Source organism: Bos mutus, chromosome 13, assembly GCF_027580195.1.
Source record: "Bos mutus isolate GX-2022 chromosome 13, NWIPB_WYAK_1.1, whole genome shotgun sequence".
NCBI classification, from domain to species: domain Eukaryota; kingdom Metazoa; phylum Chordata; class Mammalia; order Artiodactyla; family Bovidae; genus Bos; species Bos mutus.
Genome location: NC_091629.1, coordinates 47,684,185 through 47,828,363, shown reverse-complemented (window position 1 = coordinate 47,828,363; position 144,179 = coordinate 47,684,185). Strand labels below are relative to the sequence as shown.

The window sequence follows — 144,179 nt, the reverse complement described above, 5'->3', positions numbered from 1 at the left end:
GGTCGAGAAGATCCCTGGAGAAGGGAATGGCAACCCACTCCAGTGTCCTTGTTTGGAGAATCCCATGGACAGAGGAGCCTGTCAGACTACAATCCTTGGGTTCCCAAAGAGTTGGACACAACTGAGCAACTAACATTTTCACTTTCTGCAGGTTATTAGGTTGGTACAAAAGTAATTGCGGTATTTGCATTGTTGAACTGTGCTGTTTGATACTGGAATACATTCTTAAATAAATGTGGATATGTTATATATCATTTTAATGCACATATCTTGCTTTATGTTTTTTTGCTAATAAATTATTTGCTGTTTGTTTTATATTTATTTTAGACTAAGGAAATGATGTTAGACAAAAAGCTAATTCAACTGATTTTCTTATTTCAGTTCAAAATGGGTCATAAAGCAGCAGAGACAACTTGCAACATCAACAACACATTTGGCCAGGGAAGTGCTAATGAATGTACAGTGCAACAGTGGTTCAAGAAGTTTTGCAAAGGAGATGAGAGCCTTGAAGATGAGGAGTGTAGTGGCCAGCCATCAGAAGTTGACAATGACAACTGAGAGCCATCATTGAAGCTAATCCTGACAACTACATGAGAAGTTGACGAAGAACTCAACATCAACCATTTTAATGTCATGCAGCTTTTGAAGCAAATTGGAAAGGTGAAAAAGCTCCCTAAATGTGAGCCTCAGTGAGCTGACCAAAAATCAAAAAAATCATCATTTTGAAGTGTCATTTCCCCTTATTTTATGCAACAACAAATCATTTCTTGATTGGATTGTAACAGATGATGAGAAGTGGATTTTATACAACTGGCAATGACCAGCTCAGTGCCTGGGCAGAGAAGCAGCTCCAAAGCACTTCCCAAAGCCAAACTAATACCAAAAAAAGGTAATGGTCACTGTTTGGTGGTCTGCTGCCCGTCTGATCCACTACAGCTTTCTGAATCCTGGCAAAACCATTACATCAGAAGTATGCTTAACAAATCGAAGAGATGCACCAAAAACTGCAAGGCCTGCAGGTGGCCTTGATCAACAGAATGGGCCCAATTCTTCTCCATGACAACACCCAACCGCACATTGCACAACCAATGCTTCAAAAGTTGAACAAATTGCGCTACAAAGTTTTGCCTCATCCACCATATTCACCTGACCTCTAGCCAACCAACTACTACCTCTTCAAGCATCTCAACAACTTTTTGCAGGGAAAATGCTTTCCAAGAGTTTGTCAAATCCCAAAGCATGGATTTTTATGCTACAGGAGTAGACAAACTTATTTCTCATTGGCAAAAATGTGTTTCAGACCATGAATTTTAAATCATTATAACTAGGCTCAAACACATCTTTATTAAACAAAATAGGAACCATTATAATCAACACATTTTATCCAACGAGAAATAAGTTTGTTTACTCCTGTAGCATAAAAAATCCATGCTTCGGGATTCAACAAACACTTGGAAAGCATCTTACCTGCAAAAAGTTGTCGAGATGCTTGAAGTGATAGTCAGTAACTGGCTAGAGGTCAGATGAATATGGAGGGTGAGGAAAAACTTTGTTAAACACTATTGTAGGTTTTGAGGACACAGCTGTGATGAACAATTTCCTGCCTCCACAGAGTTACATTCTAGCATGGAATATATTTTTTCAGGGACTAAAATATTTGTGTTTGCTGCCCAGAGCATTCCCTTCCCCATATAAATGTTTTAGGGAATCTCTAAGTTGGTACTCAAAACATTGTGCATTCAATGATCAGAAAAAAAGAAGTGGATGGTTTTAAGGTACATTTCATTCAGGTGCCAGGTAAACCCTAAGAAGTTATCTATGCTCCAGAACAAGTGTACTTTAGAAAAGTACATTGACTAGCTTAACAATGTTCTTTGCACTTATAATTTCTCTATCCTGAACTTTGCTAGATGGAAAAACATGGCCAAATCCTGGCAGATTTCTTTTTCTGGATTCCAAGAGAACCATTTCAATTCTTATACATTCTTTCAGACATATTGTAATATTATTGATTTCAATTATATAAGGTTCAGTCATTTTTACCATATATGATTAAATAAAGGCTCTAATTTCAACTATCTCACTGTAAAAATTGTGTTAAAATTTTGGATACTATTGGATTTTCATCCATAAATACAATAAATATTCACCAAATATTTAAGTGCCCATAATGAACCTGGCACTCTGCTAAGTGCCGGGGATTTCAGAGTGAATTAGATTTTTTACCTACCTCAAGCACTATAATACATATCTTTCACTACATTCTGGTAGCAAAGTGAGATTATTAAATCACAAGTAAAAAACCAACCAATAAATCAAACAAATTGTGCTAAGTGTTATGAAGGAAAAACGCAAGCTGCAATATCCAAGAAGAGATGACAATCACCCGTACCAGGCTAGTGGCAGTGGAGACAGAACTGGTTGACTCAGATTTTGGACACTGACTCAATAAGACTTGATAACGAATTGGATGAAGTGATGAAAAGAAAGGAACTGAGTTAACTCCTGGGTTTCCAACTTAAGCAACAGGGTAGAGAGCAGTGCCTTGTTAATTGAGATGAGGAAGATTTGCAGTGGGAAATACTCAAGTTGTTATAAACGCAGTAACTCTGAGACCTCTGTGAGACAAGCAAATGTAAAGAAATATGCACTTGGACCATGAAGCTAGAATTGAGAGGTTTGGGTTGGAAATAATGGATTTGAGAATCACTGACATAATGATGATATTTGGAGCCAGTATTTTCATTAGACTAGATTTCTAAATCTGTGACACAATATCTCATAAGTCATTTCTATGTATGATTAAATAATCAAGAATTCATTTCTGTTAGTGTAGTTCCTGAAGAATAAACTATGTAAGATTTCTTTGGGTGAGGGCACGGTGCTCACAATATCTTCTAATACATCAACCCCAAAATAAATTTGAGTTACTAAATGCTTTTCATTACTATCTCAGTGACTTTCTCTTTACTCATCAAAGCTAACTTGTAAAAGTCCCATGTAATGAATGAAAAGAACTGAATAGGTCTAGATTTCTCTATGGATTAGACTTTCTATCTTAATTATGTTTCCGTAATTTAAACATCACCTACAAGGATATATGGGCTTACTTAAGAAGACAGAGTACTGAACTAAAGATCATGAGATCTGGGTTCTGTTCAAGTACTGTCATGATTTAATTTTAAGTCATAGCCTCTATAGGCCTGCTATTTTATGGGTCAAGAGAAGAGACTAAGGAATATTTTAAAGCCTATGAAAACATAAATTTAGTATACAATTGAAGCATTATCATCAATAGCTTACTACTGGGAAGTTGGAGATCTGGGGTGGTGCTGAGCATCAAGAATGGCTCAGAGTGAAGATTCCAGTAGGCTGTTCTGGATTTCTCACTACTTTTCTGTAGACTTTGTAATTTAGCTTCTGTATCTATAAAATGGAAGAATCATGATTTCCCTCACCATTATGATAGAAAAATTAATAAATGTCTATATTTCACAATAAACTGTGGAAAATTCTGAAAGAGATGGGAATACCAGACCACTTGACCTGCTTCTTGAGAAATCTGTACGCAGGTCAGGAAGCAACAGTTAGAACTGGCCATGGAACAACAGACTGGTTCCAAATAGGAAAAGGAGTACGTCAAGGCTGTATATTGTCACCCTGCTTATTTAACTTATATGCAGAGTACATCATGAGAAATGCTGGGCTGGAAGAAGCACAAGCTGGAATCAAGACTGCCAGTAGAAATATCAATAACCTCAGATAGGCAGATGACACCACCCTTATGGCAGAAAGTGAAGAAGAACTAAAGAGCCTCTTGATAAAAGTGAAAGAGGAGAGTGAAAAAGTTGGCTTAAAACTCAACATTCAGAAAACGAAGATCATGGCATCTGGTCCCATCACTTCATGGGAAATAGATGGGGAAACAGTGGAAACAGTAGCTGACTTTATTTTGGGGGGCTCCAAAATCACTGCAGATGGTGACTGCAGCCGTGAAATTAAAAGACGCTTACTCCTTGGAAGGAAAGTTATGACCAACCTAGATAGCATATTCAAAAGCAGAGACATTACTTTGCCAACAAAGGTCCATCTAGTCAAGGCTATGGTTTTTCCAGTGGTCATGTATGGATGTGAGTTGGACTATAAAGAAAGCTGAGCACCAAAGAATAGATGCTTTTGAACTGTGGTGTTGGAGAAGACTCTTGAGAGTCCCTTGGACTGCAAGGAGATCCAACCAGTCCATCCTAAAGGAGATCAGTCCTGAGTGTTCATTGGAAGGACTGATGTTGAAGCTGAAACCCCAATACTTTGGCCACCTCATGCAAAGAGCTGACTCCTTTGAAAAGACCCTGATGCTGGGAAAGGTTGAGGGCAGGAGGAGAAGGGGACAACAAGATGAGATGGTTGGATGGCATCACCGACTCAATGGACATGGGTTTGGGTGAACTCCAGGAGTTGGTGATGGACAGGGAGGCCTGGCGTGCTGCAGTTCATGGGGTTGCAAAGAGTCAGACACGACTGAGCGACTGAACTAAACTGAAGTTTTATAGATTCCTGGATGAGAGGTTAGGAAAATACAAATTACTGTTGTGTTGATGTACTTATTAGCTTAATCTAAGCAGGATCTATCTCTTGGAAAACGTGGAAACACTTAGCTATCACTGCTTTCTGACTTCTGCCCACTTCTCAGGGATTCTCGGCTTTCCCTAGAAAACAAACTATTACCTTGAGGGTAGCCTGAAATCTCTGAAGAAAGTAAGCAGCCAGTTCAGAGAGGTCATATCTGGTACCGGGCTGTAATGGTCAACACTATTTGCTAAGCAGACCAGCATTTTCCAAACAGGGAACGGCAGTACAGTAAGGCCTCATTAAAACTTTGTGTGCCTTTGTTAATGTGAACCAACTTCGTTGGCCAAACTAAGTAACTTAAGAGTGATTGCCTATGAGCTCCTCTCTACCTCTCCCTAATTTCTCTTGTTTTTTCCCACTTGTCTTTTCTTTGTCTCAGATCTTCATTCTCCTACTTGAATGGACTTTTCAGAAACTTTGGTCTTCTCTATTGTTTCCTTCTCTCCTCTTCAAGGTCTGCTCGCTCAAAATGATTTGGGGACTGTCATGTCCGAAATATCTTTTACCTCTCAGAGACCAAGAGAATATAAATGGTATTCAACAATGGCTTTCAACCAGAGGTGATTTGGTAATGTCTAGAGATATTGTTTGGAGAAGGCGATGGCACCCCACTCCAGTACTTTTGCCTGGAAAATCCCATGGACGGAGGAGCCTGGTAGGCTGCAGTCCATGGGGTCGCTAAGAGTCGGACACGACTGAGCGACTTCACTTTGACTTTTCACTTTCATGCATTGGAGAAGGAAATGGCAACCCACTCACTCCAGTGTTCTTGCCTGGAGAATCCCAGGGACGGGGAAGCCTGGTGGGCTGCTGTTTATGAGGTCGCACAGAGTCAGACATGACTGAAGTGACCTAGCAGAGACATTGTTGGTTTTTACAATCATGGGAACGGTGCCACTGGCATCTAGTAGACACAGGTCAGGGATACTGCTAAACATCCTACACTGCACAAAAAACAGCCCACAACAACAAAGAATGGCCTAACACACTGACGGTGTTGCTACTGAGAAATCCTGATATGCAGATTATCAGTAGCTGAAAAGGAGGAGGCAATGCAGCCTCCTTAGGATACAGATTCTCAAGGTGGTAAAGCAACAGCCACTGACATCAGATTGCCTAGACTTGGATCATTCTCACTGATCCTTGGCTCCTTGGAGGCAGGAGCCTTATTTTACCTACCATGCTTAAATTACGGACTAGTATGCAATGGAGAGTGCTAACCAATTGTGGATTGTCTCACGTAGTTGTTTTGAGGACTCAAGAAGGGAACATATACTAAGTGATATGAAGCACAGTGAGAGGGAGAAAAGCAGCTCCTGAATAGGGGGAGCTAGGCTAGTGTTATCAACTAGGATATGCTGCCCTATTGAATACAATTTCAGAAAACACCAACATCACACAAAGCCACTCTGTGACCATGATGGATCAAGACAAAAACAAAACCACCTCCATAAACTTACTAACAAACGAATAAGAACAGTGACCCAACCACACACACCCACACCCACACCTCACACACACACACACAAAGACGAAATATCCCCCTATCCTGGCTGAGGGACTGCAGCTTCTTAACCAATCACAGCTTTAGCCACTCTTGGTTCTTCTCCCTTTTTCAGGTAAGAATTACTAAAATACCCATTAGAATTACCTTCATCTCCTTCTTAACAGCATCCAATCCAAAGAGAAGGCCTGCTTCCTGGAACCCTCCCCCAGATTACCTAATATAAACTCCAACCCTGTAAATTCTTTCCAGCACCCTCTTCCTGACATGCCCCCTGCACCTCAGGCTGTGCCTCCACTCCTTACGAGGAGACAATAAGCCCAGCTTTGTTCAACACGACGAGTGTTCTAGGTGGTCTTCGGCTAGGGGGCACTGACAGCAGTGAGAGCCCCAAAGGCTAACTGCTTCTATTATGCCTCAAGGGGAATTGCACCCACGCATTCGATGTCTTACAAACAAGGATTTTGAGGTTTCCGGACAGAATGCCTCTTGCCAGGCCGTTTCTCCTCATGAGGTCTCCTTTCCCGTCTACAGGGAGGAGGCTTTTGGTTTCCGACCTCCCAAAGTGAAATCCAGCCTGTTGGGTTAGATTTCTGAAGTAAAACGCCTCAGTGATGTGAGCGCCTCCGCTTCCAACTTCGAGTTACTCAAACACTAGCATACCCCACGGGGACACGGTGGAAGTGGTAGCAGAGAAATTAAAGCCCCAAAGAGTTCATATTACTGAATGCCTCACCCACCTCCCTAACTCAGGAGAAACCGCCCCGAACTCAGCTTGGGTTCCCTGCTCCTCCAAAAGCGGAGGTAAGAACAGCCACCGGCAAAATCGAACCTTCCGGGCCGGCTTCCTTAGCGTCGCGCACGCGCAGGGGCCGCTGGACAGTCACCGCGCTAGCGCCTGCCTCTTCCGGGTGGACTACAAGTCCCAGCTTGCCGGCACACGGTGTCGCCTGGTAACTCGCGCCAGTCGGAGCGCGCTAGGTCGGCTTCTCCGCGCGCCTGCGCATTGGCGGTCTCTGCGCAGGCGCATTTATAACGTTTGGGAGGAGAGGGCGGGGTGTCGTTCCCTTTCGCTGATGCAAGAGCCTAGTGCGGTGGTGGGAGAAGTGTCGGCAGGAGCAGCGCTGAAGCCGGGGCCTGGGGCTGACCCGTCAGAGTTTCCGTCCGTGCCGAGCCCACTCGAGCCGCAGCCATGTCCGGGGACGAGGTGAGGGCCTGAGACTGGCACTATGTCTAGGGACCAAGGCAGTGAGCCAGACCCACCCCAGTATGGGAGACTGGGCCTGCGGCCTAGCGGCCGGCCGCCGCCATGTGGGGCAGCCGGGCCTAGGCGACCCGGAGCGGTAGAGCCGGCGAGGGCTCCGGAGCCCTGGCTTGGCGGTTCCCGGCTCTCCTCAGGGCGGCGGCGCTGATGCCGGCGTCCTCCCGTGGCCGGCGTTTCCGGAATGCAGAGCACGTAGAGTTGCCCTCTAGAAGAGGGCTTGAATCCCCGGTTCATGCCCCAACTGAACGAGACTGGGGCCGGCGACTCCTGCATTCCTTTCGATTTGACTGCAGCTCCAACTCTCCCTCGCTGGGCGCTGGTGGTACTGAGAGGAGCGTCTCTCGGCTCTAGTAGAGCGACCGCGTTTCAAACTTTGCAGGCTGGCTTGTCCTGCCCGGCATCCACTTTTGTTCTTATCTAGAGCTTTTTTTTTTTCTTTTTTTTTTTAAGACGGGAGAGAGGGGGAGAAGGCAAGAAGAAAACATCCTTCAGTCTGAAAAAGTGATTAACCTGGGAAAGTTTTAGGGCGGGAGTCCCTGAGTCTGCCTTAGCATAGCTCTCAGCGACGTCAGCGGGAAGTCCGGGCTGCAAAGCTCCCTCGGTCTTTTCCCACTGTCTTACTTGTACCTCAGCAAATTTCCTCAAGTCCCTTTTTGGTCAGGTTTATCGCAGTTTATTTAAATCCAAACGGCCTAAAATGACATTTGACTTTTAAGTACGAGCCATAGGTATTGAACTACCGCTGGAAAACTCCCTTAAGTTTTTAATTTCTGTAAACATTGGAGTGATTGGCCAGCAGGGCCTTGGAGAGCAGAGAAAAATTCGAAGCTTTTTTGAGCTTTGTCATTTGAGGTGGGTCCTGAAAATGCTTTGAATTTCTTCAAGTAGTGGAAAGGATTCAGGGCAAGGACGAAGAATATTATCCAACTTGATTAGAGTTAATTCCTTAAAATATAGGTAGTGGCTAGTTCATGGAGGAGTTTGAAGACAAATTAAGGGATTTGGGATTTTATTCTGGAGGCGATTCCAAGCTCTTAATTCTCAGAAATGAGAATACTGAGGCTTCTAGAGAGTTGTGTGATGCTCGTGATCAAATAGTAAGTGACTGAGCCAGTAGTATTTAGAATTCCAGATCTCCGTTTGGTGCCTAGGAGACTCTGAGGAAGGAAACTGAGTCTGAGGGAAGTATGCGATTCCTGCTTTGGAGGTCATGGTTAGCCGTTGCTGTCCACCATTGTCTTTCAAAAGTTCTGAGAGGCGTTGTGTCAGGTTAGTTTTGTTTCTACTCATTTTCTAAGCTTTCCATTACCTTTAACAAGTAAGCATCTGTATAGCACAGAGTTCTCTGGGGTGCTATTCTGTGTTTTATATGGTAAAGTGCTCACAAGTGTTGTAAGAGTTCTACTACTAGTTGGTACAGGAGGTAGAAATAGAGCATTAACAGCAGTTTGGAGGGCTGGAGGGTTCAGTTTTAGTGGTGGGATTAGATGTTGAAAGAAGTGGAATATTACTGAAGGGTGAAAAGGATTTTGACAAGCAGAGATGGCAAAACCAGCATTCCAGCAGAGGACTTTGAAAGCCAATGAAGTATTAAAAAGCTTTGCATTTCTCAGATCTACCAGTCCATTTTGTAAACTGGAAATAACTGCCCAGGGAAGTTAAGTCATCCAACATCACAGAGCAAGTTAGTGGAACTAGAATCCCACCTTTGCCTTCCACTCTGAAGGTATGTGCAGGTTCTGGTTCCTTTAATCCTGTTGGATAGAGAAGTTTTCTTAGGCCAGTCCTTAACTTCTGGCTACTTTACAGGCTTGTAAGGATCAAGTGAAAAATCGGTAGGTGGAAATGATAAACTGTTAGGGACGTCCTACAGCAGAAGTAGTCCTGCATGGTAGCCAGGATAGAGGATTGAAGAATCTAATAAAAAGTAATTTATTTGTTTTTTCACATTTCCTGTTTTTCTTTTTTTTAACGTATAGTTGCCATAAACTGCACACTTCCTTTCAAACCTGGCAAGTAAGCCCAAAACTCAAATAGCATAATCTCTTTTAAGATTAATACTCTGAAAAGCAGTATTCTAGAAATAGGAGGGCTGCCATGTGAGGAAAAGTTCCCTGATCTGCAGGCATCAAAATGCTGTCAGTAGCTAAGATTATTGCTTATTACTGGGCCCCATTCACAAAGTATCTGAATACTGGGTTTTCACACAACATGGTAAGGTGTTTTACAAAAGAAACTGAATGAAAAATGGAATGTGTATTGTATGAAGTATACAAAACACAGAAGAACAAAATACAAATAAAAATCTCCCAGAATCCTATCACCCAGAGATGACCACACAGCATTTGTTCTGCTCACCTTGCCTCTCTGGGTTCTTTTGCAGCTCACTCCTACCTTCTTGGGGTGGTGCCTTCTAGGCCTTAAAGTTATCTTGAGTAAGGTATGATAGATGTGAGTAGGCTTCCAATTTGCTGAAGCACTTTAGTCTGTTGGTAATTTTTGCTGGTATCCCTTTTCCTCACCTTCTTCAACCCAACCCAGTGTGGGAAGTTAAAAAGAGAAAACGTTTGAAGACTTTATTGTAGACTTAAAAAGATAGCTCAAAAGAGTCTGATTTTCCTTAAGCACACTGTGAGCAACTATTTGCTTCTCAGATCCCAACTAGTCTCATAAAACATCTGGACTGTGATACTTCAGATATAAAAGTCTTAAAAAAAAAAAAAACCACATGTAAGTCAAGACTGACCTTGTGGTTTGAGGGAGGTCTACTTTGGGTACTGTTTAGGAATCCCTGGTTTCCATATTTTTAAACTCTAGTTTTGCTGAGTGGTGTGAATAAAATGAAGGGATGAGTATATGTCTTCAGCATCCAGAGACAGTAATTGGGAGAGATGTTAATTACATCAGTGTATAATTCTTACATATTTATAACCCTTTTCAAGGCTACAACCATAATGTTTCCCTGTGAACCTATATGAATGTTTTTCAAAGGATAATAGCAGTGGATGTCCCTCTCATCTTTGGTCTGTTTTACTGAATAATAGTTAAAAGATAATTAATATTCTAGGCAAACTTGATACTGAAAAAAAAATGCAGTAAATGGCCTGCCAGACAACCAGATTTATAGTGCTTGGAGTGTTATCTGTCATTTTGCCAAATCTCCATATTTCAGGAATGAGGATGAACTATAGCTTCTTCCTTGGAATGATTACAACACAGTATTTAGGGTGACCCAAGACCCAGTAGGTCAGCAGTGGGGAACTCCTTCCTCCTAACTCTTCTGTTTACTACTCTTAAGTTTGCCAAACTATGCTCCTCAGACTGACTGCTTTCTAGAATTAATCATTTATACAGTTAGAGCATTCTTAAGGTAGGAGGGGATAACTTTGAAATGAGGCTGTATCAATTTCCAAAACATCTTGCAGATCCTTCTTTATTGGGTGAGGATGATACTATACCACTCTCCCTTATTACAGACCATAGTTTGGTTTCAGTGTAGCTCAGTTTCCTTAATGTACTTGGGACATAAAGGATTTTAAGTTAATTACAATCAATTTGGGAATTTTTTTTGAGTTTCATATGTCTTAAAGATTAGATCACCCTGAGTTGATGGATTTTGGTGATAGGAAGCAAGACATACCATGCTTTGTCAACTCTAAAGCATTATATATAAATTGTATAACAATTGCTAACATTTATTGAGTACTTTTGTACCAGGTACGTGCCAAGTGTTTTATGTATATTTACCTTTTTGTGCTGTGCTTAGTCGCTCAGTCATGTCTGACTCTTTGCCACCCCATGAACTGCTGCCTAAAGTGGCCTCTGTCCAAGGGATTCTCCAGGGAAAAATACCGGAGGGTGTTGCCATGCCCTCCTCCAGGGGATCTTCCCAACCCAGGTGGATTCTTTACCATCTGAGCCCCCAGGGAAGCCTATTTACGTTTTTAGGTTTGGTTTTGGTTCTGCTACTGATCTCCACTTTACAGTTGAGGTGTGGAGAGGGCAAGAACTTATCTGGGGTAACAAAAGTAAAAACCAGAATTAGGATTTGAATTCAGTCAGTTAGGTTCTGGACTTATGCTTTTAAACATTTTCTTTTAATGTTCTAGAAGAACAAAGCAGAGTAAAAGGTTGTATAGAAGTTTCTTTCACTCAGATAGGGATTTGTTATACGAAGGATTGATGATGGATTTCTTTAAAAGTTTGTCTGAATTTCAGGATAAAAAAAACATTTTTAAGTTTTTTTTAAAATCAGGTCAAGTCTCCTGGTGTAGCAACCCAGGTTATCAAACTTAAAACATGTATGACTTGTCTGGGCTTTGGTTTTCTCATTCATAAAGCAAGGGACGAAGCTTAGGTTGTTATAACGCTAAGCTCCCTTTCCTAAATTCTAATATCTTGTGATAATTTATAAATTAAAAAACAGTACATGTGTTTTTTAAGAGCATGCCTTTTGAGACTGCAACACGCTTGTTACGTGAGCATCATTAAAAATAATCACATGGTCCCGGTTTCTTTTCTTCTTATCTTTTAAACAGATGATTTTTGATCCTACTATGAGCAAGAAGAAAAAGAAGAAGAAGAAGCCTTTTATGTTAGATGAGGAAGGGGATGCCCAAACAGAAGAAACCCAGCCCTCAGAAACAAAAGAAGTGGAGCCAGAGCCAACTGAGGACAAAGATGTAGAAGCTGATGAAGAAGACAGTAGGAAAAAAGGTAAGTGGTAAACATGAGAGAGTCAATATTGTTCTGAAAGACCTCGTTCTCTTCCGTTGGTGTTTTGAATTTTGTGCACACAATGACCCTCGCAGCCTGAGAGGCTGTTACAGTGAGGCTGAGGCCGTGAATAGTCTGGGCACATGGGACCTTGCCAGATTTCTTTTGGACTTGTTTCAGGGAAGATTCCACCAAATCCACAGGACAAAGATGGTAAAACTTTGTCACTCCACAGCTGGTTTTCTAATCTAGCCTGTCCAGAAGTCTCTTCCAGTTTTTTTTTTTCCTGTCTCTTTTCCAATTTTAACGGTGGTTGTATTTGAGTGTAGGCAGAAAGAAATAGGACCAAGATAGATAGTTTTACGTCTTAACAAGTTTGAAAATATATAGAAGACATTAAAATTACAGCTAGCATTAGTTACTCACTCTTGTGCTCTAACATAAACACCATTTAAATGATTTAGTAAACATGTTTATATTTGTTGAATAGAAGACACTGTACTAGGGGTAGAGAAAACTGACATTTATTGAGCATCTGCCATGTGCTAAGCATCTTGTAAACGTTTAAAACAAAGTTGGAAAATAAATCATTCTTTTAATAAGAATTAATTATGAATTCATAAATAGCTCCTTGAAAACCTTTGTAATAGAGGCATTTAAAAATATTCCTAGTGTACAGTAGGGCAGAACAAATGGAAAACTTATTAAACCAAACCTAGTTTTACTCATTAATGGTAGATAAAATTTCATTTTGTTCATATTGTAGTCTCATTTTAATGAACGTGAAATACTTTATAAGGCCTTTTGTTGGTTGATTGAATAACTTGTTGGACTAGGCACAATAGGTGAGAAAGGCATAATCCCTCGGTATCTCATTGGGAGATAGACAAGCAGCAAGTAAACACCTCTATTGGAATGACAGAAGGTACTATTATCAAGCACCTACAGGATACCTAACCCAGTTAGGGGATAGGAAAGATAGGCTTAGAGAAGACTTCTTGGTGGAAGTAACTTCTAACAAAGATCCTGTGAGATGAAGGTAAGAGCTATGGGAGAGGGCCCATAGGAAGGCTTGAAGGTGAGAGACCACACACATTGCACTAAGAAGTGGAGGTAGTTCAGTTGAGCTGGAACTAGGGATTAAGGTGGAATATGAGAGACTAGGCAGAAGTTGATAAAGCTGGAGAGCCTTGGAAAATTATGTTAGAACCCTGACTTTGTTTTGGGAACAATGAGGCATCATATGGTCAGCTACTATATAAATAGTCCCTACATGGTCCCCGATTTGATCCCTGGATCTGGAAGATCCCCTGGAGTAGGAAATGACACCCTGCTGTAGTATTCTTGCCTGGAAAATTCCATGGGCAGAGGAGCCTGGCAGGCTGCAGTCCATGGCGTCACAAAGAGTTGGACAAGACTAAGTGACTGAGCACAGTATATGGTCCCCTAGCTAGGTAATTTCCTACAAAGCTTTGAGTTAACCTGCCATTGCATTTTTAGAACCATTTAGAACCATAACTACAAGGTTAACCTTTGTAGTTGTAGAGGAATTACTGTGCTAATTAATACCAGTCTCTCTCATTCTGGTGACTTGATTAATAGATAAAACATTGGTTTAACTCAATGCTCTGCCTTTGCTATTTGCTAATAATTGATAATCTCAATTATCTTTTAGATGCTTCTGATGATCTAGATGATTTGAATTTCTTTAATCAGAAGAAAAAGAAGAAAAAATCAAAAAAGATATTTGATATTGATGAAGCTGAAGAAGGTATAAAGGTAGTATTGCTTTCTTATTGAAGGTAAAATTTGACCTCTTGAAAGGTTGCTAATGGCTGATGTTTCTCCCTCTTTGTCTCATCTCTTACTAGTTTTGCTTTTTTAATTAAGGATTTAGTCACTACTGTTAAGGTCGTTTTCTTGGCATTGTGTCTGACTAGATGTTTTAAAGGAACTATGGTTCAAAGGAATGTAAATTTAGCTTTTACACATTGTATTGTGTGCCATTAAGATGATTACAAAATGCCATTTATCATTAATCATACTGAGATTGGCTGAGGAGAGAGATTTCTGTGAGAAATCCTGTAGAACAAATATCCCTATGATTTCTTCTGTTAAACTTTCGGTAGCATGTTGAGGATACACAGATTTATGTGTATACCTCTGAGCAGCAAAGAATGAGCCCTGGCCTGTGGTGGTTGGTGGCTGATTTTATGGCCTGTTCTCCTACAGGAGATCCAGAGCAGTCAGGCTGGTTTTATGGAATTCTCTGATCTTGTGGGGACTTGAGGCCCTGTAGTTGTCTTATTACTGGATTGATTTCTAAAATAATTATCTCAGAGTTACTTTGAATAAGGAGTAGAAAGATGGGTGGTTAAGTAGGTGAATAGGAGGATGGGTGGAGAAAGGAGCTGAAAGTCTGTTCTTTAATGATAATTTAGCAGATATGTATTAGTGAAGACAGTGAGTCAGGCATTGTGTGCTAATTGTTAGGATACTAAAACAAGTAAGATACTTTCCGTTTTCAGAGGTTCGGGGATAATTTGGAGTTCTTTAGAACAAGATGATTTTACCTGGATTTATCCTATTCTCTCCTTGTTTGGAGATTCTCTTCTTTTCCTACTACTGTAGGGAAATTGATAAAGAGAAATGTTCAGATTATACTGAATAAATGAAGTATAAATATCCCGGGTAACCAGGTGACACGTTAGAGATATGCCACAGAAAGTCTTGGTTAACAAATTTCTCTAGTAACTTTTGTCCTGAAGAGTCACTTATAAGCTCTAATTTTAGTGCTTGGATACTTTTTACTCTGCTCTTAAGTCATAACAAGAAGTTTCAAGTATCCTTATCAGGCAAGACATGGACATTAACTTGAGGCTGAAGTGTTTTTAAGATTTGAATTTTCAGACCACCACAGAGCTTTTGAAAAATCTTGAAAAATACTTTGTGCTATTCTCTACCTTTCACTGGGTCTTAGCCTCCAGGTTAGAAATAGAGCTTACTGGGATAAAATTATTAATATAGGACTAGAAGCTGACTGGTGTGTGCTAACTTAGATTTAGCCTGTCTGAGTTTCTCATTTACTGATTGTCGTCTTACAGGCTAGGTTAATATCTGGTTTCTTGTCTGGTGTATCCAGCTGATAAACATGGGCTGATTGGTCTTTGATGGTCAGATGTGGCACTGAGACAACACAGCTGGATTTGGCATTTTAAGGCTGCACTTTATTTATTCCTGGCTATTTGAGCTTTTTTGCTCATTAGATTTCTAAAATTGCTATAGCAAGGTTTACAGAGTAGCACAAAAGTAGATATTGATAAGTAATGTTGACAGCACACTTCAGGTTGGATACACTGATGAAATTAGGTGAGATTAGAAGGCGGGAACTAAACTAGCCCTTTCTGCTCTTCTAGGGTTTTTGTGTCTCATTTCAAGGTTGTGCCTGGTTTACATCCATGACTATAGCAGCTAATCTTGGGATCAAGCTTTACCTTCTCTCTGTCCATTCATCATGTGACCCTAATTCTCCATGGGTTCTGCCTTTCCCTCTTTTATGATTTCATCTGTTGAAGTGTTGCCCAAAGACCTCCTTATACAGCCTAGTGCCAGGCTGGCAATGGTATAAGAAAAAAAATATTTGGTCTTTTCCACTGGTCCTGGCATATAGTTCCTAAGACTCTTGGAATCTCTGAATCTGAGTTTGATCACCAAGAGCCAATGATTTCATCAATGATGCCTACAGAATGAAGCCTCCATAAAAATCTCATGGGTGGGCTCAGTAGAAAAAACCCTTGGGGGACAGTTTTGGAGAGCTTCAGTGCTGGTGACCACATTGGGATGTTGAGAGTGGTATACCTGGAGAGAGCATGGAAGCATTACACTTCTGCCTCCCTGTTCTTGATCTATGCATATTCTCCATTTGGCTGTTTCCAGGTATATCCTTTATATATTGTGTATATATGTGTCAAGTATAATAAGGTAAGTGTTTTCCTGAGTTGTTTGAGCCCTTCTAGCAAGTGATTGAATTAGGGGTGTCTGGGAACCCCTGAACTTTAAGTAGGACATATGTGTGGGAAACCTGGGGACTCTGTACTTGAAATTGGCCTCCAAAATGAAAACAGTCTTATGGGACTGAGCCCTTAAATCCATGGAGTTTGTCACTAACTGGATAGTGTCAGAACTACATTGATTTGTATGTTATGTAGTTAGTGTCAGAGTTGGAAAATTCGTGTGGAAAAACATCACATATTTGGTGTCAGGAGGAAAAAGCGCTCCTACTAACTGCATCAGAATACTTAGAAACTTATTTAAAATATTCCTGAACCCCATGCCTGCTGAAGATTGTCAGTGAGATATAAGATTCCTTGTTAAGTGTCTTAAAATTTTTCGAGTTTAAATGATACTCTGAACAAATTTGGTTCACCTGTGAGAGAGATTTCTGATCTATAACTTCAGTTTTGAATATGTAATACTTTTTTCCCCCAAAGCCATGTCAGCCTGTATCATTTAAAAATAAAAATAATTCTAGTAGCAAAATGTTGACTCTTATCTCACTTTCTTAGGACCTTAAGATTGAAAGTGATGTTCAGGAACCAGCTGAACCAGAGGAAGATCTTGACATTATGCTTGGCAATAAAAAGAAGAAAAAGAAGGTTGTCAAGTTCCCTGATGAGGATGAAGTACTAGAGAAAGATGAAGGTAATATTGGTGAGCTTAATAGCTCATTTCTAGGTTCACACAAACCTTTGGCCTAGTCTCTTTCATGAATGGGTTCCTTATTTATTTTTTCTTGGCCCCTTATTTCCACTACCAAGTAATGGAAGCTAAAAGGAAACAGAATCTAACTTGATAATGAAAGTTTAAAAGATGTCATGGGGAAGAACTTGACAGTTGTGATTACATTATAACATACTGATTTAGACTATTGGGACAATTACTATAACTGGATTTAATTTTTTTTTTTTTACTATTTTGTTAAAAGTGCTGTTTATTAGCTTCGAAGTGCTATAACTACTTCAGAGAATTTAGAACAGTCAGCAGATGGGTTTTTATGGATGTGTTTGTTTCTTAAGTGCTTCAAAACAGACATTTTTTCCTCTGATTATCCTAGTGCATTATTTGGTTTGTTAAATTAAGAAACAGTTCAGTGTGTCTGTATTGCCACAAATTCCTAATTAGAGAGGTCTTTATTAAGGGTGATTTATGAAAATTGTAACATCTCTCTAAGGAATACGGGGTTATTTGAGAGCCTTGATGCCTTTATGATTGAGACTGTTATGAATGCAGTTGTGGGAGGGAAGACAAATGTCCTAAAGCTTTCAGTTCTCTAGATCTGCTTCTCCCTTCCCCTTTTTGTTCGTGTATCAGGCCCTACCCCTCATTCTTACAGTCTTTGTTGTCTGTAGCTTTAGAAGATGAAGACAGCAAAAAAGATGATGGTATCTCATTCAGTAACCAGACAGGCCCTGCTTGGGCAGGCTCAGAAAGAGACTACACATATGAAGAGGTAAGACAAATTCTGTTGTGAAAGGGGGCTGAACTATTCACTAGAACTCAAAAGCAGGATAAATGTCCCCTGAATTGAAAGGGCCATTGAAGTACAGGTTGATAATGAAACAGACCCAGAGAGGTCACACAGCCAGTGCACAGCACTGCCTGATGCCCACGTATGGGGCAGGCAGTCATTATAGTATCATCAGAATCCATGAACTTCTAAGATCATCGGAGCCCCCCTGGAGGGGGACAATAGAGAAAGGAAGTGTTAAAAGGGGCCAAGCTAGTCTGGAGTTTGTTTGTTCTGGGTAGTCTGAATTTTACTTTTCCAGGTACCACATATTTTCTCACAGTAACAGTAGAATTAATAGGAGCTTGTTCATTCCTTTAACTTTGACTATGGAACTGTTCCGCTTTCATAATGGACCAATTGCTGTTCAGGGTTGAGAATTATTTTCAGGGAGCTCCCAGAACATGTGATGAATGTGTACATTTGATAAGAAGTTTGTTCTTAAAGGAAATGCACAAGTTACGCAAGTGGGAACTGTATATTCCTGCTATTAATAAGACTGTACATGAATACCACTTTATAGCTACTGAATCGAGTGTTCAACATCATGAGGGAAAAGAATCCAGATATGGTAGCTGGAGAGAAGAGGAAATTTGTCATGAAACCACCACAGGTTGTTCGAGTAGGAACCAAGAAAACTTCTTTTGTCAACTTTACAGACATCTGTAAACTGTAAGTTGGTTAATGTGGAGTCTCCATCCCAAATGCCAGGTTCTCAGTGGAGTGGATGTTAAATATCCTTAATGTGGACGTTATTGCCGGTAGGAGACAGTGCACAGGTCAGGGCTGGGTTGAGTGAGGTCACAGTTCAAGTCCGTCAGTTCTTTGGATTCATAGGTCTTAGGGCTTGATTTATTAGGCATCTAAAAGTAAGGGAAGGCAACTCATGCTGACTTATGAGAGGATTCTAACCAGATGGAGTGAAGAGTCAGGAGACTGAGTGTAGTCCTTAGAAAGAAGCCTGGAAAGCCCAGGGAGATGGAAAAGCTCATCAGGCTGGAGTGGGCCTGCCAAGCAAGTACAAGCAGTAAGCTTTGGGAAGGCAGCTACATTTAATGTTCTGCTTCCTTGGGTATTGCCAAGACACAGGTGATGAGATTTCCACTTCATTAATTACCATCACATTCCATGCCTGTCTTACCCCCATGTCACTATCTGGGCCTGGCTCTTCTCAGACTTCCTCAGCTACACCTTTATGGGCAGGTTCCTTAGGGCAACTGACCTTATCTCCTGTTTGTTCTTTAATTTCATAAGTAATATAGGCTTGTTGTCAGTAAAAGGGAAAGAAAGTGAAGTTGCTCAGTCATGCCTGACTCTTTGCAACCCCATGGACTGTAGCCCACCAGGTTCCTCCGTCCTTGGGATTTTCCAGGCAAGAGTACTGGAGTGGGGTGCCATTTCCTTCTCCAGGGAATCTTCTTGACCCAGGGATTGAACCTAGGTCTCCCACATTGTAGGCAGACGCTTTACCATCTGAGCCACCAGGGAAGTCAAAATAAAGAAAATGTAATCACTAAAAATTCCCTGACCAGAGTAACCACTTGTTTTCATTGCTTATAGGCATAACTTAAAAAGTTTTAGACTTTTTTTTTTGCTGGTGGTAATAGTATTTCTATCTATAGAAATTAGATAGAAAATGAGAAAATACAGACCTGCTAAAGAAAATGAGAACTCATCTGTTTTAAGTCCATCATTAAGAGATAGGTAATCATACTTTAGTATTTTTATGTTTAGCTACTTTTTTTTCTTAATATTTATTTGGCTACACCGGCTCTTAGTTGCAGCACTTGGGATCTTTAGTTGCAGTGTGTGAACTCTTAGGTGTGGCATGTGGAATCTGCTTCTCTGACTAGGGATTGGATGTGGGCCCCCTGCGTTGTGAGTGCAGAGTCTTAGCCACTGGATCACCAGGGAAGCCCCCTCTTTAACTACTTTTAAGCATCTAAATATTTTTTAATAAATTGGTATTATACTGGTTTTTAACATTTTTCTCAATATATAGTGAACTTTTTACCCATATCATTAAATAATCTTTACAAATGTTTTTAAGAGTTATACAACATATTCTGACAGTTCCTTGGTTGAACGTGGTTGCTCCCAATTTTTCAATATCAGGCAGAGCTTCACGGAACAATCGTGATATGAACAATCCTGATACGTGTATCTTGGCAGAACTCAGAATAGAGCCTTAGGGCAAAAATTCCCAAAGGGGAATTGCCTAGTCAAAAGGAATGGACATTGTTTATAGCAAACATTGGCAAGTTGCTTTCCAGCAAGTTTATACCAGTTTATACTCCCACTAGCAATATAAGTACCTGCCAGTTTTATTATATTTCACTGACCCTTACTCATTACATTTGGAGGAAAAAGCTTTTTAAAATTATAATAGCAGTACCTAGTTATTGGAACAAACTCAAACAGTGCCAAGTGAATAGAATTAAAAAGTGTACTGAGTGGCATTACTCTGTATTTGCTTTTTTTTGTTTTATGTGCTTTTTCATTTTATGCTTTTTTTATTATTTAGAGACCTGTATTTTAAAAGCAGGATAAAATGGATGTACCATAATTTAACCACTTTCCAGTTGGTGAATATTTTAGCTGTTTTAAATTTCTGTTGTTGGGCTGCCATGAAATACTTCCCTTTTTAAAAATAAATTCCAAACAGGAAATATATAGGAATTTGCATAACAGACACCCAAGTATTCATTACCTTGATTTGGTGTGTTTTGACCTCTTGATACTTTAACTTCAGATCCTTTTACTCCTTTAAAAAGAGGGCTTTACAATTACAATTTAAGGCCATCTTTATATATCTTTCTGATCTCTTTTACTTTCCTTCCTAGAAAAAGATCTTATCCTTTAAAGTTGGTATTTACCTTTCCTGTCCATGTCTATAGACATTTACCAGTGTGTATATACTTGTAAATAAAATGTAATATTGTTTTATGGGCTTTAAAATGTAAACAAATGGTATCATATATATCTTCATTTCAGAGTTTGACGAACTGTGCTAAAATTCACCTAACAGCTGAGTAATTACAAAACAGTGAAGAGAGTGAGGTTTTTAGAAGTTTTGTTAGATTTCCATGAACGATATGGTTTATATTATTCCACTTTCTTTTTAGATTACATCGTCAGCCTAAACATCTCCTTGCATTTTTATTGGCTGAATTGGGTACAAGGTAAGAAACTATTCACGTTTGTATACAGTTACTTACAGTGTTAATGGACATTTTATAAGAACTTCTTTTAACTTGAAAAGATGTAATACACTTAGGAAAAAAAACATCCACCTGATTGTCAGAAGAACTTTTAGGGCAATGAAGGAGGGAAACTTGTTCATTTCTATGGGAGAGGTTGGCTACTTGGGAATAGGAAAACGGTCCACAGTGGCTCATATGTGAACAGGCCTGTTAGGTATACCAAAGTGAGCCGAATGTCCCTTTAAAAATAACTAATGTAATAATGAATATGACTAACATGTTGAGCCTCCATTGTGTGCCAGACTATTTTGGATACCATCTCAATCTTTACAACAGTTCTGTGGACTGTTAGAAAGTAGTGTTACTCCATCTTAACACATTTGGAAACAGGTTTGGTGAAGTGAGGTTGTACATAGGTGGTCACATAAAGAAAAAAGAAAAAGTGTTAGTCATTCAGTTATGTCCGACTCTTTGCAACCCACGAAGCCTGCCAGGCTCCTCTGTCCATGGGATTCTCCAGGCAAGAATACTGGAGTAGATTGCCATTTCCTTCTCCAGGGGATCTCCCTGATCCAGGGATCGAACCTGGGTCTCCTGCATTGCAGGCAGATTCTTTACCTTCTGAGCCACTAGGTCACATAGCTAGTTAATTGCAGTCAAGATGTAAACTCAGGTCTGTGTTTCTTGGGAGCTTTTAACTCTTAAAAGCCTTAATCTTGTGCCTTGTTGGTAGTACAGAGGTAATTAAGGTGTTCTCGTCTCTTCCTAGCTAGAAACTCATTTTGTTGGAACTGGCTGTATTTGCTGTGGGGTTAAGGGGTAATTTGCTTGACCAGTGGTAGATATGTGGGCTGTGTTGTGGGAGAATTGTATTTTAAATGTAAATTTGTTACAAACTTAAATTACATAAACTGATGGAGCAAAAGGTAGCAGTGTTTTTCCTACTTCTCAGAATAATTACAGTTTTTGTGGAGGTGAGGTAAACTATAACAAGTGGTAACCACTGAATTTATAGTCAGTGAGCTAAATATTATAGGGCTATCAAGAAAACTGAATATCTTTTGACAGTGAATGAAAAAGATTTTCTGTGTCAATTTTCTGTGTCAATCACCGTTGCCTGGAAATTAAGGGTTGCTGTTCATGGAGGATGATAATAAACTCTTACCGTTAGAGGAGAATCATAGGAGAGGTTCTTGGAAAAGTCAATTTAATAGTAAGATAAGGAATAGATTTAATGCCGCTTGGCTGAATTTTTGTTTACTTTCTGATTTGTAATTTCTTTTCACATTTTTGTATGGCTGAAATTCCAAAGCTTCTTAATTTTGATGAAACCCAATTATCAGTGTGTTTATTTGGTCACTTGTGCTTTTCAGTGTCATATTTAAGAAAATATTGACTAACAGATGGTCATGAAGATTTACGTCTGTGTTTTCTTCTAAGATGACTACAATTTTAGCTCTTATGTTTAGGTCAACAGTTTATTTTGCAGCTATTTTCCGGTATGTTAAAAGTTAAAAGTGTCAAAGTTGTTTCTTGGGCGTATAAATAGACAACCTAGTTGATCTTGCACCATTTGTTGAGAAAACTATTCTCTGTTCCAATGAATTACCTTGACACTACTTCAAAAATCAATTGACAATAAAATAAGGGTTTATTTTTGGACTCTTAATTTTTTTCATTGATGTACATGAACACTGTGGCTTTGCAATATATTTCAATCTCAGAAAACATGAGTCCTCCAACTTTCTCCTTCTTTTTCATCATTATTTTGGCTAGTCTCAGTCCTGTGCATTTCCATATAAATTTAATTTTTTTATTTTTACATCAACTTTTTTTTTTAAATGATGTCTAGCCCAGAGCCTTGCTTTCTCAAAAGTATTACTTGTCAACAGCTACTTTAAAAAAATTTTCTCTTTAAGCATCATTGACAATATGAGGCCTGCGATTTCAACTGTACTTTTGAGGGAGGGGTTGAAATTGCTTTATAGATACAACTCACACATTTTAAAATGTATAATCCAGTAGTTTCTAATTTGTTCACATAGTTAACCATCACCACAATTTTAGAACATCTTCATTAACTATATGCAACTGATCAAAAGATTTGGTCTTAGAATTTTTAAGGATATCTATAGCTTTTTCATAGTTTTTATATTTATAGTGCACCTCACTGCTTTGCATATGGTATGCTGTCAACAAAAGTGTGATTGTCCTTTGTTGCGTGAATGGGTCATCACACAGTTAAGTTTGTTTTTTTTTTTTCCTCCAATGGCTGGGTCCAGCTCTCTGTGACCCCATATACTGCAGCATGCCAGGCTTCCCTGTCCATCACTATCTCCCAGAACTCAGTGTCCATTGAGTCAGTGATATTATCCAACCAGTCTTATCCTCTGTCACTCCCTTCTCCTCCCCTCACTCTTTCCCAGCATCAGGGTCTTTTCCATTGCGTCAGCTTTGCACATCAGGTAGCCAAAGGATTGGAGCTTGAGCATTAGTCCTTCCAATGAATATTTGGGGTTGATTTCCTTTACGATTGACTGGTGTGATCTCCTTGCAGTCCAAGGGACTCTCAAGAGTCTTCTCCAGCACTACAATTTGAGAGCATCAATTCTTCAGCACTCAGCCTTCTTTATGGTAAAACTGTCACATCCGTAACAAGACTACTGGAAAAACCATGGCTTTTAACTAGACAGACCTTTGTCGGCAAAGTGATGTCTTTGCTTTTTAACATACTATCTAGGGTTGGTCATAGCTTTCCTTCCAACGAGCAAGCATCTTTTAATTTCATGGCTGCGGTTACTCTGCAGTAATTTTGGAGCCCAAAAAGATAAAATCTGTCACTGTTTCCACTTTTCCCCCATCTGTTTGCATGAAGTGATGGGGCCAGAGGCCGTATCATCTTAGTTTTTTTCATGTTGAGTTCCACGCCAGCTTTTTCACTCTGCTTTTTGACCCTCATCAAGAGGCTCTTTAGTTCCTCTTCACTTTCTGCCATAAGGGTGGTGTCATGTGCATATCGGGAGAAGGCAATGGCACCCCACTCCAGTACTTTTGCCTGGAAAATCCCATGGACGGAGGAGCCTGGTAGGCTCCAGTCCATGTGGTCGCTAAGAGTCAGACAGGACTGAGCGACTTCACTTTCACTTTTCACTTTCATGCATTGGAAGAGGAAATGCCAACCCACTCCAGTGTTCTTGCCTGGAGAATCCCAGGGATGGCGGGGCCTGGTGGGCTGCCGTCTATGGGGTCACACAGAGTCAGACACGACTGAAGCAACTTAGTAGCAGCAGCATGTGCGTATCAGGCTATTGATATTTCTCCTGGCACTTGTGATTCATCCAGCCCAGCATTTCATATGATGTACTCTGCATGTAAGTTAAATAAGCAGAGTGACAATATATAGCCTTGACAATAGTCCTTTCCCAATTTTCAACCAGTCTGGTTTTTGACTTAATTACAAATCATTTGTTGTGGAAGATGTAATTAAAAATTGAATTTAATGTTAGGAAATAAGGGTAAGTCATTAGGCACCAACTACTTAAGTTTTGAGAAACCAGGTAGTATTGCCCCTATAAATTACCTGTGTCATTGAATATATTTTAGTATTTAAAATATTTGAATATTTACTATTATAAAAATAAATATTAATATTTAAAATGTTTGGTATTTGATTCCTTATAGGAAAAAACAATAATATTTTTGTTTTCTTTCATAGTGGTTCTATAGATGGTAATAATCAACTTGTAATTAAAGGAAGATTCCAACAGAAACAGATAGAAAATGTTTTGAGAAGATATATCAGTAAGTGTGTAATTTTTAACACATCACTCTGAAATGTTCCCATTGGGCTGAAATATTCTGGGTGACAGCCATTGGTTTTTAATGAAGCTAGACAGGCTGGCCTTAGAAGATGAGGGAAAATGATAGTGGTGGGGAACTGGGGTGGGAAGTGGTTCTTGGTAGCCAGCTGGGGGTCAGGGAGTGGGATTTGGATTTCCTTGATCAGACCCAGCTGATCAAGGCTGCTGGTTGGTTCTAGGCTGAAGGCCAAGTCAAAGAAACCTATCTGCATTCAGACCTGATCTGACCTAGTTCTCTTACCTTCCTAATCACTTAAAATTGGCAGATCTGTTCCCACCTAAGAAAGCTATTAAGTTCTCTCTTGAGTGGGTTTCCTATAGACAAAGCCAGGAGTAGGCATCTGGCACGTGTCACTGCTTCTTTGTGCATTTGGAGCCTTTTTTCAACCCATGGTTAAGTTTGTGAACTATTACATCAGATAGCTTGTGTTTTCTTACCTCTAGAATAGCTGGGTGTAGCTAAGATAAGCTTTCAGCTTGGGTTCCAGTGTGGGATTGCAAAGTTCAGTAGAAGCATTTTAGAGGAAAGAAAACCTCAGGTAAAAAAAACCTGTGGCTACCAGGTAATTCTGTGTGTTTTCTCCTCAGAGGAATACGTCACCTGTCACACGTGCCGATCACCAGACACAATCCTGCAAAAGGACACCCGACTCTATTTCTTACAGTGCGAAACTTGTCATTCTCGATGCTCTGTTGCCAGCATCAAAACTGGCTTCCAGGCTGTCACAGGCAAGCGAGCACAGCTCCGTGCCAAAGCTAACTAATTTGCTAATCACCACTGATTTTGCAAAGTGTGTTGTGGAGATTTGGCTGGACAGGTTTACCATCAGAGTGGATATACCACTGTATTAAAAACAAGATAGAAAAGCTGCCAAGTTCTTTGGCGTGTGGCTGGTTGGTCTGAAATTCTTGCAAGATGCCGTTGCTGAAGCTGTTGACATACTCATTGCCTACTTTAACAACTGTCAGAGAAACATGATGGGGTAAGGTGGTGCTTTTTTAAAATCGTTCATAGACTTCTGTAAAATGCAAGATAAATTAAAGTTATTATAACAGTGATTCTTTCAATTTGGTTTGTCCTTCAGTTTTCTTTTCTATTAAAAAATTATGCTTAATGAATTCAGCACAACAGTTTGTGCCTGGGCAGCTCTGGTGAGGTCTCTCTATGCTTGTCCTGAGAATCTTAAGCTGGGTAGTCATTTTCCTTCTCAGTTTCTTGGGATGCCTGAAGTAGACATAGCTTCACATGATGGTTGGAACATGAAATCTGGGAGGACAGCCTGTTTTTGGTGTCCAGAAAACAATTATATAGACTTGAATTCTTTTTCATTATGTGGGGATTGTTGCCACTACCTCACAGCTGAGTCCTCCATCTGTTACCATATGAGGAAATACAGGGTGCTAAGTACCTTCCTTAGAATTTTCCTCCTTATTGGCCACTAAGAGAATCTTAGAGATACAGCCTTTGAGTATGTCTTAGAACTTGCTGGCACACCAAGAATAACCCTAGTCGGGCATCTGTTGGTGAGAAAGTGGTGTGGCTTATGCAGTAGAGAGAACTCTTGACAGTCCAAACCATGATGCTAGAGGACACTTTTCTTTTTCCTCAACTTGAGTTCTGGATTTGAAAAATGGCCCACCACAAATGTTTTTTTTCTATTTTCTGTATTAAAGTCGATTTTGAATGTGATCATGAGAAACCAAGAGGTGATTCTGATTGTGTTCCACTTCTGGGGCCTCCTTCTGGTTCTGCCTTCTGTGGTTTTAGCCAAAAAGGTATTTCCCCCCTGAGCACAAGAGAAAAGATCCTCTTAAATACCTGCTGTGATCTGCCTTGCACTTGCTGAGGGTAAGGGCATAATGCTGCCCTTTCCTCTTTCTTGTTGCCAGACTATTCCAGGAGCAGTCACTCAGCCTTGAGTGTCTTGACCATGTTGTGTTTAATCACTGTGACCCAAAGTATAGGCGAAGTGTTGTAAGGTGCCTTGGTCAAGAAGTGATAGAGGGGACAGAGCACTCCCTCAACCCAGTAGGTCTTGAGGGGACTACACACTGGCTGAGCTGCCACCACTGCCCTGATGAACTCAACTGCTGTTTATTTCCTCTTCCTTCTTTTGTATCTATATCCACACAATTCCCAATGTCAGCTGTTATTGCGTGAATAAACCAAGGATCAGTGCCTCTCGTGTAATTAGCGCTTTTGTGCCTATGTATGTGTGTTTTGTTCTTTAGTTGGGAGACATGGGATTTTACAGTTTGGTGACAGATTGGCAGTTTTAACCCCAGTTCTTAAGTCCATTCTCCAAAACAGATTCTCCAGACGGATCGAGACTTCAAGATAGTCCTGTTGTACTATTTGGTCAAAATTGGACTGACTGTAGTAGACCCATTCAAAATGACGAGTCACCCTAGGTTAGCATTCCCAGTAGCATCAGCCTCTCTTCTGTCTACTGTACTATCTCAGACCAGCCATAGCTCAGCTGGAAGGAATCTTCTATGGAGGGACAAAGCAAAGGCCATTGAGGGTTTCCGATCAAGAGCAATGTTCTAGTTTTAAGGGAATCAGACCACCATTTCCAAAGTGTCTTCAGAAACTGTTACAGTGTGTTCCTTAATTATGCTGGGGGTTGTGGGGGGTGTTTTTTGAGACCAGATAAACATGTTCCATGACAAAAGTGAAAGTCTTTTGTATGTGGATGTGCATTTTCACAAGCATATAAATATGCAGTTATATCTCTTGAATTCATACCTGCCCACAGCCCCATCTACAGAAAAGTTTAAACTTTCCCTAAGATCTCCTGGCTCTTCACAGGTCCCTGCCCACTTCATGTAAACAACTGTTTTACCCTCAGGTCACCATAAGTGCTGAGAGCAGAGTTTACATGTTCCTTGATATATTCCCATACCTAGAAGAAGCAGGACTTAGCTTGTGGGTAGTAAGTCAGGTTTCTTTAGCTCCCTTCCCCCCAAACATATTGTAGACTAAGTGTTTAGAAAAAAATGCTGGGCTGGGCAGCCTGGAATTATGAGGCCCCAGTTCTGACCTGGTCTCCGAAGTGCATATTTGAACAGAACATCAGACTTCACAGTGTGTTTTTAGATGTCAGTCTTTATAGCATGTGGTAGTGTTTATCTAAGATGAATTTATAATTTCAGAGTTTTAATTCCCATAATCCTATCACCATAGAATCTTTTCATATCAAGAACATTTTCCAAGTTAGTACAGTATTTTTAAAAACTGCATTAAGAATCTATTCATGGTATGCCATAGTTTATTTTCAATACCCTAAATGGTAGGTTTTTATAATGCTGAGTACAGGCCTTGAACAGTCTGGACTGGCAGCCTTCTATCATTCATTATATCCTGTATTATCATCTAGAAAATGAGAAAATGCCTACCTCAGAGATGATGAAATATTATATTTAAAGTGCTTAACCCAGGCCTGCCTGCCTTGCACTGTGCACGATCTTCCTTCTATACTCCCCTCAGGCTGAATTACCCTGGTCGGAGGGGAGGAGGCACAATGGCTGATAGTACTTGTGAGCGTATCCCCTTTCCTGAAGAGAGATGCTCTGCCTTTGCCCTGCCAAGTGTGCAAATCCTGAGGACTATAGGTATTACTTACCTATTTTTATGGTGACAGTTGCCTTTGACCTTGTGAAAAACTGCTCTGCTTTGAGACAGGGTAGCTACCTGTCTCCAGGAGCATCACACTCCCCCAAAGGTTTGCAACAACAGAGGCATAGTCCTTCAAGCTTTGTCCCATTAATGGTGGTGCTCTCCAGAGAAGAAAGGACCAAACACTTGCTGGGTCTCCTGTGATTGCTGTGGGTCCTATCCCTGCAAACCTTCCCTGGTAACAGATACTTAAGAACCTTCTAATTACTGCCCCTTGCTTTAAGTGTGGCTTCTGTTTTAAACAGTATTTGAAACCACTGGAGAACCAGCTGTTATAAAGGATAAGTATTAACGGATATTCTTATTGAATGTCACCATTTTAATGGGCACTTTTAAAAATTATATTCATTGTACAGATTTTCATGAACTTTAAAGTGAGCCAGGAACCAAATTAAAGCCAAAATATTACATGAGATATTAGCCGAACCTAATATGCTGGGAAACAACTTCACTATCATTAACTGTTTTGGCCTCAAGAGTTACGACTGCTTCACTTTTCAGTCCCAGCTCATTATGACAGATGTCTCAGATCTGGGCTTTTTTTTTTTTCTTCCTCTTCTGCACTATACAGCTTGTGGAATTAGTTTCCCGACCAGAGACTAAACCTAGGTTTTAGCAGTGAAAGTGCCAAGTCCTAACCACTGGATTGCCAGGGAATTCCCTTTGTGTTCTTCCTAAATAATCATTTATGTAATACATAGATAGTACTGCCTAAGTACTATCCCTAATTTGTGTGAGGTCCTGTTCTAGGAACTTCTGAACTGTAGTGTTGAAGACTCGAGAGTCCCTTGGACTGCAAGGAGATCCAATCAGTCCATCCTAAAGGAGATCAGTCCTGGGTGTTTATTGGAAGGATTGATGTTGATGCTGAAGCTCTAATACTTTAGCCACCTTATGTGAAGAACTGACTTACTGGAAAAGACCCTGATGCTGGGAAAGATTGAAGGCAGGAGGAGAAGGGGGCGACAGGATGAGATGGTTGGATGGCATCACTGAAACAACGGACATGAATTTAAGCAAATTCAGGAGATAGTGAAGGGTAGGGAAGCCTGGCATGCTGCAGTCCATGGGGTCATAAAAAGTCAGACATGACTGAGTGACTGGACTGAACTGAAAGAGCAGACTGATGGAAAGTGAAAGACTAGTTAGGTTATTGTAAAAGTCTTTAAGAGATAAAAGGGGCTTTAACCTACTAAGGGAGTGGGACAAAAAACAAGTTAGAGCTAAGGCATACCTTGGAAAAAAATAACATGATGCTGACATGAGCAACAGGGTAAACACATACACCATTCTCCAAGATGCAGGATTCATGAAAATAAAAGACGCCGTGTGTGTGTCTCAGTCATGTTCAAGTTTGCAACCCCATGGACTATAATAGCCCGCCAGGCTCCTCTGTCCATCGAATTTTCCAAGCAACGATACTGGAGTGGGTTGGTTGCCATTCTCCTACTCCAGGGATCTTCCCAACCCAAGAATGGAAACCTGAGTCTCTTGTGTCTCCTGCATTGGCAGGTGGGTTCTTTACCACTGCACCACCTGGGAAGCCCAAGATGGGGAGGGCAGGGCTCAGCTGAGGTCCTCGTGGACATCCAAGTGCAGCCATCAGCTGGGTCTCTGTATGTCCCCTGGCACTCCTGGGGAAGACAGAGTTAAGAGGTAGAGATGGTGGAGGCATGAATGTAAAGTCTGAAGCCATGGGTTTGGTGAGCCAGGAACTCATACAGAAAAATGATGAACATGCCAACATAAGAGGAAGAGTCAATAAAGGAAATTTGAGTATGTAGAGGAGGAGAGCTGGAAGAGGCTTGTCACATGAATGGAGAGAGGAATTTCAAAGTTCACACTACATCCACCTAAAAAGTGGCTGTGGAGGTTAAGGGTAAAATGTGCCTTTTAGATTAATAACAGACCCTCAGAGTGGTTTACTGTTATATAATAATTATTTATGAAGACTATGGCTACAGGTAGAGGGATTTTGATTTACCCAAAGCCAATCAATGGTCCAAATGGGATTCAAACTCAGAACAGCTGGCTCAGAATCTTTTGCTGTTCTATTTGTATTTTTGTGGTTTCATCAGATGGCCCACTGCATATACAGTGTCCTTATGGGGCTTCCCTGGTAGCTCAGACAGTAAAGAATCTGCCTGCAATGTGGGAGACCTGGGTTGGGAGGATCCCCTGGAAGAGGGCATGGCAACCCACTCTTCTTGCCCGGAGATCCCCACGGACAGAGGAGCCTGGGGGGCTACAGCCTGTGGGGTCGCAAAGAGTCGGACACGACTGAGCGACCAGGCACAGCACATGGGACAAGATATGACCTGGCCCGGGTGAGCTAACACCTGACACTCACAGACCCATGTTTCAATTCCTTGCCCATAAAAAACATGACCAAATTATCATATTACTACTTCCTAATAGTCTTTAAAAACTGCTCCAAATCCTCATAAAGCACTCTAGCAGCTGCTACTGAATGTTTTGAATTGACAAGTGAAATGAAGCCTGAGGTAGGTTAAAAACAAATTATGGTCATATAGAGGAATTTGGGTTTAGCCATACAATCTGTGTTAGCCAATGGAATGTTACAAGCATAACACAAGCAAAGAGCTTGATGAGCACCTACATATCAGTGCTTACCCGTCTTGCTGGCTAGATACTAGGAGTATGTGGCCCCCACTGTGCAACCACTTGACAAGTGTGTGGTTATCTGGGACCAATCAGTTTCCAGTAATCTGCCAGCTCACTTCAGCTACATGAGAGCCCAGATGAGATAGGCAGAACAATCACCCAGCTGGTTCAGAGCCTAAATTGCCAAGCTACAGAATCAAACACAAATTAATGTTCACTAATCACCAACTCGATGGACATGAGTTTGAGTAAACTTCTGGAGTTGGTGATGGACAGGGAGGCCTGGCCTTCTGTGATTCATGGGGTCACAGAGAGTCAGACACAACTGAGTAACTTGAACTGAACTGAACTGAAAGGTGCTAAATTTCAGAGTGGTTTGTTACACAAATGAAATAAGGCCCACTTACTGTCTAGGCTAACCCCTCACACAGATGAACAAACGGAGACCCGGCAAAGAAAAAGAAATGCTAGGGTCACAAATCTTACTGGCAGCAGTACAGTGGGTAGAGTCTTAGTTCCCAATCCAGGAAACCCACTAGCAGTAGGAATCTACTAGGATCACAACTGATACTTTAAGATCTTGAAAATATCTAGAGAATGTCAGTCCTTTGGGCAGAATCAGGTATCACGTTTCTTCATGATCTTTTGTTTTTCAAAGGTTGGAAAGAAAAATGAAACCTACGGAGCTCTCCTGGTCCCAGACAGGGAAGGACAGGCCTGTGTGCACAGGGTTTTGTGGATGAGAACCTCCAGACTCCAGGGCCCAAGTCTGGGCGTTCTTAGTGGCTGAAGTAGTTCTGGGGCTTTTCTGGGCTGCCAGGGAAATTAGGGAATCCCATTCCTACTCATGTCCAGGGTATTTCCTGGTCCCAGGGTGATTAAACAGGGCCTCTGTGTAGGGCAGATGCTTCCAACCCTGGCAAGGGTTTTCTCTGCTTTTCTGGTGGCCTCTACACCTGGCATATTAAGCAAGCACGTGGCCCCTGCTGTTCTACCTGTCCCCCCAGCTCTGAAAAGTGAGTGCCTCAGTCTAGCATACTGAGTAGGCCCTGTGCAATCTAGAAGTGTTATATACAGTACAATGGACACACGGCACTAAGCTTTGGGGACACAGGAACATGGAGTCAGTCTTCGTGTCATGTTCACCAGGCACCAAAACCCCTTTAGACTCTGCCCAAGTCCCAGTCCAGGGCAGCACTTCCCTGCCTTGAACAGAGGGAGATGTGCAGCGGGCTCAGCAAGAGCTGGGCTTGACCTTCTGGGTGCAAGGACACACTGCAGGCTCAGGGACCGGAGTACTCTGCTACACCAAGGGCCCTTCAAGGGCAGAGGCGCTCCCTGCGACCCTTTCCTCTGGACACCCTCTTCATCTCTCCAGACTGATCAGTTCCTCAGGGTTACTTCTCAGCCCAGGTCTGGATCTCTGACTCACAGCCTCAGCTACTAGCCTCTCTCCTCTTGCTGCCCAAGATCCCTGTGAAAAAACAAGTGTCCTAAACCAGGACACAGAAGAGGAGAAAGTGGTGAACTGTAGAACCATTTTAGAGCTGGGAAAGACCAGACTTACTGAGACTGAGGCCTGAACCTACCACTGCCTGACCAAGAGGATCAAAAATCATTTGGTACTTCAACCATGAAGGTGCTCTTGTGGGCACTGACACATTTGACCCTCCCCAACAACACTACTGGTCATTTTAATCCCTATTTTAGCCAGGGACACTACCACCCAGGAAGATCAGTATTTGGCACCCTGGACAACGCTCTCTGGCAGGGAGGAGTGAAGGGGAGAACAGAAGGGCACGCAGCAGACCTGATTTCTGGTTGGACAGGAGGCCCAGGGTTCCTTCACAAAAAAACACAACCATCCCATCTCAGAGCAAGTTGGGATCCAATCTCTTTATTGTCAAGGTCCCCTCCCTGTGGGCCCCACCCCCCTCCAAACCTATAGAAAAACCCCAAGCCTGGGAATGTCCTGGGGAGGGGAGGCAGACTGTAGGGAGACTGTGCTCTGCCCTCTGGCCTGGGCAGTACCAACAGGGAGGGTACGTGAGGAAGGGATGCTGATAACTCCACCTGCAGAGAATGCGCCACTGGCTGATACACGTGAGGGAGATGGTGCCTGCTGCCAGCTCTCCTCTGGGACCCGCTGGGGGTGCTATCCAGGGGTGGGTGCCCAGCTTGAGGCCTGGTACAGTGTACGCCTTTCTCCTGCTGGTGGCCATCGCTCCTGTCAGACTGAGAGAGACAAGAGAGAACGAAGGCTGAGAGGAAGAGCCCCTTTGTGCTTTAGGTAACAAGGTCTGGGAAGACGAGAGTGCAATGGCACTTGCTGTTTGCAGACACAGGTATGCCTGTGCCCTCGCTCTGGCTTCCTAACCTTCTGGCCATGAAACCTTGGATGACTCTCCTCCTTCTCTAGGCCTCCATGTCCTCACATGAGTCCCCAGCACCTCTCCTTCAAACTGGTTGAACAAGGTACAACTTAGCCTCCCAGGTAAAACAAACCACAAAGACTGCCTAAACTTCAAGGTGTGGTGGAGCACATACGGACTCACAGCGTGAGTGTGTCCTGCATAAGGATACCTCTGTTTTTTGAGACCTTCCTCCACCCAAGTCTGTCATACCCTGGAAAAGGTCCCCAAAGGAATGGGGCAGAGCTGGTGTGGCCTGGCTTCCCTCTAGCGTGGAGCAAAGCAGGGTGGTAAATACCAACCAGAGAGTGGGCTCTGAGGCCACACAGCAATAGGTTAGAATCTAGGCTCCACCAGTGATCACCTTGGGATCTTGTGGGCTATGTGCTTTATCTCCCTGCCCTCTTCAGTGTGTCAGCTTCTACCTCTATTACACTGGCACAGTCACAACCCTGTGGGGCTGGGACACACAGGACATTTCCTCCCGACAGGATCCAACCCCAGCCTCTAAGTCCGGCATAATCATCACCCTCTGAGGACGAGCAGCTCCCTGTCCCTAATGGGCGGAGCTGGGACTGCAGCTGCAGGAGACTGGCCCATTTCCCACACACCAAGCATGGCAGGCTTTCTGCCTCTGCTGAAGGTGCTCCCTTAGATGCTTTGCCCTCAGTCCTCAACAGGCTCGGCTACACATCACCTCTTCTACCGCACCCCTCTTTCACCCCCTGCCTCTCTAGTCCCTGTCATTCTGCTCACACTGGGTGGTAACGGTCTGTTTACCTCCACTAGACTCAGAGCTCCTTACAAGTGGGGACAGGCAATGCGGCTGGGCATGTGCTGAGGGAACTCCTGTTGGGCAGACCTGGCTAGCCCAACCACGATTCCTGCTCCACAACCCACCAAGCCCCACCACAAATGGGCATGGCGGTATGGCGGGAGACCAGAGAGCCTTCATTGATAGACACAGTACTACCCTGCCAGGTCTACTTCATGGTAGGCCCTCTACTTCACCCTTCCCCACCAGGACCCCCATACCTGCTTACTGCAAGGCCCCATCCTCCACGTCTGTGTCCTGGCTGTGCTCCTGAAAGGAGGAGACAACAAGGACCACACATCACTCACGGCAAGTCTGTCCTGCCCTGGGGCCCAGAGCATATGTGGAGGCCACATTCGGAAAGGGGGAGGGGCAGTCAAAGGGAATAATTAGGGGACCAGTTTGAATAAATAAGGCTGCCTTGGGATTCCAACAGGACAGTCTGAAGGCCCCTTAGGAGAGAAAGGACCAGTCAAGGAAGTTCTAGGTGTGGCAGGGGACACATTCTCCATAGAAAGATCTTCTCAGACTGGAGCAGACTGAAAGCCTAGTAGACTGCTGAGCTCCCCATCTTAGGAACATCTAAGCCTTCATTAGGACCTTTATGGAGACTATGCTTCAAAAGAGTAAAATGGGATCTCTGGCTAGGTTCAAATAAGAAGAGACAGGCTGGGCACGAAGACCTTTCTCTCCACTGTTATGGCCACAAACCCATCTATCCTCATACCAGGACCCAGCCACATGAAGACCCACTGATGTCCAGGCTCCAATCTTGGCTCCACCCTCATTATCCACAAAGCCCTGGGACAAGCTACTTGTCAGCTTCTTCATGGGGTAAATGTAACAAGAGTAATACTTTGAACAGTTCAGGGCTACTGTTAAGGTCAAATGGAGTTAAAAACTGTGAGCTACAGGGCCTGGTGCTCACTGAGTATGAGGTAGATGAGTAGCAGGCACACCTTGCCTTCAGAATCTGGTCGACCTTTCCACTTAAGATGAGCTCCTTGCCTCAATCTGAAGAATTCCAATACCAAACAGGAAGCTTGCTCGCCCCGTCTTGAGACAGCCTGTGTCAAGCTCAGGCAACAATGGCTTTTAGAAAATCCTCAGGTGGAGCAGACCCCTGCACTGCTTGTGGCTTCCCCAGGCAATCCCCCTTCTCCTGTTCCCTGGAATTCTCCAGACCATGAGCCCTTGACTCTTCCCTTCTCCAACTCACGTGGAAGATGGAGTCTAGAATGGGCCTCGGGATAGAGAGAGGTCCGCCACAGTCCTCTGTGGGGTTTCTCACTGACAGCTGAAAGAGCTAAGTACTCTCTGTTCATTTCCCCCTCTTTCTCACAGGATTAGAACCCCTGGCAAGGAAGGAGGGAGCTCACAGGGCAGCCAAGCAGTCAAGAGGTGCCCCCCCACTCCCTGCAGCCCTCCTGCAACCAGAGGTACACAAACCAGCCCCAGCCGCCCCCCGAGGCAGGCCCTCACCAGCTCTTCCTCGCTGTGCGTTAGCAGCCCCTCCTCATCGCCATCGTCTCGAGCCTGTGCTTCTCCCTGGGGCGTGCCTGCCTCAGAAGCTGTGTCTTCCGGGGGGGCCGGCGGCCGGCTGCTGCCACCAGTACCACTGCTGCCACTGCCACCACCGCTGCCGCTGCCACTGCTACTCTCGCCCTTTTTTTTGCCATCTTCAGGGGAAGGGATGAGGAAGGGAGAATAAAACTCAACCGGGGGCACCTGCCCAGGGTAGCACCTTGGTAGAACCAAGGCCTCAGCAAGGTGGGTCCAGGTGGGATCAGAGGCCACAGCCCCTTCTCTGCCCCGTGCACCATCCTCCCCATCCTGCCCTGTGCCCCTGCTCACTGATCTGGGCAAGGACCCTTGGAAGCTGACCTGGATTGGCCTTTTGCTCCTCGGCAATCTGCTCCAAGCGCCCCAGCAGGGCATCAATGTTGGACTTGATCTGGGTCAGCTCTGTCTTGATGGTCTGCAGCTCACTGCTCTTTACTGAGAGTGGAGGAAGTACAGGGATGTCAACTGAGGGCAGGGAGCTTGACGCTAACACTAGACCTTAGCCCCATTCTGTCAAGCAGGAAGATAGGCCAATGGCAGAAATGGTCCTAATCCATGGTCTTTTTCTGGCCAGGGAGAGGCCAGAGCTGCCTGTGGCACCCCCTGAGACTTTCTGAAGGCCATTCCTACAGTGACCGGCCTGGATTTCCTCCCCACCCCCATGAAAGGGACAGGGATGGATAAAATGGAGGTGTGTGGTGTGTACCTCTGTGTGCACCTGAGCAAGAGTGTTTCTCTGCTTATATTATAGGATGGTATCTGTCTTTCAAGGTGTATAAATGTGAGTGCTTTACAATCAGATTTCCTGAGTGCCTGACCACATGTGCACATGTCCTGACTAAAAGATGACACCATTTCCTCACTGAACTCCAAGTTACAGCACTGGACACAGCCCCACCTCCACAAATGTCAGTCTTTTCCTCTTAGAAATGCATGAAAATACTCACTTGGTTGTATTAGAGCAGCAGAACTGTGCGAGATTTGTTCCTTTATCTATTTTCCAATGTAAAAAAATGCGATTCTATTATTTTTCTAATGACAAAATGAAAATTATCTAGGAAGAAGATAGAGTCACTCACACTTGATCTTGGCCGTGCCGGTGGTGATGGCTGTGGAGCGGGCAAAGAGCTTGACAGGTATGGTGGTTTTGACACGTCGGACCAAGGGGACGGTGACCCGGGGTCGCTTCACAGGGACTGCTCTGGGCACCGGCACTGGTGACAGGCGGCCCCGATAGTCGAAGAGCCTGTGAGAGCAAATGGGCCAGAGGCTGCAGCATGGCCTGTGGCCAGCAGGGGGCACTGTGGCCTTAGACCAACACATGTAGGGCTGGCGAAGGGCTGGGCAGCCTGCACTGCATACCTTTGCCTGCTCCCAGTTAAGTCCTGAGGGTGAAGAGAAAGGCCTTTCTGGACCTCAACAGCTACTGGAATCCTTACGACATCCACCTTTCCTACCATCCAGGCTGAGTAAGGATAGGGGAGGTGACAGGGGTTTACAGCCCCATTCAACAGAGGAACGAACTGAGAACTGCCCCCAGACAGACTTCCTAGATCACCCTAAGGCCTGCTCTACTACTTGACTTGCCTTCTGCCCAGTCAACTGCACCCTAAGCTCTGGTCACAGTTTGCAAATCTCCTAAAGCAGTACAAATGCCCAGCTGGACAGAGGTGTAGGAGTGGGAGTCAATTCCTCAGCCTGCCTGAGCCTCAGTTCTCCCACATGCCTAGTGAGGATGACCACCCCAAATTCTGTCCTCCCACATCCCCACAAGACTGCCGTGAGGACAGAACATGAGAGAACTTAGTTTAAAACACACATGTTAGAAAGTGTGATACGTGAAAGGCTATCGAGTTGACCCTCAACTTGATGGGTCTATGACCTCAGAGGCATGAGGCTGGACTCCAAGCCCCTTTCCTCATTCTGGGCTTCAAATCACCATATCCTTCTCACTCCACTTAGGAGATGGAGGGGCTGGAGGCCCAAGGGAGTATCAAGGTTGAGCAGCTCAGTCAGACCCTCTGTCCCAGACAGTATGCCGCCCCCCGACGCCATCACCCAGCCCTTTCCAGGAGGAGCCCTTTCCAGCCTCAGAAGCTCCGTAGGCTGAGTAGGGGTTTGTCCCACCACTGCTGCTCCTACCACCTCCCTGCAGGATCACTGTCCTGATGACAGCCAGGAAACCTGCCGACAGGACGCAATGCAATGACCCATGCCTGGGTAACTCCTTTGTTTAGGGAGCTCCTGCCCTGGGGTGATGATGGCTGGAGATGGAGAGTCTCTGGGAATGGATCCAGTCCCGGACCCTGCATTTCTGCCCCTAAGGGGAGGGGGCGGCTCTGGCCTTGGTCAGAATCTCTGAACCACAGAATCCCAGAGCTGGAAGAGCCCTGAGGGATCACTTGATGCAAGCCCATTTCAGACTGGGAGGGGATGTGCCCAAAGTCATGTAATTCATTCAGTGGCAGAGCTGAGATTAGCACCCAGGTCTTCTGACTCCCAGGCAAGAGCACTTTCTACCACACTGCACTGTCTCCTGAATCCTCTCACAGGTGAGAAAACTGAGGATCAGAGAGGTTCTGTTCTTCCTGGACAGCCTGAGGAAGGCTGAGAGGGTGGGAGGGAGACAGAGAAGTGGAAGGAGAAGTTTGGGCCAGCCCCCACCATGATTTCCACAAGAATGTCGCTGGTGCCATGGAGGTTGGGGTCTGGGTGGGTTTGGGGGTAGGTCTAGCCTACCAGGCACTAATTCAGAATTCCCAAGGAGGGCTGGCCTCCTGGGTATAAATACAAGGCTAAGTGGCTCAGGCTGAGTTCTGAGGTACCTTCAGCTGGCTGGGCACTCAGGGAGTTAATAAGGAAACTGCACAGCAGTGTGAGGGCTCAAATTCCCTGCACCTGGTTCTGTACTCCCACTTGCTACATTTATATGTCCCTTGGCTGTCCAGTCCCATCAAGTCTCACCCCAGGATCAGGAGGAGGAGGGGCAGTCAGAGGGCTAGGAGACAGCATGGGCCGGGGAGAGCTCTGGCCTGGGCACCTACACAACTGGACCCTAGTCCCAGCTCTGCCACCAATTTGTGGAGCAGCCCTGCGAAGATGACTATCCACAACTCTGGGCCTCAGTTCCCACTTGGAGGACTGAGTGGGCTGCACCAGCAATCTCTCAGAACCCTTCCAGCTTGGCTGCTTCATGCCTGGGCACGCCCCTCCCCCGCTCACCTGTCGTAGAAGTCGTCCCGGTAGTAATCATAGTCAAAGCTGTAGCCACTGGGGAGACAAAGGGGAGAGGGCCGGGGCTTAGAGATGGCCACTCAGCCCACTCTCCACAGGCCCTCATCTCCAAACACCTCCCCAAATTCTAGGCTTGGCATCCCATTACCACCAAATCTCCCTCTGTGGAAAGAGGGACCATCCCACCTAGACAGAGACAGACAAACAAGACAGAGCGCCCCACCTGTATATGGCAGATGCTGCTCTCTTTAGCCCCTTGGGTCTGTTGGGCTTCGGTTCTCCAGCCATGTTGATGTCTGTATGGAGGGAAGAGGCAGAGTCAGATGCTGATATATTGTCAGTGCCCATACACCGATCACCCCCATGGACATGTACAGCAATGTAAGTGGTTAACACAAGATGCACATGGACTGTACTCCCTAACATGGACAACAGAGGTCTTCACAAATAGACTCATACATATGTTCATATGTATGAACTCATAACATGTTCATATACATTCAGACACATGCAGGCTTACAATCATACATGTACACACACAATGTACATCAATTTATATGCATTCCCAAGCTCTCTCACATAAGCACAGACATCAAACACACACCCTCACACATATGTTCACGTATCCAGGAAATAAGATCACACACTCAACTTCACTCACACTTGGCTCCAGCATCCCATATGTAACTGCCCATATGCAAATAAGCCGGTGCACATTCATACCAACCTTTCACTGAACATCTTTATGCCTAGAGTTCAACAAATCTCAGGAACTCAATAAACACTTGGTAAATGAATATATGTACATCTGAACCACACCAAAGAAGAACCACACCAAAGAGGTCACAGGGTAACTGCAAGTAATGTTTGCTCTAAAACAGTATCATATTACGTGCAGTCTGATCCAGACATGGACCATGGCTGTCTTTATTGGAATCAGCCATTTTTAAAAATGAGTTAAACCTCACTGAGCACTAAGGGTGGCATGCAATATTGAATAATTACAAGACTCCACACTGAAGTACATTCTGATACTTGAAAAAAGCTGGCTGGGCTCTACATATATACCCAGAAAGTAAGGAGTGTGTCCACATATGTTCTCCACGTGACTAGTTGCATCCACATACCACATATTCAGCAATACACATATACATATCCCTTCTCAAACATACACAAATACACAGAAGTAAGTGAACATATACAAATGCTATACATGCTTCCAATGTGGCCACATCACACGCTTGTAACACCAAGACCAAGCTTCACCTTATGCTGCCCTCCTCCTGGCTCTCAGAACAGGTTCTAACCCGAGCCAAAAGCAGCCCAGTGTAAGAAGCTGTGCTAGTCCACTCTCCCCTTTCTCTGGGGAATCTGCATTTTTTAAGTGGAACCCTTTCACTGTGAAAACAGGGACAGAAGTGTTCGCCTGAAACTTCTCAAATTCTCCATACAGGCACTGCCATAACTTAAATATAATTAATTTATTAACTATTTAAGTTAAAACATCTCAGACAGGGGTAGTGGGTTATGGGGGACAAGACAAAAAACGGGATAAGAGGGGAGCTAAAGAACGCGGGTCAGCACCTGCCCAGGAGAAATCCCGGGGCAGGGCCATGAAGAGATGCTTACCCAGGGTCTGGCCGGCCAGCACTCGCCCATTCTCTCCCACTACAGCTGCCCGGGCATGGCGCTCGTTGGCATATTGGACAAAGGCATAGCCCTTGTGCACAGAACAGCCGGCCACACGGCCATACTTGGAGAAGATGGTCTCCACGTCTGACTTCTTCACCACAGCTGTGTTGAGGTTTCCAATGAAAACCCGAGAGTTGATGGATTTGGGGTCATTCTTATTGGTTACGTTGCTCGTCTGGATCTTCAAGGACATGTTGGCCACCTGAAGAAAGAAAGCCACTGTGAGTCTAGGATCTGAATTGGGTTCATGGGCTGCTCATGACCCACAACCTGGCTACACTGGATGACTTTGTTCCTTCCTACGCACATGCCCCATCACATCCAACCTCCCCATCTGTGCTTGTTTCACTGGCTGGTGACCTCATTCAGGTGCTTTACCTATGTTCTATTATATGGTGCTGATGTGATGAGCAGAACCAGGACATTTTACATGGGAGGAAATGCAGTCAGAGGTCACAATGCCAGTGAATAACAGGACAGGAGTTTGAACCCTGACTGCTTGACTCAATTCTTCTTTTGAAATTAAGGTTACACACTGGTTTATAACATTACAAAAATGTCATATTGACTTCAATTCTTTCAAACCCACTCCTTCTTTAAGGCTAATTTTGAATGTTGCCCCTTGCAGGATCTAAATTTGAAGATCTCCCACAGTTTTTCTTCTGTTCCTTCAATGTAGAACCACACCAAAGAGGTCACAGGGTAATTGCAAGTAATGTTTGCTCTAAACAGTATCATATTATGTGCAGTCTGATCCAGACATGGACCATGGCTGTCTTTATTGGAAACAGCCATTTTTAAAAAGTGAGTTAAACCTTACTGAGCACTAAGGGTGGCATGCAATATTGAATAATTACAAGACTCCGTATGTGATATCATTATCATTCATATTTTACAAAAACAGACTCCAGCAAGTTCATTAACCTGCCAGGAATAGGCATTCAAACCTAGGTCACTGGTCCATAAAGCCCATCTGTATCAAATTTATCACTCTCCTTCCCAGTGTTAAATCCAAGTTAAATACAGTTGAACCAATTATGGGTTTCAACTGAATGGGTCCATTTTTATGTAAATGTTTTTTAATAGTAAATATTACAGTACTGCCTATGGCCCATGGTTCCCGTGGTTGGTTGAATCCACAGGTGTGGAAGAACTGGATATGGAGGAGGCAGACTGTAAATTATACACAAATTAAACCCTGTACTGTTTAAGGGTTGACTGTACTACAGTAAGTCAGCACATTTATCTGAGAATTGTTTTTAACAAATTAATTTTTAGAGTTATCCATTTTACACTTACTATTCAGATTCTGTTCTCTTTGCTTACAGATGATACTTTCTCTGCCCTTTGCTCTCTACACTCAGGCAATGTTTTTTATCCCAAAGGGTTGTACAAATCTCTCCTACTCCCCTTTCTGGACAGGTTAGAATCTAGGCACAGGCTCCAAAGGGAAAAGGAGGTTCAGTTCCAGTAGGAAAGGCCTTGGCATTTATATTCCTGGCCCAGTGTTCTGCTCACTGGCATGGGTTGGTGCAACTCCCTTTTGGAACACTCCTATCTTGAATTTGACCCTAAAACTATTGGATAAAGTGCTTAGCCCCAGTAGCTGTTACCCAAGCTGGTGGGGGTTCTTCTGTCCTTTCTCTTCTCTGTGCCAAGGATCAGACCAATGAAACTGTGAGCACTGGTCAGCTATTCAGCAAATTTTCCGGCGGGCTATGAAGGGGATTCCTTGGCACATTTTTCCCACTACTTTTTCCTCCTGCCCTTCAGCTCTCTCCCGGGACTCAAGCCCAGCCAAAGCTAATGAAACTCAGGCTCTGGTGTCTCATTGCAAAAATTCATTGAGAGACAAAGCGGTAAGAGGTGGATTTGTTAGGATTCAGAGAAAAGCCACTCTTCAGGGTGTGAACCATTGCCGAGGGCAAGGGCTGGGGCCATGGTATTAGGCCTGGCTAGCAATGGCAACCCACTTCAGTACTCTTGCCTGGAAAATCCCATGGACGGAGGAGCCTGGTAGGCTGCAGTCCATGGGGTCGCTAAGAGTCAGACACAACTGAGCGACTTCACTTTCACTTTTCACTTTCATGCATTGGAGAAGGAAATGGCAACCCACTCCAGTGTTCTTCCCTGGAGAATCCCAGGGACAGGCGAGCCTGGTGGGCTGCCGTCTCTGGGGTCGCACAGAGTCGGACACAACTGAAGTGACTTAGCAGTAGCAGTAGCTAAAGAACCACCAACCAGTACGCATAAATCAGCTTAAACTAACCATAAACACCTGCCTATTTACTTAATATTTGGGGGGAAGAGGGAACTTCTTTTTAGTGAATTAGAGAGGAGCTGAGTATAAGCTGGGAGATCTGTATCTTTTGTCCCACTAGGGTAAAAAGGCCCTTTCTCCTCAATCCTCCCAGCTTAAAAGTTGGCACTTTCTGACCAGCAGATGGCACTGTTTGCAAGGAAACTGCAAGCTGGGCTTCAGAGATTCTGGAGAAGAACCTGCTCCTACAGTAGTTCTTAACAGTAGCAAGGATATGCTGGGATCAAGTGCGCATCATCACAGGGAAAGATGAGGGGCTGAGAGGGCACTGCTACTGATGAAGAGCCTGGTGCCAGCTTTGGAACTAGCCTGGAAGGACAGACTCTTTTGTTACTCAGTTTGCCTTTGCATCCAGTCATCAATATTTATCAACCTAACCAGTGAGGGACACATAAAGAGATTACCCACGAAAACACTTAACATACTGTTTGTATGAAGAAGGAAATGCTCAATGTATGTGGGTTCCACCTCACAGTTCTCTGACAATCCCTCTCCTACCTGGATGACAAGCCAGGTTCAAGGTTCAAAGGTTAACTCCTTGCGCATCCATGAGAATATAAGAAATTTGTGGGGCTTCTCCACGAGCATCAGATAACTCTCCCCGTTGGTTCAGCTCAAAGTCATGAAGTTTTGGTCCAGGGAGATGCCACCTGCTTTTGGCTGGAGGGAGCCAACCAGGTCAGGTGTGTGAACCAAGATAGAAAGAAGAGAAGCGGGGATGACAGTTCAGAGGTTTACTGGTGACTGCTGCTGCTGCCAGTTACCTGGCAGTGACATGACCATCACTGGGTCCCCTCGGACTTCTCCCTGTTCAGCAGTGTTAATGACCTCTACCGCTACTGAACAGCAAACACTGTTGTGCACCTGTGCTTGGTGCTATAGCAGGATCAGCATTCATCCCTTGGCTGGTGAGCCAAGACCTCTGGGTTTGGCTCTACCAGGTCTTTGCTCTCATCACCTAGGGTTTGGGACAATGTATACAGAAGGACTTTACAAACTCTGAAGCTCTTTATATGAAAAATTTACTCTGACTAGTTGGAACATCTCTGTTCTACTAACACAGCCATTTGGGGGCCCATCCTAGATGAGAGTCAAGGTCCGACTGGAACACATTCTGTACAATGCCAAGGAGAAGAGGTCAGAAGCAGTATCAAATGGGGGTCAGTTTTCTGATCCACACAGAAGAGACTTAGGAAATGTACATATGTGGCTGCTCTGCAAAGTCAAGGAGAAATGTCTGCCTGAAGCACGTTCCAGGCTGTATTCCCAATCTGCTTTCAAGGTCTGCACACTCTTCAGAGGGCAGGCTGTGCTGCTGTTGTGCATAATCTCAAGGGGCAGGTACCTTTGGGGGTTCAGAGGAATGGAGCTGGGGATGCAAAATGAAAAGGAAGTGTGCTGAGACTAGCTCTCCTGGAACTGCTAGGTTCAGGTACAAAATCCCAAATTCAGATATGGTCTTCCAGGGTGTTATGAACATAGCAATTTGTTAACCTCATTTATAAGTTATAACCTTTAAATGTTTAGACACATGGTAAGTATATCTCCATCTGTACTCCTGTTCTACCTTTCAAATGAGAGAGGCAAGCCTGACAAAGTTGCACAGTAAATGCTCAATGAATGTTAGGAGGAAGCAGTGAGGATGATATCCCAGAAGGTGGTGAGAAGGGCTCGCGGTGGCCCTTAAACAGGGGCAAAGACGAGGGGGAGACTACATGAGGCTGAGGTTCTCAGGCACCTTTTTCTAGCCTAGGACACAAACACCCTGGTCCACACACCAATATCCCCAACTCAATCCTCTCCACACAATTCTATCTTGGCTCTTCCAGGCTTCCCACTAGGTTAAGAGTGGGAGCCCTAGAAAATACCGACATCCTATTCAGCAGAAGCTGCTTGACTTGATAAGCTATTTCACCCCCTGGGTCAAGCTCTGCTTCACAGATTAGCTGTGTAATTGAAAGCAAGGTGTCTGCAGCCCCAGAGGCTCCATGCTTAGCGATGAGCTAAGGAGAGGTGGGGAGAGGGATTGTTCTTGGAGGTGGGAGGGGGTGGGGGTGTCAGGTTGGCGGGGGTGGGGATGGATTCAAGAACCCACCTTGTTCCCAGAGACTTCTGCAATGTCAGATTAGCAGGGACTTTAGTGAGCATGGAGCATATGCCCTTATTCTGAGGAACAGAGGGGAATGGACTTGACCAGGATGCCATAGCCAGTGAGCAGCAGGGCCAAGAACCCCATGGGTCCCTCTGACTCTAAGTCTTGGGTTCTCATATTTCATTGTTCCTTCTGGGCTGCTGAGAGACAAGCCCTCAGGATAGTGAGGAGCTTGGAAGAGACAATATAGAAATGCTATGTTTGAGAAAACTGCAGACTGGCTCCCAAATAAACACCTTCACCTTTACCTGCTGAAACAACTGCTGCATAAAAGCTGGGCCCTTAAGCTAATTAAAACCCACCAGGAACACAGGCTTTGAAATGCAATTTACAGCTCAAAGGGACGGGCTCACTCCTCTAGGCTAATAAGAACAGAGGAAATTTGGCAAAAAAATCGTTTTTCCCAGATGAAACATTTCAGATGGAAGCTGTATTGTGGAAGAGTCAAGCCTAAAGGTGGTAAAGTGCCAGAGCTTTCCAAAGGCAGAAAAACCCTAAAAAGTACCTGCACCCCTGAACTCTGGATAACTGAGCCACCCAGAGGGGCATCACATTAAGAATAGCCTCTAATTACTGACTGCAAGCTGTCAAGAGACTTTACATATCTCACCTTACTTAACTCTTACAACAGCCCTATGAGGAGGTCATTTAGATAAGGAAAGGAAGCTCAGAGAGACAAAGTAACTGGTTAACAGAACAAAACCAGACCAGCACCCAGATCTGACTTCAAAAAACCTGTGCACAGAGATGTCTTGGGTACTGATTCCCATGGTGAGAATGTCACCCTGAGCCAGTCACACTCTCTCCTTGGTCCTTACCCCTTTCCCTTTTCTACTACAATGCCTCCCATCTGCATAGGATTTTAGTGAAGAAAGCTAGTTTCTATTCTTGGTCCTGACACTGTTAGTCCTACTTTATAGATGGAAAAGCTGAGGATCACCAAAGACACATGACTTACTTAAGGTCCCCCTGTTGGTGAAGGGAGTAGCTCCAGACTTGAATCCAGGCTTCCTGTGACACTCTACCTGCCACTGTCTCTACTGGCCTAAGCACTCTCTGGCTCTGCCTTACTGGGCCTCTCAATGCTGCCTATCAGGCCCTAGCCTTCAGCCAGACCTCTAAGGCACACAACCATAGGAACAGTCCCTTCCCCAACTCTATAAATCCTCCTCAGCACTGGATCTCCGCTGCTCGTGGTCCTTACCTCCGCCACCGCTCACCCCCACCCACCCAGTGCTACTTATAGCCTCTGTCTGGACCAGTTCTGCTGGACAGCTCCAGCCTTATTCCCAAGCCTGGAGATGAGTGGTCACACCAGCCTGTGGCCAAACCTCTGCCCTTAGAGAAACCTGGAGACATCTGGGTGACTCTGAAGGAAAGCAGCTATCAGTGATGGGGAGACTATTTCTGGAGAAAGCCAAGCAATTGTACTGATCAGTACCCAGGACCTCCTTGGTCCAGTGCCTCCTTGGTTACCAGGCAGCTAGGGATGACAGAACATCTATTAATCTCATTAAACTCACCAGGCCTCAGCTCATTATCACTGCCCAAATGATCATTACTGGCCAGACAGGACTAATTTTCCAAGGAGTGCTCTTTAGTTCCTGACCATTCCCACTCCCACGAGAAACCCTAGCTCCCATCAAGCTGAACACTGAGGGCTCCTGGGATGGGAGGAGTGTAAGGGGTCTACAGGTTACATGTCCACGAGGCTTGGCTCTGCTGCTCAGTCATGTAACCTGCAACAAGTCATGAGATTTCTCGGAGCCTTGTCATCCTTATTCTAAAAACAGAAATAATCTTTTTCCTGATTACCTTTCAACTTCAATATGATGTGAAAGTTCTCTATTGCCTCTGTAACATACTGTAGACAAATAGAGGATTACACTTATTTCTATCATTACCAAACTCCTAACCCCTTCACTAGGTGCTGGGAAACAGTGCCCACGGGCCTTGTCCTCTACTTGCTTTTTAAGAAAACTTCTCTCTAGGTACCTGTTCCTTGACCATTTCCTAAAACAAAACACTGCACATGAAATAGTAGAAACAGCACAGGCTCTGCAATCAGAGAGGACTGAGTTCCAATTGTAGCCTTACCACTTACAAGATATAAACTTAGTGATGTCCTTTATCCTCCCTGGGCCTCAGATTCCTCAACTGCAAAATGGGAATTGTACCAATCTCCCAGGATTAGACCAATATGTGGCAAGTGCCCAGTATAACGGCTGTGACCAGGAGATATTTACATAAGAAATTCAAATGCCCAATGTCCTGTGCAGAGATGCATTAGCCTGGCAGTCTGGATCCTCCACATTCCAGCTCTAAAGCCTGATACCCACGTTGTCTCCCAATGCTCCAACTCTTAACATGCCCGAGAATAAGATAGTCAGAGGTAAAGGCCATGCTCGCTCCCCTGTCCTAGTATCTTGGACCAAATCTGAAACTTTGTAAGAGTGCCCCCTTCCCTATGACTGTATGGGCCTGGGAGAGGAAAGAACACTGGTGGAAGGAGTTCCAGGCCTTGCTGAACCACTGACTCACCTCTGAGTCCCACCATGAGGTCTCTAGTCTTACACTCTGTATGAGCATCTCTTAGGCAGTGAAGGGAGACCCCAAAGCAGAAACAGAAGGTAGAGCTGGGGCTTCAGCCATCTCTCCCCACAGTGTGGTCTGAGTATAAACACTCCCCCCATCTTGTACTCCCACCCCTGCCTATGGCCTTAGGATGAGGTTTGGCGTTTGTGACAAGCAGCTCTTACTTACAGCTATGGAGAGAAAGGCAACAAACAGTAGGGAGGCACAAACTTGGCCCCCCAATTCCGAGTTAAGAGTTGGGAAGCTACAAATGATTGTCAACTTCTTTATTTTTGCCAAAGAGGTCATTCTCTCTATCCCACAATAGGAAGACTGGCCCTGCCTTTGTGGCTGATGTGCCATATGACTGTGAGTATGGGAGCATGTGACCACAAAGGGCCCTTCCATGGTTTATCATTACCAATATTTGCTGAGCACCTACCACATGCCAGGTATTGTACTCCGTCTTCTGCTGAGGTAGGTGGTGGCTTATATTGTGTCCATTTCACAAATGAGTAAGGGCTGGAGCTTAGCCCTATACAAGCTAGGAAATGGCAGAGCTGAGACCGGTCTGTATGAGACGAGAGCTAATGCTCTCAACCTTGGCCCAGAATGGCTTTCTGTAAGCGTGTACTGTACCTGCCAAGACATCAGTTTCTAACACCTTCTGATCCTTTGGGGAGAAACTCATGAAGCCTTGTTGAGGGCATACTCTCAAGTCCAAGAGCCAATAAGCACTCACTGCGAGCCTGGGGGATGGATTCCTCTGCCTCCTCACACCTTAAGGGGCCGACTCCTCACAGTGATAATGTGGCAAGATTAGTCACTGCTTGCTGTTGGTTGATTATAGCTATTCTTTTCTGTAAATGAAGTTTAAAAGTCATCAAAGGGTTTGTCAGCTGTGACTTATGAGCCTCTTTCCTGCAGGGAAGTCAGGCAGTGACAAATGCCCCTCTCATTCTGCCATCCATTACAAGGCGGAAGGTGCCATGTTCCAATTACTGGAGACCCCGACGAAGTCCATGGAAAACCCTGCTCCAGGCTGCAGCCATTACTCAGACCTGGCAGGACTGCCAGCAGAGCTGCCCTAGGCCCAGACTTCACAGGCTAAGAATGGAGGAAGAGCAGGTTCCTGACTTTGTGAGTCAGCCCCTCTACTTCATACTTGTGTTATCCCTGGTGGGTTTATCCTAGACACATTTCAAAAAATCATGTGGGCTGTCTCAAAGTACCCAGAATCAAGACTGCCTGAGACAGACAGATATGAGGAAATAAGGTCATGCTGCTGGTGGAGTAGGTAGGAAATATGATGCTCAAGTGGAAGGGGATAAAACAGCTCTGATGTTCAGAGTAGAGACTAAAAAAACCTTAGAGATCATCTAATACAATCAATTGCCTCAGTACTCAATACCCATTCTATGCTAAGTTCTGTTCAGCTAAATGCTGGGGAGCCAAAAATGAATAAAACATAGTCCCTACCACTGAGGGCTCAGTTCAGTTCAGTTCAGTTGCTCAGTCATGTCCAAATCTTTGCAACCCCATGAATTGCAGCATGCCAGGCCTCCCTGTCCATCACCAACTCCCAGAGTCCACCCAAACCCATGTCCATCGAGTCGGTGATGCCATCCAACCATCTCATCCTCTGTTGTCCCCTTCTCTTCCTGCCCTAAATCTTTCCCAGCATCAGGGTCTTTTCAAATGATCTCCTTTAGGATGGACGTGTTGGATCTCCCTGCAGTCCAAGGGACTCTTGAGAGTCTTCTCCAACACCACAGTTCAAAAGCATCAATTCTTCGGCACTCAGCTTTCTTTATAGTCCAACTCTCACATCCATACATGACCACTGGAAAAACCATAGTCTTGACTAGATGGACCTTTGCTGGCTAAGTAATGTCTCTGCTTTTTAATATGCTGTCTAGGTTGGTCATAACTTTCCTTCCAAGGAGTAAGCGTCTTTTAGCTTCATGGCTGCAATCACCATCTGCAGTGGTTTTGGAGCCCAGAAAAATAAAGTCAGCCACTGTTTCCCTATCTATTTCCCGTGAAGTGATGGGACCAGATGCCATGATCTTCATTTTCTGAATGTTGAGCTTTAGACCAATTTGTTCACTCTCCTCTTTCACTTTCATCAAGAGGCTCTTTAGTTCTTCTTCACTTTCTGCCATAAGGGTGGTGTCATCTGCCTATCTGAGGTTATTGATATTTCTCTCGGCAATCTTGATTCCAGCTTATGCTTCCTCCAGCCCAGCATTTCTCATGATGTACTCTGCATGTAAGTTAAATAAGTAGGGTGACGATATACAGCCTTGACGTACTCCCTACCACTGAGGGTAGATGAGATAATTAAGGTTTAAAGAAGTGACTTGACCAAGGTCACAAAATAAGTTAGCGTCAGTGATGGAATGAGAAAGCAGGTCTCCAGGGAAGTTGAGAAAGTGGAATGACAGGGAGCCCTCCTGTGTGCCAGGCTCTTTGCATAGAACATGGCATAACAGTCAAGAGTGCTAGTTCCCATTCACATCCCAACTACACACTTATTACAGAGTTGGACTTCTGACAAGTCCTCAACCTATCCAAGTCCCAGAAAAATTAGGATGATAACAAAACTTAGCTGAGTGTTGTGGTGAGAATTAAGTAAGATAATCCATGTACTGTGCACAGTGGCAGGCACATAATAAGTATCCAAGATATTATTTAACGTCCAGTAGCTCAAAACAATTTGAGGTAGGCATTATTAATCTGATTTTACAGACAATTAGACTGAAGTTCTATTTCACTTTGACACACTAAGTTAGCCAGTACTTCTCAAAACTACTTGTGGTAAAGAACCAGTTTTTTGTTGTTTGGCTTTTTAAACTCCCAATCCATTACAGACCAATACATTTGTAAAATATGACAAAAATGTCAAATTACTGTAAAGTCTCTACGCACTTAGTCTCAATTTCTGTACTCATCACAAACAGGTAAGTTTGCGAACTAGCATTCATCTATTCACTGGGCTACAATCTGAACAGCACAGCTCTAAACCACGCTCTGCAGTCCATGGGGTCGCAGAGTCAGACACAACTGAGTGACTGAACTGAACTGAAGCTCACCCAGCTCTGTCAAACTCTATAAAAAGCAAACCAAAACAAAGTATAGTTTATTTCTTTTTTTTTTTGAGTCCTTTATGCTGATTTCTTACAAAGTTTGGTGTTACGCTAATTTACAAAAAACTCTTCTGATCTTTTTTTTCTTTTTTCTCAAGACAGAAGAGGGTAAGCAGACCAGGGACGAGTTCAAGGATTTGCCATCAAATATTTCAGGAGGTGATTTATCTTGGTCATCTGTTCCACGTCATACTATATCCTGCAAGTCAAGATGATCTAGGCTTACGGAGGACTAACACCCTTCCTGAAGCCTGGCGATCTGAAAGGCAGATCTATTCCTGAAGAGACTAGTACTCCGAGACCCTCTTGCCCCACACTAGAGGACATGAAGAAACCAGCCAGGAAGGGGAAGCATGTTGTAACTCTTCTTTTTGGTATTTCTAGTTTTCAGTCTTTTATCATGGCTTCTCTCTCCTTCTAGGGAGTTTCCTGACAGCAAGATAGATATCAGGTTCACAGTTCACTCCTGAGTGCCACTGTACACCCAAGAGTAAGACTGGCTGGGGCAGACGAGTAGCTTTTCACCAGTGCGCCAAGACATAACAATGTATTGGGAAGCTTCCAGGTGCCTGGCTAAATTCTCCTCAGTGTACAACACTTCATTTTGTTCTGAACTAATGTGGTAGTACTATTTTTCAGCACAACCCAGAGCTGAGTAGATCATATGATGCAGTGTATAGAGGCACGGCTGGCTCCTGTGAATAGGGGCCTGCCAACAAGCAAAAGCCAAAGCCTACATATTTAGTGCCATGTGAGAGGCCACGTAGTATGGTCAAGAGAGTAATCTCTGAAGCCAAAATGCCTACATTCTGCCACTGAACTAGCTGTGTGACATGACTTTCAGTAAGTATTTGAAGTTCTTTATGCTTCAGTTATCTCACCTATAAAATAGGGGTCATGACACGTATCTCATGGGTTGTTAGAGGATAAAACTACCTAATTCACATTTAGAACATCTGGCACATTACAAAGTATGCTGTTGTTATTAGTATTGTTATTGTTGGAACCCAGAATAACTTTTTCTCAAGAGTATGAAAGATGGTGAGTTCTACTGTAACATAATCTAGAAGTGAACTGTGATCAAGGAAAGAGTACTATCACTGTGATGCAATAAACTTTAGTATCTGGAAATGTGCCTTGAACATAAAAGGAATCACAGGAGTAGGCACTCATTAAGCGTTAAATGAATAAAGAAATAAGTATATAGAATAAAGCAGTCCCCAGAGAGTACAACTTGAGAAGGGGGTTGGGAAGAGGCCCCTAAGTGAAGGTTCTCAGAGAGGCCTCTTTGTACCTCAAGGATCCAGAAAGCAGGGTGGACTGCCCTTCTGAGCAGGGTTACCAGGACTGATATTGCAAGAAACCTCTGCTTGCTCAGTGTTCTGTGTCTCCGAAGGAACCCCCACATTCTGTGGCTACTCTATTCTGAATAAGGCTGCTGTAGGTTGTACCATGGTAGTGCGTACATCCCCACTTTCCAGACTATATCAGAGGAACACAGAAAGGGCAGCCTAACCCCTCCCAAGAAAGGTTTTGCCCTAAGTTAAAACAGTAACAGGGGATTCATAATTCAAAAAAGAAAAAAAAAAACAGTAATAGGGGAGGAACCTGCCTGGCAGTCCAGTGGTTAAGAATCTGCCTTGCAATGCAGGGGATGCAGATTCGATCCCCGGTTGCGAAACTAAGATCCGTGTGGGGTAACTACGCCTACACTCCACAACTACTGAGCCTTGCACTGCAACAAAAGATCCACATGATGTAATGAAGATCCTGAGTGCTGCAACTAAGATCCGATGCAGCCAGATAAATGTAACAAGACAGGACAGAAAACAGTGAAGTATACTTTTTAAAAAAGTCATAGGGTATTATCAGTTTTTAAATGCTGCTTGCCTGTGGAGTCCCAGGTCCCCAAACCCACTTCCAACAGCTGTGTGAACTTGGGAAGGCCCGTCAGTTCTCTGAGGTTTAAGACTAATCGTCTGTAAAATGGGAAAAAACTTCTTGCCTTGCCCACCTGCAATCCAGGCTGGTTAGCAGGTCAAAGGAGATAACATATGGGAGGACACTGTTACCTGAGATTGTTACAAAAATGTGGACAGGAATATTACCTGGGATGGACAGTTCCTGCACGTCTTCCTAGACAGAGGTATTCTGGCAGCAAGCCAGCTGGCTGGAAGCAGGCGGTGGATGGTGCACAATTTGGCACTGCAGCCAAGCACTGTGCCCCTCAGGTGTAAGGGCAGTTGATTAAAATCCTTTCATGTGGAATCAATATTTCCTCATTACCACAATCCTTCTCCTTGAGAACACCTAAAGCCATCCCTCACAGCCTCGCAAAGGCTTGATCCAGCCAAAAGCGTATGCATTTGACATAATAAATACGTTATTTATTTTCCCACATTCAGACAGGAAAAGAAAGCTGACCTCTCTCCAGGGTGCTGATCTAAACTTAACTCAGGGCGATAAGCACCATCCCACAGTGCTTTATGTTTGACCCTAAAAGGACCACTGAGAATGATGCCACTCTGTCCCTCTGGTAACATTAATTTTATAAATATTACTAGGCTCTGCCTCTTAACTGAACCACTGAGCAAGCCTGTCCCTGTCTCCTGTTTAAGACCCTTCAGCAGCTTCCCACCATAAGAATCAAGCCCAATTCCTTCAACGTGGTTTACAAGTCCCTTCACTAGTTAAAGGTTACGAAATCCATACACAACCATCCTCTAAGAGCTTATAAGTCACACCCACTTTACAGATGACTAAACCCTAGTGCACAAAGACAAAAGCAGTTGCCCAAGGAGACATACTGAGCAAGATGGTATGAACTGACTTCTTCCCTAAGGGCTAGGTACCAGTTCCAAAGTATAGACTCGAATTCACAATAATCTTTTCTTGGACTAGTCTATATGATGCAGTATGGGGATGGGACATTTACTGCCCAGGCAAACCCTTTCATTTCAGCTTCCTTTGTTGGAAAATGCCAATCTGAACTCTCACTCTCACAGCATGATTGATAAACTTGGCATAATGACCAAAATGTTCATTTTCTTGTAATATGGTACACATTTGCATAACTAAGTTCCGGAGGCCACGAGTATAAAAGTAAACCAATGGATCACAACATCTTGGGGGTGGGGGTGGGGGAGGCCAGCCCTGCAACCAAGAAGCATAACATGCCCAATACCTAATGACCTTCTAATTTATTCAACTGATGACAGAAGCAGCTGTGGGTCTATGGTTTTTTCCCCTCCATCACCCTCTTAGAATTCACTAACCCTTTCTGGCCCTCTTTCCCCTCACTAAACAAGTTTCTACACTGCAATAGCTAGTTTAAAAAAAAAACATTCCCCAAAACTTTTGCAGATGTCTCAGCTGCAGGATCAACAGCAGGGGCTCTAGACAGAGACAGACAAGGATCACTTATTTACTTACTATGTGACTTTGGACAAGTCATGAAACTCCTCGAGCAAATGTTCTTTATTTTTCACTAGGCATAAAATGGCATGTACTTCTTCCCTCCACATACTGAATCACTTCCTGATTCTCACACTAAAACCAAGCCCTGCTGATTTGGCCCCCTGAATATTTTAAAAACGCAGCCCTTCTCTGTCCATTCATATTAGTATTCAAATTCACCCTCCACACAGTCACAATATCACTACATGATTCCACTGCCTGAAATCAAAGTTTTGCTTTATTACTTCAAAATTTCTGGTCATTAATTTTGGTGTCTGTTCTTTATTTTTTGAATTATCATAAGTAAATCACCTAAACCCCAACTCCTCTATACAACATAACTATTGTTAGCATCCAGGTATATTTCCTTCCAGTGCTTTTTCTTGTGTATTATATTTGGATTACATAGTTAGGTCATTCATTCAGTTCTGTAACATAATTCTTTCAATTAGCATTATCACACATTATATATAACATATTTGCCTTGCTGCTGCAGTTTTCAGTAAGCACAATTTTTAAAATATTATCATTTTTAATAACCCACTATTTTCCCATAAGTGGATTTATCATAGTTTAGACTGGTCATAGTTCAGGTGGTCATTTAAGCTTCTTCCAATTTCTCACTATTATAAATAACAGCATCTGAGGGAAAGTTCATTCTGTATATTGGATTATTTCCTAAGGACAGAGTCTCAGAAATGGAATTACTAGGTCAAAATGTACAAACATTTTTATGGTCCAAAGTGCTGTACCAATTTACACTGCTATCACCAATGAATGCCACTTTCATGGCAACTTCACCAGAATCATGCACTGTATTAGTGTGGGGGGGGGAGGTGCAGGGAATTGGTGGTAGTTAACAGGGAAAACAAATCTTCACTGTTGTTTTCATGTATACATAAAAATAACAGTCTCCCACGATTATTACACCAAGTTTTGAATCTATAGAATTTTGATTGCCCCAAAGAAGTTATTGTAGGTTCTTAAGCAGAGCAATAATATGCTGAAAATTTATTTACTCATTTATCAAAAAATCATTTACTGAGCACCTGTTTCTGTCAGACACTGTACAAAGTATAGTAATGAACAAAGTATAATCCCTGCCTCCAAATGAATTCACAGTCCACACAGTCCAGTGGTAAGGATCTCAGGAAAACCAGAAACTATGTTTCATCTCTTTTATCTCCATAAGAGCTATGACAGGAATATGTGGGAACTCAGAGGCATGTAACTTACCAAAGGGACACGGTGGAAGGAAAAGAAAGAAGTCATCAAAAAGTTCTGATCTTGTCCACAGTCAAGTTGATGTTAGCCTGCAAGAGAAGACTCTACACACGGACACCACCAGATGGTCAACACCGAAATCAGACTGATTATATTCTTTGCAGCCAAAGATGGAGAAGCTCTATACAGTCAGCAAAAACAAGACCAGGAGCTGACTGTGGCTCAGATCATGAACTCCTTATTGCCAAATTCAGACTGAAATTGAAGAAAGTAGGGAAAACCACTAGACCATTCAGGTATGATCCAAATCAAATCCCTTATGATTATACAGTGGAAGTGAGAAATAGATTTAAGGGACTAGATCTGATAGAGTGCCTGATGAACTATGGACGGAGCTTCGTGACATTGTACAGGAGACAGGGATCAAGACCATCCCCAAGAAAAAGAAATGCAAAAAAGCAAAATGGCTGTCTGGGGAGGCCTTACAAATAGCTATGAAAAGCAGAGAAGCGAAAAGCAAAGGAGAAAAGGAAAGATACACCCATCTGAATGCAGAGTTCCAAAGAATAGCAAGAAGAGATAAGAAAGCCTTCCTGAGTGATCAATGCAAAGAAATAGAGGAAAACAACAGAAGGGGAAAGACTAGAGATCTCTTCAAGAAAATTAGAGATACCAAGGGAACATTTCATGCAAAGATGAGCTCAATAAAGGACAGAAATGGTATGGACCTAACAGAAGCAGAAGATATTAAGAAGAGATGACAAGACTACACAGAATAACTGTACAAAGAAGATCTTCATGACCAAGATAATCACTATGGTGTGATCACTCAGAGCCAGACACCCCGTAATGTGAAGTAAGTGGGCCTTAGAAAGCATCACTATGAACAAAGCTAGTGGAGGTGATGGAATTCCAGTTGAGCTCTTTCAAATCCTGAAAGATGATGCTGTGAAAGTGCTGCACTCAACATGCCAACAAATGTGGAAAACTCAGCAGTGGCCACAGGACTGGAAAAGGTCAGTTTTCATTCCAATCCCAAAGAAAAACAATGCCAAAGAATGCTCAAACTACTGCACAACTGCACTCATCTCACACGCTAGTAAAATAATGCTCGAAATTCTCCAAGCCAGGCTTCAGCAATACAGGAACCGTGAACTTCCAGATGTTCAAGCTGGTTTTAGAAAAGGCAGAGGAACCAGAGATCAAATTGCCAACATCCACCAGATCATGGAAAAAGCAAAAGAGTTCCAGAAAAACATCTATTTCTGCTTTATTGACTATGCCAAAGCCTTTGACTGTGTGAATCACAATAAACTATGGAAAATTCTTCAAGAGATGGGAATACCAGACCACCTGACCTGCGTCTTGAGAAACCTATATGCAGGTCAGGAAGCAACAGTTAGAACTGGACATAGACCAACAGACTGGTTCCAAATAGGAAAAGGAGTACGTCAAGGCTGTATATTGTCACCTTGTTTATTTAACTTCTATGCAGAGTACATCATGAGAAACGCTGGGCTGGAAGAAGCACAAGCTGGAATCAAGATTGCCGAGAGAAATATCAATAACCTCAGATATGCAGATGACACCACCCTTATGGCAGAAAGTGAAGAGGAACTAAAAAGCCTCTTGATGAAAGTGAAAGAGGAGAGTGAACAAGTTGACTTAAAGCTCAACATTCAGAAAATGAAGATCATGGCATCTGGTTCCATCACTTCATAGCAAATAGATGGGGAAACAGCGGAAACAGTGGCAGACTTTATTTTTGGGGGCTCCAAAATCACTGTAGATGGTGATTGCAGCCATGAAATTAAAAGACGCTTACTCCTTGGAAGAAAAGTTATGACCAACCTAGACAGCATATTCAAAAGCAGGGACATTACTTTGCCAACAAAGGTCCGTCTAGTCAAGGCTATGGTTTTTCCAGTGGTCATGTATGGATGTGAGAGTTGAACTGTGAAGAAAGCTGAGTGCCGAAGAATTGATGCTTTTGAGCTGTGGTGTTGGAGAAGACTCTTGAGAGTCCCTTGGACTACAAGAAGATCCAACCAGTCCATCCTAAAGGAGATCAGTCCTGGGTATTCATTGGAAGGACTGATGCTGAAGCTGAAACTCCAATACTTTGGCCACCTCATGCGAAGAGCTGACTCATTGGAAAAGACTCTGATGCTGGGAGGGATTGGGGGTAGGAGGAGAAGGGGATGACAGAGGATGAGATGGCTGGATGGCATCACCAACTCGATGGACATGAGTTTGAGTACACTCCGGGTGTTGGTGATGGACAGGGAAGCCTGGCGTGCTGCAATGCATGGGGTCGCAAAGAGTCGGACACGACTGAGCGACTGAACTGAACTGAAGATGAGAGAAAACAGAGAAGAGGAAATAGCATAAGCAAAGTTGTGGAAGCTGGACAGTGCTTCCATATGGAGTGAATAATAATATGCATCATGGTTTGGCTAGAGTGTAGAATCTAAGACTGGATGTTGCAAGAGGTGACAGCAGAGAACCTAGAAGAGGTCAGATCAGAAAACCGTTGTGGGCTATTGAGGAGCTTAGACATCATGGTAGTCATGACCCAGTCCTATGGCACGTGTAGGAGAGTGCTCAATAAGAAGGCACTCTAAGTCCCCACAGGTATTGAGAGTCTGAACAACACATGTCAACTCTTAATCAGAGCATCCCATCTGTGTTAACTTCTTTTGTCTCATATGTTTGTCTTCTCTTGCCAAGCAGTGCAGAACTTCTGGGGTATTTTTCACATCACCTGAGCACATTACATTGCTAGGCACATGGCAGGGCTCCAATAATGCTCACAGATCAACTCACTGGAGGCAGCTCGTGAAATAATATACATACTCATGAAACCCTTACTGCCCTGGCATAGCGCCTGCCAATCTCAGAAGCTCAGTCACTGCCTCTCCTGGCAGATGTACTGCCTCAGAAAGCTATCTACCCTCTTCTTGCTCATTCTGCTAAAAAAAAAAAAAAAATGTGCCTGGGTACAAGAAACTATGGGCTTCCCTGGTGTCTCAGATGGCAAAGAATCTGCCTACAATGCAGGAGACCTGGGTTCCATCCCTGGGTTGGGAAGATCCCCTGGAGGAGAGTATGGCCACCTGCTCCAGTATTCTTGCCTAGAGAATCCCACTGGACAGAGGAGCCTGGTGGGCTACTCAGTGGGGTTTCAAAGAGTCAGATACAACTGAGCGACTAAGCGCAGCATAAGAAACTACAGAGTATGTGATAACTAATGAGCATATTGGGTGGCCATCGGGGAGCTCTGAGGGACATAAATCCTTCCCCACAGTATATTCCTCAAGCCAAGGACTCCCTCAGCCCTACTGGCAGTCGAGGTGTGCTACCACAACCCCCCCACCACCATAAAAATAAAATAGGTTTTTCCAATTGAATGTGTTAGAAGTCTCCTTTGAATAGCTGCTGACTTTCTCTAAGGTGTTACTACTTTCTACATTAATAACATCTGCTTTAATGATGACAAGGATATTAACAGGATGATTAATTTCAACAATTAATAAAATAGCCATTCATTCATGCCCTGCTCATAGTGGCATGAGCCAGGGGCAAGAGGGTATGTGCTGCCTAAGCTCCACCTGAGGAGGCAGTGTTTAAATAATCTGTTTCTGTGTCATCTTCCCTCCCAGGCTATGAGTTCCTGGATGGCAGGAACCAAAATCTATTTAATATCAGCATAGACCCTGGCCCAGAGTGGTTGCTCAGGGAGTATCTGCTGATGGGAATTCCATGTACCACTGTAACCGTTCCCTTCCTCATTCATGCTTGTTAAGAAACAAAGAAACAGGCAGTACAGATAATGAAGCCAGAAGACTTGGGAGACAGAAAGGAGACATCTTTGCAAAAGCCCAATCCACTCCAGCCTTTAGGAAAGGCTGTTTTACAATATAATAAATGATCATTATGATCTATTAATCGTTTATTTTTGTGGTAGATGTATTATTAAGTATTATACTTCTCATTCTTACAACTCTTTGAGGTAAGTTTTTTTTTTTTTTTGAGGTAAGAATTTTATCAAGGTCCCAATGGCCCTTTCTGAACTTTTCTTTTAGAACTCCTGGGTTCAAACCCCAGCTCTGCCATGTATCAGCTGTATCATGCTGGGTAAATGTCTTAATTCCTCTGTGCCTTAGCTTTCTCATTTGTAAAATGGGAATAGTATTACAGTACCTTCCCCATAAGGTTGTGAGAATTTGGTCAGGTAATATACCTGCAAGTGAAGCATTCAGGAATTTTCTAAATGAAATTACTGTTACCACTGGTCCCATTTAATAGATGCCTTCAAATATCACACTCTTAACATTTAGTGAGATTAAGAGAGAGACTACTTCATCAATAAAGCAGGACCAGAACCAATTTCTGATTTGGTGATGGAATCTGGGGCCAGAAAGGTTTTCTGTACACAAAGTCACTGATGTCATGCCTTGATGAAAACTCTTCAGGATAGCCTTTGTTTTCCATCCCCCCTCCTCTGTATCCTGATATGGACATTCTACAGACCTCTGTTGCAGCAACATTTGCTGCACCTTTGTATTTACCTTCCTGTCTTTCTCCATTAGACTCTGAACTCCTAGAAGGCAGAGGCTCTGTTATTAATCTTTGCAATCCCAGCCTCCAGCACTACCTGGACAACCAGCAGATGCTCAGTGAATTTCTGCTAACAGGTGACAGAATCCTAGGTGGGCACTGCTTCAGTCAATGGTTTCCCAGTGTTCCTGACAAAGCAGCTCCTTAAGAGTGAACTGTGTATTTGATGTTCACAGGTCGAACCCAAGTCCCTCATCTGTCAGTAGGGCAGAAGGATAAGCAAAACAGTGATGAGAGAGAAAACAAAGGAGGGACAGAGTGAGAAGCTGGGGACCAGAGGTGTCTTTGTTCAGCAGACTCCAAGGAACAAGGGCTCAAAAGAGAGGCTGAATCTCCAGGCCAGAAACTGCTGAACTGAAGCTCTCTGGGGTGGGGAGGAGGCAGAGGGTCCTCAACAAGTAGAGAGCAACAACAGCTAGAAACTGCCATCCTTGTCAGAAATCAACACAGCAAGGGAGACCCAGTCCACACTCCAAATTATCTGCTGACCCTGAGATGAGCCCAACCACTGGGCCCCACTAGGCTGGCTTCATGGAAAGACTACTGGGCAAAGAGTCTACTAATGTTTAATCCTTGGGAAAGTACTAATTTTTCTATTAATAAATATTTGAGGATCTACTATATGTCACGATTGCACTAGGCACCTGTAATACAATAAAGGTTTGTCACTAATTTGCTGTCAGACCCTGGACAAGTCACTACCTCTTTCTCTGAGCCTCAGTGTCCTCATTAGACATGTGGAAGATAACTTCTATACCAGATTGTTCTGAGTATCAGACGTGTTTTTGAAAAGTTTACTGCACAACTTTGCAAAGGTAAAGGTGGTATTTTTTACTAGAAGGCTTAGTAAATGCAAGGATAGCCCTCACCAAATAAATGCCAGACAACTCTCTCTGCCAGGTTCTAGACAGAAACTAGCAGCACATTCCTAACCACTGAATTCCACGGAAGATGGTGATGAATGAACAGAAATTTGACACATTCTCTTCAAATTCCTCTCAGGATCCTTCCCATAATCACTGGTGTCAGTATTCATCACAGGGAACTACACTACGGGCCTCTTGGATAAGCCCCTTGGTTGCAACTGAAACTTAATAAAACAAGAACAGACTTAAAATTTTGTGGGTCAGAGGCACCTTTCCAGACCCTGAGCTAAAATTACCTGATCTCTGGTCTTTCAACTGTTTGGAAACATTTGGCAGCCATTAAGCCTGTTGTTTCCGCATTTTCCTGCTTACTGGCACAAACACATCAAAACAGAAAGCTTGATGCTCTAACAATGCTCTGTGATTAGTGGTTTGCAGAATCCTCTGTAATTTTATGATTTGCTGGCTAGAAGAGGAAGAGCAATGGAGTACAAACGGTGGTGTGGCCCAAGAGAGGGTCAGGCACCCTGAACTCTAGTTTTGGTTCTACTGTGGACTGGCTCTGTAAACCTGGCTGAGACCTTAAGTGCCTGATCCAAAAAATGGAGAACCGAACCAGAGTAGTGGTACACGAACTCTTTCATGAAAAACCAGTGCTCTTCAAGATGTTAAGGGCTCCCAGGTCAAATAAAAACAGGAAACTTAGCCTCCTCCATCCCTTCCTCCCCACCCACCCCAGTCACACGCACACTAAGGCTCTGAGAAGTCTAAAGTAAAGAAATGCACTTTGCATTATCCAGTCTGACTTTTCTGAGATTATTAACATCTCTTCTGAGGAAGACACACCGGAACAGATCTCTAGGGTCTCTGTCAGCTTTAACCCACTGTGATTTGTATTAGAAGTACTCAGCCAGTTCCTGGAGCACCCCTGCTTCCCACTAATTCAGTTCTCTTAACCCAGTGAGGCACTTAAATGATACTCTGGCTTACAAAAATGTATTATATGTAGCTCATTTTACTGTAGAGTACTAATTTTCAATGATTCAGAATACAAGACACTTAAAACACTAAGATGGGAAACCTGCAGTTACTAAAGTCCTAATACTTGTTCCACACTATGTTGGCATTTTTCTATACATTATATCTTTTAATTCTTAGACAGGAGATAAATACTGTAAACCTGATAATATCCTCTTATCACAGAGAAGAAAACTGAGGCTCAAGGAAATTAAGGAGCTTGTACAAGATCATTCAGTTAGAATGTGATGAACACCAGATTTCAAACCTAGGACTATGTGGCTCCGAAATCTTGGTTCTGTTTGGGGCTCTGCCACCATGAGCACCAGGCAATTGACCACTAATCTTCCCTAACCTTCCCTGGTCACAACTGTCAAGTGAGAAAAGGAATCCTTGCACTGCTGCCCTCAAAGAGTTGCTCTAACACTCAAAGGCAATAATAGATATGAAAGCACTCTGTAGTATATAAAGATATTAATATATAAGGGGCAGGTGAAATATTGTGTACAAATGTTGATATTTCCTTTCATGATTTTTTGAGGTAACTGAGGTTCTTGCAGGCTTTCCATCATGAAGTCAATCGTCCTTACTCCACTTTCTAGTCCTGCTCCCTCAAAATAGTGTTCCTTAGACTTTTCCAGTTAGGATTTCAGATAAACAGAAAACATGTCAATTTCTCAGTACTGATTACTCTTTAGGCTATTTGTCAGTCACACTAAGCAGCCAATCTGCTTAAGGAGCTGGAAGTAAAAGCAGAAGAGAGGGTGGGGAGTGTTGGGAGATCTATAGATAAAGGAGATGCCAGATTCCCCTTAAAACGTCAAACATGCCTGGGAAATAGGTCCAAAGAATCATTTGGGACAGATCATAGAATCCTTTGCATGAAATCTATCCAGAAGATCAGTAAGGATGTTGTGCACAGGGGGAGGAAGGGGCAGGATTAGCCAGCTTCACTTGTTCTGGGATGGAAAATACCTTGGCAGGGACCTGAGCATAGACAGCAGTAGACGGGTGCAGGGCTCTTCACTCATCCTCTAGCCCAGAATGCGATCACACCCTTATAATCCACAATTCTGTGGCCATCTGCTCCCTTCAGCTTCTGGTGGAGTAAGGCCAAAAACAACAGCAAAGCACTCTTGGAACCAGGCCTTGGCTGGGGACAGATAAATAAATAGCAAAAGTCCCTGCCCTTAGAGGAAGGCACTGCATCAAGATAGTTTGAGCCTAACCAGAGGTTCTCTCGTAAAATAAAATTTCTGGCTCATAGGGTATATTCAAGAATTGTGTGAAATGAATGAATCAGAGGAGCTTTCTTCTATGACTTAGGAGCACCTGTGGTGTCCATCCTCATTCTGGCATGAATAATTCAGTGACTCTGGGTAAAATATTTCATTTCTGTGGGCCTCAGTTTACACACCTGTAAAGCAGGCTCTGTCTACCCCACAAATTGCCTTTTGTAGCCAATGACATAGTAGCTAAGACAGCACTCTGTAAATGGCATGAGATGGAATAGTGGGAGCTGATAAGAACATTGGAACATGTCATTTTAAAAGTTCAGAGCCCAATCTGGGGAAGACTTGAAATAAGCCCTTTTTCTTTCTTCCCAGCCAATTTAAGTCGCTTTTTCTCATAGTGAAGTCATTCTTTGCATTTCAAGTGAAAGGAAAGGGAAACCAGGCTTACAAGTATGGAACAGAAAAGCTGCCAATTTTCTACTGTTCAATATCTGTTCAGAGCCACTGTACTGCAAAAGACAGCATAAGATCTGGGTTTCTAATCCCTACCTTTTCTTAATCAAAAGCTATAAAACCATAAACAAGCCTCAACCTCTTTCAGCCTTAGTTTCCTCATCTGTAAATTGCTGAGAAATTCCCCAAGTTATAAGGTTACGGTTAAGATAAAATTAATGATGAAAGAGTGTTTTGTAACTCACAAATACCACACAAACACCAGTCATTACAGAGCTGTCTTCCCATCAGCTCATTAGCGACACAGGACAGTGGTTATCACTAAATTGACAGGTGAGATCATCAAACTCAGAGAAAATCCTGATGGTAACACAGCTCAACTCTGACTTCCTCCAACAAAGGTAATTACTCCTTTCATTTATTATAGGAGTTATTTATTAGTTTGTTAGCCTCATTAAACTAACAGATCTCAGGGGAAAGAGCTACATATATTTTATGCATTTTTGTATCTCAGTGTCCAACACTGGCACACCAAAAAGACGCTAAATAAATACTGGCAGCAGAAACACATCTAGAACACCCAGGACTCCTAATTCCAGGTATAGAGTTCTAAGAGAAAGTGGCCCCAACCTCATAGGCTGACTCATCTTCTCATCCCTTCTTCAATTCCTCCACCCTAACAAGACTTTCCATTACTGAAGAGTCTCCCAGCCTCTGTAGGCAGTGATCCCTCAGGCTTGATTACTCTTCATATGCTTCTTTGCCAAGCTAATTCCTATTCACCCCTCAGATATGGAGGCCTTTCTAGTCACCCATAATACTGGTTCAGGTATTCCCTCTCCACCCCTCTTCCCACCCCCCATCTGTTTTATCATAGAATCCTGGCACATAACATGTATCAACAAAAGTATCTGTTGATGGCTGAATGAATGAAATACTGGATCTAGAAATCCAAAGGTGATGCAGGGGAAAGACTCCTGGCCTGGAAGTCAGGAGGATTGAGTGTTTCTAATTCTAGCTCCATCACTGCTGTGGTTCAGTGATTTCAGGCAAGCCCCTCTTCTTCTGTGGACCATCTATGAATGAGCTAACATCTATGAATGATCTCAAAAGGTCCTCTCAGCACTGACAATAGATGAGACTTAGACTCATGCTAGGTCCTAAGGGTGAGAAACCTCTGAAGCCAGCTGTGTGCTCCAGAGTACGGGAGGCCCCATATCCACACCCCATGAGCAGCACCAGCAAAGTATATGAACTGTACTGTCAGCAGCCTCCCAGCCTGTTGGTTTACTTAATTCCTCCTGATGAAGTGCCAAGAATAAATCGTAGGTGAGCAGCAGAGCATTTTAATGAGTCCAGAGCCTAATGAATCTTTTCCTTCCTGTGTCAATTAGAATTTCAAAGCTAGGATCCCCAAGGACCAATTTATTGGGAACAGAGAGAAGCCTTTTGTTCATCAGCTGCTGCCTGAGCTACTTGCCCTGGCCCTGTATGTCTGCTGTGTAACAATCTTGCTTACTCATAGATATGCCACCTGGTGAGACAGACTGCCTCATATTTCTGGGGTCTGAACTTGAGGAAGGAAAGGAGAAGTCAGGTCGACTTCTGGGGGTGAGTGGGGAGGTAGTGAGAGAATCAGAGCAGCACTGACTTGAATGTCACATCCCAAGGATACTGGTCTTCAAAGAGCTAACAGCAGTAGATCAACTTGCTATTCATCCAACTAAGTATCAGGTATTGTGTGAGACCTATTTGTCTAAGGTATTTTTGAATCCTCACAACAACCCCCAAAGTAGGTATCAAAGGCACTATTTTCTTTTTCTGGCCATGCCGTGAGGCTTGTAGGATGGGATCTCAGCTCCCTGACCAGGGATTGAACCCAGGCCGTGGTAGGGGAAGCCACGAATTCTTACCACTAGGCAACCAAGGAATTCCCTCAACAACACTATTTTACAGACAGAGGCACTGGCTCTAAGAATTTTAAAGAACTATAGAACTAGTTGAAGAACTAGACAAGGAACACAATCAGTAGTTGGCAGACAGGGATTTGAACTCACATTTGTGCAAATCCAGAGACTGGGCTCTTTCTATCAAATCACAGCAACCTTGCCAGAGGGCTGGCAGGGCCAGTGGCTGAAGTCCTCAGTGGCAGAGATGGCCTGTGGGCAGCCAGTCAGGTCATGTTGGACACTTGCCACCAACACACTTGTCTTTTTCCAGGGCACAAGCAAGAGTGCCTGTGCACTGCTGGTTCTTCCACTCAGTGGAGCTGGCAACCTCACTTATTCCCAGAACATAATCCAAATCAATTCACCATTGACACTAACCCCAGACTCCTATCCCAGAAATTTTTTTTTTTTTGGTCTGTGCTGGGTCTTTTTTGCTGCAGGGGGGTTTTCTCTAGTTGCTATGGGCAGGGTTTACTCTCTAGGCGCAGTGCAGTGGTTTCTCATTGCGGTAGCTTCTCTTGTTGCATAGCAGGGGCTTTAGAGCGTTTGGGCTCAGTAGTTACAGCTCATGGGCTCGAGTAGTTGTGGCACATGGGTTTAGTTGTCCCATGGCAACTAAGTGCTTTGGCAGGCAGATGCTTAACCACTGGACCACCAGGGAAGTCCCCAGAAATCGTTTGACTTATGAGGAGTTGCCAATCCTTGATTTAATACCCTCCAGGTACCCAGTTGTCTTGCCTCTCATACTGTCCTCTTCAAATCACACAGGGCCAGCCCAGTTGCCACTGCAAGTCATCAACAGCAGCACACTCCAGGGTGAGAAAGTAAACAAGTCAAGTTTCCAAATGGTTATGAAATGGAATTTTAGGACTCTGGTGGGAAAAACACTTAAGAGTGAGGTCAAGACAGTTTGTCCAAATTTACACAGCTAGAAAATAGCAACAACTGTAACACAGGCATATACTGAAACTTAACGTGATATCTGTATCTGCAAAGAGCAAGAATAATACAGAAAAAATGAGATCAGTGACTTAAAACTATTTTTAAATTTTTAATTTCAAGATAAACCCCCATTTTACAGATAAGAAAATTGCTCTCTGAGGTCAACTAACTTATCCAATAGAGAAAGAGCTAAATGAGGGAGAGGAGAATAAAGGAATTAAATGGGATCCAAGTTAACCTTGGATAAATAGCTGCACAGGAGCAGGGAGGCAAGGGAAGGGAGGCTGTACCAGGAAAGTTACTATCCTGGCCTTGCTACTAACTTGCTACATGTCCCTGAATATTAGCCTCATTTTCCCATAGGCCAAATGGACCTCAGGGCCCTGTATCTGGCCTCAGCTGTACCCTCTCCAACCTTACCCCTAAGGGGCCAAAAACCAAAACATCAAACAGAAGCAATATTGTTACAAATTCAATAAAGACTTTAAAAAATGGTCCATATTAAAAAAAAAAAATCTTAAAAAAAAAAGTAGCAGGCACTTGTTGAATGGACCAATGTATGAACTACTGATCTCTAAGGTCTCTCTCAATCTTGGCACGCTATGATTAATTTATGAGCTTAGAGAACTCAGAAGCTCGAAATTCAAGCCTGGATGAACTTAAGTTTAACGTGTCCTTTTGGCTCCAATTTTTGATATCTGCTTTGCCTCACAGGGTCTTCAAAAATCATCTCCAAATGTAACAATCACAACCTAACACACAACTACACTCATGCACAGATAGACAACTATATGTCACTTAATTCAACAACGCTAGGTATGAAACACAGAATTTCCTTAATGTGGAAAATGAGGCCTTACAGTTTAGTCTCAACTTACTTTGATAACTTTAACCCTAACCACACTCCATTCCTGAAAGGCTATGCTCTGACTACACTGGACTGATTACTCTTCTTTAAAACATTCATGGAGGCTTCTATAACTTTGGCCCTCACTGGTCTCTTCGCTTGGAAGCTATAGACTACCCTTCTCAACTGCCAAATACTTCATCTTTCAAGACTATCAAATATCTCATCTTTGAAATGCAACTCAAATATCATCTCTTTTGTGAAGCCTTCCTTGATCAGGAGGGCAGGGCAGTTAGTCCCCATATTCCCAAAGCACTCCACACGCTTCCATTATAATGATCATCACTGCCACCTACTTACTTTACCTACCTGTTCTCCAGCTATGGGTTCCAAAGGTCTTGATCATGTGTTTGCCTTCTCCTTATCCCTAAGGACCTATCCCTGTGCCTGGCACAAATGCTTATCATATTGAAGGCTAACATGGCACCAAAACTAACACTTCTTAACCTTCACTGGCAGACTGGATCAGGTCAGTCTTCCTTCATATTGTCCTGAAGTTGTGCAATACTTCCCTAATACTTCTACCCATTAATATGAACTCTTATGGGACTGTAGAAGAAGCTGAAAGGAAAGAAGAACAATAGTATTTAAAGAGCCTTGAATGTCATGCTAAGGAGACTGGATTTTATTTCAGAGGTTTTATGAGCAGGAAACTCATAGGAATAAGATATGTATCTTAAAACCTATGGAGCGAAAAAGGAAGTTATATTTCAGGGGCAAACATTGGAGGTAGGTTACCCCCGAGGCCATTGGGGTGCAAAGAGGTCACAGAGTTCCACCTGGAGGAAGTTTATTTTGAGCAGAGTTTTACTCAGAAAAAGGAAGTTATATTTCACTAGCAAAGACATGTTTGTTGTTGTTGAGTCGCTAAGTTGTATCCCACCCTTTTGTGACCACATGGAATGTAGGCCAGGCTTCTCTGTCTGTGGGATATTCCAGGCAAGAACACTGGAGTGGGTTGCCATTTCCTTCTCCAGGGGAACCTTCTGACCCATGCAGTAGGTACCAAGTCTACTGCACTGGCAGGTGGATTCTTTACCACTGAGCCACGAGGGAACCCAGGGAGGCAAATTAGCTAACAATTAAAAAGTCAGTGAGAGAGGATTAAAATCTGGCCTTGGATGATAGCACTGGGGATGAGAACAAGCCGGTGCCTACTTCGCCCGAGTAAAACTGCTCAAAACAAACTTCCTCCAGGTGGAACTCCGTAACCTCTTTGCATCCAAGATGGTCCCAGGGATAACCAGAAACAGGGAAAAAAGTCTCCATGACTGGGTGAAGGGGAAGAAGCAAGTCTAAGATTAGCAAAGATCAAACTCCAAGCCAGTGACCAAGGTTGTAGGAGACAGGTTAAGGTCCTGCTGATGGCTGCCAGCTGCAGAAGCTTCAGGAAAGAAGTTGGGTCTGTGCCCTGAGCAGAAAGATGCCTTCCTGAGTTGGAAGAGCTCTGACCAGCTTTAATGCCAGAGACTCTGATCATGTTCAGTGGTGTTTTGTTAAGGAAAATTATTCAAAAACTAGAAGTAAGGCAAAAAGAAAACTGTGTGACCGTTACAGTCATGTTAGGACTTCTTTTAGTATGCATCTGAGAGTCACATGATACTCTTGGAGAAGAGAATTTTGTTGGACTTACTGTTCACAAACAGGGCCCAATGCCAAGTTACAGGTTAATGTATAGAAAACTGAGAAAGTGCACTTTTTTTAAGTATAGAAGACAACATGAAATGTTACATTTTCATTAGGACATTAATTTTGGATCTCATTTAGCAACCTCATTTTAATCCTTCTTTCACTACCAACATAAATCCAGTTTCTCAGCAATTCTCGTTCTGCTAGTTCCCACAATGAGTTAAATACAACTTGACACACGCTCACCACATGGATGAGAATTATGCCCTGACATGGTACACACATCCACAGGCCTGCCCACCTATCTCGCAGGAATCAGATGCCAGGAGGCAAAAGACACCTGACATCTAGGTACAGAATGTTAGTGAAAGGGAACATGTGTTCACTTATGAAATGACATGAAGTTCAGTGTTGCAAAGAGAGCACAAGGCTGGGAGTCAGACCTGCCACTAATTCACTGTGTAACCTTGGGCCTATTACTGCCCTGTGCTGGGCCTCAATTTCACAATTATAAAATGGGAAAGCTGACCGAGGTCAGTGTTGTTTTATTGCAACCCTGCAGGCTGATGTCAGATGCCTAAGGCTGTTTCTGATGAGGGTAAGGGGGAGGCTGGACCAGTGGCCTCTGGGGCCACCATTGCCACTTCTAACAGAGCAGCTCTGTTTGAGACATTGAACTATGTGTTTAAATAAAGGACTTCTCAAAAAAACTGGCAACTGTTAAGATCTCTTCCTACTGGCCATAAAATCCCATCATTTTATGGCAAATGATCTTGGGGAAAATATCTCCTCTTAGCCTACACTTAAAAACGTATCATTTAGAAGAGGGTCTCATTAAGAAGGCCCTAGCAGCTGAGTAGCAAGGAGTGAGGCAGGGGACCAGTGGGCCGAGGAGGGCTCTCAGAAAAGGGCAGAGACTAAAGGCCTCCTCCTTTTGCAAATGAAGACTGATGGGGACCCAAGGCCACAGACAAGAACTCTTTCAGGAGGGTTTAGACTCACTGACCTTATCAAGACTAAGGATGTGGACTCTAGCCCCTGACTCTGCCAAATAAAGGAAGATGCCTTCAGTTTCCTTATATAAGTAAGGAAGGATCTCTATAAGTAAGGCACTTTGTAAACTGAAAAGTGATGACAGGTTTGAAGACCTATTAGAGCAATCTTCCTAACTCTTTTATGTATGTATGCCTCTGCCTCCTCTCTTGCCAGGTCCCTGAAGGAAGCTCATCACACTTGAGATACTCACACCCCCTGCATTTCAGAGTTGGGCATACAAGGGGCTCATTACTTGAGTATTCCACTCATTCCACTTTGAAAATAACAAGGACACTTCTTACTAGAGAATCCACATTCCATGCTGAAGATGGAAACCTGGCCTCTCACTTAGTGATTGGACCTCTGGGCCACACACTTGGATCCTAGGGAACTCGGTAGAGTACCTTGCCTCTATCTGAGGCAAAGTAGAGCAGAAGAAATTAATGAGAAAATGCACTGAAGGCATGGAGATATTCCCAACTGCCAATTTCTAAAGCCACCAAATCCCCCTTTCTGGGCACTCATGAACACTTTACCCTCCTGGAAAGGCAGAGGCCAGAGGCAGTATGATACTCAGGAAAGAACTTACTGTACTAAACGCATGGGGTCTATGGAGGCAGGAGGACCTGAGTTCAAACACCAGCTCTTTCACGGACTAGGTAGATGACCTCTGACAAGTTCATTTACTTCACTGAGCCTCAGCTTTTCCTTCTGGAGCTATTAATAACTTAAGGAGTTACTAAGATTAACAAAGATAGTTTTAATGTAAAGCACCTATCACAATACCTGGCACATAGTACGCATTCAATACACATGACTTCCTTCAAGAGGGAAAGAACCAATAGCAAAAGATGACTGAAGAGATTCACATGACAGGTGGGGGTGGGGGGAACCTAGGGGCCAAACCCCAGCCAGCAGCAGATCAGAGCTGTGAGTGGCTCAGAATGGGAATGGGCTGATTTGGAGAGTCTGTTGTGCTATTCTAAGAGCATCTGGATCCTGTATCAGCCAAAGCAAATCAAACAGGAGTGCTTGTGAAGAGCTTGTTTCTAAAACAAGTGCAGGCTGTGTTATTGACACACACCCCAGGGGAATTGAGAAGCCTGTTAGCAGAGATGTTAAGAAAGCTGACATGCTTTCAGTTCCAATCTTTGCTACTACATACGTAGCTGACCTTGGCTCTAGAGGACAAGAAAACTCTGGACAAGAGACAGAGATTCTGACCTGAGCTTGACTCTGAGCAGGTGATATCCTCTCTCAGGCCTCAGTTTGTTTCTTTTCCAAATAATAACAATTCTTTATGTGCCTATTCTCTTACCACTATCCTCATTTTCAGATGCTGATACTATGGCTCAGAGAGATTAAGTTAATTACTGGCAGGAATTTGAAGTCAAGGTCTGCTGTCAAAGCCGAGAGTCAAAGCCAGCATGCAGGATATCAGCTGCCCAACAAGAGATCAAACTCATGCCCCCTGCATTGGGAATGCGGCACCTCAACCACTGAACTGTCAGGGAAGTCCCTTAGTAGTCTTTCTACTCTATTGCATCATCTTTCAGTGTTAAATGAGGGGGTCAGACCAGGTGGACCAAGGCATTTCTGGACTTGAAAGTTGTATGATTCATAGTGGCTTGAAACAGTGGTTTCAAGAGCATTCTAAATATTACTCTAGTGCTAGCCTGGCAAGTTAAGAAGCCTTCTGTAAATGAAATCCTCAACACCAAGGGCACAAGCTGGATACAAACTAACGTGAGAGCCAGAAGAGAGCGGATGATGAAATTTTAGGAAGCCCTAGAAGGCCCTTGGAGAATACACCGCCTAATTCATTTTACAGATGGGGATATGGAGGCTAAAAAAAGAGAAACAGCTTCACTGGCAACACCCAAAAAGCAGGTAACAGCACAAGCTGGGCTCTGTGCCTCATGGTCTCTCTCATACTTGATAACAACTCAGTCTCCAACCTTCCAGGCCATTCTGATTTTATCATTGTTTTCTTCACCCTCCCCACTTCCCCCAAATGTTGAGAGATAGGCAGGCAACTCCCAGACACTTCTCATCATACTCAGATAATGACTAACTGTCCCTGTTGCAGCCTTAAGCAGGACTGAAGGTGAGCCTCCCCTTTTGCCCCACCCCCGACTCCTTTTTTGAACCACAGACCAAGTGCCTTTGGAAGCACAGAACTGGAAGAGATACACCACCAATTATAGAACACCTTTCTGCTTCATTCCCTCTTTTTGGAGTTGAGGAAACTAAGGTACAGAGATATTAAATACTTCCCAAGGTTGAGTTAGTAGAAACGTAAGAGCCTGGGTCACAATACTCACTCTCTACTACAATATGACACAACACATATCAGAATGTATTTCAACCACCAGTGGCTTGAACACCAATCCAAGCCAGGCATTTTTTCCATCATCTCCTATTAGCACCACAATAACTGTATAGGCATTCCTCCCATTTTGCAGAAGAGGAAACTACAGCTCAGAGAGGTCAGTCACATAGGAAATGAATGTCCCAGCAAATTCAAATCTTTGGCTTTATAGCTTCCTCTCTTTCCCCAGCAGCATGTAGCCTGAGATTTTCAAGATTTACAATGGTGGGAAAGATGCAGTTAATTAAATTTCCTGAAGACCAGTTATAATGTAGATAACGTTGTCTCTTGCCCTACGCACTTAAGTAAAATAACTCTTGACATATTATGCTAACTGGGGGCATGGGGAGGGAGATGAAGGTAGAGGGTAACAGTAGAGACCCAGATAACACAAAATAATGGATAGTTCAAAAGAAGCAATTTTTGCTTTTGTGTTAATGTGATCTTTTGTAGAATACTTTTGGGGCTTTTTTGCACATCTGCCCCATTAAGTCGTAACTCCCCTTTTTCCATGTCCTACTCATCTCATGATTCCCACATCACATCTGCTGATGGACCTTGGCTTCCTGATTTATGATTTCCCAGCTTGAGTTTTTGATCTCTTGGCCTTATTTTTAAGCTCAGATCCTACCTCTCTGCCACAGTCAATGGCCTTAAAATTTCCCTCTAGTAGCTGCCAGTCCCTCCTCTGTCAAGTTTGTTGCTCCAGCGGGACAGAAAGATCCTCTTTAATCTTAATGAAAATTGGGGAAGGAGGGGGACACAGGGCCTAACAGGACCCAGAGTCTTTTGCATACTACTCCTTCCCTCTAAGTGAGCTTGACCTTCCTGTTTCCTATGACAGTAACCCTCAAGAAAGCCAGCTGCCTCTGGAACCAAAGTAATAAAATGTGGGCAACATTCCTGGATGGGGAGAGAACAGAGATAGCTGCATCTAAGCTGAACTGCTCTCAGGGCTTCACTCAGAGTTTCTCCACAGAAAGCCCTGGAAGCCATTGGATAATTACACTGGCAGACAATGAACCCCTGCTTTACATTAAGCTGCAAAGTCCACTTTGGTCAACTGTTCATGACCCACACCTTGAAGGGCAATAGTGTACTGCCACTGCTCCTGCCCCTTCTCAGACTGTTCCAGTCCCTAGGACCATAATTACTAACATTAATAGTCCCTTACATGCATATAGTATCTAACAGTTTCATACAGCACTCATTTGAAATGCATCTTTCACAGCTGCTGGATAGAAACTGTTATTTCATGTCTACAGATGAGGACGTGAGAAATAGATTCAAGGGATTGGATCTGATAGACAGAGTGCCTGATGAACTATGGATAGAGGTTCGTGACACTGTACAGGAGACAGGGATCAAGACCATCCCCAAGAAAAAGAAATGCAAAAAAGCAAAATAGCTGTCTGAAGAGGCCATACAAATAGCTGTGAAAAGAAGAGAAATGAAAAGCAAAGGAGAAAAGGAAAGATACACCCATCTGAATGCAGAGTTCCAAAGAATAATAGCAAGGAGAGATAAGAAAGCCTTCCTCAGTGATCAATGCAAAGAAATAGAAGAAAACAATAGAATGGGAAAGACTAGAGATCTCTTCAAGAAAATAAGAGATACCAAGGGAACATTTCATGCAAAGATGGGCTCAATAAAGGACAGTAATAGTACAGACCTAACAGAAGCAGAAGATATTAAGAAGAAGTGGCAAGAAGAACTGTACAAAAAAGATCTTCCCAACCCAGATAATCATGACGGTATGATAACTCACCTAGAGTCAGACATCCTGGAATGTGAAGTCAAGTGGGCCTTAAGAAGCATCATTATGAACAAAGCTAGTGGAGGTGATGGAATTCCAGTTGAGCTCTTTCAAATCCTAAAAGACGATGCTATGATGCTGTGAAAATCTGCACTCAATATGCCAGCAAATTTGGAAAACTCAGCAGTGGCCACAAGACTGGAAAAGGTCAGTTTTCATTCCAATCCCAAAGAAAGGCAATGCCAAAGAATGCTCAAACTACCGCACAATTGTACTCATCTCATACACTAGTAAAGTAATGCTCAAAATTCTCCAAGCAGGCTTCAACAGTACGTGAACTGTGAACTTGCTGATGTTCAACCTGGATTTAGAAAAGGCAGAGGAACCAGAGATCAAATTGCCAACATCTACTGGATCATCAAAAAAGCAAGAGAGTTCCAGAAAAAACATCTATTTCTGCTTTATTGACTATGCCAAAGCCTTTGACAGTGTGGATCACCATAAACTGTAGAAAACTCTTCAAGAGATGGGAATACCAGAACACCTGACCTGCCTCTTGAGAAATCTGTATGCAGGTCAGGAAGCAACAGTTAGGACTAGACATGAACCAACAGACTGGTTCCAAATAGGAAAAGGAGTATGTCAAGACTGTATATTGTCACCCTGCTTATTTAACTTGTATGTAGAGTACATCATGAGAAACACTGGGCTGGAGGAAGCACAAGCTGGAATCAAGATTGCTGGGAGAAATATCAATAACCTCAGATATGCAGATGACAGCACCATTATGGCAGAAAGTGAAGAGGAACTAAAGAGCCTTTTGATGAAAGTCAAAGAGGAGAGTAAAAAAGTTGGCTTAAAGCTCAACATTCAGAAAACTAAGATCATGGCATCTGGTCCCATCACTTCACGGGAAATAGATAGGGAAACAGTGGCTGACTTTATTTTTCTGGGCTCCAAAACCACTGCAGATGCTGATTGCAGCCATGAAATTAAAAGACGCTTACTCCTTGGAAGGAAAGTTATGACCAACCTAGACAGCATTAAAAAGCAAAGACATTACTTTGCCAACAAAGGTCCGTCTAGTCAAGGCTATGGTTTTTCCAGTAGTCACGTATGGATGTGAGAGTTGGACTATAAAGAAAGCTGAGCACCAAAGAATTGACGCTTTTGAACTGTGGTGTTGGAGAAGACTCTTGAGAGTCCCTTGGACTGCAAGGAGATCTGACCAGTCAATCCTAAAGGAAATCAGTCCTGAGTATTCATTGGAAGGACTGATGTTGAAGCTGAAACTCCAATACTTTGGCTACCTGATGTGAAAAAAACTGACTCATTTGAAAAGACCCTGATGCTGGGAAAAATTGAAGGCAGGAGGAGAGGGGGAAGACAGAGGATGAGATGGTTGGATGGCATCATCGACTCAAGAGACATGAGTTTGAGTAAACTCTGGGAGTTGGCGATGGACAGGGAAGCCTGGACCCCACTCCAGTACTCTTGCCTGCAAAATCCCATGGACGGAGGGGCCTGGAGGGCTGCAGTCCACGGGGTCGCTAGGAGTCGGACACAACTGAGCAACTTCACTTTATGTTTTCACTTTCATGCATTGGAGAAGGAAATGGCAACCCACTCCAGTGTTCTTGCCTGGAGAATCCCAGGGACAGGGGAGCCTGGTGGGCTGCCGTCTATGGGGTTGCACAGAGTCGGACACGACTGAAGCGACTTAGCAGCAGCAGGGAAGCCTGGCGTGCTGCAGGCCATGGGGTCGCAAAGAGTTGGACACGACTGAGCAATTCAACTGAACTGAACTGAACATTGAGGAAACTTTTAAAGGCCACAAATAAGTATCCTCATTTTTAAGCATACTTATTTGGTATCTGCCTTTAAGCCTTGTATCTTTGATGCAATCAAATTTCTGCTTAGAATCTCAGTCATTAACAGGAACCTGGTAAGGCTTCCAAAGCCATCTGTCTCTGAAGTCTGTGAGGTGGGCCGTGGTCTCCTCTAGCTCTGTATCAGGCAAAATCTCCTAGGAAAGTGGAGAAAGCTTGGTTTCCCATGTATCACATTACTACCGACTAAACTGTCCCCATCTGAGGCCTGCCCCAGCCAGCATGGGGGCACATACCCTTTGTATGAGGGTGAGGGATCTCAGGCCCACCCACACAAATCTCAGGTGGTGGTGGGGCACTTGGGGCAGGCAGGATCCAGGCTGCTGTGTGCTATGGGTCAAGCCCTAGACCCCTTCTTCCTACTGGTGGCACAACACTGTGGACCACCTGTCTCCCCCACTGTGTCTGAGTCAGGCCCTCCCTGAAGCTCCAGATAGTTCTCCAGAGACTACTACTGAGGAGCATGTGACAGTCCGCAGGTCAGTCATGCCTGAAGAAGAGTTTCATTTCGGATGCGAGTGCCTTAAAAAAGTAACTTAAGACTTGAGAAACTAGAAAAAGAACAAACTAAATCCAAAGCAAGCTAAAGTTAGGAAAAACAAATATTAAAGGAAGAGATCAGTGGAACAGAAAAACAATGAAACCAAAAGCTGGTTCTTTGAAAAAAATCAACAAAATTAAACCTTCAGTAAGGCTGACCAAGAGAAAAACAGAGAAAATACAAATTGCCAAAATCAGAAACAAAAAAAGGGTTATCACCTTCTAGAGTTAAAAAAGATTATAAGGCAATACTATGAACAACTTTAAGCCACAAAATTAAACAACTTAGATGAAGGGGACAAATTCCTAGACACACAGAAATTATCGACACAAAAGAAAAAAAAAAAAAACACAGTACATCTGAGTAGACCTATCATGAGAATTTTTGAATTAGTAATTAAGAATCTTCCAGCAGAGAAAAGTTCAGGTCCACATGGCTTGTTCTATCAAACATTTAAAATCAAAGACTTCCCTGGTTGTTCAGTGGTTAAGAATCTGCCTGTCAATGCAGGGAACTTGAGTTCAGCACCTGGTTCAGAAAGATTCCACATGCCTCAGGGCCACTAAGCCCATAAGCCTTAACTACTGAGCCCAGGTGCCTAGAGCCCGTGCTCCAGAAGGACAGAAGCCGCCACCATGAGAGAGAAGCCCACGCACCACAACTAGAGAAAGAACAAGTGCAGCGACAAAGATCCAGCGCAGCCGAGAATAATTAAAATAAGAAATATGTTTCTAAAAAATTCAAAAAAGAAATCACAATCCTTCACAAACTCTCCCAGAAAACAGAGGGAAGACTCTCTAGCCTAAGAGACCAGGATTACCCTGACACCAAAACCAAAGACATAACAAGAAAACTAGTGACCGACATCTCTCATGAATACAGGCAAAAATCTTCAACAAAATATTAGTAAACCAAATCAAGACCATACAAAAAGGATTATACACTATAGCCAAGTGGGATTCATTCTAGGAATGATGTTGGTTTAATATCCAAAAATCAATTATCATAGTGCCATGTTAGTAGAATAAAGGATAAAAAACCACACAAACAAAATTCAACATCCATCCATAATAAAACCTCTGAAAAAAGTAGAAATAGAGAACTTACTTAGCCTGATAAATAGAAGTCTACCAAAAAGCCCTGCAGCAAACATCATACTTACTGGTATCACACTTAAGTACTCAGAAAGACTGAATCCCTTCTCTTTAGAACTGGGAACAAGGTAAGAGTGTCTGTTTTCACCAATTATGTTCAACAACATATTGGAGGTCCTGGCCGATACAATCATGCAGAGGGATTCTTTTTTTAAATGGACGTTAGATTATGTCATTCACCTACTCAAACATGTCCAGCGGCTTCCTGTTTCGCTGAGAATAAAGCCCCACGTGATCTGAGTTCTTGTCTACCCTTGTGACTTCTCCATAATCCACTCCTCCTATTGCTCAATTCATCTCTAGCTACATTGGCCTCCTTTGTTCCTCAAAACATTAAGCGTGCTCCTGTTTCAGGGCCTCCAAACTTACCAAACTCTATGCCTGGAATGTTATTCCCCAAGATATACACACAGCTCACACTACTGCATCTTGTACATATTTCTGTACAGATTTTATTTTCTCATGGAGGCCTTCTTTCATCACATGGTGCCTCCCTATTCCCTTTTCCTGCTTTATTTTTCAACATATTCATTTGTTTATATTCCACTAGAATTTAGGCTACAGGAGAGAAAACTATTTTCTTCACTGCTACATTTCAAACACTTAAAACTGTGCCTGGCACATAGTGGACACTCAATAAATAGGCACTAAATGAATGGATATCTTTAAAAGGAAAAGACATTCATATTCAAGAGAATGAATGGTGGAGGGAACCACTGTCCCAAGAGGCTGCGAAGGACTGAGGTTTTAGGCCACAGCTGAAGAGACGGTGCAGAATAATAGAAAAAACTTGGCTTTTTAGAACCAGATTCTTCTAAATTCTAAGTTTGTTAGCTCTTCCAGTCACTGCCTGTGTGTCCCTCTCTGCTGCTGCTGCTGCTGCTAAGTCGCTTCAGTTGTGTCAGACTCTCTGCGAACCCACAGACGGCAGCCCACCAGGCTCCCCTGTCCCTGGGATTCTCCAGGCAAGAACACTGGAGTGGGTGTGTCCCTCTCTAAGTCTCTATAATTTATAAAATGAGAATATCACCACCTACCTTTCAAGGTGTGATGAAAACAAAATCAATTTATGTAGAGCATTCAATGTAGCATCTGATACTATAGCAGACACTGCAAATAATTAAATATTCTTTGATACTACTGGCCTTCAAGAACTACCTTAAAAATTACCTAGCCCTACCTTACTGAAGTGTACAGATGTCTACAGGGCTGTTGCCCTTAAAGTACGGCCTTCATACCCATTTTAACTTTTCTGTCTTATCATTCTTCTTTTATATCTCCCTTACAGTTGGCTTTCAGCTCTCACCTCTGCTGCTGCTAATATAGCAGCTCCTCCTCCCCTTTATATGCCCTGTTCTTAATCTTCTGGGGGTTTAGAAACCAGATTGTTAAGCTTGTTACAACAACACATAAAAAGGAATAAATTAGCACTGTGCAAGGTATGACACATGCTTTGCTACCTTTTGTTTTTTAGCTGGATTCTGGAAAATTGAGGATGTTAGATAAATAAGCTATTACATGTGTATCAGTATATTATACAGTTTTTTACATGGAACCATTCATATTTTCGGAGAAGGCAATGGCACCCCACTCCAGTACTCTTGCCTGGAAAATCCCATGGACAGAGGAGCCTGGAAGGCTGCAGTCCTTTGGGTCGCTGAGGGTCGGACACGACTGAGCAACTTCACTTTCACTTTTCACTTTCATGCATTGGAGAAGGAAATGGCAACCCACTCCAGTGTTCTTGTCTGGAGAATCCCAGGGACGGGGGAGCCTAGTAGGTTGCCGTCTATGGGGTCGCACAGAGTCGGACACGACTGAAGCGACTTAGCAGTAGCATTCATATTTTAAAAGAATCAACAATGGAACTACTTCGCAGGGCAGCTGTCATAAGAACAATAAAATCCAAGCTTGATGCCCAGGCCATGGAAAGGCCAGAAGCTAAAGAACATTAGATTAACCAAGACAAAAAGAGATGACAGTAAGTGTCTGGAGATTTAGAAAAGGAGGGAAGGTTGGTCAAAGCAGATTTCCAGGAGCCTCAAGTGGGGGCACAGATCCCTCTGTGCACCCTCAGGCGGGCAGCGGGAAGAAAAGAATGTCCCTTACTACAGAATACGAAGAGAGTATGAAGAACTCTATCACTGGCCAAGGATGAGAGAAATGGTGGGAAAAGTGAAATGATCACAGCCTCTGATAGGATATGAGGCTACAGTATACATGAGTTTTTCACTAATAGTAGTGAGGGGTGGCAGTAAGTGGGGAACCTAGGGCCAAAATAGGAATAGCCCTCCTGGTCTAAGATAACAGTAGGTAACAAAGCAACATCCCAGTGGAAGCAGTCAGTGAATACAGACACATGCTGTGGATGGACTCCTGAAAACAACCATGACATCTGTACTGGCAGTGGACTTGGAGGCAAGCTGTGAGAGTGCATTTAAACCTGTACTCCGCAGACTACACGCTGCAAATGATGGCTGCCAATGCTGCCTGGTTCTGTCTCTGTGCCCTGGAAAGACTGAATTTGTGGAACTTTTCAACTGTTTTCTGGTAGGGCCTGCAGCAGGAGGAGAGGAAGAAGAGGGCATGGGAGAAAATTTACAGTGTAGATTTCCAAGACAAAACCTTCCCTTTTGCCTTTGGGGAGCCGGGTGGCTAAAGGTCAGGGACTGAGATGCCAGAGACACCTGTAACGCTTTCTTCTCACTTCTCTCACTTCAGTTTTTACAATTCGCAAAGCTTTCCAACTTGCATTTCCCATTTGATTCTCTACAACATCCTATATGGTTGGTATACACAAAATAAACATGTGAAGGTACATGGAGGCACTCTAACAAAAATAGGCAAACAGATTATCCAAAGGTAACTATTGAGAGAGACAATAAACCCCCAGGGTTTCCAACTACAAGTCAGCTCACCAGGTCCCTGTCTATGCTAGCCCAAGTGCTCATGGGGTCCCAAGTGTTACAGATGTTTTCTTCTCCGTCCACTCATATTTAAGCCTGGGTCTCTGCCTGCTTGGAGGTTCTTCCTTCCAGCCTCTTGGCCCACCTCACTAAAAATGTCCTTGCTCAGAAGGGACCCCCACCTCTTGCCTGCCTTGCTGGGCCTTTCAAATAACTAGGCCTCCTTCCTGAACCCCTAAGAAGGTCTGTCTTCTTGAATTTTATAAGAAAAATCATGATTCCAAGGAGATTAGCAGTCCAAGGAAAGCATGCCAAGTCAGAGAGAATGGTATTCACAGACTGACCTGGATTCTAAGATCAGCTTTATGGATTTCCAGGCATAAACCCTGGGCATATTACTTCAGTTTCCTAAGCCTCAATTCCCTCATCTATAAAATGGGATTTTATATAGTATAAATGAGATCCATAACACAACTGATTCTTATTATGTTGACTTCCCATCCTATTTCACCATCTGCAGTCTTCCTTCTAAATTTTGCTGGACTTTCCCTTCACAAAGCCCCACTCTAACTCTCCATCCCCAGCTCCACTGATGATCGATATTCTGCAGGACTGATAAAACCACAGGATTTCCCAAAACCAAGTCTGGGCTTGGTAGGTCACACTCAAGACTGAAATCAGAAAAGTCTATGAAGTCATGTTAAGAGAGTTTGTGGGAGAATGGGTTTAGCCAGGTCCAGGATACCACACAGCAGAAAGTAGCAGGCAGAAGCCAGAAGGAATTGAGCGTGCTTTTGCTTTATTTATGGCAAGTGATCCCAGACTGTCTGCCTATGACAGTCTCTTAGGCATGGAGTAGGAGAGTAATTACCTGTAAGTTATCTGTACTAAGGGTAAAAATAAGCCCCAAACTAGTCACTTTGTATCTTGGCCCAAGCTTGCCCAGGTACCCTCACTCACCAGTAGCAAGGCTGAGCTCAGCCGGCAAGTTCTTTTGTGTTACAGGGTCAGCACCAACTGCCTCAGGGAAGAGGGCTCACCTAGAACAGAGAGAAGTCAGTCAGGGTCTTGCTCAAAACAGGCCTGAGCTTAGGTCAATGCATGCATTTGAAGTTCCTGCCCTTACAGGTCTTGCAACCTAGCAAAAAATAGGTTAATAAACAGTTTTAGGTTGTGCTAAGGGCTATAAAGAAAAATAAAGCAGAGCAAGGAAAGAAAGAACGACTATGAGTGAAATGAGGTCTATTTTAGATAAAAGTTAAGGAAGACTTCTCCAAGAAGCAGTCACTAGACAGAGACCCAAGTAAGGGGGTGAGATCTGCAAAGATCAGAGGAAGAGAGCTTCAGAGAAGGGAAATAAACACAAAAGCCCTGAGGCAATAATGGGCAAGAGGAAGCTTGTTACACTAAGACCAAGAAAGTCTACAGAACTAGAATGTAGTGATGGAAAGAAAGAGGTTCCTCCAGGCTTCCAAAACCTAGAACCCAGATGGGAGAAACTTCCAAGCACTATGAGGCTGACTTCAGTTTTCTCCACTTACCCCGTCCTCTGTTGGGACAGAGAAACTCCTATATATTACTTGGAAGGTGGGGTAGAAATGACTGGGGTAAAGAGAATAGTAGCACAGTGCCAAGCCTTGTTGTAAACCCTTTGGTTGTATTAACTCTTTAAATCTTTACAAACTCTTGTAAGGTTGGTGTGATATTACATTCTTCACTTTTTCTAAGGTAAAACAGATACAGAGATGCTAAGTAAATTTGCCCCAAGTCACACAGCTAGTAGATGGCAGACTTGGGACTTCAACCTGAGTTCAACCTCCAGGGCTTGCCTTCTTAATCACACATTATACCACTCCTCAAAAAACAGAAGAAAAAAGACAGAAAACGCATGCTCTAGTCCTGGCTGACATGACTCAGAGCCCTCATTTATACCCAACCCTGGGATACTCTCCATTTACTTGCAGTCCAGGCTTTTTACTAAACACCAGTTGACTCCTGAGTCCTTCAGCCAGGTAGTTCCAGAGGATACTGTGAGCACAAAACTATGATAATCACCACCACCACAACAGTCATTTAACTGCCATTAACATTTAACGCACACTTTGAAATCGTCTAGGTACTGGGTTAAGCACTTTACATGTACTATTTTATTTCCAAGAAGGAATGACAGCCATTCTGAGAAGGATTGCTTCAGGATCTCATTATCTCCTGCCTGCACTGCTGGAATATTTCTTAGAATTTACTGACATTACAAGAACAGGCTGTTAAGAGTAGCCTCTTCCCTGGTCTCTCTTTCACTAGTCTTCCCCCGCGCCTTCTACTCCAATCTATTGGAGCCCACACTTTTAAACTCCTGTTCCTAATGCCACTCCCCTGCTCCAAAAAATGGCATGGCTCCCAATCACCTCAGCCTTGCTCTCTAGACTCTTACACCACGGGTCTAGTCATCACTTACGACCGTGGGCCTTCCAGTTACCATACTTTTATCCATGTTGCTGTCTCACCTGGAACGACTCTCTTCATTTATTCATATTCAAATTCATCTTAATCTTCAAGGCCTAACAATTAGGTGAAGTTATCCTGAACCCTTCCTCTCCTCTCTGTTGTGTTCTTGAAAATACCTCTGGCTGTGACTACAATCAAAGCTCTGTTCTCACCATCCACTAAGGCTTCAGAACAGTTCCTCTGTTTTTCTTCCGTGTAAACATTACTACTGCTTCTAGACGATGAAGACCTAGTCAGTTAAGATTTCTGTTCAAATTTCTACTACTCTTACTATGGATCTATCTCCTAACAAGAGACCTGAGTTTTAATATGAGCCTCAGATTCCTTAATTACAAAATAGAGATACAATTCCCATCCTGTCTACAACACAAGGATTTTTTTAAGAATCAATGTGATACTGTAACAGGAGAGGAAAGGGGAAGAGTGAAGGTGGGAGACCCAGACAAATCTTTAACAGCTCTGTCAGCTGCAAATCCTCCCAAGTCTTCTATCCAATCAATCAAAAAACAATTCTTGGGTCTAGTTAGCCACAGTTTCAACTCTAGGTTGGGGATTATAGCAGATGCAGGGTTGAAAGAGAACAAATCTTATCCTTGGGCTCCTAGTAGTCCAGGGCAAGACTGTGTCAACTTCCTACAAATATACTAAGAATATTAGGCAGGCTATGGGAAAGCAGTATGCAGATTCTTAAAAACTAAAACACAGTTACTGTATGATCCCACTCCTGGATATATATCCAGAGAAAACTCTTAATTCAAAAAGATACACACCCCACAATGTCCACAGCAGCACTATTTACAACAGCCAAGACATGAAAGGTGTGGCTTGTATACACACACACACACACACACGAGAACTTTTTTTATGTTTTGCTTTTCCTGTTTATTTTTTTAAAAATCCAAAATAGGTCAAAAAGAACAATCATTAGAACTTCCCTGGTGACACACTGGGTAAGAATCCACCTGCCAATGCAGATGACACAGGCTGGATCCCTGGTCTGGGAAGATCCAACATGCCATGGAGCACCTAAGCCGGCATACCACAACTACTGAGCCTGTGAGCTGCAACAAGAGAAGCCACGACAATGAGAAGCCCAGGCACCACAAAGAAGAGTAGCCCCTGCTCAATGCAACTAGAGAGCCCGCATGCAGCAACGAAGACACAGCACAATCAAAATTTAAAAAAAAAAAAAAATCATCAAAGATACAGGTGCCAGACATAAGGCCAAAGGGTAGATAAGAAAGTACGCCTTCTTCAGAAAGTTTGGAAGACTTGTGTTTTAAAAGCTGGATCTAACATAAATAGCTAGCTGAGTTTTCCATTGATCCAGCTTCCACTGCCCTACCTCCCAACATGGCACAACTGACTCGCCTTGAAGGCCTCAGTTGAAGAACTCCATATACACACAGCCTGGTACAGCAGTACTCAGGTAACTGGAAAGATCTCATCCCACTATGGTCTCATTCCAGACATGTCTTCATTGTGTGAGTTCTGTCACCTCTTGAAAATACGGCTATGTCAGCACAAGACAACACTGAATCTTTACAATGATTAATAAAACCACAATAGAATATTCAGATCAGATCAGATCAGTCGCTCAGTCGTGTCCAACTCTTTGCAACCCCATGAATCACAGCACACCAGGCCTCCCTGTCCATCACCAACTCCCGGAGTTCACTCAGACTCACGTCCATCGAGTCAGTGATGCCATCCAGCCATCTCATCCTCTGTAGTCCCCTTCTCCTCCTGCCCCCAATCCCTCCCAGCATTAGAGTCTTTTCCAATGAGTCAACTCTTCGCATAAGGTGGCCAAAGTACTGGAGTTTCAGCTTTAGCATCATTCCTTCCAAAGAAATCTCCTTCAGATTGGACTGGTTGGATCTCCTGGCAGTCCAAGGGACTCTCAAGAGTCTTCTCCAACACCACAGTTCAAAAGCATCAATTCTTTGGCGCTCAGCCTTCTTCACAGTCCAACTCTCACATCCATACATGACCACAGGAAAAACCATAGCCTTGACTAGACGGACCTTTGTTGGCAAAGTAATGTCTCTGCTTTTGAATATGCTATCTAGGTTGGTCATAACTTTCCTTCCAAGGAGTAAGCATCTTTTAATTTCATGGCTGCAGTCACCATCTGTAGTGATTTACTCAGCCATAAAAAAGAATCAAACAGTGCCATCTGCAGCAACATGGATGAACCCAGATTATCGTACTAGGTGAAATAAGCCAGAAAGAAAAATACTGTATACCACTTATATGTAGAATCTAAAATATGATGCAAATGAATATTTGCAAAATAGAAATAGATTCACAGACAAAGAAAACAAACTTATAGTTACCAAAGGGGAAGGGGGGATGTGAGAATAGGAGTTTGGGATTAGCAGATACAAACTATATATAAAATAAACAAGGTCCTATTGTATAACACAGGAACCTATATTTAATATCCTACAATAAATCATATTGGAAAATACAAAAAATACACATTCATATAACTGAATCACTTTGTTGTACACCAGAAACTAATACAAAATAACACAACCTTATAAATCAAATATAAATCAAATCTTTAAAAAAAAAAAAAAAGAATATTACGCACAACCTAACAGTTTCAAGAGTGCTATGTATTGTAAAAGTGGCGGGGGGTCGGGGAGGGGTGGTGGGAATCAGTCTGACTAGAAGTGGCCTCAGAAGCTTCATTTGAGCAACGGCTTAGGCCAGGCCTTGATGCAGGGTGACAGAAAGACCTGGGCTACTGCTGGACTAGGTGTTATGTTGGCAACCCTCCTGATCCTAATACCCTGTGAAGCAAGTGATGGAATGCCCACTTTATAGCCAAGGTAACTGAATACGGGTCTTCCCTGGTGGCTCAGTGGTAAAGAATCCGCCTGCCAATGCAGGAGACACAGGTTCAACCCCTAGGTTAGGAAGATCCCTTGGAGAAGGAACCCACTCCAGTATTCTTGCCTGGGAAATCTCATGGACAGAGGAGCCTGGCAGGCTACAGGCCATGGGGTCACAACAGAGCTGGACACGATTTAGTGACTAAAACTGAAGATGGGTGAGGAGGCTAAGTGTATCATTCAGTCAAATAGCTAGCAAGCAGCAGAGCTAGGATTTGAACCTATGTCTGCTTTACTTTACACCAAAGTCTATGTGCTTGCTTCATGATCTGCCTTACTCATGTAGCAACATGAAAGGAAGACCAGATAAACTCTGGAGCTCTTTCTACCTCAAAATCCAATGATTTGAATGGGGGTAGGGGGAGGGGAAGAACTATACAAAAAGATCTTCACAACCCAGATGGTGTGATCACTCATCTAGAGTCAAGACATCCTGGAATGTGAAGTCAAATGGGCCTTAGGAAGCATCACTATGCACAAAGCTAGTGGAGGTGATGGAATTCCAGTGGAGCTATTTCAAATCCTGAAAGATGATGCTGTGAAAGTGCTGCACTCAATATGCCAGCAAATTTGGAAAACTCAGCAGTGGCCACAAGACTGGAAAAGGTCAGTCTTCATTCTAATCCCTAAGAAAGGCAACGCGAAAGAATGCTCAAACTACCGCACAATTGCACTCATCTCACACGCTAGTAAAGTAATGCTCAAAATTCTCCAAGCCAGGCTTCAGCAATATGTGAACCGTGAACTTTCAGATGTTCAAGCTGGTTTTAGAAAAAGCAGAGGAACCAGAGATCAAACTGCCAACATCCGCTGGATCATCAGAAGGCAATGGCACCCCACTCCAGTACTTTTGCCTGGAAAATCCCATGGATGGAGGGACCTGGTAGGCTGCAGTCCATGGGATCGCCAAGAGTCGGACACGACTGAGTGACTTCACTTTCACTTTTCACTTTCATGCTTTGGAGAAGGAAATGGCAACCCACTCCAGTGTTCTTGCCTGGAGAGTCCCAGGGACGGGGGAGCCTGGTGGGCTGCCGTCTATGGGGTCACACAGAGTGGGACACGACTGAAGTGACTTAGCAGCAGCAGCAGCTGGATCATCGAAAAAGCAAGAGAGTTTCAGAAAAACATCTATTTCTGCTTTATTAACTATGCCAAAGCCTTTGACTGGGTGGATCACCATAAACTGTGGAAAATTCTTCAAGAGATGGGAATACCAGACCACCTGACCTGCCTCCTGAGAAATCTGTATGCAGGTCAGGAAGCAACAGTTAGGACTGGACATGGACCAACAGACTGGTTCCTAATAGGGAAAGGAGTACATCAAGACTGTATATTGTCACCCTGCTTATTTAATTTATATGCAGAGTAGTACATCATGAGAAACACTGGGCTGGAGGAAGCACAAGCTGGAATCAAGATTGCTGGGAGAAATATCAATAACCTCAGATATGCAGATGACACCACCCTTATGGTAGAAAGTGAAGAAGAACTAAAGAGCCTCTTGATGACAGTGAAAGAGGAGAGTGAACAAGTTGGCTTAAAGCTCAACATTCAGAAAACTAAGATCATGGCATCTGGTCCCATCACCTCATGGCAAATAGATGGGGAAACAGCGGAAACAGTGGCTGACTTTATTCTGGGGGACTCCAAAATCACTGCAGATGGTGACTGGAGCCATGAAATTAAAAGACGCTTACTCCTTGGAAGGAAAGTTATGACCAACCTAGAAAGCATATTAAAAAGGAGAGACATTACTTCGCCAGCAAAGGTCCATCTAGTCAAGGCTATGGTTTTTCTAGTGGTCATGTATGGATGTGAAAGTTGGACTGTGAAAAAAGCTGAGCGCCAAAGAATTGATGCTTCTGAACTGTGGTGTTGGAAAAGACTCTTGAGAGTCCCTTGGACTGCAAGGAGATCCGACCAGTCAATATCCTAAAGGAGATCAGTCTGGAGTGTTCATTGGAAGGACTGATGTTAAAGCTGAAACTCCAATACTTTGGCCACCTGATGCAAAGAGCTGACTCATTTGAAAAGACCCTGATGCTGGGAAAGATTGAGGGCAGGAGGAGAAGGGGATGACAGAGGATGAGATGCTTGGATGACATCACCAACTCAATGGACATGAGTTTGGGTAAACTCCAGGAGTTGGTGAGGGACAGGGAGGCCTGGCATGCCTCGGTCCATGGGGTCGCAAAGAGTTGGACAGGACTGAGTGACTGAACTGAACTGAGGGGGAGGGGAGAAGAAAAGAGGATGTTTACTGCTGCTGTGACTGAAGCGACTTAGCAGCAGCAGCAGCAGCAGCAGGGTCTTCTTAACTGTAACAGCTCAAGTATCTGACACAGTCTGGCAAGTAGAAGACACGAAGTACTTTGGGAACCTGTGAATGAATAAAATAACTGCCCCATCAACCTTTGTTCTAAGGTCTAGAAGGTCCAACCAAAATCTCAAGCTCCATGTTCTGACTCTAAGCTCCATGTTCTGACTTTCCATGTCAAGTCATTTCACCTTTCTGGATCTTTTTCCTCTGTCTGTGAAATAAGGGTCATAGTATCTACTTTCCTGCAGGATTTTCTGATGGATCAAACAAGATTGTCAAGAAACAGTTAAACTATTTAAGTCTATTTTTAAAAAAATAAAGAAACACAACAGCAGCAACAACAATAAAAGGTTATTAGGAAAAAATGAGAATAACTAAGGCTTTGGGCCTTAATGATGAAAAAGTGAAAGCATTAGTCATTCAGTCATGTTTGACTCTTCATGACCCCATGGACTGTAGCCTGCGAATTAAAAAACGCTTACTCCTTGGAAAGAAAGTTATGACCAACCTAGACAGCATATTAAAAAGCAAAGACATTACTTTGTCAACAAAGGTGCGTCTAGTCAAGGCTATGGTTTTTCCAGTAGTCATGTATGGATGTGAGAGGTGGACCATAAAGAAAGCTGAGCACCAAAGAACTGATGCTTCTGAACTGTGGTGTTGGAGACGACTCTTGAGAGTCCCTTGAACTGCAAGGAGATCCACCCAGTTCATTCTGAAGGAGATCAGTCCTGGGTGTTCATTGGAAGGACTGATGTTGAAGCTGAAACTCCAATACTTTGGCCACCTGATGCGGGGAGCTAACTTTCAAAAGACCCCGATGCTGGGAAAGATTGAGAGCAGGAGGAGAAGGGGACGACAGAGGATGAGATGGCTGGATGGCATCACCGACTCAATGGACATGGGTTTGGGTGGACTCCGGGAATTGGTGATGGACAAGGAGGCCTGGCGTGCTGCAGTTCATGGGGTCGCAAAGAGTCGGACACAACTGAGCGCCTGAACTGAACTGAACTGACCCCATGGACTGTAGCCTGCCAGGCTCGTCTGTCTGTGTTAATTCTCCAGGCCAGAATACTGAAGGGAGCAGCCATTCCCTTCTCCAGGGTATCTTCCAGATCCAGGGATCAAACCTGGGTCTCTTGCACTGTCAGCAGATTCTTTACCGTCTAACCCACCAGGGAAGCCCCAATGATACATAATAAGTAATAGCAAAAGTACATTTTTCCTTTCTCTTAAGTCTTTTTTATTGTTTGATTCATCTTTTGTGGTACTTAGATGGAAAAAAAAATACCTATCATTGAGTCACTTATGCCAGGCCCAGTAGTCTTGTACAGGTGTGAGAGTTGGGCCATAAAGAAGGCTGATTGTGTGTTGCCTATGCCCTGGCATAAGAATTAATGCTTTCAAGTTGTGGTGCTGGGGAAGACCCTTCAGAGTCCCTTGGACAGCAAGGAGATCAAACCAGTCAATCCTAAAGGAAATCAACCCTGAATATTCATTGAAAGGACTGATGCTAAAGCTGAAACTCCAATACTTCAGCCACCTGATGCAAGGAGCTGATTTACTGAAAAAGACCCTGATGCTGGGAAAGACTAAAGGCAGGAGGAGAAGGGGAGGGCAGAGAATGAGATGGTTAGATAGCATCATTGACTCAATGGACATGAATCTGAGCAAACTTTGGGAGACAGTGGACAGAGGAGCCTGGCATGCTACAGTCCACAGGGCTGCAAACAGTCAAGACATGGCTTAGTGAATGAACAACATCCCTACAGAATCCCTGCTGTTTAGAGTAGAGCAAACTCCAGGGAATACAGGAAGACTGAAAAGGTGTTTCTAAAGTGACATCTTCCTCGAGATAGAGGAAGGAAAATGGAAGCTAGTTCTCTAGGCCTCCAGGGTGACAGCCAAGGCACAAGCGAGCAGTCACAGGACACAATCATAGCGTAACAGCTCCAGGTCCAGTCAGGCAGGGCCCTCCTGCAGGGAGTCTCAGGCCCATTTCTGCTACCATCAGCACGTGAAGGTGCGCAGCTGCCCAGACAGCAGGGAGTATGAGACTGGCCACAGAGCAAACAGTTTTTGTCCCAGGAGCCACATCTGCCAATCTATTTTAGTTCTGTTCAGCCTGCCCCCTAACATCTTGGCCTCAAAACTCTAACTGCCTCAATCTTTGTGAGGTCAGCTCTTCCCAGCCTGGACCAAACCCCATGGTCTTGTAGTTCCAAACTCCTTCCAAAGACAAGAATACCTGACCTTGACTCTGACTGGCTCTATTGTGTGTTGCCTATGCCCTGGCATAATAAACCAACTGGCTGTGTTGCTGGGGAGGTTAAAAAGATGACCTCACAACATAATAAAAATGCAGCCAAGTCACAAAATGGCTCAGTAAAACCCTCTTCTACTCCCCAATAAAGACAGGTGTCAGGACGCACAGCATATCACAAAGAGAGGCCTGGGAGGGCAGCTGCTTTCTTAATGACAGGTGACGTTAGGGCTCTTGAGCCCAATTCATGTCCATGTATGAGAACACTATACATGCCATAAATAGATGAAACTCAATCCAGGCAGTCTCTAGGCTCCCTGGAGGAATGTCCAGAGAATATGACAGACATGCGAGACAATCATTCTTGCCTCTGCTTTTCTGGGCAGCTAACAGCATCTCTCCCTCCTCAGCCAAAGCTGTCTCCAGTTTTCCCCTTTTCCTTCCCCGAAAAACCAACCCTGCAGGAATCATCAAGGGAGGCACAAGTAATTACTGTTTTCTTTTCTCCATGCTAATGAGACAGTTGGATGGTTCCCCTTCCCCCTCTGGAGCTGGAAGCGAGAATCTAAGGCTTTACAATCTGTAACCAACAAACCAAAGCTGGGGCCAGACAGTGCGCTGCAAATGAATGGTACAGAAGATGGCCTTTTGTCCCTGATGAGACCAGAGCTAGAAGAGGCCCCACCATTTTACAGAAGGGGTGTTAAGACCAGAATGAGGAGAGAGCTGTCCAAAGTGGTGGAAGGCAAGCAGGCAGTGAGTGGCAAGCCCCAAATCAGTCTCCTTACTTCTAACCAAAGCACTTCCCACATCATTCGGACTTCCTATAGTACAGACAACTTTGGAGGTGTCCTCAATGTGGAACCTGGAAATGCAAATTTCAAGTTCACACATAAGTTCCCGAATAGGTATTTAGAAAGCAATGACAGTGCTCTGCAGAAGTGGATTCAGCCCCAGGACTGGGGCTCTGGGGTGGAAGGCCAGGACCTCAGAGACAATGCCAACTGTACCCTAAATCTTAAGCCACAAGTAGATGGTCAGGCAAAAACACAATCTGTGAATTTTAGTTGAGATTCAGTGTAGTTATGAATTTCAGGCCTGATGGATAAAGGACCCCTTTAGAACACTAGGACCTCAGTCAGCTAGTCCAATCCTCGTATTTGACAGATGAAGAAATCACATCTAGCACTACTGGAGGCATCACAGGCAAAGACCCAGGGTGAAGCAGCAGACTGAAAGACGCTATGGCTCAAAGCTAGCCATGACCTGCCTCCTAGCCGTGGTCAGAAAAAAAGGAAGACAGGGCCTCCGGGGAAAAAAGCCAGCATTCACAAAGGCTGTGGTGAGAAGAAAATGGTTCAAGTTTTTAAACTGGAATAATCTACAGAATCGTAACAAAATTTTTGATTTTTTTTTTAACCTGAGGACAATCTCCTGTCAGTCTCTAAAACCTCTTCCCTTCTCTCTCACTTCTATCCTAGCTCTATCACCTCAGGTTGGATTCAGCAACTCAAATTCAGCCCTCAAATAATTCTGACTCCTGGCAAGAAATACTTAATTCCCATCCCCTACCCATAGGGCCTGGACATCAACCCTTCCTCCTGCTCTCCTAGGCAGCATGGAAATAGCAAGCATACAGATCTGGGTTTGAGCCCTGTATCTGGCCACCTAAACTGGGTATCCTTAGGCGTTATTATTTAACTGCCTTCCTGAGCTTTGATATCTGTTTTTTCCACCGTTCTCCCCTACTTGGGGAGAGGGAATATTTAGGTATTCCTCTGTATCCTCAATGAGTCAGTCACTGTCTACTGAATGATCCTCTAAAACTCAGTTCCCACATCTGTAAAATGCTATCTGTGATAATATCACCTATCTCAGAGTTATGAAAAAGAACAACAACAAAAAATGTAAATTGCCTGGATCAGTGCCTGGCCCTTATTCCTCTACTCTATCAAGGATGTCAGGGCCAAATGTTTGCCTGTACTGAATAGATGGCCCATCCTCGAGACACCATGCCTCACTGAACCCTGGGGTCAGCTGGACCTGACCTCCAGTGTCTGTTCCACTTAGACTGAGTGCCAGTTACTGAAACTTTGTCAATAAAAACAGCTAATGATATGACTATTCTCCTCATAGTCAAAGGCAGTGAATTTGAAGCAAATGAGGTGTGTACTTACACAAATACTCCAGACTGAAAGAAGGGTACACAGGATAAAAGGGGAAAAAAGAGAAAAGACTGTGATCCTAAAGTGGAGTCTTACAGAATAAAGTCCAGATCCCAAGAGGTGGCTAAAGTCATCTGAAGGGCCAGAGACCAAAACAAATTGGCTGAGGTCACAGAGAAAGCCAAAGGGAGAAAGGAGTTTGGAACCCACCACTGCAGTCTCCCATCTAGTGATTTTTCCTGTCCTCCAGGGTAGACACACACAGTCCTAGGAAAAAGGGAGTGAGGCACTGGGGGCTCAGGGTAGTGGCAGGGAGAACATAAGAGATGCCAAGTGGTACTTATGTCATTTCCTGCTTTGAAAGGTGACTAAGAAATAAATCAATTCAGCCTTTTGTCTTGCAGGGACCTAATATGCTCTGGAAGTTGAAGGGTAGAAATATCTGGCCAGAACAAGTGCCAGCAGTTAGGGAAGGCGAAGGGCACAGTATGCCCTCAAACTATCATGAGCCCCTCTCCCACACCTTCCGCCCACCTGTCCCCAGCTTCACAACTCAAACTATAAACTATGTTCCAAGTTTTCTAGGATATCTGTCTTTCCCAGACATAACCTAGGGGGTGAAGCATAGATAAGCAGCAGAGTAAGAGTTCTGTGTCATGAGGAAAAACCTGATTGGTTCTTTTGTTTCATTCAACACATTCACCTAAACTTTTGGGAAAGTTAAGTGATTTGCCCAAGGTCACAGCTAATAAGGGCAAACCAGGACTTACTCATGTCCTGTGTCCTTTGTGACATCATGACCTTCAGAAAATTTGACTCTTACAAAGTTGTGAGAGGTAGGTAGGGCAGGTGTTCTCTGTTAAATCATACTGTCTCAGCTTCTGCAGTCTCATTTGACACCTCCAATTCATTTCAGGCTTACTCCTGACATTTATCTCCTCTTACGGAACTTTCATAATTACTTTCTAACTCAAAGATCAGCAAATTTTCTGTATAGGGCCAGCAGTCTCTGTAGTATTTGACTCTGCCACAAGGTAATATGAAAGCAGTCATAGATGAACAAATGAGTGTGGCTGTGTTCCAGTATTACTTCATGGAAAGAGGCAACAGACTGATTCAGCCCATAGGCCATAGTTTACTTGACATCTGTTCTAATCTACTGTCTCCAATCACCCTCTCAATCCACCACACATACTCCTATTACAGTCCTACAGCCCCAACGGACTCCCTTTACCTACAGGATAGTTTAAACCCTAATCTCATCCTTTCGTACCCTTCCCTGTTCACTGTATTCCAATCACAGCAGACTGTCATCTAACAACTTCCCACCTTCCATCACACTATTCCCTAAAACCTGCAATGCCCCTCTCCATTCCTCTGCCAATATTACCTATTCGGGTCAAGTTCAAATGCTAACACCTGTGGGAAATTTTACCTTGTTCTGTCTTATGTAACTAGTCATTATATGGCTGTCCTTCATCCACTACTGCCTCCCTACTCCCCCCACAATTCTAAGCTTCTCAGGGGGCACAGAGTGTGTCTTATTCAACTCTGTATCCTTTGCAGTACTTAACACCCAGTGTCCACTGACTAAACAGGCTTTCAGGCTACAAGAAAGTAACAGAACATGGGGATATTTGGTCCTAATAGAACTGTGAGATTACTCACAGCATCAACAGAGCCTGCAGGCTGTTTCAAGGACTGTCTCCCTCCCTCCCCAATATGTTCCTTGTCTGTCCAGGTAACTAGTCAAGATAGGGGTCAAGACCAGGCATTTCACCAAGTTGCTTCTAGCCTATGCTGATACATGTGAAGAGAAGAGGAATCCTATTTTCAGAGCTCATTGTCCCTGACCTCAAACTGTAACCTTAATACCAGCCATCAACTGATCCCAGACACAGATGTAGCCCTAGATCAGCAGACAGCCCTCTAAAAAGTGCAGGTCCCCCACAGGCAGGGGATTTCACCCAGGGACAGGCTCAGGGCATGCAGACCAACCTCAACAGAAGTGAGAACTCAAAGGTATGTGGTAAGAATCATCAGGAGCAACACCTCTGAAAGCAAAGGGACCGCTGTGGAAATTCAGGGGTCCTGTAGCCCACAAGACAGACTATCCTAGCTTGAGGAAGCTGTGAGGTCAAAGACTAATGGCCGATAGGGAAAAACAAAACAAATACACAGAAGAATTTTTCTCCTAAGCCCAGAACAGAACATTCCATCTGGGTAAGTAAGCTTGTCACAGGCATGGGGTACTTAGCATATCTGCCATTCCAGGATTACAGCTGTCAAGTTTTAATTAGGGTAATTAGAGTTAAAAATGTAATTTCATTTCAGGGGTATTCTGAACAGATTCCATTAATTTCTTTTTTTAAAAGAACACAGGAAGGAGGGGCAGGCATGCAGAGGATTTTGGCATCAGAGAAGTAAAGCCCTGTGCCTGGGTGGACGAGCTTTCAAACCATTGCCAAGAACCCCCAGCATCTCTGCAGGTTTGGCCCAGAGGGCAGAGGCTGCTGCTCTTCAGCTTTCTTCCCTAGTTTCGTCTCTAAAACTGTTTCAGTCAGCGCCTGCTAGTAAACCCACCCATCTTCTCCCCATCTGCTCCTGTGTTACTACCACTGAGTGGCTACTATGACAGTCCTAAGTCTAGTAAGGGGCAGAGCTGTCAATCTGACCGGCTACATGCTGGGCACTACTCTAATGCCTACCCCCACCCCCCTTATCAACTGTTCCTGGACCCACCTTTGTGGTTTCCTTTGTGCTGTTCCCTGGTCTGGAGTGTTGTTCTTGTGCCCCTACTCTTACTCTTCCTTCAGAGCCAGATTGAAGTTATCTCCTTCAGAAAAAAAACCTACCTTCATGCCTCTGTGATTCCAGAGTACCTTGGATATGCCTTTTTTTTTTTTTGGATATGCCTCTATTAAGGCACACAAAGAATACTGTGGTTTCTCTAACTCTGATGTTAGACTGTGAGGTCTTTCAGGGCAGGGACTGGGTCTTGATCTAGGAATCCTTAGCACTAGCACAAACCCTGACACACAGGAGATACTTAACAAATATCTGTTGGATGACCAACTCCAGGGGGAGGGGAATTTGATCTGAGCACATTAGCAGCTGAGCATACTGAGCCCCTGGGTTCTACAATGCATAGGAATAGCTGGTCATGAGTCCCTTCTCCCTCTGTGCACAGGGCTAGTACAGAAACCTGACTCAGCCCTCCCACTGATCCCAAATGATGATTGATCTCTCCTATTAGAGCCTACTCACTCCTTAGGGACCTTGGAAAGGCGATGAGAAAGTCAAAGCAAGCAGAGTATCTCCCCTTATCCTCCTCAACCACTGGTTTTAAGGAATTTCCTCCACTGTTCAAAGAGTTTTGGCTTCCCTGGTGGCTCAGTGGTAAAGAACCCACTTGCCAAGCAGGAGATTTGGGTTCGATCACTGGGTCAGAAGATCCCCAGGAGAAGGAAATAGCTACCCACTCCACTATTCTTCCGTGGATAGTGTCCATGGGATATCCCATGGACAGAGGAGGCCTGGCAGGCTACAGTCCATGGCACTGCAAAAGATTCGCACACAACTAACTGACTAAACAACAACAATTGAAGGGTTTCAGGGAAAAGGTTTCAGCTCCAGTTCAGTTTACAGAAGGGTAAGGGACACCCCTGGTTTAAAAAAAAAAAAAAAGTCCATCAGCTTGGTTTAGGAAAAAAACTCCATCAACTTGGAATGGTGCTACGGATGCTCAAAAATACTGTAGAGCAGTACAACAGAGAACATGCTATGTGACACAGGGCAGCCAAGTCACTTCACTTCTCTGAGCTCCAGTTTCCTTTTCAACCTATCCCGGTGAGTTGTTAGGGGAAATGAACATACAAAGAGGCTTTATCAACATTAACACTAAATGATTTTTCCATCTGAGGAAGGGGCCTGTATTACGTACCTAGCACTATATTACATGAGTTTATACAGGTGAGGAAAATATATCAAAGGGGGATACACATTAAGCATTTCCCCATTTGCTCAGGACAGCCCTGCCTGCTGGTCCCTAGGGAAAAGGGCTATACCAGCAGGACCTTTGTGTCGACAAGCATAACTAGATCTACTTCACAGTAATCAGATTCTCCCCAGCTAGAACACTCCTCCAGCTTCCTCCCAGGCTCCGCAGGCCTGGCTGCAGGCCCATATCGATCCACTTCTAATTAGGATCTGTGTCAGAGCTTCTGACAGAAGGTCAGGACCTAGGCTGCCTCTGCTGGCCTCTAGCCAAAGCCCAAAATGCCCTGCAGGGTGGACAAAGAATGGACACTTTTGTGGTAGAAAAGTATCCCAGATTGAACTTATCATAAACCAGCAGGAAATTTTGGAGCTGAAAAGATCCTCTATGAGCATGAGCTTTGTTATATTACAGTTGAGAAGGCAAATGTCCAGAAAAGATAACTTGTCCAAGGTGGTACAGAAAGGTAATGCAGATCTTCCTCTCTATCAGTTTCCCAGCCTAGCTGCACAACAGAAGGACTCTGGGGACTTATTAAAAATACAGTTCTCCCAGCCCCACCCTAGAAAGTCTAATTTGGAACATCTACAGTGGCTCTGGCTCTTTTGCCAGTATATGATCACTTTCCAATAGAAATGAACCCTGATATCACAGGATCCAGTTTGGAACTAGACTGAAATACACCTTGGCACATAACAGTATCATTTAGAAGCAATCCGCTATTGTTTGATCCAGCCCTCCCCCACCTGCCATAGTAAATACTCTAGAGAGCTTAGTCAAAGCATCTGTCATAAATGGTTCTGACTTCCTAATGGTCTGCTAGCGTCGCTGTCAACAAAGACATTTCCTTTCAAAACTAGTCTGAAGCTAACGTGTCTCTTATAAAAATTAGAAATACTTACTGAAAGAGATTTAAGAAATAGTGAGAAATGGTGTGGTGCTGAATGTGTGGCACTGGGGCATGGGCAGATGTCAGTGTGTTCGCAGGGGTGTATTTGTGTGGATACATAAGGGAGAGGGCAGAGTTGTGTCTGTAAGACAGGTCTGCAGATATCTGCACAGCACACTCAATTCTGGGTATCTAGGCAGAAAACAGTGGGACAAGGGTATGGGAGGACAAGTGTGTGGGTACATGGCAGGAGGAGGAAGTAAGATGACCTCAAGGTATAAGGGAAGGTAAGTATGGATATGGACAGAAGAGAAGAAATATGTGCACCTTTGTAACTCAATTGTGTGTTTATGTGTTGCAAAGCATATAAACCTATAGGGATAGAAGGGAGCGTGTGTGTGTCTGTGTGACCCAGACACCTGTATGCAAGAAGAAACAGATCCATGAGCGTTTCTGACTCATCTAGCCTGAGCTTTGCCTGAAGGCTCATACCACTCAAGGGCAGGCCTGTCTGCAGAAATCCTCATTAAAACTGACACTCTGACAACCACTAAAAAAAATAAAATGATAACACCACCCCCAGCATCGTGGGAGGTTAAAAAAAAAAATCAATGCCAATAAAACATAAGAGACAGATGAGACGCAATTATGCCATGATTACTTCTCAGCTTCACAAGAGGAGGTGTTATTTGGAGTTAAACATTGTGTAGCTGATTCAGGTCTCAACCCAAAGGCCTGGATTTCCTGGGTTGCCTGGGGAAGAGGGCAAGAAAGAAGAAAGTAGGTAGAAAAAGGTAACACAGTTGAAAAAACAAAAGACTGGACAATTGGGAAGATGAAAGGGAAAGGATTGAGAAGAAACCAAAAGTAAAAGACAAGGGCCTCTCAAGAGAGGGAGAAGGGAAGAAAGGAGAATAGAAAGAAAAAAAAGGTAGAAGAGGACAGAAGAGAGTTTCCTTTTTAGGCTAGCCTGGAATTTTGGGCATGGGTAAATTAGTAAGTGGGGTCTGACCTCTGCACTTCCTCATTGCTTTTCTTCTAACCATGTCCTCCATCTGGAATGTTCTTCCCACAATCTTTGCCAACTGATCTTCTAAATCTTCAAAGAAATAGTCAAATGCTACCAGCTTCTAGAAGCTTCCAAGATTTCTCTCAGTTCTCTCTCAAGAACTCCCATAAACTGCCAGAGCACTGTGTCATATTGCACCTACAGCATTTAACGTTCCATCTTATACCACAGGAATCTGTACACGCATATTTCTGTCTTTCATTCCGCAAGTACTATCTGTGCCAGGCCTCCTTCAGAGACACAAAGGAAACAGAGATAAATAGCACACTGTCCCTTGGCCCACAAGGTCTCAATTTCATTATTGAGAGCGGATTCAGGGGTCACACAGCACCAAAGGACAACTATGGAAGCACAAGCAAAGTACAGAAAAGATCAAAATTAACTCTGCTTATGGAGTGATCAGGCAAAGCTTCACTGAGGCGGCAGCATTTGAACTGGTATGAAAAAATGAGTAGGAATTTGTCAGGCAAAGAGGAGAAGGAGCTTAAGAGTTTCTACTGAGAGGAACAGTCAAAACAAAGTCATTCTACTGAACAGGCGTACAGGGAACAGTGGGTGTCAAAACACTGTGCTGCTGACAGAAGGCAGGGTGAGGTGGCCCCAGACTATATGAGCCTTGTAGCCAAGCCCATAGTTGAAATATAATCCTTTCCAACCTGGAGTGGAGGTGAAGAAGAAGAGGGAGTACTTTAAATACATATAATCTCCCTTATTTAGTTGCCCTACTTTAGAGCAAGTCCTCCCAAAACTCCTAAAAAACAAGTCCAATCCCTGGCTCTGCCTACTGCAGTGGCATCGTAAGAACTTCCCATGGAGAAGAAGGGCCAACAGTTGGCGAAAAAGAAAGGGGGTGCAGAAGGGAGGTAGTAGGGTGTTAAGTAGGGCTCAAGGAGGAACGAGCTGGAAGGGAAGAAAAAGAGGAGGAGAGAAGGGGCAGTGAAGGCACAGATCTATCTTGGCACTGAGGCTCTTTGTTGCTGAATTGTCCTCTCTATCTTTCCAGGTAGAAAAAATAAGGTCATGATGCTAGTGACAGAAATAGACCCTCCGCACCACGATGCAGCTGAGCCTATTACTAACTGCCACCTCAACCCTCCCTTTGCTTAGGATAGCACTGTACTAAGAAGGGGTGTTCACCCAGCTCTACCAGCGATCCCAAAGTATGCCAGAAACCCCAAGCCCATGCCCTCAGAGCATGAGGCAGGAAGCACCAAACAAAGGTCTGCATTTTGAAGAGGGGGCCTTGCTGCTTAGGATCCTAGCAGAAAGCTGTGTTACATTCTTCAGATTTTAGTCTCATCAGAAAAACAAGGGGAGTAAACATGATGCTCTCCAAGGGCTAAGATATTACAGAAGCTGTTACGCACAGAGCATGATGCTTCATGTAGGAATTGTCCCAACCTAACTTGATAGTCTGAACTTCATTCTTTCTACTCCAAGCTATGACCAGTTTGAAGCCAAGAAGCCAGACTCAGAATGGCAGCAATCCCTGATGGTATCATCCATTCAGCCCTGTTCAAAGAGTAAACTCTAGGAGTTGGTGATGGACAGGGAGGCATGGCATACTGCAGTCCACGGGGTCACAAAGAGTTGGACGCGACTGAACTGAACGGAAAGACTTGTTCCTGCCCAGACCTGTTTATCTCGTAGGTCACAAAAAGATGCTTAGGCCCAAGAATTTGTTTTCTCTGACCCAAACAAGTTAAAAAAACAAAACAAAGAAACCAGAGTTAACTGCCAACATTTAAAATCAGATCTCTTTCTTTCTTTTTTTTTTCCTCTAATTTTATTTTATTTTTAAACTTTACATAATTGTATTAGTTTTGCCAAATATCAAAATGAATCCGCCACAGGTATACATGTGTTCCCCATCCCGAACCCTCCTCCCTCCTCCCTCCCCATACCATCCCTCTGGGCCGTCCCAGTGCACCAGCCCCAAGCATCTAGCATCATGCATCGAACCTGGACTGGCAACTCGTTTCCTACATGATATTTTACATGTTTCATTGCCATTCTCCCAAATCTTCCCACCCTCTCCCTCTCCCACAGAGTCCATAAGACTGTTCTATACATCAGTGTCTCTTTTGCTGTCTCGTATAATCGGGTTATTGTTACCATCTTTCTAAATTCCATATATATGCGTTAGTACACTGTATTTATGTTTTTCCTTCTGGCTTACTTCACTCTGTATAATAGGCTCCAGTTTCATCCACCTCATCAGAACTGATTCAAATGTATTCTTTTTAATGGCTGAGTAATACTCCATTGTGTATATGTACCACAGCTTTCTTATCCATTCATCTGCTGATGGACATCTAGGTTGCTTCCATGTCTTGGCTATTATAAACAGTGCTGCGATGAACATTGGGGTACACGTGTCTCTTTCCCTTCTGGTTTCCTCAGTGTGTATGCCCAGCAGTGGGGCTGCTGGATCATAAGGCAGTTCTATTTCCAGTTTTTTAAGGAATCTCCACACTGTTCTCCATAGTGGCTGTACTAGTTTGCATTCCCACCAACTCTTTCTTTCTAATTAATTTCTATCTTCTCTTAAAAATACCAAAGATCTAGCAAAATTAGACCCTCTGTGGTGAAGGTCAAAGGGCCTATTATAATCCTGTAATTTATTTAACGCCTTCTCATTTAATCTAAAAAAATTATGCTAACTTATCATCCATTTAGGGCTTCCCTGGTGGCTCAGTGGTAAAGAATCCGCTTGCCAATATAGGAGACACGGGTTCAATCCCTGGATCAGGAAGATCCCCTGGAGAAAGAAATGGCAACCCACTCCAGTATTCTTGCCTGGGAAATCCCACAAACAGAGGAGCCTAGCAGGCTACAGTCCACGGGGTCGCTAAAGTGTTGGACACTATTTAGCAACTAAACAACAACAATCATCCATTTCATAACAACATAAACTTTTAAACTACACGTAATAATATTTAAACTAATCCAACTACAAAAAAATATTTGAGCATACCGAAACTTATCCTGTGATTTCATGCGTCCCAGTCAGATACTATTTAGCGACTAAACAACAACAATCATCCATCTCATAACATGACAACATAAACTTTTAAACTACGCATAATAATATTTAAACTAATCCAACTACAAAAAAATATTTGAGCATACCGAAACTTATCCTGTGACTTCATGCGTCCCAGTCTAAGAACTCCAACACAGTACGTGCATTCACTTAAAAAAATACCTAGGTCCTATGGTAAGTACTTTAGTTCAGTTCAGTCGCTCAGTCGTGTTGACTCTTTGCCACCCCATGAACCGCAGCACACCAGGCCTCCCTTTCCATCACCAACTCCCGGAGTTCACCCAAACCCATGTCCATCGAGTCGGTGATGCCATCCAACCATCTCATCCTCTGTCGTTCCCTTCTCCTCTTGCCCTCAATCTTTCCCAGCATCAGGGTCTTTTAAAATGAGTCAGCTCTTCCCATCAGGTGGCCAAAGTACTGGAGTTTCAGCTTCAACATCAGTCCTTCCAATGAACACTCAGGACTGATCTCCTTTAGGATGGACTGGTTGGATCTCCTTGCAGTCCAAGGAATCTCAAGAGTCTTCTCCAATAACACACTTCAAAAGCATCAATTCTTCGGTGCTCAGCTTTCTTTACAGTCCAACTCTCACATCCATACATGACCACTGGAAAAACCATAGCCTTGACTAGACAGACCTTTGTTGACAAAGTAATGTCTCTGCTTTTGAATATGCTTTCTAGGTTGGTCATAACTTTCTTTCCAAGGAGTAAGCGTCTTTTAATTTCACGGCTGTAATCACCATCTGCAGTGATTTTGGAGCCCACAAAAATAAAGTCAGCCACTGTTTCCCTATTTATTTCCCATGAAGTGATGGGACCAGATGCCATGATCTTCGTTTTCTGAATGTTGAACTTTAAGCCAACTTTTTCACTCTTCTCTTTCACTTTCATCAAGAGGCTTTTGAGTTCCTCTTCACTTTCTGCCATAAGGGTGCTGTCATCTGCATATCTAAGGTTATTGATATTTCTCCCAGCAATCTTGATTCCAGCTTGTGCTTCCTCCAGCCCAATGTTTCTCATGATGTACTCTGCATATAAGTTAAATAAGCAGGGTAACAATATACAGTCTTGACATACTCCCTTTCCTATTTGGAACCAGTCTGTTGGTCCATGTCCAGTTCTAACTGTTGCTTCCTGACCTGCATACAGGTTTCTCAAGAGGCAGGTCAGGTGGTCTGGAATTCCCATCTCTTTCAGAATTTTCCACAGTTTATTGTGATCCACACAGTCAAAGGCTTTGGCATAGTCAATAAAGCAGAAATAGATGTTTTTCTGAAATTCTCTTGCTTTTTCTATGATCCAGCGGATGTTGGCAATTTGATCTCTGCTTCCTCTGCCTTTTCTAAAACCAGTTTGAACATCTGGAAGTTCACGGTTCATGTATTGCTGAAGCCTGGCTTGGAGAATTTTGAGCATTACTTTACTAGCGTGTGAGATGAGTGCAATTGCGCGGTAGTTTGAGCATTCTTTGGCATTGCCTTTCTTAGGGATTGGAATGAAAACTGACCTTTTCCAGTCCTGTGGCCACTGCTGAGTTTTCCAAATTTGCTGGCATATTGAGTGCAGCATTTTCACAGCATCATCTTTCAGGATTTGAAAGAGCTCAACGGGAATTCCATCACCTCCACTAGCTTTGCTCGTAGTCTGGGAAAACATTAATTAACAAGATAGGCGTGGATCCTCCCTTCGTGGAGCTCATGGCCCAGTGGTATATAATGGGATGAACCCATATAGAATAGGAGGCACAAAGAAACACTACACTGAGGATCTCAAGTATATTCCACAACCGAGGGACCCCTTAAGGCAAGTTGTTTAACTTCTCTAGACCTGTTTCTTTGTCTATAAATGGGGAAGGTTTAATTAGGCAGTTGCTGCTCAAAGTTCTTTCCAGCTCCAAATTCTACTAGAATCATAAAAACTTAGCCCAATACCCTTTTCAAGTTCCTAACACTTATTAGCTTCCTCCCTTTATCTGGGAAATCATGATCAGTTGTCATGGAAATTACCATACTGCTCCACATATTGGACTATGATGTTACAGTAATTACAAGGAACCAAAGGGAACAGGCAGCAAGAACAAGCACTTACTTAGAAAGTCACCTGCTTTCAACACATAGGAGCTGCTCTCACTGAAGCTAGCACAGTGTGGGGGTGGGGGGGGGTGGGGGGGCAGAAACTAATTCATAAGTAAAACAGTGTTGCTTTGTATTTAGATGTCGTGGTTTCTCCCATGAGACAGCAGATTTCATCCCAGCTCGTGAGTTGTTAGATGCAAAAAAAAAAAAAAAAAAGCCAATTTTACAAGGTTCACTGAGCCTTGATTAGTTCGTTGTCCTTGTGAAATCCTAAGAGAACCCAGGAGACAGACTTTCTAGGCATCAGGGGGACCAAAAGTTACTAGCAAAATGAAGATAATCCACCTAGTCCCATGGACTAAGACTGTAACTCGGTGAAGTTCCTTCAAAATTAAGAGTTCCATCCAGTGCTGAGTTGGCCCAGAGGGACCAAGCAGGTAGCAAAAGTAAGTACAGCTGACCAAGTGTTTCAAAGAAAAAAGTGCTAGCCTTGTGACAAATGGCAACCAGCACTGCACTTGGGTAGCAAAGAAACAACAGGAAATGGTGTGGGCTTTGACAAACTTGAGAATTAATATTCTCTACCTAAGAGAGTCAGCCAGTAAGGAAGCAGAATGTGGAAGGAGGGAGACAGAAACAAAGAACATGATTCTGTAAACTCAAGCATTCTGCCAAAATGGTATGTGGCCAATTATGACATAAGGAGCCTCTGGTGGAAGGCTTAGGGAGTGAAGCCCTGTAGAATAGCTGAGGACTCTTACCACTCCTGTGAACAGGAAAATGCTCCTGGTCAGCATCTGGGTCCAGCCCCTGCTACTTCCTCAAAAGTCCTACTCCCTCTTCAGGAGAAACCAGTCACATGCCAGGGCCTGTGATCTCATACACATTATCTCCACTGAAAGCCCTAATACTCCTAGGCTGGGTTCCACCTCAAAGTAAGTACACTATAGGCTAGACACAGTCTAAGATGCTGCCAGTCTGCAAACTCTGATCCAAAAGGTAAGATCCTTTGAAAAGATCTAGAACAGAAAGGACTTAGGAGTCCTCTTTTTTTCCAAGGAGCTATCCAGGGTCCTAGATCACTTGGCTCCTGAGCTTTAACAATTCATGACTTCAGAGCCTTCTCCTCTGGCTTGGGCATCCCTGGTGGATCAGACAGTAAAGAATCCACTTGCAATGCAGGAAACCAGAGTTCAATCCCTGGGCTGCAAAGATCCCCTGGAGAAGAAATGGCTACCCCGTCTAAGTATTTTTGCCCGGAGAATTCCACGGACAGAGGAGCCTGGCAGGCTACAGTCCACGGGGTCCCAAAGAGTTGGACATGACTGAGTGACTAACACTTATTCCTCTGGCTTGATCTAGTGTCAAAGTATTTTCTTTAAAGACTTAAAAAATATATTCAGTTCAGTTCACTCACTCAGTTGTGTCAGACTCTTTGTGACCCCATGGACTGCAGCATACCAGGCCACCCTGTCCATCGCCAACTCCCAGAGTTTACTCAAACTCATGTCCACTGAGTCGGTGATGTCATTCAACCATCTCATGCTCTGTCATCCCCTTCTCCTCCTGCCCTTAATCTTTCCCAGCATCAGGATCTTTTCAAATGAGTCAGTTCTTCACATCAGGTGGCCAAAGAACTGGAGCTTCAGCTTAAACTTCAGTCCTTCCAATGAATATTCAGGACTGATTTCAAGAGTCTTCTTCAACACCACAGTTCAAAAGCATCAATTCTTCGGCGCTCAACTTTCTTTATAGTCCAACTCTCACATCCATACATGACTACTGGAAAAACCATAGCCTTGACTAGACAGACATTTGCTGGCAAAGTAATGTCTCTGCTTCTTAATATGCTGTCTAGGTTGGTCATAACTTTTCTTCCAAGGAGCAAGTGTCTTTTAATTTCATGGTTGCAGTCACCATCTGCAGTGATTTTGGAGTCCCCAAAAATAAAAGTCTGTTGCTATTTCCATTGTTTCCCCATCTATTTGCCATGAAGTGATGGGAGGATGCCATGATCTTTGTTTTCTGAATGTTGAGTTTTAAGCCAACTTTTTCACTCTTCTCTTTCACTTTCATCAAGAGGCTCTTTAGTTCTTCTTCATTTTCTGCCATAAGGGTGCTGTCATCTGCATATCTAAGGTTATTGGTATTTCTCCCGGCAATCCAGATTCCAGCTTGTGCTTCCTCCAGCCCAGTGTTTCTCATGATGTACTACTCTGCATATAAGTTAAATAAGCAGGGTGACAATATACAGTCTTGACACACTACTTTCCCTATTAGGAACCAGTCTGTTGTTCCATATCCAGTCCTAATTGATGCTTCTTGACCCACATACAGATTTCTCAAGAGGCAGGTCAGGTGGTCTAGGATTCCCATCTCTTTCAGAATTTTCCACAGTTTGTGGTGATCCACACAAAGGCTTTGGCATAGTCAATGAAGCAGAAATAGATATTTTTTCTGGAACTCTCTTGCTTTTTTGATGATCCAGCGGATGTTGGCAATTTGATTTCTGGTTCCTCTGCCTTTTCTAAATCCAGCTTGAACATCTGGAAGTTCACAGTTCACGTACTGTTGAAGCCTGCTTGGAGAATTTCGAGCATTATTTTACTAGTGTATGAGACGAGAGCAATTGTGCAGCAGTTGGGAGCATTCTTTGGCATTGCCTTTCTTTGGGATTGGAATGAAAACTGACCTTTTCCAGTCCTGTGGCCACTGCTGAGTTTTCCAAATTTGCTGGCATATTGAGTGCAGCACTTGCACAGCATCATCTTTCAGGATTTGAAATAGCTCAACTGGAATTCTATCACCTCCACTAGCTTTGTTCATAATGATGCTTTCTAAGGCCAACTTGACTTCGCATTCCAGGATGTCTGGCTCTAGGCTGGTGATCACACCATCATGATTATCTGGGTCATGAAGATCTTTTTAGTATAGTTCTTCTGTGTATTCTTGCCACCTCTTCTTAGTATCTTCTGCTTCTGTTAGGTCCATACCATTTCTGTCCTTTATTGAGCCCATCTTTGCATGAAATGTTCCCTTGGTATCTCTAATTTTCTTGAAGAGATCTCTAAACTTTCCCATTCTATTGTTTTCCTCTATTTCTTTGCATGGATAACTGAGGAAGGCTTTCTTATCTCTCCTTGCTATTCTTTGGAACTCTGCATACAGACAGGCATATCTTTCCTTTTCTCCTTTGCCTTTCGCTTCTCTTCTATTCATAGAAACCTGGAATGTCAGGTCCATGAATCAAGGCAAATTGGAAGTGGTCAAACAAGAGATGGCAAGAGTGAATGTTGACATTCTAGGAATCAGCAAACTAAAATGGACTGGAATGGGTGAATTTAACTCAGATGACCATTATATCTACTACTGCGGGCAGGAATCCCTCAGAAGAAATGGAGTAGCCATTATGGATAACAAGAGAGTCCAAAATGCAGTACTTGGGTGCAATCTCAAAAACGACAGAATGATCTCTGTTCGTTTCCAAGGCAAACCATTCAATATCACAGTAATCCAAGTCTATGCCCCAGCCAGTAACGCTGAAGAAGCTGAAGTTGAACAGTTCTATGAAGACCTACAAGACCTTTTAGAACTAACAACTAAAAAAGATGTCCTTTTCATTATAGGGGACTGGAATGCAAAAGTAGGAAGTCAAGAAACACCTGGAGTCACAGGCAAATTTGGCCTTGGAATACGGAATGAAGCAGGGCAAAGACTAATAGAGTTTTGCCAGGAAAATGCACTGGTCATAACAAACACCCTCTTCCAACAACACAAGAGAAGACTCAACACATGGACATCACCAGATGGTCAACACCGAAATCAGATTGATTATATTCTTTGCAGCCAAAGATGAGAAGCTCTATACAGTCAGCAAAAACAAGACCAGGAGCTGATTGTGGCTCAGATCATGAACTCCTTATTGCCAAATTCAGACTTACATTGAAGAAAATAGGGAAAACCACTCAGGTATGATCTAAATCAAATCCCTTATGATTATACAGTGGAAGTGAGAAATAGATTTAAGGGACTAGATCTGATAGACAGAGTGCCTGATGAACTATGGACGGAGGTTCATGACACTGTACAGGAGACAGGGATCAAGACCATCCCATGGAAAAGAAATGCAAAAAAGCAAAATGGCTGTCTGGGGAGGCCTTACAGATAGCTGTGAAAAGAAGAGAAGCGAAAAGCAAAGGAGAAAAGGAAAGATATAAACATCTGAATGCAGAGTTTCAAAGAATAGCAAGAAGAGATAAGAAAGCCTTCCTCAGCGATCAATGCAAAGAAATAGAGGAAAACAATAGAATGGGAAAGACTAGAGATCTCTTCAGGAAAATTAGAGATACCAAGGGAACATTTCATGCAAAGATGGGCTCGATAAAGGACCCATCTTTATAACAGATGACAGAGATCATTCTGTTATCTGTTATACACCTCTCTGTTAGGTCTATACTCTAAATGGTATAGACCTAACAGAAGCAGAAGATATTAAGAAGAGGTGGCAAGAATATACAGAAGAACTGTACAAAAAAGATCTTCACGACCCAGATAACCATGATGGTGTGATCACTGACCTAGAGCCAGACATCCTGGAATGCGAAGTCAAGTGGGCCTTAGAAAGCATCACTACAAACAAAGCTAGTGAAGGTGACGGAATTCCAGTTGAGCTCTTTCAAATCCTGAAAGATGATGCTGTGAAAGTGCTGCACTCAATATGCCAGCAAATTTGGAAAACTCAGCAGTGGCCACAGGACTGGAAAAGGTCAGTTTTCATTCCAATCCCAAAGAAAGGCAATGCCAAAGAATGCTCAAACTACCGCACAATTACACTCATCTCACACGCTAGTAAAGTAATGCTCCAAATTCTCCAAGTCAGGCTTCAGCAATACGTGAACCGTGAACTTCCTGATGTTCAAGCTGGTTTTAGAAAAGGCAGAGGAAGCAGAGATCAAATTGCCAACATCCACTGGATCATCGAAAAAGCAAGAGAGTTCCAGAAAAAAACATCTATTTTGCTTTAATGACTATGCCAAAGCCTTGACTGTGTGGATCACAATAAACTGTGGAAAATTCTTCAAAAGATGGGAATACCAGACCACCCGACCTGCCTCTTGAGAAAAGTTAGAACTGGACATGGAACAACAGACTGGTTCCAAATAGGAAAAGGAGTACATCAAGGCTGTATATTGTCACCCTGTTTATTTAACTTATATGCAGAGTACATCATGAGAAACGCTGGACTGGAAGAAACACAAGCTGGAATCAAGATTGCCGGAAGAAATATCAATAACCTCAGATATGCAGATGACACCACCCTTATGGCAGAAAGTGAAGAGGAACTCAAAAGCCTCTTGATGAAAGTAAAAGTGGAGAATGAAAAAGCTGGCCAAAAGCTCAACATTCAGAAAACAAAGATCATGGCATCCAGTCCCATCACTTCATAGGAAATAGATGGGGAAACAGTGGAAACAGTATCAGACTTTATTTTTTGGGGCTCCAAAATCACTGCAGATGGTGACTGCAGCCATGAAATTAAAAGACGCTTGCTCCTTGGAAGGAAAGTTATGACCAACCTAGATAGTATATTCAAAAGCAGAGACATTACTTTGCCAACAAAGGTTCGTCTAGTCAAGGCTATGGTTTTTCCTGTGGTCATATATGGATGTGAGAGTTGAACTGTGAAGAAAGCTGAGCGCCGAAGAATTGATGCTTTTGAACTGTGGTGTTGGAGAAGACTCTTGAGAGTCCCTTGGACCGCAAGGAGATCCAACTAGTCCATTCTGAAGATCAGCCCTGGGATTTCTTTGGAAGGAATGATGCTAAAGCTGAAACTCCAGTACTTTGGCCACCTCATGCGAAGAGTTGACTCATTGGAAAAGACTCTGATGCTGGGAGGGATTGGGGGCAGGAGGAGAAGGGGACGACAGAGGATGAGATGGCTGGATGGCATCACTGACTCGATGGACATGAGTCTGGGTGAACTCCGGGTGTTGGTGATGGACAGGGAGGCCTGGCGTGCTGCGATTCATGGGGGTCGCAAAGAGTCAGACACAACTGAGCGACTGAACTCTCTTCTATTCACAGCTATTTATAAGGCCTCCTCAGACAACCATTTTCTATTTTACATTTGTTTTCCGTAGGGATGGTCTTGATCCCTGCCTCCTGTACAAGGTCAGGAACCTCTGTCCATAGTTCTTCAGGCACTCTATCAGATCTAATCCCAGGAATCTATTTCTCACTTCCACTGCATAATTCTAAGGGATCTGATTTAGGTCATACCTGAATGGTCTAGTGGTTTTCCCTACTTTCTTCAATTTAAGTCTGAATTTGGCAATAAGGAGTTCATGGTCTGTGCCACAGTCAGCTCCCAGTCTTATTTTTGCTGACTGTATAGAACTTCTCCATCTTTGGCTGCAACGAATATAATCAATCTAATTTCGGTGTTGACCATCTGGTGATGTCCATGTGCAGAGTTTTCTCTTGTGTTGTTGGAAGAGGGTGTTTGCTACGACCAGTACGTTCTCTTGCCAAAACTCTATTAGCCTTTGCCCTGCTTCATTCTGTACTCCAATGCCAAATTTGCCTGGGTAGCTATTATATTCAAGACACTCCAGTGATACAAATGCCCTAAACTATACTTCTCCTGAAATCTGACTTTACTACCTATATTAGCTGTATATCAAACTGGACTCCTGTTCCACCTGCCTGCCACCCAAATTACTACAGACCCAAAACACTGCTCTGCTGGACTCTACTCCTATATATGACATTCATTTTAAAACGTGGTTAGCCAGTAAGATGAAGGTTCAGCAATGAGATGAAAGTATCTCAAGAGGATACCTTTAAGACTCTTCCCTCTGGACTCCACAACTAGAAGTTCCTTTTCTTTGCAAAACAGCACTATTGCCCCATTACAGTCAGGTGTCCTTGGAAGTAAACAGTATAATGCTCAATGTATGCTCTCCTCTCAATCAAGATGGCATTCCCCAAGCTTCACTCCATCATTATTCTATCATCTCCAGATTCTATTTCCATAAAAGCAATAACACACCTTGGCCAAATAGAAAAGAAAAAAAGACTAACTACCCTTGAAATAGTAATTCAATCCGAGGAGGGAAGGTTTATTGCCGGAAAAACTTTGTTTCTTATTTATCAGATCCCTCAAGCTGGATTTATGAGCAGGGAGAACACAACAAAAATTTTTTTTTTAGGAAAACACACCTGGCAGTAGAGACAAACATGGCTTAGAAAAGGGCAAGACAGGGTGCAGGGAAGTTAATTAGGAACCCTAAGGGGTATTAATGATCCTATAGCCCCACAATGGCCAAAACTGGCTCTATGTCTGAAACAGGTTATGGTGCTTAGTCCCTGGCTATGTGCTCCTTGAAAACAAGGTTATTCATATGAATATCACCCACAGCATCCAGTATCATGCCGTCAAATGGTGGGCACTAAAATCGTCAAAGGAACATAGAATGCTACTCCTGTAAGGGCCCTCAGTGCACACAAAGAAACTAAAGGCTCAGAGAAGTGAAAATGATTTGCTCAAGGTCACGGAATGGATGAACAGTGAAAAGGAAAGAGCAGAGGCTTTGAAGACAAGAAGGTCTGTTCAAATCCAAGACTGCTGTGAGGCCTTGGGCAAATTACCCAACCTTTCTCAGTCTATTTTTGTAGGGCTGCTATGAGGATTCTAAGAAATACTGCCCTCTAGATACAACCACAAATTAACAGGAAATACAGAGTATAGAGACATATTAAACACACCACAGATAAGGCAATGAGCAAAATTTCTACAGGATACACAATCCAGTTCCTTCCACAAATAAAGTGGGGAGGGCTTCCCAGGTGGCTCAGCGGTACAGAATACACCTGCCAATGCAGGAGATACGAGTTCGATCCCTGATTAGGGAAGATCCCACATGCTGCAGGGCAACTAAGTCCATCATCTCAAGTATTGAGCCTGTGCCCTAGAGTCCATGCCCTGCAACAAGAGAAGCCACCACAATGAGAAGCCCGTGTGCTGCAACTGGAAAAAGGAGCCCCCGCTCTTTGCAACTAGAGAAAAGCCTGTGCAGTAATAAACACCCAGCACAGCCAAAGATATATAAATAAATTAAAGGGGGGAAAGTGAACTTATAAGTATCTGGAGTGGTGATGGCTACACAATGATATGAACATACAGAATGCCACTGCACTATATGGCTAAAGTGGTAACTTTTATATTGTATGTATTTTTTACCACAATAAAAAAAGTTCAAAAATTTTTTAAAAAGGAATACATTGTGAAATACTTAAGGACAAAATATGATGATAGCAAAATTTCAAAGCACAGGATAAGGAAGAGAGATAAAGGCATAAATGAAATAATCCTGACCATGAATAGATAACTCCTGAAGCTGAATGATGGGTACAACATGGTTCATTAACCTACTCTGTCTACTTTGCATATGTTTGAAATTTTCCATATTAAAAATAAAGAAGATTTGGTAGCACTGTGGCTGTGGGCTTATTTCTTAACCTACTGATGTCTCAGTTTCTTATCTATATGATAAGGAACAATAGTACCTACTTCTAGAGTTGAGATGAGAATGATTTTTTATATTTAGACATATTATATCTAAAATTTATATACCATATATTAAAATCTTATATGTAAATATATTATATACATGAATTCTCTAAGGTTATATATAAATTTATATTAGCTAGATAACACACACACAAAGGGCCCAGCACATAGTAACCTTCAGTAAGTATCAGCTCTATTAGTATGAACACAAGGTACTAATATGGTGTCTCAATACAACGGGCACCCAAATCATGGCAGCTGTTGTTAATATAAATGGCAGAGTTAGGTCTAGAACCCAGGCCAGATTTTTAATCAAGTATTTGACACATTTCCTTGATAGACCAGGTCAATGACCCACTGGCAACTCTAACATCCCCGGTGTCTCCTGACAAATACCAGAGAACCTAATACAGGATCAGGAGCTGACTAACGTTTAACATGCTTCTCTGGAAGCAGGCAGGGCCACCTTGTTTGCCAAAACCAGGTAATTTATGGTACATTTCCTAATATCTGCTGACAGAACAAATAAGAAAGGCTCTAGGACATGATCAATGTTCACACCAGCCTTCAAAGTGATTTGGTAAAACCATAGAAAATAACACCCAGCTAAGGTGCACCACACAGGGTAAGAGCTGACAAAGAAATGGCAATTTTTCCCTGAGCAAATATACAAGTAACAGATGAGTGCTGAGAGACTAGCTCGTTAGGTCTTCACACTCTCCTTCCTACCCCCTATATTTTAAGAGAAGACAAACTCTTTTTCAACATACTTCAAGTATGACTGTTTGCTGGATTAACTGCTTCCTTGAAACGATAAAATTATAGACAAAGAGCTCATTCTAATCCTTCTATCAATTTAAGTACAAATTGGCTTAGGAATATTATTACCTTTTCTACCTGCTCTAGGAGACTATGAGAGGGTATCACCCACTCCAAATTATGGGACATGTCCTCCCCACTCTGACCAACAGCAGGAATATGGATGCCACTTGATCTGTGAGTAGTCACACATCTCCATTTCTGCTCAAGTCGCTCCCATTGCACACAGTAGCCTCTCTCCATCTCCAGAGCCTAAATCACCTGTGACCATACTTTCTGGAAACAAAGGGGAAGAGGAGAGAAGTACCGCGTGAGAAAAGGTATCTGGGTGCTGCTTCTGGGGAATCTGGGAGATCTGGTCCAAACACAGAAACATTGGTGTTTCGTATTATAAGCACAACCAGAAGGAATATTAGAACTTAAGATGGTCCTGGATAATACACGGTCACTTTGTCCTACAAGGCCCAGTATAAATGCTGGCTTCTCCAAAAATGTTCCCTAGGCACCACAAATGAAGCAATCCCTCCCTCCTCTGAACTTCCCTATCACTTTACCCCTTTATGGTACTGCTAAGAGTTCATACTGTGGTTCTTACAACTCACTTGTGTAACTACACACCAACCAGAATAACAAAAAATGAAAAAGACAGATAATGCTAAGTGTTGACAAGGATATGGAGCAAAAGGAATTTTCTCATGCACAACTGATGAGTGTGATCTGGTATGCCTCTGAAAACTGTCAATAACCACTAAAGCTGAACTCTATGGACTTGAGTTATGTGGTTGGAGAACACTGTTTCCCCTTAACAGTTCTGCCCACAGTCCTTTGCTCCATCACTGCCTCTGTCTAAAATGCTTCCAGCATTCTTTCTCCCAACCCAAGGCTGATCCAGACCACTCTTCCTGGTCACTCCAGCCCAAAGAGATCTCCTCTTCTATAGAAAACTCTGCTATTTACCTATTAACTCTGACAAATGACTTGGGTTCTTCATATATAAACTGTATTATCTGTTTTTATAATGTAGTTTTAGTAACATCTAACCTGCTCCTCACAATACATTGTGAGGAAAGCAAGATATAGATTATTAACCCTATTTTATAGATGCTTCTGAATTGTGGTGCTAGAAAAGGCTCCTGGGAGTCCCTCAGACAGCAAAAAGATCAAAGCAGTTAATCCTAAAAGAAATCAACCCTAAATATTCATCAATTGATGCTGAATACTTTAGCCACCTGATGCAAAGAGCTGACTCACTGGAAAAGACCTTGATACTAAAAGATTGAGGGCAGGAAGAGAAGGGGGCAACAGAGAATGAGATGGTTGGACAGCATCACCGACTCAATGGATGTGAGTTTGAGCAAGCTCCAGGAGACAGTGAAGGACAGGGAAGCCTGGCATGAAGCAGTCTATGGGGTCACAAAGAGTTGGACACGCCTTGGCGACTGAACAACAACAGATGAGAAAATGAAGTTCCACAGAGGAGACAATGACTTATTCCAGTTTTTATGACCAAATTAGTTCCAGGAAACAAAAGATGTTAGTCTTCTAAACCAAACTGTCTTATCAGCTACAACTTCATGATTACCTTATCTCCCCAGAGACCACAGGTTCCCTGAAGACAAGAGACTGTTTTACACATTCACCTCCCTCACAGCACCAAGGGAGGCACTCAGTGAGAGCCATACAGTTTGGCCGACTGATTTCAATACTGTCCCCAAACTGTGAAACTGAACACAGGCATGTTTCCTTTTCTTCCAGACCTCACGGACAATGCTAAATTGTTGGAAGAAATCATGAACAAAACACAGCATCCCAAATAACATTTCTTTTTTGAGGGAAAGGACAAGAGACGAGGAAGAGCCCTTCAAGACAGGGTAAACTCCATTTCGTAGGGTTCCATGCTGCTAAGTGTTCAAAGAAGGCTGGCAGAGGCAGTAGCAATGGGTTTCAAAAACCACCGATTAGTCATAATTAACAAGTCAAACATCGATCAAATGGGAATTCCCTGACAGTCTGGTGGTGAGGACTCCACACTGTCCCTGCTGAAGGCCTGGGTTCAATACCTGGTTAGGGAACTAAGATCCCACAAGCTGCACGATGCAGCCAAAATCAACACAAAAAACAACTAATGCCGGAAACCACACCTCAATTCTACTTGCAAGCAAAACAGAGAGCTATCTTATTTTAAAACTGCATATAAAACTTAAAATAATTAAGTTTGAAACTTAATTTTCTTCATCCAGTCATGCCCGACTTTTTGCGACCCCATGGACTGCAGCCCACCAGGCTTCTCTGTCCATGAGATTTTCCAGGCAAGGATACTGGAGTGGGTTGCCATTTCCCTCTCCAGGGGATCTTCCCAACCCAGGGATCAAACCCGGATCTCCTGCACTGCAGGCAGATTCTTTACCAACTGAGCTACAAGGGAAGCCCTCAAGTAAGAAGCTAGACATTATCAACTCTGGAAACCAGTCAAAGAACTGATGTGAGAACACGGCAAGCACTAGGCAGGCGACTGCACCCCCAAGCCTGGAGGACAATGTCGCCTCTTACCCTAAGGTTCTTGACTTTACACAATGGCTGATAGACACCTCAGCAACAGAGGAAAAAATCTAGATAACAGGTAGAAAGGAAGAGAGGGAGGGAAGGTCAAAAACAAATTCAAACACTGAAAGTGAGATATTAAAATCGGCCTCCTGGCCTAATGCTACATCCATCAATTCTGCTATTTTCAGTTTGAACCCTCAACCAAAATATCCAGGCCAAGGCAGCAGAGGTAAGTATAAGCTAGGACCTGTTGTATTTATCTGAATGTAATTTGAAGGCAGCAATCATGTCCTGTTTGGTTTGTATGTTCTCCATAGGGAGAACTCATAGTTGGTACTCCAAATTCCTGGAACAAATAGTTGGACTTAGGGATGGAAAGCAGCTGACATAACCTTGCTACAGCAGCTAGGTAACCTACTTATCATGGTAACTCTACCCAAGACCCTAATTTTAGTAAAGTTATTTTTAATTGGTATGAAAATCAATTTAGGATGAGCCTTTAAGGTATGAAGAAAAGTTATTCTTGTGTTCAACTGATTCAGGCACAGCTATCATTATTATATTGAGAGCACCATTTCTCAGAGCCAGCTTACTGCTATCTGGAAGAACAAAGTCTCAAGGCCTTTTAACATGGTATGTGTTAAGCAGAGAACAACATTTGACTTCTCAGTGCAGCATGATCATACCTTCCAGAAAGGAAGCCCAGATGTAGAGCAGACCTAGAGAAATAATGAGTTATGGAGACAATTCTTTTAAATCTACTACTGCATTTGCTTTCACTAGCATGAAGAATTGTGAAGGAAAACTAGACAAACAGATCAACAGACACTAGGCAAACACTACCTTTAACTAGGCTTAGTGAAATCCTTCATAAAACAAACAAACAGGAGATAGCTAAATATCAGATAAATGCCTCTAGAATGAAAACCTGGCCAACAACACTAAATCTGACCTTCCAAATGAAAATACTTACTTGGAATAAAGCAATGATTCTTACCTTGACAAATAAACAGAACTATTCAGTCTCTACAGATGGCATTTTAAGGGCCAGGTAACCTCAGCAGACGTTATCTCATAAAGCCAAAGCTCTAAGGAAATGCAAATTTCTGGTCCAGTGTTTTTCCAGTCCTAGTGGTGTTTGGGAATCTTACAGTGTTTTTTCAACTTTCCTTTTATTCTATGATTTTAAACAGCTTGCTACATTTTTGAATATAACTTTTTAGTCACGGGATTCAAGTTTGCCCCATGGGACAACAGCTCCAAGTTTATAGTGGAATTCAGTAGATAATTTGGTAAATTCATCTCACAAGCAATTTTTCAGCAATTTGTCCACTCTAAAAAGCAATATCCATCATTTATACACTGAAAGGTATCTATGAAGCCAGAATTTAACCCTGTGAGATACTCTCAATATTCTCACAAAGCCCTTCCTCCTTTCAGAGATAAATTCTCAAGCTACTCCCATAAAACCAAACATTCAGACTGTTGAGAGGTAAAAGTATGATCCAAGATTGTCCAGTCCAACCCTTGTGTTTTATAGACAGGAAGACTGAGATCCAGGGAGTATTAGGTAATTACAGTTAACACGAGTTTGGCAAGTGTCAAAAGCCCACTGAATGCTATCCCTGCTCCCCCAGCGGAACAGCACTGGGCATGGTGGGAGAATAGTCAGATTTGCACTTCAGTCAGTGGAACACTCCAAATACATGTGTCTGAGCCTAAGAAAATCTGAATATTCAACCACAAACTCCCGACCCCTACCCCAACAGAGAGAGCAGGAGAAGCAAACAGTTTGAATGGCTTCTTGGGAGATGCAGACTAGAACCTAGGGATAATACTCAATCCTTCCTCCCCTCCTCCGGAGGCACAGCACATTTATTCACATGGAGGCCATTATGACAGTGACAGAAAGACTGAGGAAAATGGAAGGGCTGCAGAAACAGAAGAGATAACTAACAATACTTGAGCAGATGCCTGTCTCAGGTTATTTGATAGTTACTCTCCACTAGAAGAACGTCAAATCCTTTTTCTGTCACCAGGCCTCATCCTTCAGCCCTCTGATTATTTTATGAAGCAATAAAAAGGAAAGGGGCTTGGACAATCCCATGCACTGAATGAGTAGCCAAGGACTAGACCAAACATCCTCAGGCCCACGAATAGACTCCCATGTACCCCACTGCCCCTTCTTTCTCATCCTGAAAGTCTGTGAGCTATATCCCACCATGGATCTGAAACTTTCCTTACAGTACCAAGGGGGCAGGCTAACATTACTGCTGCCATTTTCCTCCCTCCAGTTGTACATTTTCTATATAAAGCTAAAATTGAATTAAAACTAGGTTTTCAGTCACTCATGTGAAAATCCTATCTCCACCTCTACACCCCTACCACTGCCTAAGGAAGAAAGGGGAGGTAAGGGAAGAGGGAGGGAAGAGAACGAAGAAAGAAAACACCTCTCCAAAAGACACACTGGCTTAAATTCAACATTCAAAAAACAAAGATCGTGGCATCCAGTCCCATCAACATCATGGCAAATATTTGGAGAAACAATGGAAACAGTGAGAGATTTTATTTTCTTGGGCTCCAAAATCACTGCAGATGGTGACTGCAGCCATGAAATTAAAAGACACTTGCTCCTTGGAAGAAAAGCTATGACCAACCTAGACAGCATATTAAAAAGCAGAGACATTCCTTTGCTGACAAAGGTGCCTCTAGTCAAAGCTATGGTTTTTCCAGTAGTCATGTACAGATGTGAGAGCTGGACCATAAAGAAAGCTGAGCACCAAAGAACTGATGCTTTTGAACTGTGGTGTTGCAGAAGACTCTTGAGAGTCCCATGGACTACAAAAAGATCAAACCAGTCAATCCTAAAGGAAATCAGTCCTAAATACTCATTGGAAGGACTGACGCTAAAGCTCCAATACTTCGGCCACGTGATTCAAAGAACTGACTCATTAGAAAAGATCCTGATGTTGGGAAAGACTGAAGGCAGGAGTAGGGGATGACAGAGGATGAGATGATTGGATGGCATCACCCGACTCAATGAACATGAGTCTGAGCAAGCTCGGGGAGTTGGTGATGGCCAGGGAAGCCTGGCATACGACAGTCCACGGGGTTGCAAAGAGTCTGACATGACTGAGTGACTGAACTGAAAACAGTCTTACCTGTCTCCTCCTCAGCTCCCCAGATTTCTCCTCCTGGCTTAGTCTTTTCTCTGAAGTGTAGGCTTAAACAATCTCTCCAAGGAACTCCCACCCTTACCATCCATGGATGGGTTAGTTTCCTTCCTCCATTCTCTGACGGTGCTTGTTCCCGTCACAACACTTCTCACACTGCCTGTTTCTTTGTCTGTCTTCCCCGAGACACCCAAATTCCCAAGCTTAGTGCTATGTGTGGCAGATGCTTAATAACTGTTCTGTAAATGGAAAACTTTCCAATAATGAGGTTCCCAATGAAACAGAATCTCAACAGGTAGCCTACTCAAATGTTGGCCAGGTGGCCACATGGTCTATGACTTTAAGTCCCTTAACTATAAAAGATTCTCTCCAATAAACAATTCAGTACTTTCTGACTTTATTATCATACTCAGGGGTTTGGGCTTTAATATGTAAGCAATATTGGGCCATCAGATTTTTAAGGCAAGTGCAACATGATCAAATCTGTTTTTGTTGCCCTATTATCCATCTTTGGAACACCTCCCAACCTAACCCTCTGTTGGCTTCAAGACAAAATTCCAACTACATTTCACAAATATAAATACCACATGCTACCACCACACCCCCCAAAGCACACAAAGACACAGAAGCAGTCAAACCAAAGGGAATTTTGAAAGACTAAATGCAGCATTTAATTCCATCTTAACCACCTGCAAGCAACGAGGATCCATAAATACCCTCTGCTGCTGCTGCTGCTGCTGCTAAGTCACTTCAGTCGTGTCCGACTCTGTGCAACCCCATAGACGGCAGCCCACCAGGCTTCCCCGTCCCTGGGATTCTCTAGGCAAGAACCCTGGAGTGGGTTGCCATTTCCTTCTCTAATGTATCAAAGTGAAAAGTGAAAGTGAAGTCACTCAGTCGAGTTCGACTCTAGCGACCCCATGGACTGCAGCCTACCAGGCTCCTCTGTCCATGGGATTTCCCAGGCAAAAGTACTGGAGTGGGGTGCCATTGTCTTCTCTGTAAATACCCTCTTAGAAACCCAAAAACTAATCCCTCTTGTGTGCCTTTATGGAAAGAGGAGGGCATGGAGAGGGAGCATTTCATAAAGGTAATCCATTTAATCATCCTGAGCAGTTCTGATCTGAGCTGCTGTCATAGCACTGCTACTCTCGATCACTGCAGTCCCATACGCCCAAACCCAGGATGGCCAGAAAGGAAGATGCAAACAAGGAGAAGCTGGGAAGTCCCCTGGGTTCTATCTCAAGAGCAGGAGTTCCCTTTAGAAGACACAGAAGGGGCAAGCAGAAATCTGCAAAAAAGGCCTCAGTGATAAGGAACTTTAATCTGCAGAGTTGGGGGAAAGGGGTAGGGAAGCTTAACCAAAGGGGTATAAGCAGCCCTGGGTCCTTGTTGGGGAACTGCATGCCACACCCTACTGCAGATGAGGCCTAATCATCATTTTGCATTTACAGAGCACTCTGGGCTTAAGGGAGGCACTAAGAGTGCCTGCTTTGCCAGTCACAAAAGGACAAATATTGCATGATTTCATTTATATGAAGCACCGAGAGTAGTCAAATTCACAGAGACAGAAAATAGAATAATAGTTGCTAGGAGGGAGAAAGGAATGGAAAATAAGTGTTTATATGTAGTTTCAGTTGAAGAAGATGAAAAAGTTCTAGACACAGATGGTGATAGTTGCACAACAATGTAAATATATGTCATGCCACAGAACTGTACATGTAAAAGTGGTTAAAATGGTAAAATTTTATCTTATGTGTACCTTTACAGAAAAAAAAGCATACCAGCTTTAAAATTATATTGTCTGTAGTTATCAATTACATGACCCTGAGCAGTCATATAAACTGTTTCTTCTGCAAAACGGGTTTAATAATAGTACCTAATTCACACAGTAGCTCTTGAGAACTAAATGAGATACTCCACACAAGTCCTTAATCCAGGGACTGGTACATGGAAAGTACTTAATATGTGTTAGCCTACTGCCACAACGCACTTTCACAGCCATTTCCCACAGGCCCCACACAACCCTGTGAGAGTTTACAGATAAAGAAACTGAGGCTCAGAGAATCACAATGAGTAGCCAAGTTCATGGTGCCACAGCAAATCAAATGCTATGCCCATGAGAGACGTCCTGTCCTCTCCACTTGTTAATTTGGTGATCTAAGGCAAGTGCCCTAAACCTTGCTATTTTCAATTCTCAATTAGAGCTGTAAAAAAGGAAATATAAACCAAACACTACAAGCTACCTCTGGGAACTAGATGAGAAATGAAATCAGATAATGGTTACAAGAGAGAACTATAAAACGTAAACAAAGTACTATGCAACAATAGTGGTAACTTATGAGAGTGCCTGCTTTGCCAGTCACAAAAGGACAAATATTGCATGATTTGTTTTGCAGCGCACAAAACCTGGCTTCCTTTTAATGCTGGGACTAAGTAACTTCCTGGTGACTTCACTCGGGATTCTGGGTCTTAAAGGCCTGAATAACTAGTTTACTGTTCTTTCAAAAGGTGGCAAACTATGGTAGAAATAAAAATATTCAGAGTCAGAAGACTGAAATCCTAGTTCTGATTCTGTCACTAAAGCAGTCTGTGAATTTAGACAACTTACTTCCCCTTTCCGAAGTTAAGGGGAAAGAGGGAAAAGGCAGGAAAAAAAAGTTAAGACTAGAGAGGACCCCTTGGCAGTCCTATGTACCACTACTCTTAAATCCACAATCTTGGAAAAGGGATCCTCCAGACTCCAGAGAACTACAGCAAATATCAGTAGACTCAAGACCTGGCCTAGGAACATCCCTGCCTGATCTTTACACACAGGCATCAAACACACTGGAAAACTAGAACACTTGCCAAAGTTAATTTTAGTCCACTTTTACCCCTCTGGGCCTTATCTGAAAATAAGAAAATAAATCTCTAGTTGAAAGCAGGAGAGTCTAAGCCACTTTCTGCTCCCCCTCCCTTTAAACACTACAGAATAGACAAGATTTGAAGGAACATGCCATAAACAAACAAAAGATGGACCTCACTGCTTTAAATGACCTACGCCTTCCTTGAGCCAAAAACCCCAGGGAACTTAAGTGTGCTGGAAATCTGGAGTCCTCTGTATCCATCCACTCCTAAGGGGCAATATTAGCAAGAAATTTGTAATTACTTCCTTTCCCCCCGACCTCGCACAGATCCAGGATGGAATTTCATCCATAATGGACACTGGCCCGTGAACCAGAGAGGACGGAGATAGGTCTCTCATCTAATGATGGGACTCAAAATCCGTTCTGCACTAAGAGATTACACAAGCTCACACTAAGAAATAAATAACAGACACCAGCACTACGGCTTTACACTTCGGTGGCTACACACTGTGATTTGGAACACATTCTTTAACCTCTCGGAGCCTTGATTTCTGTCTTTGTAAATGGGGGTAACGTCAGAAGGCAGTCTTGAGCATTCTATGAAACAGGCTATGAAACAGGCTGCCGAAGTTCCTGCGTCAAGTCCGTTAAATGTTACCTGTTGGTATTAAACACTTCTCTCACACATCAGTTTCCTCCCTGAATCCACAAAATACCCTGCAAGGCGACTTTCTTTCTCCCGGTTCACTGAAAGGCAAACTGAGGCTCCGCCGGGAAAAGGCTGCGTGAAGTGCGGCGCGCGGCCCCAGCTCGAGGGCCTGCTGTTGTTCCTCTAAGAAGCCCAAGGTGTGCCACGAGCCCAGGACCGGGAGAGGCGGGGACCGAGGAGGCGCTCAGGTCCTTAGGGAGCCAAGCGGGTCCAGTTTTGCGCGTCTCGGGGATCCCGCAGACCCAGCCCGGGAGGGAGAGTCGGAAAATGCCCCAGGTCTGGGCCGGAGCCGGGGCCGGGCCCGCCCGAGGCCTCCCCGGCGCGGCCTCCACTCCCCCCTCCTCCCCTCGGCGGGCGGGGCGGGGCGCGAGCACAAAAGACTCCAACTTCCGAGCGGGCGCGGGCCCACCCCGCCAACTCCTGGCCCAGGCCCGGCCCGCGGAGAGGAGGCGGGCAGGGAACGCCAGGGCAGCCGGGAGCGGGAGCTGGAGCGGGCGCGGGCGGGCCCGGCCGGCGACCCAAGGCGGCGGGGCCGAGTAGAGGGGAAGGTGCGGGGGAAGGGGGCTGGGAGTTACTCCGGCTCCCGAGACTCCCAGAAGGGCCGAAAAAAGAGTTTCTAAAAATAGGCAGCGGCCCGCGCGAAGAGGTGGGTGACCGAAAAGGAACCCGGAGCACCCCCTCCCCGCACCTTGAAGGAGACGCCCCGGCTCACGGCCCCCACTCACCCGCGCTGAGAGGTCTGGAGGAAGCCGCGCCGCGCGGAAGGAGGCGGTGCCGCCGCACTCGGGGGCGGAAGGGAGGGAGCGAGGGAGGGAGGGAGGAAGAAGGCGGCCCCGGCCGCAGCGTGAGGAGCTGAGTACACACGCGGGAGTCGCCCCCGTCGCCCCCTCGGCTTCTCTCAGCTCAGCCCGCCCTGCGCCCGCGCTGCTCGCGCACCCCGCCGCACTGACAGCGGTGCGAGCCCAGCAGCCGCGAGTCCTTCCCTTGGCCCGGACCACTGAGGCGCGCGGCGGCGGGGGTGCCCGGAGGGGCTTCTCTCAGCTCGGCCCCGCTCGCCGCTCCGGCCTGGGCCCAGCCACCCCTTGCCCTCGCCTCGGTCTCCAGAGAAGAGCCCGGCGACGCTCGCGCGGCGTCCGCAGCCCCGCCCTAACAGCCTGGCTCCCGAGACGCAGCTGCTCTTCCCACCCCCTCAACCTAGCTTTGGAAAGGTCCAGAGCTTCGGCGGGGAGAAGAGAAAGGAGAGGTCGGGGCGGGGCCTAACAGGGAGGAAGGCCTGAGGTGGGAGCCTAAGGAGGCGGGCCTAGGGCGGGATAAGACGCTCTCTTACACCAGTACGGAGCGTAAGGCGGGGCGGGGCCGAGAGGGTGCTAAGGCGAGAAGAGAGGCGCGCGAGACAAGTATGGAAGGCAGTGGCGGCCTCGCAGACCCGGGAAGGGCGAGCATGAAAAAGAGGAGGAGTGGGCGGGGCGGGGCCTACTCAGGGGAGGGGTCAAGAGTGGAGGGAGGACCGGGCGAGCTTGGGGAAGTACGGGCCCTTAGGGCATGGTGTTGGAGGCGGGGTCTGAAGAAAAGCCTAAAAGGGAGGAGAGATTGAAGCGGGACAGAAGGAGGCGGGCCCGGAAGCCGAACCAGGAGGAGGGAACCCGAAGGTGGCCACTTGAGGAGGAGCCGGAAGGAGGGCGATGGCGGAGGGGCAAGAGGAGGAAAGTAGGGCTGGAGCTGGGCGGAGCCTGGAGAAGGGGCCCAAACTAGTTGCCGGTGGGCGGTGCCGGGAAGATGCGGAAGAGACGAAGTAGGAAGGAACCCCAGGTCCTTTCACTTTCAAGGGAGCCTGGTGCGCTGACAGGGCCAGGGTCCACGCTGCTGGTTGTGACTGGGCGGAGACTCCGCCGTGAGGGGCGGGAGGAGGTGCCACTTCCACCTGAAAAAAAATGTTAAATTAGAGTGAACCTTTCCAAGGTGCAGGAAATGTTATAAGTGGATCTCGATCTGGATGATTGTCCTGCCTCATGAATATTTCTCCTGTCAAAAACTTACCTAAATCAGTGGTGCAACCTCCAAGGAGCAGCCGTGGAGCCGGAGAGCACGTGAGGACCGTAAGCCCTTCAGCTGTAGATTTCCCTGAAGGCTGGGAAGATAAGATTCTCCATGCAACGTCCGACTCATGATTCTGTGATTGTATTTTTCACATCCCAGTGAGAGACTTTATTTTGGGGGGCTCTAAAATCACTGCAGATGGTGACTGCAGCCATGAAATTAAAAAACACTTGCTCTTTGAAAGAAAAGCTATGACCAACCTAGACAGCATATTAAAAGGGACATTACTTTACCAACAAAGGTCTGTCTAGCCAAAGCTATGGTTTTTTCAGTAATCATGTATGGATTTGAGAGTTGGACTATAAAGAAAGCTGAGCACCGAAGAATTGATGCTTTTGAACTGTGGTGTTGGAGAAGACCCTTGAGAGTCTCTTGGTCTGCAAGGAGATCTAACCAGTCCATCCTAAAGGAAATCAGTCCTGAATATTCATTGGAAGGACTGATGCTGAAGTTCCAATACTTTGGCCACCTGATGCAAAGAACCCACTCATTGGAAAAGACCCTCATGCTGGAAAAGACTGAAGGCAGGAGGAGAAGGGGACAACAGAGGATGAGATGGTTGGATTGCATCACCGATGGGATGGATATGAGTTTTATCAGGCTCTGGGAATTGGTGATGGAAGCCTGGGAAGCCAGGGAAGCCTGGCGTGCTGCAGTCCGTGGGGTTGCAAAGAGCTGGACACAACTGAGGAACTGAACTGATTTTTCACATCACTTCTCCCAGAACCTGCCTAAGAGACTGGATTCCTGAGCACAGAGCAGAGTTTGAAATGAACCCTGCCTGAATCTGCCAGACCAGCAGTTAAAGCTACACTTGTGTTATTTAATGATCTCTGTATCTTGCTTCAAAAGGAAGAGAAATCAAATTAGAGAGATGGTGATGACTGAGCCCAAGGCCAAGAGTGTTCTTCCCCCACCCCTTCTAACTTCTGATTTCTTCTTATGCCTCAAGTCTCTGCTTAAATATCACCTCCTGGGAGTTCCCTGTTGGTCCAATGACTAAGACTCTGTGCTCCCAGTGCAAGGGACCTGAGTTTGATCCCAAGTCAGGGAACTAAGTCCCACATGCTGCCACCAAAAGACCCCCCATGCAGCGACTAAGACCCAGCAGCAGACCCCCCCCCCACAAAAAAAAAAGTTTGGGGAAAAAACCTCAGAAAGATCTTCCCTGAACAGTCACCTTAAAGATGTTCTCTATTTTGACAAACTAGGCCTCTTGTTCATGTCTTTCACGGCATTTCTTAGTCTTGTCATTTATTGATCAGTTTACATGTTTTTGCCCATGTTCTGCACTGGAAGGTAAGTTCCATGAGGTCAGGAATCTTAGACTGTTGTGTATATCACTGTGTCACTAGATCTAGTGCATAAACCCAGTGTTCAAAAAAACACTTGAGGGAATGAATGAGTCAATCAAAAACCAGTTAATGAATCTAGTCCCTGCCAGTCTCCTCTGCTCTGTTTCTGGCTGACCCCTGGTGCCTCACCTCCCTCTCTGTGTATTAGCCTTACCATGTTTGTTTTGAGTAGACCACAATCTCTTAGCTGTCTCTGATACAGCACATTCTCTACTTGAATTGCTCTTTCCTTTCTGCCCAGATGCCTCCTGTTCAACACTCAACTCAGGGATGACCTCCTCTGAGAGGTCCTCTCTGACCAGCCCCCACCAGGAAGGTTGAAGCACTCACCCCTTTCTATTCACGGCCTCAATTATAAAACTTCTCTGTGCTGGTGACATCATCTTCCCTCCTGGCATCCTGCTGGCACTGAGGATTATGATCATGGCCTATAAAGTTCTGTGTAATCTGCCCCGTCCTACTCTTCAGACCTTATCCCCTATTGTATTCCTCTCACCTCATCTCACTCTACTCCAGCCACACTGGCCTCCATCCTGTTCTCTGGCCATGCCAAACACACTGCTAATCTTAGGGCCTTTGCACTGGCTCTTGTGTCTGCCTCAAATGCTCTCTTCCCAGATACTGGCATGGCTGGCTTCTCCTTCAGGTTGCTGCTGAAATGTCACTTCCTTAGGGAAACCTGAGGAAATGACCCACATTTAAAATAGCAGCACTCTACTCCTCTGCACTTCCTCACACCCTTTCTTAGTGAATTCTTCTCTGTAGCAGTTATCACAACATGAAATATTACATTTATTGTCTCTCCCGCCCCCTTACCTTTCACTGCAGTGTCATCTCCACAAGGATTTTGTCTGTTTTGTTCATTCCCCAGAACCTAAAACAGTAGGTCCTCATTTAATATTAGTTGAATGCATGGTTATGAATTCAACAAAGAAATGCTAGGAGTACTCTGCGTCGTCCAGAAGAATCCCTGAAGATTAACGTATAAAGGGAGATGTTTCTGAGGAAATATACTGGCAACACTAGCTAACACGGAGCATTTACTAGTTGCCAGGCAATCTGCTAAGTGCTTTTCAAGCTTGTTCCCACAACAGCCCTATGTTCAGTTCAGTTCAGTCGCTCAACTCAGCTCTTTGCAACCCCATGGACTGCAGCACGCCAGGCTTCCCTGTCCATCACCTGCTCCCGGAGCCTACTCAAACTCATGTCCATTGCGTGAGTGATGCCATCCAACCATCTCATCCTCTGTCGGCCCCTTCTCCCACCTTTAATCTTTCCCCGCACCAGGGTCTTTTCCAAAGAGTTGGTTCTTCACATCAGGTGGCCAAAGTATTGGAGTTTCAGCTTCAGCATCAGTCCTTCCTATGAGGTATTTACTATTATAATCTCTACTGTACAGAAACTGGCAAAAAGGCTAACTTTCCCAAGGTCACACAGTTAATAAGTGATGGAGTCCAACTTTAGAACCTTCACACTGAGTCACTATACTGCCTACCTTCTGATTATTAAAGATCTACCACTGTTGGTCTAATAAAGGTGAAGCATGAAGATGAGATATCCTTTTGCCTTCTGAACAGTGTGGTGCCTAGAGTTGTGGCAGAATTTTTTCTTAGCCACTATATTAGGGTTCTCCAAAGAAACAGAACCGATAGGATATGTTGAGATATATAGAAGAAGAGATTTATTACAGGAATTGGTTCGCAGTTATGTGGGCTTGAGAAGTCCCATGATCTGCCATCTGCAAGCTAGAGAACCAGGAAGGTCAATGGTATGATTCAGTCCAAGTCCAGAAGCCCAGGAGCCAAGAGCACCAATGTCCAGTGTCCTGGGCAAGAAAAAATGGATGTCTCAGCTCAAGCAGAGGAGCAAATTCATCCTTCCGTCTTTCTGTTCTATTCAGGCTTCAACAGATTGTAAGATGCCCACCCACATTGCCCTTCTTTACTTAGCCTACCAATTCAAATGCTAATCTCTTCCAGAAACACCCTCACAGTCACTCCCAGAAATGTTTTACCAGCTATCTGGGCATAATTTAGCCCATCAAGTTAACACATAAAATTAACCATCACAGGGACTTCCCTGGTGGTCCAGTGGTTAAGACATCACCTTCCAATACAGGAGGTGTGGGTTTGATCCCTGGCCAGGGAACCAATAAGACCCCACCTGTCTTGCATCCAAAAAACAGAAGCAATATTGTAACAAATTCAGTAAAGACTTTTTTTAAGTTTTTAAAAAAATTAACCATCACAGCCACCATGAGAGAAGCCAAATAGAGAACAAAACCCATCACATAGAAGAGGACAGGATGGAGAAAATATTGCTGGAAAAAATGAGCCAGAGACCTGATAAAGACGTACCTGAAGCTTGACCTACCTCTGGACTTTTCTGTGCACCAGTGTATCATTAGAGTTTGAATCATTTGAGTAGGAATTTTTTTTTTAACTTACAAGATTTCCTAACAGAAGCAAATGAGTAGGGTTCAACAGGTGGAGGTATTAATGTCTCACATATTTATGAGATATTTGTTTACAGAATGCTGGAAGGTATTCCAGACAGAGGGAATAGCAAGTATGAAGGCAGGAATGTAAGAGCTTGAGGTTTCTGCCGCACAAGGTATAAACTGAGTTAGATTTCCCTGGTGGTCCAGTGGCTGAGACTATGAGCTCCCAATGCAGGCAGCCTGGGTTCACTGCCTGGTCGGGGAACTAGATCCCACATGCCACAAGATGCTAAAGATTCCATAGGCCGCAACTAAGACCTGGTGCAGCCAAATAAATAAATTTTAAAAAGAAGTAAGGTAGAACTAGTATTTGGAGGAACTGATTTCCCCACTCAACTTAGTAGGAGGTGGGAATAATTGAAAGGTTCTGAGCAGAAGTTGCTTTAAAATGGTGAAGTGTCAAGGTTGCAAGAACTTTTGAAAGCAATCTGATTTGACTCTAGGTTCTGTTTTTGTCCCCATATTACAGACGAGGAAATGTGGCAGGCCGATGTCTCACAGATGGTAGATGAAGGAACAAAGATTTGAACCCAGGGCCATCTGAGCCCCAACTCATGCTTTCAATGACCTCCTGTCTCCACCACTGGAATTAATTTCTGCCCTCTGAGCTCACCCAGCATGGGCGAATCCTTTTTCAGAGATTTGACAATGACATTGGTAGAGCTACCCAGATCTGAATTAAGAAGATGGATTCAAGGGGATGGAAGAGTAGAGAGACTCTGCCTTTGTGGGAGGCAAAGAAAAAGGCAGATGAGAAAAGCAGGCGAATGAAGAGGAGGGAGCAGATGACAGAGAAGTGATGAGGAGAGTCAGCAGGACCTGGAGAAGGAACAGATGGCGATGGAGCGATGTAAGAAGGAAGAAATTAAGGCAGAAACAGGCTTGTGTTTAGAACTGGGGTTGCCAGATCAGATACCTACAGGGCCAGGCAAGTACCATAAATAAGCAAAGTGGTCAGGTTTAAGATAACAGGGAGTCATGGGGTCTGTAGCAAACCTGGAGTTCATGCCCCTTCTAAAGGAGGTACTACAACTCATGTAGGAGTATAAGCTCCCAGTGTGGGCAGTTGCCAGGTGTGAGGAGAAAAATAAGTTTTAAATTCAAATTCTTAGACAAAATCTTTTGGTTTTTAAATGCTGAAACTAATTCAAATTTTAAAGAGAAAAAAAGCATGGTGCTGGCTGAAAGACACATATCTTAAGGCTGAATTTGGCCTGTGGGCTGCCAGTTCATGCCTTCTAATCAGTTTGGATCCAAACCCCTGTTCACTACTTAACAATATTGTGTGCTCTCGAGGAAATTACTTCATCTTTCAAGTCCCAGGTTCTTTTTTCCCCTCTAATTTAATTGTTTTTAAGTTTAAGTATAGTTGATTTACAATGTTGTGTTAATTTCTGCTGTACAGCAAAGAGATTCAATTATACATATATAAGGTGTTCTTTGGAAGGAATGATGCTAAAGCTGAAACTCCAGTACTTTGGCCACCTCATGCGAAGAGTTGACTCACTGGAAAAGACTGATCTGGGAGGGATTGGGGGCAGGAGGAGAAGGGGACGACAGAGGATGAGATGGCTGGATGGCATCACTGACTTGATGGGCGTGAGTTTGAGTGAACTGTGGGAGTTGGTGATGGACAGGGAGGCCTGGCGTGCTGCGATTCATGGGGTCGCAAAGAGTTGGACATGACTGAGTGACTGAACTGACTGATTCTTTTTCATACTATTTTTCATTGTGGTTTATCACAGAGTATTAAAAAGAGGTCCCTGTTCTATACTGTAGGACCTTGTTTATCCATCCTATATGTAATAGTTTGCATCTGCTATTCCCAAGTTCCCAATCTTTCTCTCCCCCACCCGACCCCCATTGGCAACCACAAGTCTGTTCTTTACATTTGTGAATCTGTTTCTCTTTTGTAAGTATGTTCATCTGTTTCATATTTTAAATTCTACATATAAACGATATCACATGGTACTTGTCTTTCTCTTTATGACTTACTTAGTATGATAATCTCTAGGTCCATCTATATTGCTGCAAATAGCATTATTTCATTCCTTTTTATGGCTGAGTAATATTCCTTCACATATATATATATGTTGTTGTTGTTGTTCAGTCACTAAAGCATGTCTGACTCTTTGTGACCACATGGACTGCAGCACACCAGGCTTCCCTGTCCTTCACTATGTACCAGAGTTAGCTCAGATTCATGTCCATTGAGTCAGTGATGCTATCTAACCATCTCATCCTCTTCTGCCCTCTTCTCCTTTTGCCTTCAGTCTTGCCCAGAATCAGGGTCTTCTCCAGTGGGTCTTCACATCAGGTGGCCAAAGTATTGGAGCTTCAGCTTCAGCATCAGTTCTTCCAATGAATATTCAGGATTGATTTCCTTTAAGATTGACTGGTTTGATCTCTTTGCTGTCCAAGGAACTCTCAAGAACCTTCTCCAGCATCACAATTCAAAGGTATCAGTTCTTCGGCACTCAGCCTTCTTTACGTCCCAAACTCACATCCATACATGACTACTGGAAAACCATTACTTTGACTAGACAGACCTTTGTCAGCAAAGTGATGCCTTTACTTTTTAATATATATAAAATCTCACATCTTCTTTATCCATTTATCTGTTAATGGACATTTAGTTTCTTTCCAGGTCTTGGCTATTGAGAATAGTGCTACTATGAACATAGGGGTGCATATATCTTTTCAACTTGTAGTTTTCTCTGGATATATGCCCAGGAGTAAGATTGCTGGATCATGTGGCAACCCTGTTTTTAGTTTTTTGAGGAAACTCCATACTGTTTTTCATAATGGCTGCACCAATAAGTCCCAGGTTCTTATCTGCAAAATGGAGATAATAAATTCCCTACATCCTGGACTTACCTGGTGGTCCAGTGGCTAAGGCTCTGAGCTCCCAATGCAGGGGGGATGGATTCAATGCCTGATCAAGGAACAAAATCCTGCATGCTGCAACAAAGATCAAAGATCCAACATGCTGCAATTAAGACCCCGTGCAGCCAAGTAAATAATTTTTAAAAATTCCCCACACTATAGGGTTGCTATACTGATTTTTTTTTAACAAGATAAATGTATGTAGAGCACTTAGCATTCAGTGCCTGACATAGAGCAAAACACCCAGAATGTTCATCATCAGTGTGAAAGTTATTCTTTCTCCTATAACTTATAAACTCACAAACTAGTAGAACAGGAAAGATCTCCAAAGACATCTTATCCAAGGGTCTTTAAACCTGTTAAGCTACAGAGCCCTCTGTTAAGCCAGACCTTTCACAGAAACGCAACGCATAAATGGATGAGAGAGAGGAGTTGGCTTTGTTTGAAGTTTGGGCAGGGAACCCAGAGTGCTGCCTTCTAGGCTTCCCCACCCCAACCACCAACCGTCCTTCTTAAACAGTGGTCGCTCCATGGGGTGTTGCAGAACCAACTTTGAGAATCATCATTCTATGCCAGGTGGTGCTAGTGGTGAAGAACTTGCCAATGCAGGAGACATAAGAGGCATGGGTTTGAGCCCTGGGTCAGAAAGATCCCCTGGAGGAGGGCATGGCAACCTATTCCAGTATTCTTGCCTGGAGAATCCCATGGATAGAGGAGCCTGGCAGGATGCAGTCCATAGCATTGCACAGAGTCAGACACAACAAATGGCTTAGCACACACGTGCCTATTCTATGCCAGGTCCATTTCACAAAGAAGAAAACCGAAGTTCAGAAAGGTGCAATGATTTGCCCAAGATTCAGTAACAGGGAGGGATTCCTGCTTCCCAGGCTAATGCACTTCTCAACTGGAATGACACTCTCCTTCTGGTCCACCTGCTTGAGAATGAACCCTCTCAGGTGAGGAGTAGCCCCACTCACATTGCCCCAGAGCCCCAGGATATAGCCAGGGTTCTCAGTTCTCAGGCTAACAGAAAGAGAAAAGGAATTTATCAAGAGCGTATCAAGGAGCTCCCAGAACTGATGGGAAGGCTGGACAACCAAGCTCAGAGAATTGAAACGATGGGATCAGGGACTTGGATATTACTAGGACTCTTTCCTCAGCCCTTGTCTGCGTGTAAGCTTTCCTCCTCAAAGCTGGACAGTTGGCTGAAGCAGCTCTCAGCCCTCAGAACTCTCAGCTGCTCCACTAGTGAGACCAAAGCTTTCTGCTTCTGCTCTTGACAGGATTTAAAGCCTTCCTTAAGGGAAGGACTTGGATTGGTCCAACATGAATGGGTGCTCATCCCTTTACCAGTTATCTATGGGTGCAGGCAGAGAAGGGCAATGGCACCCCACTCCAGTACTCTTGCCTGGAGAATCCCATGGACGGAGGAGCCTGGTGAGCTGCAGTCCATGGGGTCACTAAGAGTTGGAGATGACTGAAGTGACTTAGCAGTAGCAGCAGCATGGGTGCAGGGCCAGGTACTGTGACTGGCCCACCTTGAGCCAGGTGCCTACTCTTTAACCAATTATCATGAATAGGGAGGTGGCGTGAATAAGGAGATAGCAACACCCGTTGGAACCATATGGTCAGAGAAGGGAAGAAGAATTTCCCTCCTCCAAGAAGCCTATCTTATCTCCTTTGCCAGACACACTTGCCGTTTGCTAAGCGTAAACGAAATGATTCACTCTCCAACATTTGTTGCCCTTTCTTTATAACTATTAAAGCATGCATTCTGCTTGGCTAGGGGATGGAGGCCTGTCTTGTCCACTTTTGCATCCTTCCAGCACAAACAAGAACCCCTAGTGAGCTGTCAGGTTAGGATGGACTGAACTGACTTGGAGACATTTAGTCCCACTTGTCCATTTTACAGATAGGACAATAGGCCTAGAGAGGGGACCGCACACATCATGTACACTGAAAGGAGGAAAGTTGCCGAACTAGGGCTGGAGCCCTCTTACCTTGATTTCTACTCTAGTACAGGTTAAAACTGTGTAAGTTTAATCCTTGCCCATTTGGGCGTCTGAGACCTGAAGAGAAGACATTTCTCATTTTGGATGCACTTGTTGGCAAATCTTAGGAGGCTGGACCTCCCAAGTATTCAGTCAGTGCTGACATCAGAACCAGAAATCTAATAATCAGGACGCAGTTCCAACCCCAAACCTGTCTCTTACTGAACAAGCTCCTGAAGCTAAATCCCAAATTGCACCTCTATAAAATGGGCATAAGTTATATTTACCTTGACACTTGCTAGGAAGACTAGAAATAATGTATATATTGTCCCCAACACATGGAAGTTCCTCAAGGAATGGTAATGTCTTCTAATGATTGTTATTGATGACAAAGAAAATGAAAAACAAGAGCCCTTCTTCTCAAAGGGAAGAGAATCATCCCTGAGGTTGGTCTCTTGGAAGACATGATTCCGTATCTTCTCTATCCCAAGCAAATTCCCTTTGGAAGGGAACAAAGGAAATCCCTTTGTTAGGAAGAGAAAGAAGAAGAGTTGGCAGGCTATGACTGTCTCTGCCTCTCCCTGAACCTTGCTCTGTTTCCCCTACTCCAGACTGCTCCAGCCCACTGCCCTGCTGAACTCAGGTCACACACACTGGTGTGAGACCACCAGCTTTGAGACACGCTAGCTGGGAGGGAAGGAAGTGCATGTGACAGAATGAGGAGACTCCCACGACAGTAGACGGCAGGTTTGGAACACCTGCTCCTGACAGCTCTAGGTTATGGAGGAAGCTCTCGAAGGTCACTGCAAGGTTGTGTGTGTGTCCTTTCTCACTGGCTCAGCCCTCAGAGCCTTGTCTCTCCTCTCTACCTTACTACTTGGTCTCCAAATTAGGTTTTTAAAAATGTTTATTTGGCTGTGCTGAGACTTAGTTGTGGCATGTGGGCCCTTAGTCTTAGTCACTGGACCACCAGGGAAATCCCCAAATAAGTGTTTTGTTTTTTTTTAAATAAAACAGTAGACAGGCTGGCCTCTTTAAAATATGGCCTTTAAGTAGGGAGTAAATCATTGCACATCTTCCCTCCCAATGCCTTCCTTACCAGAGCCTGCCAGTCTTTGGCAGGTGATAGAGTTCTGTCTAATAATATGCAAGAGGGAGTCTCTTGATGTTACTTACCAGAAAAATTCTTCTTCTTCTTTTTTTTTTAAAGAGATAGACTCAGCTGATATTCTTCAGCCTTTTGCATTTACCTTCATGTTCTGCCTGGAACACAGATGTGATGGACAGAGGCACAGCAGCCTTCTTGAAATCTTGGGAACAAAAATTGACTTGAGAAGAATGTTAAAGAAGAAAGAGCCTGGATCCCTCCAGACTTCTTATGTGAGATGAAAAAAGTTCCATAAAAAGTATGCGCCGCTGTTAATTTTCATCTGTGCTACTTGCTGCCAAGCACATTTCTGACTCATACAATATAATATCTGTAATACTCAATAAATATTAGCTATTGTTATTTTGCCTGTGTTACTTTCCATAATCATAACCATGAGTGGGTGATTGTGCTGTGGGTGTTATCACCCTTAGTTTAGAAGTGGAGGAAGTCAAACTTCTTCCCAGAGTGGGTTGTAAAGTTTCAACGAGATGGGCAGCCATAATAACAGCAAACATTTATCCTTGCTAGCTATGTTGCTAGCACAGTTCTAAGTGTTTCACATATCTTAACTCAGTTACTTCTTACAGCAACCCTGGACAAAAACACTTTTATTCCCACTTAAAAGATGAGGAAACAGATTCAGAGAGGTTAAATGATTTGCAAGGTCATACACCTAGCAAGCTCTAGATTCAGGACTTGAACTCTACAGTCTTGGGACTGTGTCTGGCATGTGTATGTGTGTTTAAAAAAAAAAAAAAAAGGACTACAGGGACTTCTCTGGTTCAGTTCAGTTCAGTTGCTCAGTCATATCCGACTCTTTGTGACCCCATGAACCGCAGCACGCCATGCCTCTGTATCCATCACCAACTCCTGGAGTCCACCCAAACCCATGTCCATCGAGTCGGTGATGCCATCTAACCATCTTATCCTCTGTCGTCCCCTTCTCCTCCTGCCCCCAATCCCTCCCAGCATCAGAGTCTTTTCCAATGAGTCAGCTCTTCGCATCAGGTGGCCAAAGTATTGAAGTTTCAGCTTCAATATCAGTCCTTCCAATGAACACCCAGGACTGATCTCCTTTAGGATGGACTGGTTGGATCTCCTTGCAGTCCAAGGGACTCTCAAGGGTCTTCTCCAACACCACAGTTCAAAAGCATCAATTCTTTGGCACTCAGCCTTCTTCATGGTCCAACACTCACATCCATACATGACCACAGGAAAAACCATAGCCTTGACTAGACGGACCTTTGTTGGCAAAGTAATGTCTCTGCTTTTTAATATGCTATCTAGGTTGGTCATAGCTCTTCTTCCAAGGAGCAAGCGTCTTTTAATTTCATGGCTGCAATCACCATCTGCAATGATTTTGGAGCCCAGAAAAATAAAGTCTGACACTGTTTCCACTGTTTCCCCATCTATTTGCCATTAAGTGATGGGACCAGATGCCATGATCTTAGTTTTCTGAATGTTGAGCTGTAAGCCAACTTTTTCCACCCTCCTCTTTCACTCTCATCAAGAGGCTCTTCTCTAGTAGTCCAGGGCTTAAGAATCTGCCTAGGAATGCAGGCAATGGCAACCCACTCCAGTACTCTTACCTGGAAAATCCCATGGACAGAGGAGCCTGCTAGGCTGCAGTCCAAGGGGTTAAGAAGAGTCGGACACAACTGAGAGACTTCACTTTCACTTTTCACTTTCATGCATTGGAGAAGGAAGTGGCAACCCACTCCAGTGTTCTTACCTGGAGAATCCCAGGGACAGGGGAGCCTGGCGGGCTGTCGTCTATGGGGTTGCACAGAGTCGGACACAACTGAAGCGACTTTGCAGCAGCAGCAGCAGGAATGCAGGGGATGCAATTTTGATACCTGGTCGGGTAACTAAGATTCCACATGTCAAGGAATAGCGAAGTTTATGAGCTGAAACTAAGCCCATGTGCCTCAACTAAAGAGTCCAGGCACTGTAAGAGAAGGTCCTGCATGATGCAACAAAGATCCCACGTGTTGCAACCAAGGCAGCCAAATAAATAAACAGTTTTTTAAACAAAGGAAAAATGTGTGTAGCTCATAGATGTGTAGCGACTTGTCTAAAGCCGTACAGCCAAGGGACTTCCCTGGCGGTCCAGTGGTTAAGACTTTGCCTTCCAGTGCAAGGAGTGGAGGTTCGATCTCTGGTCTAGGAGCTAAGATCCCACATGCCCCATGGCCAAAAAGCCAAAACATAAAATAGAAGCCATGTTGTAACAAACTCAATGAAGACTTAAAAAAAAAATGGTCCACATTAAAAAATCTTAAAAAAAAAAAAAAGGTTAAATAAAATAGTCATACAGCCAAAAAGAGGTGGTGAAATTGAACCCAGGATTTGGACCCAGGACTGGCTAACTCAAGACCCATATCATGAAGGGAATCCCTGTGGGTGAAGAAGTATGTGGCCTGCCATGTTGAAAAGTCACATGTATTTCCACTGTGAGGCAAGGCTCTGCAGAAATAAAAGCCTAGAGTTATCCTCAAGGCTGCTGCCTTATCCAGATGAAGAATCTGAGGCTCAGAGAGGAAACACAACTCACCCAACTAAAAGAGGGCTGCGATGGGCCAGGAATCCCACTCTACTCCACCACAGTGGGGACATAAGTGGCTTGAGGAGCAATGTTCATCCCTGATTGCAATAACCCTTAGAGACAGAAACATATCAGCAGTGAAGGACAACCTAACCATTACTTATATTCATTAAGAGAACATTAAATTGAAGGGACACACGCCTGCCATCAGTTACCAGCCAGTAACTGATGTACCTCACCACCCTCTGTGAATCCAGCCGGGCTTGTGGCGGGCACATAGAGCAGCCCCTCACTCCCTGGCTCTTTACTAAAGTGCTTAATTGTCTGAGAGAAAACACCCAGCACTCCTGCCCGGCTCTGGGTGAAGCTGCAATAAACTAACTGAAACTAAATGGCTTGAATCTTTGCAGGGAAGGAGGTCACTCATAGGAAAATATAGAACACGTGTTCATTCACCAAATATTTGTTCAGCATCTTTTATGTGCCAGGCATAGTGCTATGAGCTATGAATATGACCACAACCAAAGCAGGTGAAAGGCCCTGTCCTCATGGAGATGGTGTTTGTGGGAGGATGGAAATCTAGCCTCTACAACTCACAGGCACAAAAAAAGTATAGGTTCTTTATTTTTTATATGACAGGTTTTTTTTTCTTGTGCCTCATCTATTTACTAATAAGACAAAATACGAACCTGATTATTAATAGTAATTTAGTCTTCCAGTTTAAAAGTCTCAGATGAGTTAGTACTTAGTATTTTTTGAGTAAAACGTTCCTCTTTCTGTGCCTCTACCCCTTCCTTTATTCAAGACATTGTGTAGGTTTCGACCAGTCCACACATACGTATCCTTGTGCTGTCCTTGAACTGTGACCTCAGAGGTCACGGGACAGCACCTGGATCTATGTGGACCACCCTTCACACCCCTCATTGATTCAGCAGTAGGGTGGAAAACCCTAGGATATCTTGGTTTGGGGAAAGGAAAACCCAACTGCAGCCAGCTGGCAGAGCCCTAGCCATATCTCCTCAGCACTCCAGCCATGCTCCAAGGATAATTACTGCAGCTATAATCCAAAGGACCTGGCCACCAGAGCATGCTTGGCGCATGTGCTGTACAAGGCAATAGTACTGGTGATATAATGCCCACAAAAATACCCTTCAACCAATGACCAGCCAGCATCTTCACCCATTGTATAGAATAACTCTGAGGGGTGTTCTTAATTGCCTCTCAGAGTTCCCCAGTGGAATTAGGCTCCAGCTGCCTCAGTGGTAATTATTTGACCACACATGATTTTATTGGCAGCCTTTCCTTCTCTGTCTCACTCCCCACTCTACTATCAGCACTTCCTGGGATCATCCCCCACGCCCCACCAAATAAACTAATTGGTCTCAAATCTGGACCCAGGATCTGCATCTGAGGGAACCCTGAGACATCGTCCATTTAATATTTTTTTAAATGTCGTATTCATTATATATTTTCTCGGGAGATGATAAATAATAAACAAATATGATAGAAGCTCTTTTAGCTTATGTTATCAAGTTAGATATTTGATCAGTGCATTAAAAATATTAATTCAGGGACTTATCTAGTGGTCTAGTGATAATCATAACATATGATGCATGCATATCTTAAACATTTTGTTGTTCTTGTTCGGTCGCCAAGTCGTGTCCAACTCTTTGTGACATCATGGATTGCAGCACGCCAGGCTTCCCTGTCCTTCACTATCTCCCAGAGTTTGCTTAAACTCATGTCCATTGAATCCAACTATCTCATGCTCTGTCATCCCCTTCTCCTCCCACCTTCAATCTTTCCCAGTATCAGTGTCTTTTCCAGTGAGTCAGCTGGAAAAGTCATCAAGTGGCCAAGGTTTGGAGCTTCAGCTTCAGCATCAGTCCTTCCAATGAATATTCAGGGTTGAAAACACTTTAGTCTAATTTAAAATAAGTAAATGTACAGTTAGGTGACAACTTTTTGACACAGAGCTAATCTTCAGAAAATCCTGCATTGCTCACTAAGGCTTCTGAGCGCAGAAGTGAGTGCAGATATGCTTGGGGAGAGCTTGGAAAGGCAATAAGCTGACAGAAGGGAATTGATCAGTGGCATAGCACAGCCAATTCTAGAACTCAAGGCTTTCAAGTCTGGAGGCTTGTAAGACCAAGGCATGTCAAAGGAGAATGCCCCACGCTTTAAATGGAGTCAAAATTGCAATGAAACTGGCTAGTCACCAGCCTTTCCAGGAGTTCAGTCATGTTTCCCAGCAACACTACTCCAAAGAGGTGGGCAACTGCTGTGTAGTGTCACATCGCAAGCCAGCTACTCTGCAGGAATTGAACCTGACTCACCCACAGAGACAAAATTCAGAGGGCTCCCAAAGAGGGTGAGAGGGAGCTGCCTCCTGGAATAGTATGTTACTTTATGGCAGGGTCACAGGACATCTATGTGGGAGGTTTTGTCAGATCGCCCCACCTCCAGCCATTGTATGGATGGCCCTCCTATGGAGCAAAGTGGAGAAAAGGCTTGGGACAAATTTTATATTTCTCATAAGGAGGATAAAGGGCTTTCCTGGTAGCTCAGTGGTGAAGAATCCACCTGCCAATGCAGAAGACATGGGTTCAATCCCTGAGTTGGGGAGATCCCCTGGAGAAGGAAATGGTAACCCATCCAGTATTCTTGCCTGGAAAATCCAATGGGCATAGGAGCCTGGCGGGTTACAGTCCATGGGGCTGCAAAGTCAGACGTGACTTAGCTACTAAACAATAACAACTTAGTGATTAAACAACAATAACAACAAAAGGAGCACAATAACTCACACTACTTAAAGTGGTTTCATGGTTCCTAATGATTTTCCCCATGGCCCTTCTAGTGCTCCCCATCTTTATTCTGGAAATGGAGCCATGATTATGTGACTCAAGCCAGGCCAGTTAGTGATATCTGGAATTTTTCCTATCAGAGCTGAGAAATAGATGTTCTCTATCCTCCAGGAGCTACTAAAGCTGGAAGGCTATGATGCTGGAGTTGCCAGAGGCCACATTCCCCTCCAAGTAGAGAAAGACCATCTGTGAGAGGCAGGAATGACTCCAACAAGCAAAGAGCAACAGAGAGAAGAGAGAGAGAAAAGCCTGACAGTGTTTGCATGTCTAAATCCAGTCCATGCTGGGGTCAGCTCCGCTCTGTACTGTCCATGGTTTGGTTACGTGAGCCAATACATCCCCTTTTCATGCTCAAAGTAGTTAGAGTTGAGTTTCTATTGCTTCAAACAAAGAATCTTTGACTGACACAGATATTCTCAGTGATAGCAAAGATGAGGAGCCTTCAAAAGGCCTCCAGGCAACAGATGTTCACAGGCAGGAGCTGGGACAAGAGAGGAAGAGCCACAGAGAGACTGCACATAGGAAATACCTTCTGGGGACTCCTAGGAATACATATACCCCTGCTTAATTCTTTTCACACACACACACACAAACACACACCAGAAGTAAAGGGGAAAAAGAGCCTTGAGGAAAAGATAGTTATAACACAACACTCTTAAGTCAGGTACTTTTTTTTTTTTTCCAACTGTTTTCTTTCTTTTTATCTGTATCCATTTTCTCTAATGACAGTCATTTTTTGTCTCTAGCTGTTGTTTTTTTTGGGGGGGGGTGTCATGCTGGGTCTTCGTTTCAGCGTGCAGGCTGTTTATTGCAGCATGCTCTAGCTGTGACGGCTGAGCTTAGTTGCCCTGTGGCATGTGGGATCTTAGTTCCCCAAAGAGGGATCGAACCTGTATCCCCTGCATTAGAAGGCAGATTCTTAACCACAGAACCTCCAGGGAAGTCCTTGAATCAGGTACTTATTATTTAACCTCCTTGTAATGCCCAGCCCCTCACTGTATTCTCTCTCACTCTATAAGGCAGCAAAGAAAATATACACTTTAGCTATTATTCTGACTCTTACTCTCTCTCTCTTTCCTGAATCATTTCTAAATTAATTTATTACCTTTTATAACCTTATATAACCATAAACGCTAGAACAGATCCATTCTGTATGAGGAATGGCACAATTCGTATCTCTTCTCAGACAGAAGGCCTCATGTGCATGTAAAAGCTGGAACATAAAGCACTGGGGTTATTTGTCAATCCAAGAGTAGGCCTCAGCCTGCTGGGAAGAGGAGGGAGCTTAGAAAAATGAACTTGGGATCCATGTTTTATTTCTTTTTTATTCTTGGGAAGAAATGTTAGTTAATTAAGAAAAATGAGTGTAAGTTTTTCTAAAGCCCTGTTCTTGGAGCAAGGGGAGGAGTTCATTGTGTGAAGAGTCATCATTTGAGGCTGAACTGTTCTTTAACACTTTGGGATTGAAGGGAAAATATGGAGGAGGCTTTGTAAAGAGGGCTTGAGGTCTTTTATGAGTAAAAAATGCTGAGAAGAGACACCATGGGCTTTTGATAAATGGAAAGATTAGCTTGCTTTCAGGAGTATATCTTCCCTTCCCCTCTACCTCCATGGATGGAGTATACTTCCTTGCCCCTTGGCTTTGGGCTTGGCCATGAGACTTGCTGTGGCCAAAGGGTTTGAGGTGTACTTGTGCAGCTGGACACCATCTCTTACAATTCAGCCATCATCAGGAGAAAATCCTGTTCTGGTTAGCCCACTGGTTCGAGGAGGAGAATGAGGAAAACATGGAGCAGAGTCACCCAGTTACCAAGAAACTCATAACCCCAAACCAAATGCTGTTGTATCATGCCTAGAGTTTGAGGTTGATGGTTTTGTGGTATAACCAGCGCAATAGCTAATGGATATAACGCATTAGTGTGATTTCCCTTGAACTGGAAAACTAGTGAAGACTGCCAACTTTTGGGTTATTTTACTAACAAAAGTTAAACTCCTGAGATGAGTGACCCTTTTACCTTTTATTATTACTGGTGGAAGTGGAATCAGGGGTTGGGGAGAGAATGATGGAGTTTTAGCCCTGTGACCTCACAACACAATTTCGCCTATCTGACCCATGTCATGGAGTTTGAAGCCAGCATATCCATGGATGTGGTTTGTTGGGAGAGGCAACCCACAGTTGGCCCTATGCTTCCATGCATATTCTTGCTGGATATGCGAAGAATGCAAGGCGCTGACTGCCCTCTACCCAGGCCATTTCTCAGGATTGTGTTTGTAGGAAGCAACCTTACAGAGTGAAATAATATCTTCCCCAGACAAAGAGTTGACTCATTACTGTTGACGATAAAAGTGGTAGATTCTCGAAGCTCAGTAGTCCCCACTGTGAAAGAACTTATCTGTGTGTGCAGGCCCACCTGTGTCACTTCCTCGGGCCTTGGGAGACATGGGGAATCAGAGTAAAGCCTGACTGTCTGGCTACACTTTCTCTGGAAGTACAGCAGTCCCGGCTCTGCCCGAGGACTCTGTTTTTAGCACCTAGGAAGCAGTCTAGCTTCACTGCTTGTAGGTAGGGTAAATTCGCAGACCCTTCATGGCTCCTGACTTGAGTCATCTCTCATGAATGTTAATTGTCCCAAAGTTCTACACAGGAATAAAGTTTGTGAACTCCTTCAGAGAGCAGGATCCCTCCCACCCAGGACAACTTTTCAGCACCAACTTGGGAAAGAGAACTTCATAAATTCTCAAATGCAAAAGTTAGAAGGGACCATTGTGATCAGCAAAAAAGCTTAGCGCAATGATTTCCAGAAGGTAGGATGTACCCTTGTGGGTCACGAGTTGATTTTAGATGATATGTGAAAGAGCATGATTTTAAATTTCAGAAGCACTTGTTTATAATATGCATAAGAAAAACACTTCAAAGTATTCCTCTTGAAAGACATATTTAAACAAAAAAATTTATTAACAGAAATATAAGTTTTTGTTCAGTCATTAATTTGTGTCTGACTCTTTGTGACTCCATGCACCAGGCTTCTCTGTCCTTTACTATCTTCTGGAGTATGCTAAAATTTATGTCCATTGAGTCAGTGATGTTATATAACTATCTCATCCTCTTCTTCTTTTGCCTTCAATCTTTCCCAGCACCAGGGATAGGCAAGGCTAAAAGTATATTTAAGTCAGGCTGGAATTATTTAAAGGCTGGAATCAGTAAGGACTCTTGGCCAGAGCACCTACACGTAGCTCCTCTACGTTGCTTGGGCTTCCTTATAGAGTGGCAGATTCAGGGTAGTCAAACATCTCGCATAGTGGCTCAGGGCTTCAAGAGCAACCCCTAGGAGAGGTCATTAAGATAAATCCTAATTCAATATAACTGAAGTTCTTACAAGAAGAGGAGATTAGAACACAGGCTTACATGTGAAGACACAAGAAGCCCATCTCTGAGTCAAGGAGAAAATCCTCAAAAGAAATGAATCCCACCAACACCTTGATCTCATACCTTTAGCCTCCGGAATTATGAATAAATTTCTATTGTTTAAACCACTCAGTCTGTGACACTTTGTTGTGACAGCCCTACCGAACTAGTACAGGAGTCTAGAGCAAAGCAAAGAGATCTTAGATGTGACACTAACAGCATGATCCATAAAAGGTAAAATAGATAAACTGGACTTATTAAAACCTTGCTCTGGGAAAGACCTTGTTAAGAAGATGAAGGCACAAGCTACAGACTGGGAGAAAATTGTTGCAATTCACATATCTGACAAGGGAGTATGCAGAATACATAAGAATTTCAATACTCAACAGTGAAAAAAAATCCAATAAGGAAATGGGCAAAAGACATGAATAGACATTTCACCGAAGAAGGTAAACCGACGGCAAATAAGCACGTGAAAGATGTTCAACAGCATTAGCCATGGGGAATTGTAAGTCAAAACTGTAATAAGACGTGCCTGTCAGAATAGCTAAAATGAAAAAGAGTGGACTTC

General features: G+C 43.8%; 2 protein-coding genes across 6 annotated transcripts; one reads left to right on the top strand and one right to left on the bottom strand.

The window, feature by feature from the left end:
* The first annotated feature begins 7,181 nt into the window (after window positions 1-7,181).
* EIF2S2 (eukaryotic translation initiation factor 2 subunit beta) lies at window positions 7,182-26,921 on the top strand. Of its 2 annotated transcripts, XM_070381601.1 has the most exons (9): window positions 7,182-7,340; window positions 11,936-12,113; window positions 13,789-13,892; window positions 16,679-16,814; window positions 17,522-17,622; window positions 18,203-18,351; window positions 20,805-20,861; window positions 24,598-24,683; window positions 25,331-26,921. In XM_070381601.1, the coding sequence occupies exons 1-9, from the start codon at window positions 7,326-7,328 to the stop codon at window positions 25,504-25,506; spliced, it is 1,002 nt and encodes a 333-aa protein (XP_070237702.1). In that variant the 5' UTR covers window positions 7,182-7,325; the 3' UTR covers window positions 25,507-26,921. The 2 variants fall into 2 exon arrangements, with proteins under 2 accessions (XP_070237702.1, XP_070237703.1); XM_070381602.1 differs by lacking the exon at window positions 20,805-20,861.
* Window positions 26,922-32,927: 6,006 nt separating this feature from the next.
* On the bottom strand, window positions 32,928-123,985 carry RALY (RALY heterogeneous nuclear ribonucleoprotein). Of its 4 annotated transcripts, none has more exons than XM_070381603.1 (10): window positions 123,540-123,982; window positions 81,866-81,945; window positions 40,698-40,962; window positions 39,292-39,364; window positions 39,057-39,104; window positions 36,914-37,080; window positions 36,156-36,269; window positions 35,754-35,950; window positions 34,493-34,541; window positions 32,928-33,281 (listed from the first exon to the last, which is right to left on the bottom strand). In XM_070381603.1, the coding sequence occupies exons 3-9, from the start codon at window positions 40,951-40,953 to the stop codon at window positions 34,497-34,499; spliced, it is 900 nt and encodes a 299-aa protein (XP_070237704.1). In that variant the 5' UTR covers window positions 40,954-40,962; window positions 81,866-81,945; window positions 123,540-123,982; the 3' UTR covers window positions 32,928-33,281; window positions 34,493-34,496. The 4 variants fall into 4 exon arrangements, with proteins under 4 accessions (XP_070237704.1, XP_070237705.1, XP_070237706.1 ...); XM_070381604.1 differs by lacking the exon at window positions 123,540-123,982 and adding an exon at window positions 122,764-122,785; XM_070381605.1 differs by lacking the exon at window positions 81,866-81,945 and having other exon boundaries at window positions 123,540-123,985.
* Between the last annotated feature and the right edge of the window lie 20,194 nt (window positions 123,986-144,179).

Bases quoted from the DNA above. Each gene is read 5' to 3' on its own strand.
- EIF2S2 (XM_070381601.1), top strand. The intron at 13,893-16,678 runs GTAGTATTGCTT...TCACTTTCTTAG, and splicing joins AAGCTGAAGAAGGTATAAAG to GACCTTAAGATTGAAAGTGA. The intron at 18,352-20,804 runs GTAAGTTGGTTA...CTTTCTTTTTAG, and splicing joins TTTACAGACATCTGTAAACT to ATTACATCGTCAGCCTAAAC.
- RALY (XM_070381605.1), bottom strand. From the start codon at position 40,953: ATGTCCTTGAAGATCCAGACGAGCAACGTAACCAATAAGAATGACCCC. The intron at 37,081-39,056 runs GTGAGCGGGGGA...TTGCTCTCACAG, and splicing joins CGGGACGACTTCTACGACAG to GCTCTTCGACTATCGGGGCC. The intron at 36,270-36,913 runs GTGAGTGACTCT...CTCCACTCTCAG, and splicing joins CGGCACGGCCAAGATCAAGT to TAAAGAGCAGTGAGCTGCAG.